This window comes from Pollicipes pollicipes, unplaced genomic scaffold (assembly GCF_011947565.3).
Source record: "Pollicipes pollicipes isolate AB1234 unplaced genomic scaffold, Ppol_2.1 Scaffold_3216;HRSCAF=3773_pilon_pilon_pilon, whole genome shotgun sequence".
Classification (NCBI taxonomy): Eukaryota; Metazoa; Arthropoda; class Thecostraca; order Pollicipedomorpha; family Pollicipedidae; genus Pollicipes; species Pollicipes pollicipes.
Window position 1 is genome coordinate 6,630,184 of NW_023596251.1, and position 138,237 is coordinate 6,768,420.

Here is a 138,237-nt window from a genome sequence, read left to right on the forward strand (position 1 = left end):
CTTGTTTAATGTCCTGCATGTTGGTGGTCTGTAAAAACTGTGGCTAGCTATTTTTTTTTTAGGAAAAAACTGAAACGTCGAGTAAAATCGGCAGAGAAATTTGAATTTGTTATTATTTTCGCTAAACGCATGTAGCCGAAATATCACATTTATTTTTCCATTTTCCTCTTTCTTCTTTGAGAAATAACGTGATTAATGTTGTTTATCTATACGCCTAATGTTCCTCACAAATGCACTTAATTTGCGAAGCGCTGCCGTCATGTTGATAATGATGGCGGCATGCCTTCTACATAACAGTTTAAACGTAATACCAAGATTTTGTCCGGTCACTAAGGTCAGCCTAGACCAAAGTCATGCCATAACGCCAGGTCGACTTCAGTTACAACTGCGTTGGGAGTTGTGGCTAAATGCCTATTCTGTAAATGAATCGTGTGCAGGGTTGATGTGTGGTCGTATATGCAACTCCTGCAACGGGAAGAGTATTCATTGCAATTGTCGAAGGGCGGGACGGCCAGCATCGTCTCGCAAAGGATTGTGTCGCCGAAGACTCGCCCTGCGGTAGAGTTTCTCTGCTGCCAGCGCAGTATCACGTGCCTGCCGCCGTCAGCAACTACAAAGCCCGCCCCTACAAACTCGAATTCAGTTAGTAGCCTGTGCCGGGGAACTCAGTTGAAATCGCCGGGCGCGACAGGGTCCGATACCTGCCAGTCAAACACGCGATTTCAAACAGCAAAACCAAGGTGATGCAGATGACTTCGTGGACTGGAACATATATCAATTTGGTGTTTGGGAGTTACCCTGTCGCCCACGCCACCTTTTTTCTTTCTCCTCTCCTTCTTCTTACCTTTCCGCCCACTTCCCCTAATCCTTGAGTTCCCCCCGCCGAACTCGCCGAATGTGCACCAGCCCACGTAGGTGGGCTACAGTACAGTACGAGTACAGGTTTACAGTACGAGTAATCCCGCGTAGATGCAACGTTGTAGAACGACGGTCAGTAGGAGCTTTTCCGAAGCACTCACGTCGTGATAACCCCCTGGCGGTGAGGCCAGGCTCTGTGGACAATTGGAACCTGTTCCATCGGTTTCGCAGACGCGCAGCCTAACTGCTACCCGACCGCCTTCTGGCCCCCCCCCCCCCCTCTCCAGTGGCAACGGCAACCCGACAGATTTCCACATAGTGATGCCAAGTCAAACCCTGCATAGCCAGCATGGTAAATTTACCGCATGAAGATATAATTCGAGTTGCATAAAGCTGACACATGAAGGCAACGACAGCTTTGATGTGTGAGTTAAGATACATAGCTTTGGTAGCTCAGATAGATCGCTTTGCTTGGCGAAGCCGGATTGGACCACGGGCATTAAGGAAGACGCGTGGGCGGTTGGACTGGATACTATCCTTCCTGCGAAAGGCTCACGGGCGTCGATTTGTATTCTTTTATGAGGGCCCTGCCCCACCCCCAATGTTGAGTTGGGTCCCCCCTCCCCCATGTGGACTTGGCCCCCCGCTTGCCCCCATGTTTTTGGTTGGAATACCACAAAGAACGTGGGTAAAAGATGGTCATAACACAAAGACTGTCTTCTTTGATGTTTTTTTGCGCGGTGGCGTCTCGTACCACTCTCATAACAAAATCGTGGCTGCTCGCACCACGAGATACAAATTGTAACAGGTGAGCGGACAAATGGTGCAATAAACTTCACGTACTTAGCGCCATAAGACACACAGTGGTTTGTGAAGTTAAAGTGAAGAGCTCTGAATATGGGGATGACCTAGGTCCTTGATGGCTAACCCCGTCCCCGTCCCCCACAACCAAAATACGTGCCGCATCCCGTGGGCGCCATAGAGGAGCGCCACCGGCACGCTAAGGTGGCCTCTAAAGGGGCGCCTTCACGTGCCAGAGGACGTGTGCGTCCAGTGCCTTCTGCTTGGGTTTAACCCTGCATGACTTCTTTACTACGTAAATTGATTTTTGTTAATAAATTATAGAACACGTAATTTATAGAAGAAAATTCTTGCGTTTAATCAAAATAAAGTGAGCTAAATCCGGTGAGAAAAATGGGGAAGGAGGTAGGTTGTCGGGCCCTCGGTTCGGCCCCCCAATCATTTACAAACATTGGCACTCCTGGAGACTGAAATGAATTCGGAAAATTCTGTCCGTTCTAATGGGCTTGAACGAAATGCCGAGCTTCATACTGCTGAGGCTTTCTACTTAAAAACGAGGGGCGTGTACAAAAAACTCCAATTACTGGCACGTCAGGCAGTCGCAAGTGGACGACGAAAAGCGACCTTATTTTGAAGAGAGCAACAATTTCGCCCACACGCGCCGCATTCCCCCCTGCGCCTTAATGACGCGGCTGAGCGCCAAAGTTGAGTTAAAAAAACACACACAGCGGACGTCGACTTAAAGCCTTACACCAACACGCAATGCAGAGATCTCTTGGCCCTAGCAAGCTGTTGCAGTTGCGTTTAGGACTGGCAACAATCGCAGCTGCTCGCTCCTCCAGGACCAAGATGGTCACCAAGAATGAAATGACGTTCCTGTTGTTTTCAATTATAAAGGATGGAGATTTCTCCACGCCGGAGGTATCCATCGATAAATTATCATGGCAGGTTGGCTTCTCTGGACCAGAGAGCGCACACCAGATGAATGGCCTCGCCGCCAAGGACATTGCACCCGGGGCCTACTCTCCTTTTCCAAATGAGTGCCCAGTCCGCACCCTTAGTACGCTCCAGGGAAATACAAGTGTTGCAACAGAAACTCCTAGAAGGCTAATCACCAGCAGTTTTATGCTGCGCTCCCTCCGACGCAAGCTGTGTGCATGATGTGATTCTCGCAATATGCAAAGGTATTTCTGCGCTGTGAACCAGCACTGTGCGCTGTGTGCGCTGTCCGAGCTGCTTCGTGGGAAAAATATGTGACACTGGTGGTCCCTGGCCACCAGACGGTCTGACGTGTTCGTCTTTTGGTGTGGTCCACGCCCTGATGTGAGTCATGTAGGCGGCCCAGCGCGTCTGGACGGGCAGCTTCCGGATAACACAAACGCCACAGGTCGTCACAAGCAGCCGAGGGCAGCACAGCTCACTGTATGTCAGTCAGGGTCAAACGAATCACACACGCACGCACACACACACACACACGCGCGCGCGCGCGCGCGCGCGCGCACGCACGCACATCACACCGTGTGTGTGTGTGTGTGTGTGTGTGCGCGCGTATGTGTGACTGGTCGCCCGGCCGACACATATGCCAGACTTTGTTCTGTGACTGTTTTGCTCTAGCAATATTACAATTAGGAAATAATTTAGCAAGCCCAGATCCATCAATGCTTCATGGAATTTCCATGATGTAATGAGTAAACATATGTGGCAACATAAACGGTTGGACATAAACGTGCTCACTGAGAGCCCGAAGTTTTCTCTTTTCTCACTCACTCTCAAGCTCACGGGTTTCCTGAAAATGCGAGACAGGAAGCCAGCTGTGGCGCGGCCAGCGGCACCCACCGACGATTGTCTGCACTGCACTTGGCAAAAACAGATGGAGTGCCACCACAGCGGCACAAGTGGTGGAAACTACACCCGGTTCGGACAGCTATAAAAAACAACAAACATGGTCTGACAAATCCTCGTGCGGGAACTTTTCTGTCTGCCAACACATCCCCCAGACGGCCGCTGTCCCGAATGGCCACCTCTGTCTGCCAACACATCCCCCGGACGGCCGCTGTCTCGAATGGACACCTCTGTCTGCCAACACATCCCCCGGACGGCCGCTGTCTCGAATGGCCACCTCTGTCTGCCAACACATCCCCCGGACGGCCGCTGTCTCGAATGGCCACCTCTGTCTGCCAACACATCCCCCGGACGGCCGCTGTCTCGAATGGCCACCTCTGTCTGCCAACACATCCCCCGGACGGCCGCTGTCTCGAATGGCCACCTCTGTCTGCCAACACATCCCCCAGACGGCCGCTGTCTCGAATGGCCACCTCTGTCTGCCAACACATCCCCCAGACGGCCGCTGTCTCGAATGGCCACCTCTGTCTGCCAACACATCCCCCGGACGGCCGCTGTCTCGAATGGCCACCTCTGTCTGCCAACACATCCCCCGGACGGCCGCTGTCTCGAATGGCCACCTCTGTCTGCCAACACATCCCCCGGACGGCCGCTGTCTCGAATGGCCACCTCTGTCTGCCAACACATCCCCCGGACGGCCGCTGTCTCGAATGGCCACCTCTGTCTGCCAACACATCCCCCGGACGGCCGCTGTCTCGAATGGCCACCTCTGTCTGCCAACACATCCCCTGGACGGCCGCTGTCTCGAATGGCCACCTCTGTCTGCCAACACATCCCCCAGACGGGCCGCTGTCTCGAATGGCCACCTCTGTCTGCAACACCATCCCCCGGACGGCCGCTGTCTCGAATGGCCACCTCTGTCTGCCAACACATCCCCCGGACGGCCGCTGTCTCGAATGGCACCTCTGTCTGCCAACACATCCCCCGGACGGCCGCTGTCTCCAATGGCCACCTCTGTCTGCCAACACATCCCCGGACGGCCGCTGTCTCGAATGGCCACCTCTGTCTGCCAACACATCCCCCGGACGGCCGCTGTCCCGAATGGAGACCTCTGTCTGCCAACACATCCCCGGACGGCCGCTGTCTCGAATGGCCACCTCTGTCTGCCAACACATCCCCCGGACGGCCGCTGTCCCGAATGGAGACCTCTGTCTGCCAACACATCCCCCGGACGGCCGCTGTCCCGAATGGAGACCTCTGTCTGCCAACACATCCCCGGACGGCCGCTGTCTCGAATGGCCACAGGCTGCCTCGGTCCGCTGACCGCTGTATCAGTGATCAGTGTCAAATGCACGCACTGATCGAGGAACGACGGGCTGTATTACAAAACATCGACGGCAGAGTAGATATTAGCATACTTCCTATTGTTCGGACACGGTACACTCTGTACAGTTAGCTCCTAAGACAGCGCGCACTATAGCAATGACCAGCTCATCCAGCGACGACATCGAGATGCATCGAGAGTCGACCCATGACGCGGACTAAAGGTAGTGCTCCCGTACAAAAATTGAGCAAATTAGATCAATGTATATTTGTTAGTTAAGGGCTGTTATCACTCACTGATGTTATTGCATATATCGTCAACACGGGGGGAGAGCGGTAACAGAAGATCGTCGGGGGGGGGGGGGGGGTGACGTCAGTCTACCACTGACGTGCGGAAACTATCGGGGAGGACCTCAGTTTCTCAGCACAGCTGCTTCAGAATAAGCATGGCGAGTATAACACACGAGGAGGACAGCCCGTCAACGCCGCACGCAAACACAACCCACTCAGCGCCCGCCAGCGCGGTCCGCTGCCAAACACGCCATCGCAGCAGCGTCCTGCGGCGCCACCCGGCGGGGCGCTACCTCCGGCGGCGGGCGGCGACGCGGCGCGGCGCCACCTCCAGCTCCCAGACGCCCAGCCACATCCGCACCAGCTGGCAGCCGAGGCAGCCCGGCCGGCAGGCCTGCACCGTCTCCGAGGGCCGGGCGGCCGGCGCCACTGGCGTCGCTGTCGCCGGCAGCGAGCGGGCGCGACAGCGGGCGGTGGCCGCCGGTGGGCCGCGCACCCCCGCACTGTGGCGGCGTCCTGACAGCCCTGCCCACTGGCGGAGCACCAGCGGGTCGGCCACCCCTGCACTCAGCCGGCGGGAAGATGCCTCCGTCGGCAGCATGTAGCCGGGCGTGCCGTCCGGCCTCCCCCGCCGCCGGCCCGATGGACTCGCCCCGGCGGCGGCCATGGCGTCCGTTCGCCGCAGCAGCTGCTCCAGGCTCGCCGTCGGCCAACACGCTGTACGCCGCAACCGCGCCAGCAGCTGTCGTAAATCCGCAACGTGCGCTACTTTTGTCGCGCAGACTGCCGTGGCGCGTCGGCGGCGGTGGCGGCGCGCGACGCTTCGAACACCTTCTTCCTGGACGCGACCATTCCGGAGAGAGGGGAGGACAGACGACCGCCCTCCCCTCCCGCCGCTAAAAAAGTGGACATGCCAGAGAGACGTGGGCAGCTGGGCGACCTCATCAGCTCTGCAACAAGAACGCAAAAACCTCTGTCTGACCACGCACAAGTCACCGCGGCACCACGGGCAGCACCAAGCCGCATACAATACCGGCAACAGCACAGCGACGGATTTCCTCAAGGCAGGGCCAGCAAGGGTGACGTTCATGGTAAATCATCGCGCGATATATTTCAGTGCAAGACTGCTTCGCCCAGAGAGAGCCAAAGTGGAGCTACAAACGCGATCACAGAGCACAGACACTCCAGTCACGAGCAGACGGGTCCCCGCGATCACAGAGCACAGACACTCCAGTCACGAGCAGACGGGTCCCCGCGACCACAGAGCACAGACACTCCAGTCACGAGCAGACGGGTCCCGCGATCACACAGCACAGACACTCCAGTCACGAGCAGACGGGTCCCCGCAATCACAGAGCAGACACTCCAGTCACGAGCAGACGGCATCCCTAGGATGTCGTCATCGACGAGTCCGCCGCGAGCAGCGCGCGGCGCCGGCCGAGGGGGTGGAGGCGTCAGCGGCCGCACAGCCCTGACCTTTGATCCTGGCCGAGGTCAGGCTGGCGCCTCGCCGCAACCGCGGCCGCTCCTCGGCATCCGACGAGCCGCCGCTGCCGGCTGGCGCCTGCTGCGACCCTGGCGCACAGGTCAACGCAGGTCAGCACAGATCAGCCGACATCAGGGCAGGTCAGCACAGATCAGCCGACATAAGGACAGGTCGGCACCTGCCACTATGTTGGTAAGGGTCGTCACCGCAGGTCACCACAGATAAGCCGGAGTCCACAAAGGTCTAACGAGGTGAGCGTGTTACCGAAGGTCACCACGGATCATCCTAGGCAGCACAGGTCGGTTCCGGTCCGCGCAGGTCCACTTAGGTCGGTGCAGGTCAACACGTGGCAGCATATCTCACGAAAGGTCATGGCAGGTCAGTCGGCGTTAGCGCGGGCCTGACCATATCACTTTGGTCACCAGGGCCAATCCAGTCATCAGAGGCCAGCACATGTCACCATAATCAGGTGAAATTGAGGCAACCATCCAAAGGTCAAGGTCAGTAAAAGCCAGCGAAAATCAGCGCAAGCACCTGCAAGCTACAGAGGCGCACAACGCGACAGATTCCCTTAAGGAAACACACGCCAGTGAACGTGCCTAAACATGCACAAAGGCCAATCAGCACCGGATAAAACCAAACTGGGTCATACCAAGGTCATGCGGGTACAAACAAGCCCGACAACGGCTGAATTCGACAGTGTTCAGGACAAAGGGCGACGGTATGTCCACTGCTGAAGCGATGCACAACATCCAGCACTAGGACAACCCGGTCTGGGCGCGTGCTTCTCAGACGCTCCATCTCAACAGACTGTGACGCCCCATCCCAGCAGACTGACGCTCCATCCCAGCAGACTGACGCTCCATCCCAGCAGACTGACGCTCCATCCCAGCAGACTGACGCTCCATCCCAACAGACTGTGACGCCCCATCCCAGCAGACTGACGCTCCATCTCTTCACCTCTCGCGTATCCCGACGACAATCCAACGTGTAGCAACACTGCTGGAGCTCCCCATGCAGCCGGCTCGACAAACGGACACGACGATGGCTCAGCCCGCCTACGCGCACAACCACACGGCATGCACCAGAAACAACGGCATCCGATCCAAGGCAACGGCGGATGCACCTTCTTCCACAGGACACTGCACGACCTACCCAACGCATGCGCTTCGACAATGGGCTCGAGCTGCCTTGCCCGACTCTCGCCAGCGGGAGCCACACGGACCGACGGCGGCCGGCCGGTGAGCTGCATTCGTAGCACGCGGCCACCGCCCCGGCGTCGCGCTGTCGGCTCGGGTAGCATGCTCCTCCTGCCGTCGCCACACCAGCCCCATGCCCCACCCGTCCTAGCCCGTCCATTGCACCATCCTAGCCCTCTCCCGCACGCCACGGCGTTTGCAACGCGCCTCCCAACCCTTCTCCCCACCACCACCGGTGCCCTTCCCCTTCCCCACCGCAGACACCGAGGCCCTCCCGCCCCCAGCTCCTCTCCCCGCGCCCCGCGCACCGCCCAGCGGCCGCGGCGCCTGTACCGTACCTTCGCACTTGGAGGCGGTCAGGATAATGTGCTCGAGGCGGTCGCGCAGTGAGCTGACTTCGTCGGCGCGCAGCTGGCGCTCAGCGCGCAGGTACGTGGACAGCTGGCGGCAGAGCGCCGACAGCTCGGCCTCGCGCTGCCGGCAGCAGGCCAGCGCTCGTCAGGCGGTCGGTCGGCCGTCACAGCGCACGTCGCTGGTTAGAGCGGGTGGCGGCCGCGTCACCGCGCGTCCGATGGCGTCACAGTGACGTCGGCCCACGGGCCGCCGGACGCGCGGTGACGTCAGCGCGGGTGTCGTTATTGCACGTCACGTCTGTCGCGTCGGCGCGCTCAGTGACGTCACACGTCACGTGCGGCGTCACCACAAGCGCGCTGACGTCAGCGAATGCTACCGCCGAAAGTATAATTCGGCGGCTTTGTCAGCTGTTTTTTGTTTTTGTTTTTTGGTGAAGTCACGGTCTCCGGCAGGAAACTAGTGAGCGAAACCCGCGCCTGCCGCCAGCATGGCTCCCGCAGCAAGCGATCAGCAGAGCGCGTTCTGTTTCTCCCCCAGTCAGAACCCGCGGAGAAGCTCGTCGACAGAACGTAACTGGCCTGAAGCTCAGACGGAGCGTAACCGGCCAGAAGCTCAGACAGAACGTAACCGGCCAGAAGCTCAGACAGCACGTAACCGGCCTGAAGCGTGACAGAACGAGGGCCCCCCCGTCCGTGGCCGTGATCGCTGGCCGTCTGCAGCCACTGTCAGCAGACGCCGCCGGCGCGAGCCAATAGCGTCCCAGCTCGTCGTCTCGCCGCCGAGGGCGTCACTCAGACAGCGTTCCCCCGAGGGCGGGGCGGTGCGAGGCGGTGGGCCGGCATGACACGTGACGGCTGCCAGGGGGAGCCCCCCCTCCCAGGCTGCACAGACGGCATGTAGACGGGGGAACGCTGTCACACAAGCACAGTCCAAGCAGCGCAGCCGCCTGGCGACAGGCGCCAAGCGCACAGGCGGCGTCGCCTAGCAGCGGGGACTCGAGCTCGGCGTCGGCAGCAATTCAAGCCAGCCTCGGCGGAGGCGTGTGAGGAAGATCTCCAACTTCGGCCGCCTAGCGGCGCCGTGACATAGCCCGCAACGGCACCGACGGCACCGACGCGGCACAATGTGCTGCCGCCTCGTGGCCGTGCGTGCTATTGGTCTCGGCACGTCAGCATTGTCAGAAAGCGGCGCCGACCCTGGTCACAGCAAGCAGTCGCGGGAAGCCGACTCACCTCGCGCCGAGACAGCCGCCTCACTTACCGTCGGCTTTCTTCTCACGCCGGTGCTTCCACTCCAGATCTGGCCGGTGCCCCTGCCCCACCTGACCAGATCTGGCCGGTGCCCCTGCCCCATCTGACCAGATCTGGCCGGTGCCCCTGCCCCATCTGACCAGATCCGGCCGGTGCCCCTGCCCCATCTGACCAGATCTGGCCGGTGCCCCTGCCCCATCTGACCAGATCTGGCCAGTACGTTGTGTTTCCCGATCCCTCAGACGGGGGGCCACCGCCTTGATCCAAACCGCCTGTTGTGTGGCCTTGCATGTAATTGCTTGCACAATATCCCCATCCGGGAAGCTGCGACAATTGCCGCACCATTACTTCTCCATTCGGCCCCCTTTCTGTGTGGTCTTCAGCGCATTTTGTGGTTACACAGACTCACACAGCTAAGCGGAGTCCAAACACAGCCCACTCTGCCGTCAGCGTACATACTTGCGTGCGTCAGCTTGGGTCAATCCAGCACTTCCGGACGGTTACCGCCCATTACACTGTAATTTCTGCTGTGGTCTAGCCTCTCCCTCCGCCTCAAACAGCGGTATAAGCCCCCACAAGCCCCCCACCCGCCTTCTCGCGCACCCAGCATCCACGTCATGCCAATGAATCCTACCTTCTGCCGCGCTCGTCCCCTCGTACCCGTACCCGTACCCGTACCTGAGAACCCGCACCATTTCACCGCGGTCTCTCACCGCCGCGCGGTGCACCCCACCCTCTCCACTCCTCCCCCTAGTGTGCCCTACCTCTAGCGAGCCGCTCCTCCGCTGCGCAGCCTTACCTTCTGCGTCGTCTCCAGCTCCTGGTGCAGACTCTGCGCAGTCCTACCTTCTGCGTCGTCTCCAGCTTCTGATGCAGACGCTGCGCATTCCTACCTTCTGCGTCGTCTCCAGCTCCTGGTGCAGACGCTGCGCCTCTTCGCGCGAGTGCGCCAACTGGTTCTCGGCCAGCGCCAGCTGCTGGCCGGCCGAGTGTTGGTCGCCGTCGGCAAGCTCCGAAATGTTGGCCGACAGCTGCGCCCGCAGCTGCTTGTTCCTGGGGATGGAGGTGTGTGGCTCGTGTAGTAGGACAGTTGCCACCTGCGAGGTAAAACGTGTAGCAGAACGGCGTGATATGCAGCAGAACGTGTCGCCACACAGCGCGCCGTGGGGGCGATGCGGGAAACTCCTGTACCGTCATACCTGACTGATAAACGGCGCCACTTTGCCGGACGGAGGCTCAAACCGCCGCACGCCACGCCGCCCACACGACCACGATCACCGCCACACTCCACTCCATTCCACTCCACACTCCACACTCGGCGCTCTGGTCACCAGCTTCCGCGCCTGCCCCAGCAGCGGCGGCCGCCGTCAGAGGCGAGGCCAAGCCGCGCACCAGCGTCAGCGGCGGCCGTCGAGCTGGCCGCCACTCACCTGGCGTCCAGCTGGAAGACGCGCTGGTTGGCTTGCTGCAGGCTGCGGTGCTGCGCGTCCACCTTCTCCTCCAGCGATGCCGTCTCAAGGCACTTGATGCTGTACTTCTCACTCAGGCTGAGAATCTCGCCCTTGATATCGCCCATCTCGGCTCTGCGCGAGCACGAGCAGGCGGTGAGCGTCCGGGTCCGCGAGGGCGACATGAGCACGGGCAGGCGGTGAGCGTCCGGGTCCGCGAGGGCGACATGGGCACGGGCAGGCGGTGAGCGTCCGGATCCGCGAGGGCGACATGAGCACGGGCAGGCGGTGAGCGTCCGGATCCGCGAGGGCGACATGAGCACGGGCAGGCGGTGAGCGTCCGAGTCCGCGAGGGCGACATGGGCACGGGCAGGCGGTGAGCGTCCGGGTCCGCGAGGGCGACATGAGCACGGGCAGGCGGTGAGCGTCCGAGTCCGCGAGGGCGACATGGGCACGGGCAGGCGGTGAGCGTCCGGGTCCGCGAGGGCGACATGAGCACGGGCAGGCGGTGAGCGTCCGAGTCCGCGAGGGCGACATGGGCACGGGCAGGCGGTGAGCGTCCGAGTCCGCGAGGGCGACATGGGCACGGGCAGGCGGTAAGCGTCGGGGTCCGCGAGGACGACATCAAGGCACGAGCAGAGCCATCCGTCAGCACCGGCGTCGTCATCACTGGTAGTGTACGTCAAGACTAGAAGGCACCACATCCTCCTCCTCGCATCAGTCACCAAGTGACCAGACAGTGACAGCGTGGTGACAGTGACAGTGACGTTGACAACGGAGACCGGCTGAGCTCTATAGCGGCCCTTCACCCCTTCCGCACGCTCCGCGGCTCCCCGGCGCACTCACACGTGCTCCTTCTGCAGCTTGCCGATGTCGAAGCCGGGCTGCATCTTCTTGATGAACTCGTCCTTGAACTTGCAGATCTCTCGCTGCACCTCCGTCTCGTGGGCCTTGCGAAGGGCGTCCAGGGCGGCCAGCGTAGCCTGCGACGTCCAACAGGGGTCAATCAAGGGTGTATGCGGGATCAGAGCAGGGACAAGAGCTGTCCCCAGAGTTCAGTGTGCTGCGCCATTAGCCAGGAGCAGGTTCAGAGAGCAGCGTCGGCCTTTGAAACCAGGGGGGGGGGCGCCATTTTCACCTGTGGGGGAAGGAGGGAAAATCGGGAGATCACTGTTGACTGTAAGTCGTCGGGGGGGAGGGGGGATATCACCGTTGGCTGTGGGTCGTCAGGGTTTATGCGTTGCAGTCTGTTGCTCTGTCGTGTCACCAGCCGTTCGTGTGGCTCGAGGGGGTCAGGTCAGGTCAGGTCAGGTCAGGTCAGGTCAGGTCAGGGCGGTCAGGTCAGCAGAATCAGTCTGATGATGCTGAAGACGACCACTTTTGCCTGCGCAGCCAGCCACGAGTGCATTCAGATGCCTCTGACGACAATGTTAGGCCCATCACTCCATCAGGACCTCCAGCACATCCGATGTTCTAACACGAACGCTACTTCGCGCTCCTGCACCCGGCGGCCTACTCGGCCGGCCGCACCACCCCTCCCCTACTCCTCGGGCGCCACTCACCTGGGTCTCCTCGGCCAGCGCCTGCTGCTTCTCCGCCTCCAGCGAGTGCAGCTCGCGGCGGTGTTTCTCCTCCAGTTCGGCGATGATGCGCCGGTGCGAGTTCTCCATGGCCACCAGGCCCTTCTCACACAGCGCCTGGCAACACGAGGCGCGCCTCAGCCCGAGCGCCGGCTGGCCATCACAACAGCCGGTGTGGCGGCGTGCACGCCCGATGGCCACTGCTGTGCTGGCAGAACAGGCAAACGTGCACGGAGGCCGGCTACCAAGCCCTACCGTCTGAAGCAATTATGTTGACCTGTTTGTTTCTGTCGATGCGTTGAGGCGCTACACAGTACAAAAGTGTCCTTGGAGCATTCTTTAGGGGACAGTGACTGAGACCATGGCGTGCACTGTTTAGGGGACAGCGCCTGAGACAATGGCGTGCACTGTTTGGAGGACAGCGCCTGAGACAATGGCGTGCACTGCTTGGAGGACAGCACCTGAGACAATGGCGTGCACTGCTTGGAGGACAGCGCCTGATACAATGGCGTGCACTGTTTAGGGGACAGCGCCTGAGACAATGGCGTGCACTGTTTAGGGGACAGCACCTGAGACAATGGCGTGCACTGTTTAGGGGACAGCGCCTGAGACAATGGCGTGCCAATGGATTCCATGCTGAGCGCGGCAAGTCGCAGAACTGTGAGCTCAAATCCAACCCGGCAAAATAATTCCCAATGGAACAGCCTTCCGAAACCAACGGACTGAATACATCTACCCCACATAAGCAGGCTCACTCGAACGAAGCGGCGGCAGACTTGGCCGGCGGCCGCCGCGCGCCCGCCACTCACCCTCAGCTGCTCGATCTCGGCCTGGTAGCGGCGTCGGATGCTCTCCTCGGCCAGCGCGTCCTCCTCGGGCCGGCCGGTAGTCTCGCCCGCCGACGTCTCGTACTGGTCGCGCAGAGCTGAGATCTGTGCCTCGTACTCGGCCTCGAGACTCTCGAGGCGGCGGCGCAGCAGGCGTACCTCGCTGGCCAGCGCCTCCTTCTCGCGCTCGTACGTGGACGTCTGTCGGCGGCGGCACCACCCAGCCGGTGAAGCGCGCTCAGTCGGCCGCCGCGGCAGCACCGCCCGTCCGTGCAGACCGACGGCCACCGATCGGGAAATAACCGCACGCCAAAACAATAGTCGGGTCGCCATTTTTCGATTTTTTTAGATTTTCGATTCGGTCTAAACGTTTGTTTCGCGATTCCGAAATCTTCCCGATTTCTCACGACAGCTCACGCCTGACGGACACATTGGCCTGGGAAGGCGTCACGCGGCGCTCCACCCATGAACATTGGCCTGGGAAGGCGACACGCGGCGCTCCACCCATGAACATTGGCCTGGGAAGGCGACACGCGGCGCTCCACCCATGAACATTGGCCTGGGAAGGCGACACGCGGCGCTCCACCCATGAACATTGGCCTGGGAGGGCGACACGCGGCGCTCCACCCATGAACATTGGCCTGGGAAGGCGACACGCGGCGCTCCACCCATGAACATTGGCCTGGGAAGGCGACACGCGGCGCTCCACCCATGAACATTGGCCTGGGAGGGCGACACGCGGCGCTCCACCCATGAACATTGGCCTGGGAAGGCGACACGCGGCGCTCCACCCATGAACATTGGCCTGGGAAGGCGACACGCGGCGCTCCACCCATGAACATTGGCCTGGGAGGGCGACACGCGGCGCTCCACCCATGAACATTGGCCTGGGAAGGCGACACGCGGCGCTCCACAAATGAACATTGGCCTGGGAAGGCGACACGCGGCGCTCCACCCATGAACATTGGCCTGGGAAGGCGACACGCGGCGCTCCACCCATGAACATTGGCCTGGGAGGGCGACACGCGGCGCTCCACCCATGAACATTGGCCTGGGAGGGCGACACGCGGCGCTCCACCCATGAACATTGGCCTGGGAAGGCGACACGCGGCGCTCCAGCCATGAACATTGGCCTGGGAAGGCGACACGCGGCGCTCCACCCATGAACATTGGCCTGGGAAGGCGACACGCGGCGCTCCACCCATGAACATTGGCACATTGGCCTGGGAAGGCGACACGCGGCGCTCCACCCATGAACATTGGCCTGGGAGGGCGACACGCGGCGCTCCACCCATGAACATTGGCCTGGGAAGGCGACACGCGGCGCTCCACCCATGAACATTGGCCTGGGAAGGCGACACGCGGCGCTCCACCCATGAACATTGGCCTGGGAGGGCGACACGCGGCGCTCCACCCATGAACATTGGCCTGGGAAGGCGACACGCGGCGCTCCACCCATGAGCACCCAGACACGGTCAGCTGCTGTCCGATTCACGTGCGCAACAAACCACACCGTCGCACAGCCGAGCCAGCGCCAGCACAGCCTGCCGGCGGCCGGCCAACGCTCAGTGTCGTCACGCACCACTTTGTTAACCTCTGACGTCATCTCACGGCGCAGCTGCTCCAGCTCCGCGTCCTGCACCTTCCTCAGAGCCTTCAGCTCCGACGTATGTTCCGTGGACAGGCTGCACAGACGAGGGGGAAGGGGGGAGGGGTCAGGCACCTGATCACGACAGGGCGGAGCTGCTGGCGCCGTCCGTCCGCGCGTGGTGACAGCACGCAACCACAGCTACTATCACGGTGACGTCACACAGCTACCGCGACGCGCGGCGTGGTTGGTCGATTAGGAAACAACACCACACGATTAGGAAAATCCACGATTAGGAAACAACACTACAAATACCACCGTCTGTCGTCAGCGTTCACAGCAGCACGCGTGATGAGTCGTACCGCAAAAGTCACAGACAACCGCACACCACGCAGCGATGTGACGGCCTGGAGGTGACACACGACCCTCCCGCCAGCTAACGCCTTTCATCCCCAGCTTCCGCCAAGTCCCCCGCCCCCCAGTGACGTCCATCTGACTGCGCGATGCCGGCAAGCCCGCCCCTCTCGACCTTCCCCATCGGCAAGGCCCCTGCCCATCCCCACCTGCCGTCTCCCCCCTCCACAGACTGCCGTCGTTTGGACGCACAGCCCAGCGACGAATCAAGGCGGCCCCACAAAGCCCCAAATAACGCTCCGCTGCGCACCCCCGGCAGCACCATCGTCCCCTGCGGCACCAGCCACACCGCCCACAGCACCACCGTCACCACCAGACCCGTCACGGTCAGCACGCACGTGTCGATCCTGGTGCGCAGCTCCCCGCAGCGGTGGCAGGGCTCGGGGGCGGACCCGTCGGGCGCGGCGGCCGCCTGACACTTGGGTGACACCGGCTCCTGACGCTTGAGTGACACCAGCTCCTGACACACCACGCCCAGAGAGGCCGTCTGCGGCGGCACAGGCATCGGTCAGAGTTGCCGGCCAGCGGCGCTCGCGGCCGCGCGATCCCGGTCGGCGCGAGCACCCCGCGCTCACGCGCTCCGCAAGCGTCCAGGCTCTCCGCATCAGTCCGCGGCGAAACAGTTTTCAAGCCTCCCGCCAGTATACTGCGGCTGCATGCAAACATCTCGGCGCGCCACGAACCAATTTGCAGTATTCTCGGTGCTGTTCACCCACAATTACTGATAAGGCCTGGCATCAAACACGACGGCTCGTGCGCGCTCCTCCGCCACCAAACGCAGCCGCCTGCCCTCACCTGGATGTCACCGCTGTTGACCATGCCCGTGATATCGGAGACGCGGCGGCGCGCCTTGTCCACGCTGCGGGGCCGCACGCGCACCCGTCGCAAGCTCTCCACCTCCCGCTCCAGCGTCCGTATCTGGCAGTCGGCCATCTCTGGTGAGCTCGACCCGCCGGTGACATCCCGAGCGCATCTCTAACGCCGGCGCCCGGCAGCGCTCGCCAACTATGACGTCGCGCTGATTTCTCTGAGTCTCCGGTAAGTCGCAGACATTTGTGGCGTCCCTGAATTGACTTCCGGTCTTCCATAAGCGGCTGCAGATCCAAGTAAAAAACAACCAGACAACACCACCAACTGGCTGTCCGAGTCCATAGCCACCGAGGCGCGGGGCGAACCACTCGACATACACAAGTCTACTATCACCGCCCGTCCCGCAGACGTCAACACGCGCCCAGGCTCCGCCAACCACGCAACGGCACTCGACACAACCTCTCATACCCCGTGCGTCGCCAGGCAGCAGCACTCACCTGCTCGCGATGCTGGGCGCGCTCCTGCTGCAGCTGAGCCTCGCAGTCGGCGCGCACGGCCGCCACAGTCTGCTGCGTGCGCCGGCAAAACTCGTCCAGACTCTGGCCGGTCGGCATGGCGACGCCATAGTCGGAGAGCTCGGTGCGACACCGCTCCACCGCCGCCGCGTACAGGTGCTGACAACACAGCCGGATCATGGTACAGGTGTTGACAACACAGCCGGATGACGGTACAGGTGCTGACAACGCGGCCGGATGACGGTACAGGCGCTGACAACGCGGCCGGATCACGGTACAGATGCTGACAACACAGCCGGATCACGGTACAGGTGCTGACAACGCAGCCAGATCACGGCACAGGCGCTGACAACGCGGCCGGATCACGGTACAGATGCTGACAACACAGCCGGATCACGGTACAGGTGCTGACAACACAGCCGGATCACGGTACAGGCGACCAAATGGAAGAACAAGGGACCCGGCTCTCGAACGTGACCTCGTGCCGGAGGTTCCACCATGAATCAGACCCCGCACCAGTGCCAAACGCGTACACAGACAGTGAGTGAGTGATGCTTACGGGCGAGTCGACAACCGAGCTTATTTCGCACCCATACACACGCTGACAGGGGATATGCCGAGAACAACAAGGGCTGGCAGAGATAGGCCTGCCGTCCAAAAGGCACAACGGACTAAGTGCTACGCAAACCGATGGCCCTCAGGCCTTTTTGCCATTGGGCGGCAAGTCCGCATGGCGCAGAAGAAAACAAATGACTAATAGTGCGGCTTGGGTTCTAAAGCAGCCAGAATCACAAGGCTGCGGCACGATGTCTTGCGATATGGCTCTCCACTGCACAGCAGGCGGGGCTCAAAGAGGGCGCTGGCGGCCCCCGCCTGTGTCAGGTCAGGTCAGGTCAGGTCAGGTCAGGTGAGGCGATATCACCGATAGCCAGCTGACACACCCACCTGTTCAGATCTACTCACATACAACGCGACAAAACAGCCCGGCCCAGCTCGGCAACAGCACAGTGTGGTTCAACTTGAGTGAAGTCCCCAGACGCGCAGCTTGTCTGGAGTTGGGGCCCAGCCCACCCGACTGCTACACCTAGCTATCACATTGTTCCACAGCTATATATCTCGCCCGCGCCCACCTTAGTCAGCCTTCCGTTGCGCCTCATACCACCAACGCACCAGCAACAGAGAGGACATGCGTCAGCTGCACCACACGCGCTCACTATACCCGCCTCACAGCCATCTCCCCTACACCCGCACCAATATGTCGTTTATCCCCCATCAACAACTAGGTAACACCCCACTGACACTGAGAGCTCCACCTCATCATCACCTGGGTGACACCCCACCGACACTGAGAGCTCCACCTCATCACCGCCTGGGTGACACCCCACCGACACTGCGAGCTCCACCCCATCATCACCTGGGTGACATCCCACCGCCAGCCCGGCTCCACCCGGCCTCCAGTGTGCCTCTGACCTGCAGTTCGGCCTGGTCGGTGGCGTCGGCCGCCTCGCCGAAGAAGACGGCCAGCGCCGAGTCACGGTGAAGCGCAGCGTCCAGCGGCACCGAGCGCTCGGCCGGGTCCTCCTCGATAATCTCCAGCGGCACCTCCAGCGCCGGCTCGTCCTCGTCACTGATCACAGACAGGTAGCTGCCGGACCATCGGCCTCTGTCAGACAGGTAGCTGCCGGACCATCGGCCTCTGTCAGCGGCCAGCAGGCACAGCGATACTGTTTGGGCGCCTCAGATGCCCCGACAAGTAACTGCCGGAGCACCGGCCTCTGTCAGCGGCCAGCAGGCACAGCGATACTGCTGGGGCGCCTCGGATGCAGTCCTGATGGTAATGGAGGTAACGGGCGCTTCAGCCGCGCCGAAACAGCACCGCTGCCGGCATCTCTACAGCGCCCTCTCGGCCACACCAGCGCCTAGCAGCCAACGGCCGCCGCCAGGAATCGAGCCCGCGCCCCACAGGTGTCGCCACCGCCGCCACCACTCACCCGTCCACAATGGCCTTCTGCGCCACGACGTCGGCCAGCTCGGCGAGCAGCCGGTCCGACTCGTCGCCGGGCGGCGGCGGCGGTGCCGGCGCCGCGCGCAGCCGCGCCAGCGCCGCCTCGTACTGGCGACTCAGCGTCATCACCGCCTCTTCCATCTCGGCGCGCAGACTCTCCGTGGCCACCGTGTACCTGCCGATCAGGTCAGGTCGGGTCAAGTCAGGTCACGTGCGGTCAGGTCACGTCTGGTTCGGGTAGGGCAGGGCAGAACAAGCATCGGGGTATTTAGTGTGATATCATGGTCATATAATATGTAGCATAATATTATCTCATAAAATGTTGTGCACACATATATATGCATTTTAACATGGGGTTAGTGATATCGGATCTGTCGTGCCAATCCAGCTACAGGGCCGGACGGTGCCATCATGCTAAGTTGGATCCGGTCACGTTACGTGACCATAGGCCAGGAAAATACTGTAAAAAATATTAATACCGAAAATATTAACAGAGAGGTAAGGAATGGAGACGAGCTTCAACCAAAACACGAAATCGTCAGTAAGCGACGCAATGCGTGAAACACGACACCCGGTAACTGGGCGGTAACTGGGCGGTAACTGGGCGGTAACTGGGCGTAACTGGGCGTACCAGGGCGTCACTGGGCGCACCAGATCGCCATGGTCCCACTCTGGAATCCATTGTTGGCGTGCAACGTGTCGCCTCGGCCCTGGCCCAGGCTCCAGCCTCGGCCCGGTCCCGGCATCCCCCCTGGCCCTGGCCCTGGCCCTGGCCCTGGCCCTGGCCCTGGCCCCTGCCCTGGCCCTGGACCCTGCCCTGGCCCTGGCCCAGGCCTCAGTCTCGGCCCTGTCCCGGCATTGCCCACCCCGTGTCTCACCTGCGCTCAGCCGCCTCCTGCTGCGCCTGCACCAGGAAGAAGCAGTGCTGCCGGTCCACCTCAAGATCACGCTCGTACAGCTCCACAAACTTGAGCATCATGTGCGACATCTCGGCCTGGACCAGCTCCTGTGGGGCGGCAGTGCCGGCCGTAAGCGGTCCGGAGCGCAGCTACTGGCCAGGTCCGCCTGCGAGGAGCGGACCTCCCCTCCTCCCCTCCCCTCCACGCCGGAGTGGTCATGAAATGTTGTTGGCAAAGTCATCAAGCAACATCACTTTGACGACAAATCAACCGCACACCGTACGATGAGCGGATCGATTTCCAGCCCCCACCCCTTCCAGCAGTACCGATCGGCTTGCCCAACGGTGCGGGGTCAAGCCTTCCAATACAGACGACTCGAAATCCGAGGAGACCAAGGACCTCGCCACCCCCTCCCTCTCACTACGAGCCTCTAAAACAGGCCCCCACGAGCAGCGCCCCCCCCCCCCCCCGCGTGCGTACCTCGCTGATGCTGTGCTGCGCCATGTTCCAGGCGTCGCGAACCTTCACCTCCTCCAGCAGCTGGTCGTCGCCGGCCGGCGGCGGGCAGCTCAGCACAGTCTCGGCGGCCAGCGTCTCGGCCAGACGCTGCAGCTTGTCCGCCTTGAAGGCCGCCACCGCCGCCGTCACCTGACCAAGGGCAGGTCAGGCGGGTTAGGCGGTCGCCGCCGACCTCGCACGGGAGCGACAGCGAGGGGAAGGCAGGGAGGGCTGCCGTTAGTGTACCCGGGGAGGGGAAGTGATGATGATTGGGGTTTTAGGGCGCGTCGACTTCTAGGGTCATTTTGCGCCCATAACAGCTAAGTGTTTACCGTGGCGTATAAATGACTGCGAATCCTACGCTTCTCAAAAATGAAAACAGCTGTCCGGTGCCAAGCATGCGAGAATCGTCACCAATAAGGTCTGAAAAGGTAAGACCTGACGCATCTCGTCCGAAGTAAAGTGCCCGCTCTTCTCTGAGCTGTGGGCAGGAGTGAATAACGTGGCGAACCGTAAGTGGCGCACCACAGCGAGGACATTTAGGGCGTTCTTCACCGCACAAAAGGTAGCTATGTGTTGCGTGCGTGTGGCCAATTCGTAACCTGCTGAGGGTTACTTCTTCGTGTCTCAGCTTACGTGAGCTTGAAGACCATAGACCCAGTTGTGGCTTGATCATCTTTAACTTATTGTTTACAATGGCGTCCCAGCAGCGCTGCCATTTCGCCTTCACAAAGGTCGCGATTGCAGGGTAAAAGCACCTTGCCGGCAAGGGTAAAGAACGGGTGTAAGGTGCACGCGCTGCCCGTTTTGCGGCCGCGTCAGCACGCTCGTTACCTGCGATACCCACATGACTCGGTATCCAACATAAGACGACAGTTTTACCAGCAAGATCCAGCGCTGTCAGGCGAACCAAAATATCCTGTATAATGGGACAAGGTGGGTTATAGGTTGTCAGAGCCAACAGGCTGCTCAAAGAATCGGATAAGACCACGTGTGAGTTGCTCTCACCAACTTCGATGAAGCATAGGGCTTTACTGATTGCAACGAGCTCGGACGTGTAAACTGAGGCGTGTTTCGGTAAAGAAAAGGACCGGGTGGCTTGGTCATTCACAAATGCAGCACCAACACCTACCTCCGTCTTCGATCCATCAGTATATGTGGCTTGAAAACCTATGTACGACCCGATGTGCTCCAGAGCCTTCGATCTCAGGTCGCATGGGATCGCTCCCTGTTTGCTTGTGCATGAAAGGGATACATCCACTTTTGGTGAAATTAGCTCCCATGGAGGCACTAATACGGGACGCGACCTCAGCACACCACGCAACCTTATGTCGCTTTCCCGGAACAGCTTCTTCATGTGGACACCAAATGGAATAGCGGACAGCCTTCCGCCACTTTGGAACTTGCTTTCCACATGACGTGAAAAGATTGCTCGGTGAGTCGGATGGTTGGGAAATTGAGCCAGCTTGCAAAAGTACCGCATGCCAAGCATTTCCCTTCTCAGTGCCAACGCCGGTTCATTAACTTCCACGGTAAGGCTAGCAACTGGCGACGTCCTGAATGCCCCCGTCACAATGCGTAATGCGGTATGGTGCACGGTGTCTAATAAACGTTTGCAGGAACTCGGCGCAGGAAGGCAGGGAGGGCTGCCGTTAGCGTACCCGAGGAGGGGAACGGAGGGAGGGCTGCCGTCAGCGTACCCGGGGAGGGGAAGGGAGGGAGGGCTGCCGTTAGTGTACCCGGGGAGGGGAAGGGAGGGAGGGCTGCCGTTAGTGTACCCGGGGAGGGGAAGGCAGGGAGGGCTGCCGTCAGCGTACCCGGGGAGGGGAAGGCAGGGAGGGCTGCCGTTAGTGTACCCGGGGAGGGGAAGGCAGGGAGGGCTGCCGTCAGCGTACCCGGGGAGGGGAAGGCAGGGAGGGCTGCCGTTAGTGTACCCGGGGAGGGGAAGGCAGGGAGGGCTGCCGTCAGCGTACCCGGGGAGGGGAAGGCAGGGAGGGCTGCCGTTAGTGTACCCGGGGAGGGGAAGGCAGGGAGGGCTGCCGTTAGTGTACCCGGGGAGGGGAAGGCAGGGAGGGCTGCCGTTAGTGTACCCGGGGAGGGGAAGGCAGGGAGGGCTGCCGTTAGTGTACCCGGGGAGGGGAAGGCAGGGAGGGCTGCCGTCAGCGTACCCGGGGAGGGGAAGGCAGGGAGGGCTGCCGTTAGTGTACCCGGGGAGGGGAAGGCAGGGAGGGCTGCCGTCAGCGTACCCGGGGAGGGGAAGGCAGGGAGGGCTGCCGTTAGTGTACCCGGGGAGGGGAAGGCAGGGAGGGCTGCCGTTAGTGTACCCGGGGAGGGGAAGGCAGGGAGGGCTGCCGTTAGTGTACCCGGGGAGGGGAAGGCAGGGAGGGCTGCCGTTAGTGTACCCGGGGAGGGGAAGGCAGGGAGGGCTGCCGTCAGCGTACCCGGGGAGGGGAAGGCAGGGAGGGCTGCCGTTAGTGTACCCGGGGAGGGGAAGGCAGGGAGGGCTGCCGTCAGCGTACCCGGGGAGGGGAAGGCAGGGAGGGCTGCCGTTAGTGTACCCGGGGAGGGGAAGGCAGGGAGGGCTGCCGTTAGTGTACCCGGGGAGGGGAAGGCAGGGAGGGCTGCCGTTAGTGTACCCGGGGAGGGGAAGGCAGGGAGGGCTGCCGTTAGTGTACCCGGGGAGGGGAAGGCAGGGAGGGCTGCCGTTAGTGTACCCGGGGAGGGGAAGGCAGGGAGGGCTGCCGTTAGTGTACCCGGGGAGGGGAAGGCAGGGAGGGCTGCCGTTAGTGTACCCGGGGAGGGGAAGGGAGGGAGGGCTGCCGTTAGTGTACCCGGGGAGGGGAAGGCAGGGAGGGCTGCCGTTAGTGTACCCGGGGAGGGGAAGGCAGGGAGGGCTGCCGTTAGTGTACCCGGGGAGGGGAAGGCAGGGAGGGCTGCCGTTAGTGTACCCGGGGAGGGGAAGGCAGGGAGGGCTGCCGTTAGCGTACCCGGGGAGGGGAAGGCAAGGAGGGCTGCCGTTAGCGTACCCGGGGAGGAGAAGGGGAGGGAGGGCTGCCGTTAGTGTACCCGGGGAGGGGAAGGCAGGGAGGGCTGCCGTCAGCGTACCCGGGGAGGGGAAGGCAGGGAGGGCTGCCGTTAGTGTACCCGGGGAGGGGAAGGCAGGGAGGGCTGCCGTTAGTGTACCCGGGGAGGGGAAGGCAGGGAGGGCTGCCGTTAGTGTACCCGGGGAGGGGAAGGCAGGGAGGGCTGCCGTTAGTGTACCCGGGGAGGGGAAGGCAGGGAGGGCTGCCGTTAGTGTACCCGGGGAGGGGAAGGCAGGGAGGGCTGCCGTTAGTGTACCCGGGGAGGGGAAGGCAGGGAGGGCTGCCGTTAGTGTACCCGGGGAGGGGAAGGCAGGGAGGGCTGCCGTTAGTGTACCCGGGGAGGGGAAGGCAGGGAGGGCTGCCGTTAGTGTACCCGGGGAGGGGAAGGCAGGGAGGGCTGCCGTTAGTGTACCCGGGGAGGGGAAGGCAGGGAGGGCTGCCGTTAGTGTACCCGGGGAGGGGAAGGCAGGGAGGGCTGCCGTTAGTGTACCCGGGGAGGGGAAGGCAGGGAGGGCTGCCGTTAGCGTACCCGGGGAGGGGAAGGCAAGGAGGGCTGCCGTTAGGGTACCCGGGGAGGAGAAGGGGAGGGAGGGCTGCCGTTAGTGTACCCGGGGAGGGGAAGGCAGGGAGGGCTGCCGTCAGCGTACCCGGGGAGGGGAAGGCAGGGAGGGCTGCCGTTAGTGTACCCGGGGAGGGGAAGGCAGGGAGGGCTGCCGTTAGTGTACCCGGGGAGGGGAAGGCAGGGAGGGCTGCCGTTAGTGTACCCGGGGAGGGGAAGGCAGGGAGGGCTGACGTTAGTGTACCCAGCGAGGGGAAGGCAGGGAGGGCTGCCGTTAGTGTACCCGGGGAGGGGAAGGCAGGGAGGGCTGCCGTTAGTGTACCCGGGGAGGGGAAGGCAGGGAGGGCTGCCGTTAGTGTACCCGGCGAGGGGAAGGGAGGGAGGGCTGCCGTTAGTGTACCCGGGGAGGGGAAGGCAGGGAGGGCTGCCGTTAGCGTACCCGGGGAGGGGAAGGCAGGGAGGGCTGACGTTAGTGTACCCAGCGAGGGGAAGGCAGGGAGGGCTGCCGTTAGTGTACCCGGGGAGGGGAAGGCAGGGAGGGCTGCCGTTAGTGTACCCGGGGAGGGGAAGGCAGGGAGGGCTGCCGTTAGTGTACCCGGCGAGGGGAAGGGAGGGAGGGCTGCCGTTAGTGTACCCGGGGAGGGGAAGAGAGGGAGGGCTGCCGTTAGTGTACCCGGGGAGGGGAAGGCAGGGAGGGCTGCCGTTAGTGTACCCGGGGAGGGGAAGGCAGGGAGGGCTGCCGTTAGTGTACCCGGGGAGGGGAAGGCAGGGAGGGCTGCCGTTAGTGTACCCGGGGAGGGGAAGGCAGGGAGGGCTGCCGTCAGCGTACCCGGGGAGGGGAAGGCAGGGAGGGCTGCCGTTAGTGTACCCGGGGAGGGGAAGGCAGGGAGGGCTGCCGTTAGTGTACCCGGGGAGGGGAAGGCAGGGAGGGCTGCCGTTAGTGTACCCGGGGAGGGGAAGGCAGGGAGGGCTGCCGTCAGCGTACCCGGGGAGGGGAAGGCAGGGAGGGCTGCCGTTAGTGTACCCGGCGAGGGGAAGGGAGGGAGGGCTGCCGTTAGTGTACCCGGGGAGGGGAAGAGAGGGGAGGGCTGCCGTTAGTGTACCCGGGGAGGGGAAGAGAGGGAGGGCTGCCGTTAGTGTACCCGGGGAGGGGAAGGGAGGGAGGGCTGCCGTTAGTGTACCCGGGGAGGGGAAGGGAGGGAGGGCTGACGTTAGTGTACCCGGGGAGGGGAAGGGAGGGAGGGCTGCCGTTAGCGTACCCGGGGAGGAGAAGGGGAGGGAGGGCTGCCGTTAGTGTACCCGGGGAGGGGAAGAGAGGGAGGGCTGCCGTTAGTGTACCCGGGGAGGAGAAGGGGAGGGAGGGCTGCCGTTAGTGTACCCGGGGAGGGGAAGAGAGGGAGGGCTGACGTTAGTGTACCCGGGGAGGGGAAGGGAGGGAGGGCTGCCGTTAGAGTACCCGGGGAGGGGAAGAGAGGGAGGGCTGACATTAGCGTACCCGGGGAGGGGAAGGGAGGGAGGGCTGACATTAGCGTACCCGGGGAGGGGAAGGCAGGGAGGGCTGCCGTTAGCGTATCCTGACGTGTGAAGGAGTCGAAGCGCTGGCCGCCAGGGCAACCATCGGCACTCTGGTGGGTACCAGAGTACTCTAGGGGGTATTAGAGTCTCGGGGACGGGGGTGCTGGAGTGCACTGGGAAGTACGAGTACTGGAGCATGCCATGAGAATGCTGATGGCGTCGTCCGGCGGGTGAGGTGTCAGCCGGGTCACCTGACCCAGCATCACCTGATGCCGGAAGGGGGAGGGACATCAGCGCTACTGGTCACTCTCCGATCGGTTTCATCGCGATTGCTCAGCTGGCTAATCTCGTACATTTCACTTCGACCTTGCATGCCCCCAGTTCAGGCTCCAGATGTGGCGGGGGGTAACCCAGTTCAGTCACCAGGAGTACCCCTCGTTTCAGCAGGCTCCGCAGGTCCACTTTGTGACACTGGCCCTACCCTCATGTTTCAGCAGGTCCCCGTCCAGTCTCTGACACTGGTCTCAGGGTATGGTCCCGTCTCCCACACTGACCTCGGCCTCCTGCTTCAGCAGGCTCTGGTGCAGCTGCTGCAGCTGGCGGTCGCGCTGGACAGCCGGCGGGCGCCGGGCGGGCGTGGGCCGGGTCTGACGCGACCTCAGGCCGGCCGACGCCTCCTCCAGCGAGCCCAGCCGTTCGGCTAGGAGCGCCGAGAACGACTCCACCATCTGCCGGGTCACGTCAGGTCACGTCAGGTCACGTCGGAAGCAGCAGGCGGTCGTTAACCTGACACGTTGTCATCTAAGGCACGTCTGGGTCAACAAACGTTGACAAACCGAAATCACAGGCCTCACCGAAGACGAAGCGACGAAAGGAACAGTGGGCCATTCCTTTCCCTTTCACCGCGGGTAATTTTGCCCCAAACCAATGACCCCTACACCCGCGGCACCGTCCATGTTCCCTACGCCCCCCCCCCCCCCCCTCCTCTCCTAACACCGGGCCGCCTGCCGCTGCCGCAGTCACGCACCCCGCTCGAGACGTTCTCGACGGCCCCCGTCTGCAGGCGCTCCCGGAGCGTGCCGACCCTGCGGTGCGTCTCGAGCAGCTCGCGCAGCCGCAGCTGGCGCTCGAACGGCTCGGGCTCGGCCGCCGACCGCAGCGCCTCGGCCAGACACGCCAGCAGCACCGTCTGGTAAGCGAGCCGTTCGGCGGCCAGCCGGCGCCGCTCGGCCGCCGTCCAGCGGCGCGCCGCCTTCAGCTGCGCCTGCGCCTGCGCCTGCTCCTGGGCCTTGCGCAGCAGCAGCTGGTGGATGCGCTCGACCAGCACTCGCACGCCCTCCGGCGCCGACGGCCGCTGGCCGGCGAGCAGGTCCGAGGTCTCGGCCAGCCGTGCGCACACCGGCGACATCTGTCGGAGCGGAAGGGCAACTGCGGTCAGACACTTGCCGGGTGCCGACCGTCTTGATCTAGATGTGATCCCTGATCCCCCAGCCGCTGACGTGCTCCGCGCGTGCGCGTGACTCCCGCTGGACGAGGTACGCAGGCACAGGAGCGACGCCGCACTGACTAGCGTTGACACGGCCAGTCGTCTTCCAAAGCGAGGATGTGCACTTTGAATCCGTACGCCACTTACAGGTCGGTTTCACCAACAGCATGATGGTTATCATCACTACCATGACCACATCCATGATCCATGACACAATAATCAAGAAAACTACCCCCGATGAAGACCAAAACACGCCTCCATAACTATCTTCTGATGAGGTGACTTACTTGAACGTTGACACCTGTCTCTCAGGCGTAGCCAGCCCCACACTGTGCCACTGACCTGCGGCAGATCGGCTGCTCGCATCTCGTCGACGCACGAGTCCAGCTGTTCGCGCACCTGACGCACCAGACCCTCCAACTTGCGCAGCCGGAGCCTAACGTCGCCCCGCGCCGCGCGCTCCTCGGTCCGCTCCGGAGAGGCCGAGCGCTGCTCCGCAGAGCGCGCGCGCGCCTTGCGCGCCGGCGCCGGCGAACGGCGCGGCGGAGACGGCGACTTCTTGACGCGACCGGCCACGCGCTGCTCCAGCGCGTTCACGCGCATGATGACGCGCAACGAGTCAGATGATGTCACACCGTCTAGGCTCTTGCGGCGCAGCCGCGACGCCTTGGTCGACTCCTCAAAGCTGCGCGAACGGCGCGCACGGCCGTCGGCCGCCGCCGCTGCCGCTGGTGCTGCCTCCACCGCCGGCGCCGGCGCCGAGGCCTTCCCGGGCGAGCTCTCACGCTCAGAGCCGGCAGAGGGCGTCGCCGAGCCGGCGACGGGCGTGACCGGGGCGGCGACTGGCGTGGCCTGGGCGGCGACTGGCGCGGCCGGCGTGCGGAGGGCAGGCGTCGGCGCACCGCCGTCCCAGGCCGCCACGCGCGCTTCCAGCGCCGCCAGCTTGGCCTCCAACTCCAGCGGGATAGAGAACGACTCGCGCCCCTTCAGGGAGGAGGTGCGCCGCCGGTCGCGCGCGTCGCCCTTGGTCATCTTCTGCTTAAGCTGGCGCGCCTGGCGGCCAGACGGAGCAGGAGTGAGGGCGCGGAGGGAGTTCAAGCCCGGCAGGGCCTGAGAGCAGTGTCGATGGTGGGAACACACGTGCCGGCAGTATCTGCGTGCGGGTAACAACAAAGCGGACGTCGGCGGCTGCGGCCGGCGGGGGACGTGCGACGACAGCCACTGGAGAGCAGCGCTAACACACACTCACCCTCACCCACACCCCCACATCCCCCCCCCCCCCACACACGCACAGCCGACAGCCTGGGGCTGGAGCATTTGGAAACATCCGGACGGCTAAACAAAACCTTCATGCGGGCAGAATATCCATCAATAGACGATATAAAGACACAGCGTTGGAGGCAAGGACTCAACACTAACGGACTAGCCGCACTCCACAAATAGCGCGCACAAGCCGTTACCTTCCTCCGTTTCTGCGGCGTTGAGAAGACATTCCACAGATGAGATACAGCGAGAATGCCATTCTTCGAAGTGCAGGCAATGGATTCAGCACAAAAGGTTAAGTGTCAAAAGCCATTCAATCTCGCCTGATGCGCACCTTCAGGTTCACAGCTATCGCTCGGCGTGTGTTAGATGTCTCACAGCGCGCCCCAGTTTTAGCATCCACGTACATACGCCCAGCAAGCGAATAACATATCTCGATTCAGCAGCCTTTCCAGCGTTGCCTGGCGGCCGCGCCAGCACTGGCGCCTGGCCGCGTGCCGACCGGCGCCGCTCACCTGTTTCTCGGAGGCGGCCAGTTTGGCGGTGAGGTCCTGCAGCCGATCACGCATCAGGGCTGCCTCCGCCGCGTGCGTCTCGTCCTTGCCCTGCAACGGCAGACGGGTCAGTCGGGCAAAGACAGGTCAGGTTGGGGAGTCGGTCTCAGCCACGACAGACCCCGCTCGGGCGGGTGACATCAGCACAGGTCAGGTCACGACAGACCCCGCTCGGGCGGGTGACACCAGCACAGGTCAGGCCACGACAGACCCCGCCCGGGAGGGTGACACCAGTACAGGTCAGGTCACGATAGACCCTCTCGGGAGGGTGACACCAGTACAGGTCAGGTCACAACAGACCCCGCCCGGGAGGGTGACACCAGTACAGGTCAGGTCACGATAGACCCGCTCGGGAGGGTGACATCAGCACAGGTCAGGTCACAACAGACCCCGCTCGGGCGGGTGACACCAGCACAGGTCAGGTCACGATAGACCCGCTCGGGAGGGTGACATCAGCACAGGTCAGGTCACAACAGACCCGCTCGGGAGGGTGACATCAGCAAAGGTCAGGTCACGATAGACCCGCCCGGGAGGGTGACATCAGCACAGGTCAGGTCACAACAGACCCGCTCGGGAGGGTGACATCAGCACAGGTCAGGCCACGACAGACCCCGCCCGGGAGGATGACATCAGCACAGGTCAGGTGACGACAGACCACGCTCGGGGGGTGACATCAGCACAGGTCAGGTGACGACAGACCCCGCCCGGGAGGGTGACACCAGTACAGGTCAGGTCACGATAGACCCGCTCGGGAGGGTGACACCGGCACAGGTCAGGCCACGATAGACCCGCCCGGGAGGGTGACATCAGTACAGGTCAGGTCACAACAGACCTCGCTCGGGAGGGTGACACCAGCACAGGTCAGGTCACGATAGACCCGCTCGGGAGGGTGACATCAGCACAGGTCAGGTCAACACACATCTGACTCAGCACTCTGCTGAGTGCTATCACACGCTTAGACAGGTCCAACCAATCCACGTCGGTGGCGACGGGAGTGCGCTGAGACGGATTCACTCGAGGCACCTCCCCATTGCGATCAGTACAGATTTGTGGCGACTGGAGCTGAACCCTATACGCTGCGATCGCAGGCAAACCCGACACACCACTCGGCGAGCGACGCCGGGTGGGGCGATAGCGTGGAGCAGTAGTGAAGCTGCGCGTCTGGAGAACCAGAGTGAAGAGGCTTGATTGCCCGTAGTGCCCGCCCTTTCAGCCAGGGTGAAAGGCAAACAACGCCACAAAACCTCAGCAGCTGAGCGCGTCGTTAGGCCCCAGTGGCTGCCACAGCCGGCACTGACCTCCAGTTCGCTGGCCAGCCGGGCGGCCTCCAGCTCAGCCCGGTCCTGTTCCCCCTGCACCTCGCGCAGCTGCCGCTTCAGAGCACGGATCTCGCTGACAGCCTTCTCGAACCGCTCCAGCAGCGAGTCGTACTCCTCCCGCAATCTGCGCCGCACGGGCCAAACGGTGCCACAACCGAAACCGCGCCAGCGAGGATACGACACCAGCCAGCGAGGGCTCCGAGAACGAGCTCGGCAATCAGCAGACAGACGAAGCAGTATCACTCAGGCAGACGGCTGTAGTGGACATGCACATAAAGAGTATCACTCAGGCAGATGGCCGTAGTGGATATGCACATAAATAGTATCACTCAGGCAGATGGCTGTGGTGGATATGCACATTAAGAGTATCACTCAGGCAGACAACTGTAGTGAACATGCACATAAACAGTACCACTCAGGCAGACAACTGTAGTGAACATGCACATAAACAGTATCAATTAGGCAGACAGCTGTAGTGGGCATGCACATAAAGAAACATGCATGCATACACACATACATACACACAGATACATATACACATACACATACATACATACATATACAAAAGTATCACTCAGGCAGACAGCTGTAGTGGATATGCACATAAAGGAACATGCATGCATACATACATGCATACGCAATAGATGCATACAAACGTACATGCGCACATACACGCATGTACAAACATACACAGGCATAATACGGTCTGGCGCAGCGGATGGTAAAATGATATCACAGCCCACAGCGCAAGGCAAACCCCCTCCTAAACCGAGGCCAGCGGGCGCCGGGGCCCACAGGCGAGGGTCAGACGCCGGGCCGCCCTGGTCCAGCAGCGGGCGGCGGTCGGCCGGCACTGACCTCTGCCGGCTCATGCCGTCCGTGTCGGTCTCGATGCCGGCCGTCAAGTCGCTGAGCGAGGCGATCCTGGCGATCTGCAGCTGACGCCGTGACGAGAACCGCTCCCTGCGCGGCGGCGGCCGACGCTCAGGCGGGGCACGCGCCGCCCACACGGCGCACATAACGTCCGTCCACACACAGAGGGACGAGGCAGGACCAGGTCACAAGGAGGGTCAGGCCATGGAGGCCAAGGAGGGTCAGGTCATGCCACAAGAGTCAGATCACAGTCAGTCAGGTCGGAGGGCAGTCAGGTCAGGTCACCCAAAAAGGGTCTGATCGGAGTGTCCAAGCACGGCACGCGGAGGTGCTAGATCACACCATGGGGGGGGGGGGGAGGGGGCAAACGAGTCGCATATCGGTTCACCCGACGGCGCCTACAACGGGGCATAGAACACCACCCGTGCTAAGCCGTCCCAACACCAACCCCAGTCTACTCGCACCAATCTATGCACAGCGTGGCCGAACAAACGTACCGAGAGTCCGCCCCCGAAACCACACGCGTAGCGCACTCATCCCCGACTCTTGACACGTGCGTGTCCCAGACCTGATGCACAGGCCCTCCACTCGCCCAACCCTGGAGCCCCCCCCCCCCTCTCGCCGATTCTCCTGGCGCCCTGACCGGGGCCGCCTCGCCGCACCGCTGACCTGGAGGTGCCCAGAGCTGGACTGGCCGCCAGCGGCGGGTTGTTGCGCAACTCCCGCACACGCGCCGTCAGTGCCTCGTTCTCCTCGATCCCCTGCTGAAGTCGTGCGCGCACCGTCTCCAGCTCCTGGCGCACGCTCACCAGCTCCTGGCGCGCTTCGCGGGCCTCCCTGTCGTGGAATAGGAGGGCGAGGGTCACGCGGGTTGACTTCATACCCTCTCACCCTGTCGCCAGCCCCACCCCATACCCTCTCACCCTGTCGCCAGCCCCACCCCATACCCTCTCACCCTGTCGCCAGCCTAACCTCATACCCTCTCACCCTGTCGCCAGTCCCACCCCATACCCTCTCACCCTGTCGCGAGCCTCACCTCATACCCTCTCACCCTGTCGCCAGCCCCACCCCATACCCTCTCACCCTGTCGCCAGCCTAACCTCATACCCTCTCACCCTGTCGCCAGCCCCACCCCATACCCTCTCACTCTGTCGCGAGCCTCACCTCATACCCTCTCACCCTGTCGCCAGCCCCACCCCATACCCTCTCACTCTGTCGCGAGCCTCACCTCATACCCTCTCACCCTGTCGCCACCCCCACCCCATACCCTCTCACCCTGTCACCAGCCCAACCTCATACCTTCTACTGTGGGTGCGCGGGTACGTGTGCGTGTGTGTCGTTACCCTCGATGTCATCCCTAGCCTCACCGCCGTACCTGCGCTGCTTCTCCAGCTCCGAGGAGCGATCCTCCAGCAGAGAACGCAGCTCGTGCACTAGGTCCTTCAGCTTGTACACTTCAGACTTGTCCTGCTTGATGGCGTCCTTGGTGGTCTGCTGCGCCTCCAGCTCGTCACGCAGACGGCACATCTGGGGATGAGACAGGTCAGAGATGTCAGGGGTCAGACGGCCCGTAGACGGCAGGTCACAGAGGTCAGAGGTCCGGCGGCCCCGCAGATGGCAGGCCACGGACGTTAGAGGCCAGAAGGCCCCGCAGGTAGCATGGCTCCTCGCCGGGCGGCACCGAGGGTCAGGGATTCCAAAGGCTCCGCGGACGGCACGGCCGGCAGGCGCCAGGGGTCAGAGTGGCCAGAGGTCAGAGCGGTCGCAGGATATCAATAGACAAACGGCGGAAATCAGCATCAAAACAAACAGATGAGCTGTGCCTGGACAATTCATCGAACCTGGCTTACGGCGAGCTACCTCGCCTTGCACCAATAGTCGTTAATGCCTGTCATCATTGCTTTTGCCATGAGCCGGAAGGAAGGAAGAAAGAGGGAACAGAGAGAACAGAGAGAAGAGAGAGAATGGAGAGAAGAGAGAAAGAGAAAAAGGGAAACAGAGAAAGGGAAAGAGAGAAAGAGATAATGCGCGAGAGAGAGAGAGAGAGAGGGAGAGAGGAGAGGGACAGGGAGAGAGAGAGGAAGGGAGGGAGGAAGAGAGAGGCAGGGGATGACGGGAGGGGGAGGGGGCGGCGTCAGGGATCGGGCACGACCGTCATCCGCCGCCGGACTGCAGCCGAGCGTTACGCGGCAGCGGGAGGCGATTATTCCACGGTGACCAGTTACAGGACATTGACCCGGACGCATTTCTCGTTCTCCCGCTGCCTGGCTCTGCCGCTGCCGCTCCATCGGCGCCATTCAGACGGCACCCGGCCGGCAGAGACGGCTGACGGCGGCGATCAGGGGCCGCGCTCCGAGCGGCGCGCGCCCCCGCCGGCGCCGGCGCCGCGCCCTACTAAACGGCCCGTGCACCGCCGGTCTGCCGGCGGCGATCAGGGGCCGCGCTCCGAGCGGCGCGCGCCGGCGCCGGCGCCGCGCCCTACTAAACGGCCAGCGCGCCGCCAGTTTTCCACAGCCACAGCCGTCCCCCGTGCGAGCGGCCTCCCCTGAGCGCCAACACAGCGTACGAGCACGGTTGTGCCGGCCCGTAGACGGCGCACGGCGCAGCGTACGAGCACGGTTGTGCCGCCGGTGGAGGCGCGTGTCCGACGCGGTGCCGGTCGCCCAGCGACCGCCAATGACCGCCGGTGACCGCCGGTGACTGGTGATCAGTGACAAGCTGACCTCTGTCTGGCGAGCGGCGGCATCCTCCCTGAGCTGGCGCACCTCCTGCTGGCGCGAGCTCTGCGCCGCCTCCACTTGGTCCGCCAGCGAGCGCATCTGCGCCTGAGGAACAGGGGCCGGGGCAAGGCGTTACCCCCCTGTGAATGGGGCGGCGGCCTCCAGACGGGGACAGACTGCCGGGCGGACCACCGGCTCCAAACGGTGACAGACCAGCGGGCGGACCACCGGCTCCGAACGGGGACAGGCCATCGATCGCTGGCCCCGACGACCCATTGTGAGTGAGGTATCTTACTCGAATAAACTCGGAACAAAGACCCGGTGAACTGCCGGCAACAGCATAACTGACAATCCGCGCCAACAGCGTAACGTAGCGTGACTGTCAACAGGGCGAGACTGATTGGACGCTGGCTCTGGGTGGCCTTTTCTACCGGACGGAAACCACTGACGAAAGTCTAACAGCCACAGACACAAACCTCAGCTAGCCAACAGCCGCCCACGGCAGCACCTACAGCGTCCAAACTCGGTCGTCCCTCCCCTCCCCCCTCCCAATACATCGCACGGCGCATCAAACGGACCGCCATCAGCGCCACCATGCGTAACCGGCGGCCGCGCTACTCAACCGCACGCCGGGAGCGGAGCACCCGAGCGCGGCAAATCAACGGCGCACGCAGCGGGGCACCGGGGCACGACAAATCACCGACAACGGCAGCGGAGCGCCCAAGAACGACAGATCAACACCGCTCTCACCTCCGCCTGCCTGAGCTGCACGGTGAGCTGGTGGACAGTGCGATCGGTCTCAGCGTGCGCCTCGTGCGCCTCCAGCAGCTCCTGCAGCCGGTGCTCGGTCTCGGCCAGCTTCTGCTCCCAGTCGGCGTGGTCCTTCAGGTACCTGGACGCGCGCACGCGGCGGCTCCGTGGCGTCAGAGGCGCGGCCGGTGCCGCGGCAAGCTAAGCCGCGCAGGACGGACGGGGCGCGCTACCGTTCCGCGGCGAGCACAGAGGCACGCCGCCTTCCTCGCCACACCAGCGAACAATGGCAACACACCGCAACAGACAATAGACACCTCAAGTAGTACCAGCAGCACGCGGAACTCCACAACTAGCCGATGAGAGCAGCTTGTACGTCAGTGGCCGACAGGGCTTCTGCACCGCCGCAGCACAGAGCCATGACTCCATGGCTCATATGGGAGCCATGAAGTCATGAGTCACAGGGGAGCCACGAAGACAGAGTTTTCTCCACCGCCTCCCGCCGAGACCATCGTAACACCACGATCGTACCTTTCCTCGAGCTTCTCATAATGCCGCCGCCACTGCTCGTCGTCGGCGTGGCCCTCCTTGGCCGCCTGCACTTCCTCGTACTGGTCCAGCAGATCGTGGTACCTGATGAGCGCGCCAGAATGTCAACTGAAGCAGCAGCTGTTCTCCGCTGGGGCCGACTTATTCATGCCCTTGAAAATGTAAACGGACCCTAAAATGATGGCGAATAGCAGGGGCCGCATAGATTAGGAGTGTCGGGGCGCGGAGCACCGAGTAATCGTCAGAATGATGAGAAAAAACTTTGACCTGTCTCATTCCACGGCCATATTTGATAGCCCTCTCGGTCGGCGACAGGCGTCCCGACACGCAGGGTTTATATATAGAGTTCCAAAAGCTGAGGACTTGGCATGACAGAGCAAAGTCCAGGCGGCTGACTGCGCCACGCTCAAACCACGGAGCCCACGACCGCGCTGCTGTGGTTACCAGCGTGACGTTCTGTTGGCATATCTGGCCGCCGTCCCTCCCCCATCCGATCTCGACCCACCTCGTCTCCAGCATCTGCAGCTGCTGCAGCTGCTCTGTCTTTTCGGCCAGCTCGCGCTCCTGCCGCTGCAGTTGCTGTAGAAGCTGACTCAGTTGCTGCTCCAGGCTCGAGGCGCGCGTGCGCCATTCGGTGAGCTCGCGCGAGCGGCTCTCCTCAGCGGCGGTGGCGCGTCGCGCGTCCCGCTCAGCCTCGTCCTTCTCAACCTCCAGCGCGTCCAGACGGTGGCGCAGCCTGGTAAGCTCGCGCGAACTAGCGCCGGCCGGGTCGCCACGAGATGGTGGCTCGGTCGGCATAGTGCGCAGCGATGACCGCAGCTGCGGAAAGTCAGAGGTTGCACGGGGTGGTCAGGGCGAATAAAACAGCATAAAATACCACAACAAAGTACATGAATATCCCCATTATATGTGCTTATATATAATGACGGAGTGTGGAGCGCGACGTAGATGTGGACGATAGTGACGGTGCTGGCGGTGAGCACAACTTCGGTTGAAAGCCACTGATGACCAGCGTGGAGAAACAAATGCTTACAGATGTGATGCCATCAATCAGGTTTTTCCAAAAAGTAGGCAGCGCATTTCAAGCTTTCACAGATTACGTCGCCGACCCCCCGAAATCGCCATTCGGAACACCTGAAAACATTGTTCCAGAGCGCAAAAGGTAGATACGCAACCCCGTGTCTGCCGCCAACCGAGTACCAAACGTAATAAAGACGTGCGTGGGGCAATAATCACGGGCAAAATGCCCAGCCTGTGGCAAAAAAGCCTTAATGACACGGCCAAAGCAGCCCCGAACGCGCTGTCAGTGACAAGCCGTGGCCAACGTTTGCATAGGTACTTAAATGTGACTCCAAGTTCAGAGCAGAGGGGCACAGCTGGCGGTGCCACCACTTGCGTACATGAAATCACAATCTGCGCGATGTGTTTTCACTCACGCGCAATACAACAAGCGTATGAGGCTACAACGCCACACTATAAGTAATGAGAAACGATCCATGGGCTACCACAACCAATTATTCGACATTCCCACTGAAAGTACCGCGGAAGTTCTAGTTCGCGGTCTCTTAGCCTGTCTCGCGGTCCTCCCAGTCCATCTCGTGCTCCACCCAGTCCGTCTTCCGCTCCTCCCAGTCCGTCTCGCGCTCCTCCCAGTCCGTCTCGCACTCCTCCCAGTCTGCCTTGCGCCGCTCCCCAGGCCGTCTCGCGCTGCTCGCAGGCCGCTCTGTACGTCGCGCCGCCACACATGCGTTGGCCCACCCACCTTGGACCGGTCCAGGCAGCTGGTGTAGGTCTCGCGGGCGTCCAGCCGGTCCGACAGCATACTCTCCGGGCGCAGTGACGACCGCAGCGACTCCTGCGGCATCGGGCACGTACGTCAGGTGCGCCGGCATGGTCGCCGCCGTCGCTGCCGTCGCCGGCCGGCAGGCGCAACAGTCGGCTCCAGTCCGCGACAGGGGGAGGGAGCCAAACGTCACCGGCCCCTCCCGCTGTCGAGAGTGCCCAGCAGGTGGAGACGGCGGAGAGCCGGCCGGAGCAGTGTCACCTGTCTTCGCCAGTGCGGCTGCCGCCATACAGAGCCTATCCTGATGGCCGTGGACGTGTGGCCCGCGTGCACTGAGAGTCCCGTCACCACCGACGCCCGTTCACGGCCGGCAGCTCTCCCGGCGGCCGGCAGCTCTCCCGGCGGCCGGCAGCTCTCACGGCGGCCGGCAGCTCTCCCGGCGGCCGGCAGCTCTCCCGGCGGCCGGCAGCTCTCCCGGCGGCCGGCAGCTCTCCCGGCAGCCAACAGTGACGGTCGTCACCGAGGCCGTCCTGTTCAACGTCCGGTCTGCTGCTGCACCGCTAACCTCTCGCCGAAAACGGAAGCACGCGAAGCATTTGGATCACCAGGACGCCAACAGCACATCTAAATATGGCCAAGCTCGGCGCGCACTTCTTGCACAGCGTGTGTCCTTCTGCGCCACCAGCGTCGCGCGGTCTGTGCCACAGTGCTACACCTGTCACCTCTGAACACCCAACTTACAGCGAAACCCAAACACGAGGTCACTGCGGACCGGCGAATGACGAACACCAGCCTGACGGCCCCTGAAACATCGCTTGGTCCGGCCGGAACACAGGCAACACGAACCGGGCTCTGATACTGAAGTGGAGCATCGAACTGACGGCCGGCTTCCAACGGCGCTCGGATAACCCGCCGCTAGTCAGCGGAACCGAACCTGACAAATGGTCATGATCTCTGTGCACAGCAGCCACGCCGCCTCGGATGTCCCGCCGCTAGTCAGCGGAACCGGACCTGACAAATGATCATGATCTCTGTGCACCGGAACCCCGCCGCCTCGGATGTCCCGCCGCTAGTCAGCGGAACCGGACCTGACAAATGGTCATGATCTCTGTGCACCGAAACCCCGCCGCCTCGGATGTCCCGCCGCTAGTCAGCGGAACCGGACCTGACAGATGGTCATGATCTCTGTGCACCGGAACCCCGCCGCCTCGGATGTCCCGCCGCTAGTCAGCGGAACCGGACCTGACAAATGGTCATGATCTCTGTGCACCGGAACCCCGCCGCCTCGGATGTTCCCGCCGCTAGCCAGCGGAACCGACCTGACAAATGGTCATGATCTCTGTGCACCGGAAACCCCGCCGCCTCGGATGTCCCGCCGCTAGTCAGCGGAACCGGACCTGACAATGGTCATGATCTCTGTGCACCGGAACCCCCGCGGCCTCGGATGTCCCGCCGCTAGTCAGCGGAACCGGACCTGACAATGGTCATGATCTCTGTGCACCGGAACCCCGTCGCCTCGGATGTCCCGCCGCTAGTCAGCGGAACCAGGCCTGACAAATGGTCATGATCTCTGTGCACCGGAACCCCGCCCGCCGCTCGGATGTCCCGCCGCTAGTCAGCGGAACCAGGCCTGACAAATGGTCATGATCTCTGTGCACTGGAACCCCGCCGCCTCGGATGTCCCCGCCGCTAGTCAGCGGAACCAGGCCTGACAAATGGGTCATGATCTCTATGCACCGGAACCCCGCCGCCTCGGATGTCCCGCCGCTAGTCAGCGGAACCGGACCTGACAAATGGTCATGATCTCTGTGCACCGGAACCCCGCCGCCTCGGATGTCCCGCCGCTAGTCAGCGGAACCGGACCTGACAAATGGTCATGATCTCTGTGCACCGGAACCCCGCCGCCTCGGATGTCCCGCCGCTAGTCAGCGGAACCGGCCTGACAAATGGTCATGATCTCTGTGCACCGGAACCCCGCCGCCTCGGATGTCCCGCCGCTAGTCAGCGGAACCAGGCCTGACAAATGGTCATGATCTCTGTGCACCGGAACCCCGCCGCCTCGGATGTCCCGCCGCTAGTCAGCGGAACCAGGCCTGACAAATGGTCATGATCTCTGTGCACCGGAACACCGCCGCCTCGGATGTCCCGCCGCTAGTCAGCGGAACCAGGCCTGACAAATGGTCATGATCTCGTGCCAGCAGCCACGCCGCCGGAAGTCCGGCCAGCACCACACATCCGGACCGCATCCGAACCACCACCATCGCCCCCCCCCCCCCCCCCCCCAGCGAACTAAAGTGCATGAGAACGTAAAAGCCAGGTGCAAGACACAAGTAACGCAAGACCAAAAATAAATTGCCAACACTGGCTGTGACGAAGATAAACATTGACTGCTTTGCGACGCCTAGGTGCGGACTGAGTATCATCAAGGCGGGTCCCAGGCCACGTCTCCTACGCACACACCGCCGCCGCCGAGCTGTGGAGGCCAGCCGGCGCTCACGGCTCGAGGGCGACGCCCTCTCTCACACACAGACGTGCGCGCACGCACGCCCGCCCACGCACAGATGCCTCCGGAGCGGCGCGCGCGGACATGGCGGCGGCGGTGGACCGTGACGGAGGTTCTGCCGGCCGCGTCTCCTGGCCGTCGCCGGGGAAGCGTTGCGGTCCTGGCAGTCGGACCAGCAGCCAGAGAGATCCGACCAGAACTCAGCCTGCCAGGCGGGCTGCTAACGTCGGCAACCAGTGTGGTTGACTTGGCAACGCGTCACACTTCCTCAATAAGGCCGATGCTGAATAAATCGCTCTGGATCCGCCATTACCGTGCTGAGTGATTTGGAACCGTGCCATCATTTACGAGATATTCCGTGTAATTTGGTGCAGCTGGAAAATCCATAATCACGGAGACCTACAGCAAACACCTCCAAAACAACCAAAACATTACGGACCTCCGTGGAAATGGGGTTAATACACCACACGCTCTTGTTTTCCCGCCAAGTCGTGCCCAATCTGTCGAGGGCGAAACGCGACCAAAACGCGGCGTAGGCAGCAATCAGCTGGAGCATTTCAAGCGAAGAACTCAGGCAAAACGCACCAACCGGCTGCATGTAACAGGACGGCACACTCAGTCAAGCCTTGGCGAGAGCTCATGTTTTGCGGCACCCTGTTCGCACTCCTTTCATTCTTCTCCCGCTCCGATGGTCTTTCCGGCTGTTCTACATGGGGGTGCGGAGGGGGGGGGGGGGGCTAATTAGCTCCACCTGACACGGCAGGCGGGCTCGACAGGACACATGGACCTGGGTCCCCTCCAGGAGCGACAACTCTGGGTGACGGCGCACGGACGGCGCACGGGCTGGCGGAGAGCCGGGGCACAATGCCAGGTCACTCGCCGCTCCATCCAAAGCTGCGCGACAGCAGTGCATACCTGCTGCGGTCTCCATCTGCCATCTCCTTAGACCAGCTACGGCCGACAGCAGTGCATACCTGCTGCGTTCTCCTCATGCTGAGTCTCATCTGTCATCTCCTCAGACCAGCTACGGCCAACATGGCACGCAATGCAACGTCCTCATCAGCCTCCCATTTCTGATCAATCCACTGCAGTCGTGACGTCATCGAGCTCACGGATGACGTCATCGAGCTCATGGATGCTATGTTTCCTTTCGCTGACCCATTCGGTCTCGGCGTAAAAGCTCGTGGGACACGAGTCTGCTCGCCAGCTCCCGGCGAGCCGAATGCATTCGCCAGTCGCAGTCAGCTGACTGAGCATAGACCGTCTCCTCAATAACCGTCTCCCCAGAAATCTTCTCCTCAGTAACCGCCTCCTAAGAAACCGTCAGAGGGAATTAACCGTCTCCTCAGTAACCGTCTCTCTAGACATCGTCTCCTCAGTAGCCGTCTCCAAGAAACCGTCAGTGGAAATTTACTGTCTCCTCAGAAACCGTTTCCCTGGCAGCAGTCGCCTCAGTAACAGTCAGTGGGCATTACTCGTCTGCTCAGTAACTGTCTCCTCCCAGCCGTGACCGAGGTAACGGCTGTTGTCCACCCCCGGCATTGTGTTTGATTCTCCAATGTGCCACCCTCGCGCCGTTCCATTCAAAACAATCGAGAACGCCAGCACCAGGCCTCGGCTGGACCGCTGGAACACAGTCGCGTGGGCAGGCAGGGCCAATCCAAAGCGGTAAAAACGACACGTACAAACCAGCAGCACCGCCCAGACCAGCCCGCCCGGTTTATGCCGACAACCCAAGCAGCACTGCCCAGCTGACATGGGCTCCATTCATTCCCGCCCCCCCCCCCCCCCCTTCCCATTAACCTGTCTGGCGGACCGCACACCACCCTCGGCGCTCTAACCAGCGCCCGCAGACGCTGTGATTCACGCATCCCCAGCGTGACCTTGTGGACACGTCCGTGGCCTTGCAATGCAGGCAGCATGCACATGCACGGTACTGTGCCCGGACACGGGGTGTACCCGGGCACAAGAGCGTGCCCAGACCCCAGAGTACAGACGTCAGAGCGTGCGTCGGGCCGTCAAATACGGACTGCGGCAGTTTTGGACCAGCCGTGCTCCCAGGGGCAACACGCCCATTGTCACGTAAAGCAGCCCGAGGAGTCGGCGGTGATCTGCGGTTTGTGGCGCGTTTCATGCTCAGGCTATCTGCAGACCAGATGCACAGACATCAAAACATCAAACAGACATCTACAGATCTACAGATATCAAAGGCAACGTACTTGACATGGCCAACAGTGCCTACACGAATGCAAAAATGCATTACAACGCCGTGCTACAGTTCCGTCCACATCTCCGAGGTCGCGCACCAATGTACCATCAGCGGCAGCCTATGCCAGCTGAATTCAGGACCTGAGATGATCACGCAGCCCGTGCGAGGAGCCGTAACCAATCCAGGCACCACCCGCTCCTAATCCATGCTACCTGGTGGACACACGCCGCCCATTGGCCAGCACACAGCGCGCCATCGACTTGGTGCACAACCACAGTCAGGAACAGGACGGATCTGGCCACGGCCCGCCCCGCCGCCGGTGTCGGTCTGCCCTCCACGAGCACGCGCACCACCACGACACAGGCATGGCACCAGCACGTGGCACCAGCACGTGGCACCAGCACGTGGCACCAGCACCTGGCACCACTGCTCACTGGCAGACCACGCGAACGAGCCAGGAGGGCCGCGACACAGCCAGTTCACTTCACATCACGCGGAAGCAATGCATCTGCTGGGAGCGGCCTCCAGACGGTCGGCGTCGGACAGAGGACGGTCACCACCCCTCGCCGATCGCCGCTGCCTGCAGTGCGCGGCTCGACACTCACCCAGCACGGCCGGTAAGGCGCGAGACGCCACCGCGCGACGGCACGCCGTGCGGCGCCAGTGTGCTGCTCAGTGCCGACCGTGTCCACCGCGTCCCAGCAGCACCCAACGTCCACGTCCACGTCCCGCCTATGGCGCGGCCGAGCGGCGACTGGCGGCGCGGCGGCGGCCGGCACAGCGCGGACCGCGGCGGCGGCGGCCGATGCTGGCTGGTCGCGCACCGGCGCACCAAGCCACCGCCTCTCCCGAACCCTGGCGCCGTCTGAGGCCGGTGCCGCGCGCTGCGGTCGGTAGCGAGCGGGAAAAGGTGCACTGCTACCAACATAGCCGTCTCCTAGTGTTAGACTCGAGGTCGTCCCCGAGCGCCCAAAAGTCAACTACACTTAGTTCGAGGGGCGTCATGACCGAGTGCTTAGCTTTGGATCCCAAGTGGTGCCCAGGTTCAAATCCCGGCGGCAGCATCACGCCCCGCTAACATGGCCAATGCAGTCGCTGGCCTTTTATAAAATCGCGTGGGACGACATACACCGCGTTTCCTTCCAAAGCAGCAAAAAAGCTAACTTGCGTCGGGTGGATGCGGACTCCGGTTGGTGAGGGCCGTATACTTGGGGCCGGCCGGCGGCCCGGCTGACCGGTGTTCCGCCTCAGGGGAGGGAGGGAGGGGGAGGGGGTCGGTCATACCACACTCAGCGTGCCGGGACGGACCGCCCCACGCAGCCGTACCGGCCCGATCACGTGTCACCTGGACTAGCATTGACAGACGTGCCGCTCCAGGTCACGTGACACGCATCGAAACAACCATTGTGGTCAGAGGGGAAGGCTGCGATGGCCAGGTGTTCGGCGCCTCTGGAAGGCGGAAGTGACGTGGCCCCGACATTCACTGTACATGGGGCCGATGCAGTGCAATGCGGTTGCGTCACATCAGAGCAAATTAGGAATTGCATTTTGGTCGCCATAACGGGAGACCATGTGTGAGATTGGGGCTTTACGACGCACTCAGCTGCTGAGGCTATATGGCGTCGCCTGCCTCTCACCCTGGCAGGAAGGGCGGGCACCGCGGGGAATCGAACCCCGTACCTCTGGTTTCCCAGACGCGCAGTGGTTAACGCAGACGCGTTTACCACTACACTTCCGGCACCCCGACGGGAGACCATACGTCGAGCTCCCTGATAATCGTTAAAACGGGTTTTATCGCATTTTTCCACCTAGGACTACAAGTGCATTATTTGCACAAAGGCACGATAAAATTTGAGCAGACTGGAGGTAGACACTGCACAATACTGAACGTTTTCCTGAAAATCATGAGAAATTCTACTATTGGTTGGGATTTTACGCTCCCACCAGAGACATGACCTCATTGGCAACTACCACCAGAGACATGACCTCATTGGCAACTGCCACCAGAGACATGGCCTAATTGGCAACTGCCACCAGAGACATGACCTCTTGGCAACTGCCACCAGAGACATAACCTCATTGGCAACTACCACCAGAGACATGACCTCATTGGCAACTGCCACCAGAGACATGACCTCATTGGCAACTGCCACCAGGGACATGACCTAATTGGCAACTGCCACCAGAGACATGACCTCATTGGCAACTGCCACCAGAGACATAGCCTCATTGGCAACTGCCCCCAGAGACCTGACCTCATTGGCAACTGCCACCAGAGACATGGCCTCATTGGCAACTACCACCAGAGACATGACCTCATTGGCAACTGCCACCAGAGACCGTGTGTAGGAGGGCGAAAGCTGGCGCGCACGGAAAGCTGATGTCAGAAAGCTGACGTGGCTGACGTGGTGCGCACAGGGGGGGGGGGGGGGGCTGACGTGGCTGGCATTGTAGGAGGCACCAAGGAGGTAATCTCGGGGGCTGTCTGACAGAGGACCCGAACAGCGCAGAGCCCACCGGCACTCCCGGAAGAAGACAAATCACTTGGCTGCCAGTTGATGCGAATGGTCCGCACTCCTGCGCCTACCGCTCATGGAGCACGGATATATCTGTACGTGCCATGCGCCGCACGCACGCCGTGCCACGCCCAAACAGTATATGGAGCGAGCAGACACGGCTACCGCAACATAGGCTATGTTTAAAGGGAGTAGATCAAATCTGACATATAAACAGTGACAATTAACCAACAAGGGAGACTTGAAGAGCTCTGGGCAAAGTTTCCGAGAGCAGATAAGCCATCGCCCTCGGTGTGAAGCAGTTTTTTCGCCATAAACCAAATATCCACAGTAGGCGACGGGTGACCCAAACGTCCAATTTATCACAGTTCGGGTCTCCGCTACCGGTCACATCCGGCTGTATCCGCCCCTAATGCCGCATTACCTGATGATGGCCACGGCCTAGGGACACAGCTTCGGCATGCCCTCGGCTTTTTGCACCAGCTCGACAAACGCCGAAAAAGGTCCGCACACTAGCCATAAACGTTATACGAGAGGCTATTACGACCGTAACTACCGACTTCCTTTCCGGACGTCTCGCTCGAGGGCCAATACTGGCGGCGATAGCCCTACAAGGCGGACTGGCAGAGCCTACCCAGCACGTCAGCACGTCAGCACCTAGTCGCACGTAACAACCAGCCGGAGCCAGCACGTCATCGGCGGGTGCGTTCTAAATGTCTCCGTCGGCCATTTGACGCATTTAGTGTTGGCGTCGTTCCGCCTCGCTGCCGAACTGGCGCTGGGATCCCACTCAGCAAGCACACTTGCAAACTTCACCGCTAATTAAACATGAACATTCCTGAGACATTCCATGGCGTTACATTCCATAGCACGCCGTTTGGGAGAACGTGACGCATCTCCACGGCCAAATCTGTCTGAAAACGGTCCTTCGCCTCACCAACGTCTCAAGGTTAACAAAAGAAACACGGCACAACGCTCGCCGCCTAGTGACGGACAGCTGACTTAGCATGGGGTTAATGCCCTGAGCGGTCCCACCGGCATCAGATAGAGGTCTCCCCGTCGACCATCCGTCGCTAGCCCAGCTCCCAGAATCCCTTTCAAGCTCGCGCACCGGCCGGAGCCCCGTCGTGGCGCGCCGGCCGGCGCCGCCTCCGCTCTGCAGCCGGCGTTCCCGACAGTCGGGTGGCCCAGGTGTGTGACGGACACTGGCGGCAGCGCGGCGGCGCCAGGGCGGCCCTCATATCGCACAACAATGTACGGCGTCCGGCCGGCCGGCCGCCGGCCCGTCATATTCGACGGCGGCGGGCGCCTCCACGCCGGCGCAGCTCCCGGCGCCGTCCTGTGGCCAGGCACTCCAGGGCGCCCCGCCCGCTGGAGGCGCCCCACCCAGACTGTCACGAGGGTGGCGGCAGCGCTTGCACGATCAGGACACAAATCTGCATGGAATTACTGGGCGGTACCAGAGGACCCCGTCCAAAAAAGGCGTCGTAGCAGGTGGAGCCTCTCTTCGATTCGGCACGACAGCACCATCATCCATCACGAGCCGTCCTGGCAGCTGTGCCTCCTCAACATAAAGGCAAACGGCGTTGTCCAGCATTTATCCAAGCTTAGAAATTATTGAGACCACCGTGAGCTAAACAATTGCCGTGAATTCCAGAAGCCACGGACGCTCACAAGATGGAATGGTAGGAAGTACCTGGTTGCGTCTAAAACGACTTCTGTTGACGTGTAAACAGATAAGAAAGATCTTCCAAAAGATTAACACGAAATTTCCGCTCGCCTCCGCAACTGGGTGCTAAGGCCCGCCGTTGCGCTAATGGGACTCTTGACAATGGTTTGAGGCGCTGCAGTTTTAGGAGAACTCCACACGACGCCGCTGCCGCCGCCCCGCGCCAGCCCGCCACGCGGGCAATGCTTCAAAGGCTCCACATTGATCATTCAGAACGACTGCTACAATTGTAAATGAAGGCTTAAAACTGGCAGTGTCGGAGATAGTCACGTCCAAATGAATGCCTTACATTGCGATCTTGGAACGTTATCATCCAATTACTGAATTTCCAGAAGTTCGGATAAAACGCGTTGATCGTCGGAGCATAAATCACGTTTTTTTCTGGTCCCCTAAATTGGTACAACCCAGGGCACCTATCCGCAGGCAGGAGCAAACTTTGTACTTCCACTGCCACGACCGATTTCATCACTTTCGACGGCGCCGTAAAACTGGTTCAACGCTAAATAAAGAACTAAGAGTAACGCGGTGCCCAGCGGTCTCCAGCTCAGCAGTCTCCAGCTCAGCACAGTATCCATCTCAGCAGTCTCCAGCTCAGCACAGTATCCATCTCAGCAGTCTCCAGCTCAGCAGTCTCCAGCCCAGCAGTCTCCAGCTCAGCACAGTCTCCAGTTCGGCAGTCTCCAGCTCAACAGTCTCCAACTCAGCAGTCTCCCGCTCAGCAGTCTCCAGCGAAGCCGCGCACCTGCGGCGGTGTCTAGCACCAGCCGTGACGCCGCCTGCGCCCCCCAGGCCGGAGAGCTCGTACTACTGGAGGTACTCGTAGAGGTACTCGCCATCCGTCGTCACTCGTCGGCCAGCTTCCGCGCCATTCCTTTCACGCCCCACCGCAGGTCCACACCGACAGCTTCCTACGCAACATTAAAGGGACAGACTATTTCACATTTGCGGATGTTGAGGCAAGCATCAGATGTGATGGAACACGCATTAGGTTATTCGATTCCCAGCCTCATGTCCTCCATGGCGAGTAATTGCTGTAATGCCCGTGCTATTCGTCACAAGCCGCGGTAGGTGGTCGAGACATGCCGCCGGCAGCCCACTCTCACTCACTATTGACCAACTGCCTTCCGACGCCGGAACAGATCCAAACACCAATATTTCAGAGGCATGCTCATCTTGACCACGGACGCAGTACAGCCAATGAAATGGCCGCATACGCGTGTGAGTCATGCATGTCGATGACTTTCAAATTGGCGGCACGAAATAGGACGTAATACTTTGCGTAATAATATAATAATAATAATTTGCGTAATAATTTGCGTAATTTAAAATAGGATGCAATAATAATTAATGGTACAATGGGTGGCACTCAACAAAAGTGCCACTTTTCATATACAGCAATTCATGTAAAAGCACTTTAAAGAAAATAAAGCATTAGCATTAAACATGGCGCACTGAAACAACACAGTCTCATACTCTGTACTATGAAACACATGTGCATATGCATTGGTTCGCAATTTATGAAAGGCTCTGTGTATACAACCTCCAAAACGGAGGGTAATTACGCATCGGGCTTATACACACTCCAAAGTGGAGGGTGGCTACACACCGGGCTTGTACACCCTCCAAAACGGAGGGTGGGCACGATACGCATAGCCGGACAAAAATGGTACACAAAAAATGCAAATGAACATGCCACAGACGGCCACCTTCTCATGCTCCACCACGATCACGCTACTCACGCTCCACCACTGTCACGCTACTCACGCTCCACCGGCTAACTGGTTTTAAAAACGGCTAAACATTCATGCCCTCCACCTTCCCACTGCCGGTCAACACACGAGGCCCTGCACGTCCCACCCGAACAATAGAGACAGGCGGCACTCTGACTTACCGAGCCAGCGCGAGTACAATGCCTAACAGACCCGTGCAGGCCGGCCATAAGGGATCGGTGTCAGTCACTCCGCTGACTCCGGCGGATAATGCGAGGTATTTATAGCTTTTGATGCGCTTTGACCGATATCATCGCGAAATATGATAATTTATGTCGAAATTAATTGACGTTTTTGTCCTACTAAGCCCCTCTCCTTAACTTGCCGGGCCAAAGTTATGAGTTCATGTTACTCTGGTGTCCTGGTGTTTCCGCCCGAGTGAGATGGCTGTCTCCGAACAGTTTTTCGCTATTTATGGCAACGTTTTTTTCGACTTCTAAGGGTATTTTTGTAAAGCCTGAATTGCCAGCATTAATTTCACACCCGTAAGTGGCAAGTTTAACTTGGTTTAACAGCTGCCGTAACATTTTTGTACTCCAGATACCAGGAAGTCGCCAAAAATCCAACCACATGGCGGTTCTGGATAAGTGCAAATAAGTCCTTCATAATCGTGATGCCCATCTCTATACAGCTTCCCTTCAAATGTTTACAAATCTGTTCAAAACATGAGCGCGGACAGAAGATTTATGCTCTTGACAAATCGGTCACGAGGAGGCCAATCATTAAAACCAATTGGAAGAGTTTTAATATGTCCAATCTCCAACCTGACCTGGGAGGCGGGCGCAAGCCGCTGAATAGTTGAGACGTTTCCGACGCTGAATTGCGAGTGATTTTCTTACTTGCACTGCCATGACACAGTGGTGGCGCGTGGGTAGGCGGCCGTCTCCGGTAGGTGATTGGGCGTGCAGTTTTCTATGAACGTTCATTGCATCCTTGACAATTAATGCGGTTCGTCGTCAATGGTAGGTTAAGTCATGTTCAAGTTTGAGTTGATCCGCGTAAGGCATAGGAAGAGAGAGCTCTGCTAATCTACAGACCGGTGCGATTCTGGTACTCGTTTCTCATTTCCCGGTATTGTTCAAAGGCGATTCCATTCAACATTCACACGCTTTATTTTTCACATTTCCATACATGGTTTATCATATGCCTAGGTGGCAACACAGGCTGCTTGCTATTGGGCATCTTAGCCTGGTGGGTGCAAGATTTGTGTTCTTGCAGATATCAATACATGGCTCCTGATGGAACCAGCAAGTCTCAAGCTGCTGCACGTTCTACTTTTATTTTGTCTTGACAAGAAGAGATAACATGAGGTTTTTCCAAAAGCTGTTCTTGTTGCATCATGATGGAGTACAACATATTTCATTTTACCTAGTCACAATCCTGGGATACAAAATCTCCTGGCACACATTATAACAGGAAATGTCAAGTTTTCCAAAACTGTTGACCACTCTACCTACAACCAAAATTTCATTTTCAAATTTCGATCACACATACAGATCTACAATCGACCTTCGCGATGTCCGTAATGTCTGTAGAACCCAGATAAGACATTCTGACAGAGCTTCTCAATTCTACCGGTTTGGCAACAGCCCACTGAACCAATGTAAATTAAAGGCGTTTCTGCAGTTTATATACTCCAAAATGTAAACATAATTGATTTCACTGTAACTTATGGTTTCTGTTCTGGTTGCAAGGTAAAAATAACAATGAAACGAAACAAACTGTATCCCTTTTTAACAAATACGCTATATTCGGATACCATAAGAGGGGCTTCTGTCAACCCTGTGCTCCCCTTAGCAAGGCTCCAGCTGCGCCCCTACCTACACACAGAAGCAGATCAAATCGTTTACGTTCAAGAATGGGCAATCAAATTTCCCTTGGGCCAATTCACACCTAAGGCATGCAGCTTCCTGGAGGGTCTTATAGGGAAGATAAATCGGAGAGACACTGTCGCAGGTGTTCAACATGTTTCACATACTGACTACTAACAATGCTGATCCAGAGCTTTGCAACAAAGGAGTCATACGATCAATCCGCAGTCAGTCATGCGGGAGAAGACCGGGCCTAGGCAGTGGCTGCCGACGGCGGACGGGAGCAGCGCTCAGATGAGGAATATATGACAGACGAGCCTTCGTTCTGTGGCTTTGTTGTTAAAGGAGAATCTCCACTTCTATGGCTTTTGTGACAACGTTGTTGGCAGCTTCAAGCTTCCGATTTTTTTCCACCTAAAATGCCGCGACAAACCTTGTCTCTTGAAAAGCAGCCAGCGAAATGAAGGCGCATTACAAATCTGTCGCACTATGAGCCATCGACTCACGTTCAAAATTATCACCAGCCTATGTCCAGGCCGTATTTTGGCATCTACCCCGTGAAGGCCTCCTCAAAGGTTCAAAATTCCTAACCGCTCGTGAAGTTTCGCGTTCCCAACAAAGGCAATGTTAACATGGACGAAGAATCTTGGGAAGCTGGATAGCCTTATTCACCCAATGACATAGTTGAGGTGAATAGGCATGCTTGCGCACGAGTGAGAAACGCTCTGGATGCATGTCCAGCATAGCAGCAGTGACATTCGAGTAAAAAGCGATAATAGCCTCCATCTCTATCCCCCCCCCCCCCTCCTACGGTCATCCGGCTCGCTTTCCAGAAAAAAAGTTCCCGAAGTACGCCCTGAGCTTGCCCCCCTCCCCGCCCACTTTTCAAAACGTTCCTACGCCTATGTCTCAAAGGTCCCATCTCGGGGGCGTTCGCAGCGGGAGGCACCCGGTCGTCGCGCGGTCTCTACCGGCGCTAACGCCTTTGAACGAGGCAGAGAGCCATCCCGAGAGGACAGCGCAGCGGCACGCGTCCTCTCGCCCCCAATTGTCTCTTCCCGCCACCGGCCATCAGCTGACGGCCGGCGGCACGTGCGCCGACACCGTAGGGCGCCCCCGGCCCGGGGAGCCGATCAAAGAGAAACTCGCGCGCGGCGGGGCGGCGGCCGGCGGCGGCCGACCCAGAACTGCGCCCAGGTTCCCAAACGGCGCGCATTCGTGTCAGGCCGGCGCCATTACCGTGAGAGCGCGCTGGACGACAAAACTCGCCGCGCGACCTACTCCCCGGTGTGTGGCCGGCGCGGCCGGCTCGGGCCGACAGCCCGTTATGGCACGTCAGCTGGGAGGTAACCAGAGGCGGGGCGTCAGCGGCCGACCCCGGCCTGGCGCCACAAGAGCCCCGGTCTCGGCCACGGCGTCGGCGGCCGGCCGTGGCGCCTCAGGCAGCGAACGGCCAACAGATTCCCCCCCCCCCCCCCCCCGACTGAACGCTCAGAAAGTCAGCAACAACCAATAACAATAGTGCACCACAAATTCGAAAATATCCCATTCCATTCGCGATCAGTGTCGAAGTGGGATCGGTGGTAACATCCCACCCACACTGCCTCAAACTATACACCGCAACTGGTTCAGCAAATCTCCACTCCTCGATCGGTGGTACTCGGACAAGGGCGACAAACAGGTCATCCAGGATACCCCGTGGCGGGCGGCCGGACCGCCCTCAGCTCTGCGATTTGTCTGACAATGTTCTAGCACCGGAGTGTCACCGCTCAGGCAGCAGCAGCTGCTTGGACGTGATTGAACAGGTCCAGTTTCACTGATCAAACAGTCGTCAGAGGCCCGCTCTTCATTGGCAAGTAGAGCCCATTCCCTCCTTCGGAGTAAGTCCAATCCTAACCTTTGAACGAACAGACTGCGCAGACCGGGGCTCGGCGGCTCGGCCCGCTGGGTGACCATGCTGCAGGGAGCCGCGGCTAGCCACCGGCGCGGGGGTGCGTGCCAGCCTCCGTGCGGTACCCACTGGCGCGGGGGTGCGTGCCAGCCTCCGTACGGTACCCACTGGCGCGGGGGTGCGTGCCAGCCTCCGTGCGGTACCCACTGGCGCGGGGGTGCGTGCCAGCCTCCGTACGGTACCCACTGGCGCGGGGGTGCGTGCCAGCCTCCGTAAGGTACCCACTGGCGCGGGGGTGCGTGCCAGCCTCCGTACGGTACCCACTGGCGCGGGGGTGCGTGCCAGCCTCCGTACGGTACCCACTGGCGCGGGGGTGCGTGCCAGCCTCCGTACGGTACCCACTGGCGCGGGGGTGCGTGCCAACCTCCCGGCGCGGGGATGCGTGCCAACCTCCGTACGGTACCCACTGGCGCGGGGGTGCGTGCCAGCCTCCGTACGGTACCCACTGGCGCGGGGGTGCGTGCCAGCCTCCGTACGGTACCCACTGGCGCGGGGGGTGCGTGCCAGCCTCCGTACGGTACCCACTGGCGCGGGGGTGCGTGCCAGCCTCCCGGCGCGGGGGTGCGTGCCAGCCTCCGTACGGTACCCACTGGAGCGGGGGTGCGTGCCAGCCTCCGTACGGTACCCACTGGCGCGGGGGTGCGCGCCAACCTCCCGGCGCGGGGGTGCGTGCCAACCTCCGTACGGTACCCACTGGCGCGGGGGTGCGTGCCAGCCTCCGTACGGTACCCACTGGCGCGGGGGTGCGTGCCAGCCTCCGTACGGTACCCACTGGCGCGGGGGTGCGTGCCAGCCTCCGTACGGTACCCACTGGCGCGGGGGTGCGTGCCAGCCTCCCGGCGCGGGGGTGCGTGCCAGCCTCCGTACGGTACCCACTGGAGCGGGGGTGCGTGCCAGCCTCCGTACGGTACCCACTGGAGCGGGGGTGCGTGCCAGCCTCCGTAAGGTACCCATTGGCGCGGGAGTGCGTGCCAGCCTCCGTAAGGTACCCACTGGAGCGGGGGTGCGTGCCAGCCTCCCGGCGCGGGGGTGCGTGCCAGCCTCCGTACGGTACCCACTGGAGCGGGGGTGCGTGCCAGCCTCCGTAAGGGGAGTGCGTGCCAGCCTCCGTACGGCCACCCACCGGCGCGGGGTGCGTGCCAGCCTCCGTGCGGCGCTGTCACGCGCAATCCCGGGCACGGCCGACAGAGGGGGCTGCTGCCGAGACCGTTCCATGCCGAGACGCCTATCTCGTGGGAGCGCCTCCATTTGCTGACGGCGAGGTTGACATGTGCTTGACGCTCCCCACTCAGGAGCACGCATGGCGTATTGTGTCGACAATTCACTGGCGATGGTGAGCCAGCCGCCTCGGCAACGAGGCAAGCGCGGTCGGCGGTCCGGCCAACCGAACGGACCTCCAAATCATGACAATCGCAGCGATTACCACAACTGCACGGGCCATCTTTAACGTTCGTTCTTGTAAACCGCTAACTATCATGGTGTAATCTTACGATTGCGCATGTTCTGCAAGGCTATAAAGAGCAGCAATGGAATCGCTACCTTCCGAAATAGTGCAGCGAAATAGTCCGAAATAGTGCACATGCTACAGCCAGGCTATCGCCCCCAGAGTGATTATATCACTCCCACCAGCATCAGCGCGTGACATTGTCCTTCTCCATAAGCACAGAGGCGGCAGGAGAAAGCGACTAACTGATCCGGCAGCCGATATCGCAGCCGATAACGCTCCCAGCCGTGTCTCGCCGTCGCGCTGTTCAGAATCCGCCGCCTGATGTAGGTCATTATCATTAGTGTACGCGGCACCGGCTGTCCGGCGGGCATGACGGCAGGGGCACCCCCGGTGGCCGACAGGAGCGGCAGGACCCCCGGTGGCCGACTGCGTTACAGAGGAGCGGCAGGACCCCCGGTGACCGACTGCGTAACAGAGGAGCGGCAGGACCCCCGGTGGCCGACTGCGTTACAGAGGGGCGACAGGACCCCCGGTGGCTAACTGCGTTACAGAGGAGCGGCAGGACCCCCGGTGGCCAACTGCGTTACAGAGGGGCGACAGGACCCCCGGTGGCTAACTGCGTTACAGAGGGGCGACAGGACCCCCAATCCCCCCCCCGCGGTGGCCGACTGCGTTACAGAGGGGCGACAGGACCCCCGGTGGCCCACTGCTTTACAGAGGGGCGACAGGACCCCGGTGGCCGACTGCGTTACAGAGGGGCGACAGGACCCCCGGTGGCCGACTGCGTCACATAGGGGCAGCCGGGATGGTGCACGGAGGAGGTCATTCATGTGACCATTGACGTCTTCTTTAGGTGGAGTCAAATAACAACGCCACGTTCAAACCAAGCCAGACTGGCAGCCGTGAGGATTGACCGTGGGCTGACCGTGGCACGAAGCTGGCAGGGCGGCGTCGCTGGCTGCTGGCTGGCTCGCCAATGAGCTAGGGGAGCGTGGCTTCAGTTCGCGTATTTCCAAACCACGAGGTGTGATGCGTTAAACCTGGTGAGGCGCCGGGCATCCGGATGCCCCTTCCGATAATCCATCACCACTGTAAGGCGGGTGGCATGAAGCAGCTGAGAGCCCCAATGGCGGCGACGACAAAGTCGGGGGATAGAGAGATAACAAGGGGCGAGTTAAGTGCTGGATATGCATGCGCTGGGGGGGGGGGGGAGGGTCAGACGGAGACTTGCTGGAGGAGCTGACACTCCAGACGGCCTGTGGGCCGCCCACGCCGCCGCGCGGGGCGGCCGGACCGACCTGGCGGGGGACGACCGAGCTTAGGCAGCGGCGGTACTGCCAGTAGTGCACCGGCGCGCCGTTCACCTCCATCAGTCACCGGCGGCGGCGTCACCGGCGGACACCGACAGCCGCTAATGTTCACTAACGGCCAGCGATACACCTCGCCGACACTCGGCACCAGTTTGACGCGACACAAGTCCTGTCGTGTCACCACTGCGTCGGCACCACGCCTGCACCAGCGCCACGACCGCGGCGGCACCAGCGGCACCAGTCTGTCACCAGCCGCGCGGCGGCGGGACGGCGGAGCTCCCAGGCAGCCGGACCTGACTCCGTCGCCGTCGAGCCGCCACTGGCCGGGCCACTTTCGGCGCTGGGCCCGGGTCAGTTTCTCCGCCGCCTCCGGCTCCAGCCGGTCGCCCCGGCGGCGGGCAGCGCTCAACGGCGCCAGTGCCCCACACCGGCCCCGGCGATCGCAGGACCGCTGCAGGTCTCCCCGACCGCGGCCGGCTGGCTGCTAGACGGGTACAAACAGGAGCCATTTTTAAGTCGTTGCGGAGCGTTCTGTAAAGCTGGCTGCTTGCGTGAAAACTAGAGCAGAAAACGGACAAGACCGTTGCGGGAGGGGGAGGGGAGGGGGAGGGGAGGGGGAGGGGAGGGGGAGGGAAGCCGGTAAGTGAAGGCAGAGGGAGACAGCCTTTTGGGTCTGTACCGCTCCATGCAGCCACGCGGGGGCGACAGCGTGGACTTCCAGGCGCTGAGATGCTTCCGCCCGCGACAGTGCGCCCCCCCCCCCCCATTGAAAAGCAATTACCAGAGGACACCTTTTCCTCCCTAGCGGGATCCATTCACACGCCCAGCCCTCACACTCTTGTACCTCCGCCTCGCTCTGTCCACGCTCCTCAGCGTAGCGAGACCCCCGACCTTCGCCGAACACGGCCTGAACACCGCCTGGGCCTGCGTCACTCGGCACCGATACCACCACGGCAGCGACGGCGGAACCGTGACGCAGAGTGGGGCCGCCGCCGCTTCCGCCGGCCGCTGACAGCTCTGCTCTGGCCATCCAGGACACGCGCGGCAGGTGACGTCATACGGCGACGCAGCGGGAAGAGCGGCCACACGCGGCAGGTGACGTCATACGGGACGCGGCGGGAAGAGCAGCCACGCGCGGCAGGTGACGTCATACGGGACGCGGCGGGAAGAGCGGCCACACGCGACAGGTGACGTCATACGGGACGCGGCGGGAAGAGCAGCCAGACGCGGTACGTGACGGCAGCCGTCGGCACCCAGCTGACGGCTGCGCAGCTGGCGGATCGCTCGTGGCTCTTACCAGATGCTCATCAGATGCACTTATCAGATGTCGTAAGGACAGAGAGGCCGCGAAGCATAGGTGGAAGGAAGGAAGGTTCTTAGGAGGTTCATAGGAAGCTTAGGTTCTTATCTCTTTGAAAGAGCCATGGACCTCAATGACGTCCCCCGCCAACAAGATCAAGTGTGCCTTGTGCTTAATTATTGGGGATGAGCCCAGGAGGAGTCCAGGGCCCCATCTCTCTTCCCATAGCAGTTTTGTCTGTCCATGCTTGTTACGTAGTTCCGCCACTGAGCGAAATGATTCTGTTTCCAACGTTGACATCTTTAATGAGGATTGAGATTAATGCGTATAAAGTGCAGCGTGATGAAAAATGGTTATAAACTGACTGGTCAATGGTGGAGCGTTTATTTCCTTGAAAGTCATTCTGACCCATGTTCTGAGTGATGACCTTAGTCCAGACTTCGTTAAAAGAAGTGCTCCATAATTGTATGGCGTTTTGAACTGAAATAGCCGTATTGAAGACCTTTCGATGCAGCTCACGGCCATGCCCGTTTCAAGACCTGAAATCCTTCAGTTCCTGAGCCGCAAACACGATCGCAAAGATGTGGGAGAGTAATTGTGGAAGAGCATTTCAGGGTCACCTTGGCATTCAGAACATTATAAGAACGTAATCAAACTATTTCCATTCTATCAGTCATGCGGCAATGAAAGCCAAGAACAAATGGTTGAGTCCTTCATATCTGGCTTTCGTGAGCACGATTTCCGATAACACGGCCGTCAAATGGCTCTCAATCAATGTTTGCAAGGTACGATGACGGACTCAAACAATGACGTATCGAGGAACATATTTACTAAACAAAGAAGCTTTGTTGCATACCACAGTCTTTTCCATTTTATAGCATGCCAATCGTCACAACTAATCTGGTTTCATCATATCTGATGCTTTCTTCAATATCTCCAAATGAGAAATGTTCCCATTCAGAACGGTCCGATTTAGTGCAACTGATAATAGTTGCGTAACGTGGAGAAACATTTTGCTGTGCAAACCAAGGGCGAATAATCGCCACGCGTGGTGAAAACCAGCTCCAATGGGTCTCTTGCGACGGCAGCTGAATCTAGTCCCCGTAACGGCTGAATGCCCTACAGCTCGGCCACTCTGTTTTGCCCGCGCTCAAAATCAATCTCGAACGTGATTTTCCTGTAGCCGAACACGCCGACAATGTTATCAGTTTTGCGACTAAAAGACCTAGCCATTTCTCGAATACATACATGCAACCGGCTGCGCTTTTCAGGGCGTGAAAGCCTTCCCTTCTTTGAGCTACCTTTAAATGCCAGAGTTCCTATGCTTTGCAGTTCCAGTGGGCATCCAAGATTTTAACGTGAGTATAGTAACATACTATCCCTGACATGGCTGCCCTGTGCCTGGCAAGGCTGTCCTATGTCTGACACAACTGACCTGTGCCTGACATACGACACTCACACTCGTGCCAACGAGGAGCCATCAAAACTCGTGTCAACACTCACCCTGCCGAGTCGCCAGGAGCGCTTGAAGGGCGAGTCTACGCCGCCACCACCGGGGGTGTCCAGCGTCTGGATGGACGAGCTCAACTCCTCCATGCACGGGAAGTCCTCTCGCGTGTTGCGTCGCGAGGTGGGCGGCGAGGAGCGCGAGCGCTTGTTGGAGCGCGTGCTGGACGTGGAGCGCGAGCGCGCCCGGTCTGCCACAGAGTGAGAGAGCAAGACACTCAGCGACATGGGTAAAGCCGAGGCATGCTTGCTGCCAGGCGGCGCAGCACCAGTCCTCTGCAGCTGGCCTGCCGCTCCAAAACAACAACTTCTCAACACAACACCGCATCAGCTGAGGCGGCCATGTCCGCGTGCGGCTCCGGCCCCAGCCCCGCGCCGCCGGCGGTCTTACCTTTTGCCCTGGAGAGGGGGCCGCGGGCGGGCGGCGGCGAGCCCGCCAGCCGGCCCCGGCCCTCAGCGTCGCTCGGCTCCTCCTCGTCCAGGCCGCCGGACGTCTCCGAGGCCGTGCGATACTCCTCGTCCGACGACGGTGGCGTCGCCTGGAGCCCGCCAGCCGGCGCCACCGTCGCCGTGTCGCGCTCGGCCGTCGTGTAGCGCGGCTTCCTGAGGTGGGCGGGGGGGGGGGGGGGAAGGGGTCAGCGAGGAGAGCCCCAGTAGTTGGGGTCCATGCAGTACTTCCCTATGGGGAAGGAAATATCCGAATTTCCCTCGAATGGCGAAATTTACAGTTAAGCGTTTTACACCCGTGCAACGTGCAATGGCCTGTGCTCGACCTCTGTCCGCCACTACAATTCCGCAAGGCCTGGCCATGCTTCCAAAGGCGTCTCCCGACAGATGGCAGGTGCGCCGCTAACCATCTCTTCTTCGGGGCTCTCAGCCACTCGGCTCGGCTCGGCTCGGCTCGGCTCGGCTCAGCGACAGCCGAGCGTCGCGTGACCCTGTGTGATCACTGGAGAACTCAGTACGGCCCGGCATGACACCCCTGCTAAAATCCGTGTACACCTTGCGTGACCTTGGGTTCTGGCATCGCGAGAGCGAGGTCAAATGAACACTTTGTAACTCACGTTTGACCTTAATGAAACTGGGAGTGACCTATGCAAGACATTCGCGATTGTATCACCTCTGCTCGATATCCACAGGCCTTCGTCCAACTCGCGCACGCTCCCTTCCCAACGTCCCACTGACCCGGGGCGGGCCCCGCATCGCCTCTCAAACGTCCCGCTCCCACAAGACCTCCATGCGTGACCTTCGGGCGCGAGCTCGGCGCGCGCTTCCCCACCTGGCCGAGTCGGCCAGCTGACGCTCGAGCCGCTCGCCCAGCGAGAGCCGGTGACCGGCGTCGGGCAGATGAGCCGAGCCACGCAGCGCCTGGATCCAGTTGCCGCGGATACCAGACGTCATGGCGGACAGCTGGATCACGCTGCCGTCCCACGTCTGCCGGACAGACGGCACAGGTCACATGGCGGTCATACAACGGTCAAACAAAGGTCACGCGGCATGGGAGACAGGCACACGACAGTCGCACGTGAGTTGTACGGAGGTCATGCTGGGGTGGTGCATGATCAAAGTGATGGTCGTTTACGAACTACAGAAGTCATGCAGCGGTCATACAGGGGTCAAACAGAAGTTACAAACAGATCGAGTGAGGGTTAGCTCCGGAGATCAAGTGAGGGTTAGCCCCCGGGATGCTCGCCCGAGATACAGGCGTCCCACGGGGGTGATTCAGAGATCAAGCAGAGGTCACTTGGAAGAGGAGCAGGTTAAGGTCGAGGCTGGCTACCAAGAAGACGAGGAGACACCTGGGATCGAGACGCGGGCTAACAGCTCCACAAGACGCACATCCCAATCAGAGGCATGTCACGATTGATGTCCAAAAAGCATACAGAAAATCAGGACAAAGTCAGAATCCGCAGGGGCAAGTAGACACTCTTACAATTTTCAGCTCTTTTTTTGTTGTAAACAATTAACTGGCCCGTGACTGGCCCTACCCAGCACGCCCAGTACGCCGCTGACCGTGATCTGGAAGCCGTAGTTCTTGTCCGTGTCGCACTCCTCCACCCGCTGAGCGCGGCTGAGGTCGATGACCCCGTCCATGACGTTGTTGTCTTCGGCGGCCGTGTCCCGGTACAGGGTCAAGGTCGGACCGCGCAGCACGAACCAGTGCTTGATCCACGTCTGGCGGACAGCGCCACACGGTCAAGGTCAAGGTCGAGGTCAAGCGCCAGGGGTCACGGCCGGGCCAACCACACGACATACAACCACACGAGCGATATTTCATCCACAGCTGACGGGGGGTGGCGCGTGGCCAATGTCCAACTCGTGAACGACACAACTAACAAGTCCAACCAAGGCGCCATCATGCGCGGACGAACAAATCAGCTGATCGCTAACTGCTCACGGCAAGATTCTACACGTAAACGCTTGGTGTCGGTTGGAATCTTAAGGTCATCTTCCTGCCGATGCCGCCATCTACAGCAGTTTCGGGTGCCATTCAAAAGTGCTGCTCGCCGAAAGAGCAATGAATGCTCCATTCCTTCCCAGCAGGCGGTCCACAACCGGCTTGGTCTGTTTCATTGCGCACAGAATACCGGTTATGCCAGCGATGGTGCCGACAATGCGGCGAAAGTAGAATGTTCACACAAGCCAATAATTGGCAGCTTTCACTTCCACACGCAAGCAATACGCGTCGATATGTAGCCATTAGTGTGGCGTTCAGCCTCGGCCAACACCAAAGCAAAAATAGAATCAGAGCTGGGCGGTTCGCTGCCAGGGGTAGGGCCCGGATACGCAGCTACGGTGCACACATGAGCGCGTATCGTAACATAACACAAACGACGGCTTTGAAATGGCCTGTGCTCGCCTTATGAATGATCCCCAACCCTGCCCATACCATTTCCCAGGTCTCAAAACCAGCCTCGAACACCTGCGCCTACCTCTTTCTCATTCATCTTCATGAGCCAGCCTTTCTTGATGCGTAGCAGATCTTCCGCAGGAAGGTCTACGCGCAGGTCATTGTGGTTGCTATAGCAACCGTCTGTGGCGTCCAGTCCGCAGCCGTCCGGATCACCGCGCTCCTGAATGACCCAAGGTCAAAGATGAGACCGAGGACGGAGCCAACAAAACAAGCCAATCATCTTTCGGGCGGAAAGGGGCGCCAGATGTGCGCCTCCATTACCATTGCCATCAATATTAACATCACCATTATGAATCCATCACCCGCTGACCAACACGTTTCCCATCAGTGGCATGGTATTAGTTCACAAATGGAAGACAATTAAAAATCGAACCATTTTCCAAATAAGCGACGGATAAATTTGGCCAGACACAAACAACACAAACGAATACAATTTTTATTGCGTTTTGAGGCACAGATATCTTAGCGGCGTCGACTGGTACTTTCATCAAACAAAGCACGCACCAAAACCAACAACACCGCACACGTGCTGAAGACATACAGACATGAAACAAAATCTCCGGGCACCACAGGGACGATTCCAGCAGCGAATTTGGAAGGGGCCGGAGCCCTTCGGGGAGACAGTTACCAATTTGGTACCTGCTGCACTCGGTACCAGCAGCATTTTGCACATTAGTGCAAAAGAACGTGCTTTCCACCATGTGTGGGAGCCCTCATGACTCCGTTACTCCCCCCTCCTCCCGGGTCACCGACGTCCCAAGCCCCGATGCCGGCGATGTGCGGCGGCTGCTCACGTGGTGTTTGGCATCGATGGCCGGGTCGTCGGCGTCGACGGGCGAGCGACGCGTCGACAACGCGTCCTCGTTCTCGCGCGTCGGCTTCTCATCGGTTGACTGCAGCTGCGGGAGACAAGATCGAGTCAGATGAGGATGAATCAGGTGAGGCCGGGTCAGGTCAATTCAGGACAGGTCAGATCAGATAAGGGCAGGACAGGACAGGACAGGACAGGACAGGACAGGACAGGACAGGACAGGACAGGACAGAACAGGACAGGACAGGACAGGACAGGACAGGACAGGACAGGACAGGACAGGACAGGACAGGACAGAACAGAACAGAACAGAACAGGTCGGATAAGGACAGGACAAGACAGGTTAGAACAGGTCAGATCAGATCAGATCAGGGCAGGATAGGACAGGGCAGATCAGAAAAGTGCAGGACAGGACAGGACAGGACAGGACAGAACAGGACAGGACAGAACAGGACAGGACAGGACATGACAGTACAGGTCAGGTCAGGTCAGGTCAGGTCAGGTCAGGTCAGGTCAGATCAGATCAGGACCGACAGCCACGCCTCTCGGGCAGTGTGGGCGGCCGGGGACTCTCAGCAACAGGCGGCGGTCGACTCCCAACCTGCCCGTACAAAGAGACCCATACGTGTCTGGCTCCCCGTGTACCCGCTCCCCGGCGGTAGGTACCGCAACTCCTCTCTGTAACCGCCACCTTGGGTGTGGCCGCTGGGGGAAGCTGCCTCCCTCCTGAATTTTCCCAAATTACTTTTGTCCCCCTGTCCTGTACGCATGCCACGGAAAAGATCAGGTAGGGCTGTCCCCCGGATTGCAGTTTCACCACTCAATCCCGGCTCCCCTCCCCCCCCCCCCCCCCCCCCCCACCCCCTCCAATCTCAAATACGGGGTGTCGCCCATGTCTGTTGCTAACAGCCGCGGGCTTCGTGCGCCGCGGCCGTACGCAGGATAGCGCAGGAAGCTGGACAAGAAGAGCGCAGGAAGCTGGACAAGAAGAGCGCAGGAAGCTGGACAAGAAGAGCGCGAGAAGCTGGACAAGGAGAGCGCAGGAACATGGAAAAGGAGAGCGCAGGAAGCTGGACAAGGAGAGCGTAGGAGGCTGGACAAGGAGAGCGCGGGCAGCTGGACAAGGAGAGCGCAGGAAGCTAGACAAGGAGATCACAGGAAGCTGGACAGGGAGAGCGCAGGAAGCTGGACAAGAAGAGCGCAGGACGCTGGACAAGCGGCCGGTCGGCGATGCCAAGCTCACGGAGCACGCACGCCCCGTTGTCGGCAGGAAACGCCGCCCAGTGGTGCATTACAGGCGCCGCGTGCGCTATGGGGGCATTTTCGTCGCACACGTGTCGCGTGGCTGGCAGCCGTGCTGCACACTGCGATGACCTCCCTGGCCGCCGATGTCGTGTTACAAGTCGATTCCCGCGTCGCGCTGGGGCTGTCTGGGAATTAGACTGGGAATCTCTCATTGATGTCTGCTTGGGTCTAGTGAAATGAGCGCAATGCCGTGCAAGGATTGTAAATATGATATGCAGATGTTCATGTATGAGCTCCATGGCCTATTCGCCAACGTCAACGACCCAGATGCTCAGAACTCTTAAAATCCGGGCCTAATTATTTACGTCACCACCCAGTACCAGCCACCGCGCTGCCACCCAGTCATACATCGCTTTTAAACTAATCTACATTGATTTCTTATCAAAAATAGCAATTTCTCCGACAATAACTGCTTCAGTTACCCGTACTAAAATCGGTTTCTAGCAAGACGACAAAAGAACAATTTGATGGCCACAGAAAAGGTGATCACCTGTATAGCTAGACCCATGACCAACCAATGAGCTCAAACTTCAACAAAAAATGGTCCGAATTTGGGCACCCGTGGATGTAGATGCGATGTACCCTGAAACGCTCCCATGAGTTGGGTCACACGCACATCACCCATGTTGTCACATCTCGTCCTCAGCAGGGACCATTCTCGCCAGCATATCTAGCCCCGGGTCACGTCCCCAGTGCGGCGGTCCTGACCCGCCGCCTCCATCGCCGACAAGAAGCTCATCTGGGTCTTTGTTCGGCTAAGAGACGGACCGCCGCCCCGCCCGGTCGCGCGGCTCCAGTCAACCGGCCGGCAGCCGTGCGACGCTGCAGCCCCAGCAGTTTGACAGAGGCGCCAAGCCGGAAATTCAGCACGCGATGTGGTGTCGCGCACGCCTTTCGATGGCATCCAAATCGGGTTGAAGGGATTCGGCCCACGTAATTCGTCGGACTTTCTACAGCAAGAGGGCCGTCGCGATGCCGGAAAAGGACATTCAACCACAACCAACGCAGAGTGACGGCAAAATTGTCAGTTTGTAGGATTGGTTTGCTTCAGCGCACGCTTGGCTACAAATACCGTGTCGTAACGCTGACACGTCGCAGGTAGGCACCGACTAACATCGGGCACATGTTGAGCTAAAACAATTTCAAAAATACTATGGCGTGAAAAGAAAACAACTTCCATGCATCCAAATGTTTCATGGATCAGTAAACGATACAAGACTTCAGCGAAGGCCTAAAAAAAGAACGCCACATGGGCAGTCGCAATCCTGCCAACACAGCAATGGTACCCGCTAATTGACACGTGATCACAGTTGTCTGCACTACCTCGCGAATGCCCGGCTCCTGTCCGCATCCCCGCTGACGGGCCAACACGACGGCCAACAACAACGGCCAACAACGACCTACACAGCGGCCAACAACAACGACCAACACAACGACCAACACAATAACCAACACAACGGCCCACATAACAACCAACACGACGGCCAACACGACGGTCGACAGGCTACAGCAAGACGCCCCGTAACATCAAGTTGATCCAACCTCTCAAGCGAACCTCCTGACACAGCATACCAACGGCCTGAGAACGGCAGACACAGCATACCAACAGCCCGAGAACAGCAGGCATGGCATATCAACGGCCCGAGAACGGCGTACACAGCATACCAACGGCCCGAGAACAGCAGGCATAGCATACCAACGGCTCGAGAAAGGCATACACAGCACACCAACGGCTCGAGAACGGCAGGCATAACATATCAACGGCCCGAGATCGGCAGACACAGCATACCAACGGCCCGAAAATGGCATACACAGTATACCAACGGCCCAAGAACGACAGACACAGCACACCAACGGCCCGAGAATGGCATACACAACATACCAATAGCCAGCGAACGGCATACACAGCATACTGATAGCCCGAGAACGACAGACACAGCATACCGACGGCCCGAGAACGGCAGACACAGCATACAAACGGCCCGAGAACGGCAGACACAGCATACCAACGGCCCGAGAACGACATACACAGCATGCCAACGGCCCGAGAACGACATACACAGCATACCAACGGCCCGAGAACGACATACACAGCATACCAACGGCCCGAGAACGACATACACAGCATACCAATGGCCCGCGAACGGCGGACACAGCATGCCTGGCGGCCCAGTGGACCAGCTCTAGCAGCAAGTCAGGCATGTCGCCAGGCACTTACCCGCCGCACCAGCCGAACACAGGTGGGGATGACCAAGGGGCCATAGCTAAACGTCACGGCGGCTGACATCGGCCACAGGTCGGCAGACTCCGGGACACGGGCTCGGGGTCAGCGGGGTCCCCGCTTCGGCGGCTCGGGACGGCCCGGCGCCCACAATGGCGGCGACGTGACCGAGAAGCGGACACGCAACGGCCCGGACGCTGCACGAAGCAGCCGCCAGTGCCGGGCAGCGAGTCCGGGCACCAGGCGGCTCTGAATGCCACGGAGTCGGGCCGCCCGACACGGTCTGAAACCTGTCCGCTGTCTGCTTCACGGCACGCGCCGCCCACCAGCGGACGCCGCGGTCGGAGCTGCCTCGTGCCTCGACTGGAGCTGTGGCAGCACGCTGCAGCACACCGACTGCCAAGGCTCGGCCCGCCGGAGCTCGTGCAGAGAGCGGGGGGGGGGGGTTACAGGCCGGTGCACCCCTCCCCTCCCCAGTGTCACGACTCGGCAGCGACCGGGTCAGTCGCCCCTCCCTCACCCGCGACCCTGCAGCCGCGGTCACGCGGTAATCGGACAAACGTGCCGGCCGCCAACGCCTCCCGACCACCCGATTAGTGGATGACGTGCGAAGCGGGCTCACGATGCCCTACCGAACAGCTGACCGCCGTTCGGACAGACACCGCCGCGTCGTCTTCTGCTGTCTTCTGCAATCAGCGCCGCCAATCAGCGCGCGCAGCGGGTCACTGCGGCGCCGGACGCCGCGATTGCCGATAGAGGTCGCGCCGGCGCCAAGCGGCGGGCAAGGTGACCCCGCGGTCAGCCGTGTAACGGTGAGGTGGGGCCGGCACGTGCCAAGACCGGGCCCCACAGCCAATAAGGGCAACTGTGCCGCGGCCGCTGTCAGACCGTTGCGCCGTGCTGACCGGTGATGCCGGACTCGATGGCCACGGTACCGGCTGGTGACGCATGTCTGAGAGCCGGTCCCATGCCGGGACACTTCGCCACCACCGCGCCGGCGGTCGGAACCTCCGCTGAACCGGCGGCTACGGCGCGGCGCAAAAGCAGGCAACGAGGGGCTTCGTGGACGCCAGTGCACGTCCCCGGCGCTGAACACAGCGGCAGCCGGTACCAGTGCCGGCACGCGTCACCGCTACCGGCGCTGCGCCAGCACCCGCGGGCTCGGCACCCCAATCGGCGACTCGGTACGGGGCCGGCGGTCACTGCAGGACACGGAACCGGCGGTCACTGCAGGACACGGAACCGGCGGTCACTGCAGGACACGGAACCGGCGGTCACTGCAGGACACGGAGCCGGCGGTCACTGCAGGACACGGAGCCGGCGGTCACTGCAGGACACAGAGCCGGCGGTCACTGCAGGACACAGAGCCGGCGGTCACTGCAGGACACAGAGCCGGCGGTCACTGCAGGACACGGAGCCGGCGGTCACTGCAGGACACAGAACCGGCGGTCACTGCAGGACACGGAGCCGGCGGTCACTGCAGGACACGGTACTGGCGCCGCCGTCACGGCAAGGCACGGCACTCGGGTCGCCGCCGTCTCCAATGTGACCTTTCGCCGAGCCGAGTGGACGGGGCGAAGCGACAGAGGACGGCCGGCGCCTAGCCGGGCGGCTGGCGTCAGTGACCATGTCGGACCGCTGTCCGCTGGCCGGCCAGCGGCCCTGACATCCGTGCCGAAGACTGGGGGACGGGCGGCCAGCTGCCGCCCACCAGGCATGCCAGGCGGCCTGCTTCAGTCGATTTCTGAGAACCCGAGTGAACTCCACAGCTATGGCCACTTTTATCGCACGAGCGGGAAATACGACCCGACCGCCTTTTATCGCACGAGTGGGAAAGACAACTTGATCGCCTTTAGCGGAATCCCATTTTGTTCGCGGAACTCGTAAAACAACTACAGGAGGAGGACACATTAGTACCGCTAGATTTGCAGTTTCTCAGACGTTTGACCTGAAACCGTAGAGCACAAAGCACGTCCAAATCGCAATCATTTGGGTTAACTCCATTACATAGTACGTTAAGATAAAATTCAAAGATCAGATGTTACCTAAAGTTCACGTAAGATTAAGATCAATGCCGTTAGGATTCCACTGAAAGCACGGCATCCGATCAAGTCGATACCGTTACACAGCGTCTGTCACATCCGCTTCAGACGTGGAAGGTCCCGGGTTCGAGCCCGGACACAGAAGTATTTAGGACACCTGTGCCCATGGCACGGTACGCCAATCGGCCGACCGTGCAGTCGTAACTTCCACCATGATCGGGCGGCCCAAACACGGGGGGCACGCGCTGCCCCGAGAGCGGCGCGTGAACGCCCTCAGGCAATCCCAAAGCCAACGGCCAGCCCCCAGCGCACGGCGCGACCCAGACGCGGGCGGGCCACGGATGAGTGCATCGCCACAATGCGTGGTGCGCGCTGGTGCCAGACGGTAGCGGCGCCGAGGCAGCGGAGCGCAGTTGCCCTCCCACGGCCGCCTTCGGCCGGGACGGGGCGACACTCCGACCGAAGCCCGCCAGGGAGCCACCCTCGTCTGCAGCTTCTGCTCGGCATCATGGTGCTTCACGATTTCCTTTGTTCTTCCCGACCGACATCTTTTCTCCTCGGTGCCGCATTGCAACGAGTCGAGGCTAGCCCAGCAGCACCACAACAAGCTAGACTGCCAGTCACTGGTCAGAGCACAAGCCGGGTACCGGCGCCGGCGCCGCAGACCAGTCCCTGGGATCAATGGGCTCCTGTTCACCCTCACCACACAGCTTCCGGGGTGATAAGGCGCGCTGTACAGAACACTTCAGCACCACACTGCAGCAGTGGTCGTGGTCATCGCTTTGCGCTGCGGTTCTGTTCCCTTCATGATGAGTCCACTCGCTGTGGCCTGATCATGAGAACACATCTTCATTGATCAGAGCGACGACCCTCTGACCTGATCGATGGCCTGATCACTAACGTGAGCCAAACTCACAAAACAACAGAGCAACAATTAACTCTGCCATGCCCCACGAGCAGTGGGACCCAAACCAACCAAACCACGCTCCACGCAGCAAAAACCCATCCGCATCACTACCGGACGTGACAACGGCCGGGAGCAGTCGCGACGCCGTGGACCATTCCGTTCACAATTCCGGCGCGGGCTATTCAGCTGCGACGCACAATGGGGCGCCTTCCCCGCCCGCCCACTTTCCATCGCTGTTTACGAGCCGCTAGCCGGCGCTTCTCGCGTCAACCACCCCTGTTTTTGCTCGCGCGCCCGCTTATCGGAGGATTGACTGGCCGGCGTGTTTGATGGCCGCCGCAGTTCTTGCCCGCGTGCCTACCGTCAAAGTGAGCTCATCGAGTGCTCTGTCAGGACGCTCTGACCGGCGGGGTCACTGGCGCTAATCCGATGACGTGGTCCGGCTTGTACCCGACGTCAGCGCTGGGTCAGCGCTGGTGTCGATGCGAGCTGTTCGCCGCCTTTGCGTCGCCACTGCTAGGTTGAGCGACGTCACCCCAGGTTTGGGTTCAATGGTTTGGTTGTGATGGGAAAGATTTTACGACAAGCCGCGCATGATGAAACAGTGCACCAAACCTGTACATCTGTTCAAACTAAACTGACCTCAAGGTTTGCCTTTGAAGGGGAAGGAGCTCAGAGGTCAAATTTTGTGCACCTGAATTACATCATTAAAAAATATCTTGGAAATTTGCAGTTTCTGGCCGGGACAGTGTATGACCTGTAACCTCTTATTGGAGGTCATGTCCGTGACATTTTTCTCTGCAGCGACAAATTACGCTTATTTATTGAAGAAAATGCACTACAAACGTCAGTCATAAAACCCCGAAGTGTTCTATCATGGTTCTGTTGGCTTTTGCAAATCCACGGTCTCACGGGGTCATGCTCTGACATTTGTGTTCCTCTCGTTTTTATTTTTGTTTTTCACAAATTTTCACATTGGCTTTAACCAAGCTTTGACATGTGTGACCTAATTTGACGGTCACACACCGACGTCAGACGTAGAACGCCACACCAGTCACCTGGAGTGATTATTTGGGCCAGAAAGCTTTTCCAGCGGTGGTGGTTTTCGGGCCTCGGAGGAACCTGGCATCGATGCTATTTTGCGCCCGCTCGAAACAGCCACATGTCTGCAGCGTGAAGCTGTACATGTGCTGCCAACCGTGTCCTCCCAGTTATGTGTTTGTTTTTTGTATCCAGACAGACCAATTCAACGGTGCACGTCGCACATTCGACATCACGTGACGTCTGTGGCAACGTTATATTCCTCGGCAGTACATCTCTCCAGAATTATATAAGCCTCCAGATCTCTAAGACATAAAGTATTTGGAACTCTCAAAAGCCTCTACGGCGAAAAAGGCACCAGATGACATCTAAACCTCCTGGGAAAGAGTTCTTTCACCACATGCCATCTGTTCCATCGCAGCTTGAACTATGCCTGACTTCTGAAATGCTATCCAATACTTCCTTCAAAAAGCCGCCTTCGGCGTCTCACCATCAGCCAGCTGCATTAGCTGGTTCTGGGATCGCAAGGCCATGCCCTACTTTTTGATTGGTTTAACCGACCATCGAACGACGTTGCACGTAATTGTTAGTCCTTAACTATCGCATCCTTTCTGGACCCTACGACCATGAACCATTTCCGATGCGCACCGTATCTAAGTCGCACCACTGGTGGCCGTGTATATTCACACTCTCTCTGGGCTCGCAAGAGACCGCTGTTGGTTGTCTGTGTGAGTGTTGTGGTGAAGTGTTGGTGCGTATGAGTGACCGGGAAATAGACGCTATGTTTCATAAGACCTCTCTTTGTTGGGACTCGCGAGAAAGCCTAGCAGGAGCGAGGTCTCCACTAGCATTAACTATCACGCAATCAGCCAGAGATCTGCTACAAACTGACGCAAAGTGACCCGGATTCACAAATATCCATCTGCACGTCGTCAGTCTTTAAGTTTCTTCGTGGATCACCGGAATCGTGAGCCAACCCCTCCTCAACCTATCCTTGAACGCTTGAGCCTGCATCACTGTGCGACAGTGTTATTTGTCTGTGCTGTGTGTTGTCACGTACTAACACACATGGCTATACTTACACACGCACCTACTGAGGGACAGCTTGTTGCACAAATCATGCAGGAAATCGCGCACGAATTTAGGGTTCAAGGGCATACACAACACCTCAGGACATTCATTGGGGCGGGTTCGTCAAAATTTGATGATTGGGTAAGATATATAGACAACTTTTTTTTTGCACAACGGATGATGAACGCACGCGACTTTTGGTAACCTGCACTTTGCTGGACGCAGACCCGAGTGGACCTGCAGGCGGATTTGCCTGCAGGCTTATCAATGAAAATCCTCAAAATGGCAGGGATTACAGTGCGCTGCAGGATCCGTATTACGCTCAAATGAAGTTGCGTCAAGTTGAACAGCATTCTGGAGAGCTCGCGCAAAATTTTTCGGAGGGGCTTCAGGCGATGGCATCTGAGGCTTTTGACGATGTGTCTGGTCCCCAGGTTCAGCGTTTTCTGGTGAAGTATTTCAAAAAGGAGTGACTGACGATAGGTTTGCCCGTGGCATCATTCGTAGACAACGTTCCACACTCCAGGAAGCAGTTAATTTTGCGTGTGTGGAACAACAAACGGACCGCACTTTTGAAATGTGAAGAGGAAGCATATGCCCCACTGAACCAGTGGATATTGACATTATCCGTAACGTACGTGGAGCTGGAAAAGTTGAAAAATAATGAGAGTTACTTAAAGAGCTAAGCTCCAAATTAGACAGTCTCAAAACGTTTGTCAGTTTCAAAACAGAACGCGCCTCCACACTAACCAAAGGGTCAAGGTCATCCGCAAAATTGATGATATATACCTCGAAATGGACCGCCTCAGAGGCAACCACAAACTTTTGCACAATCACGTCAAGTCAGCCGTCTCAGCGGTCGGGATTCGCGCGAATCCTTATAAAACCCCAGACACTCCGATGTGCTGGATATACCTGGGCAATCGTAAAACGCATTCTGTTGTAGATACGGGCACCGACATCTCCCTTATTTCCCGTGAAGATTTCGACAGCATCTCGCGCAAAAAAATGTATATGAGCTTTCAACAACGGACTTCACCCCCTTCAATCCGTTTCTGAACATAGGTTTAAAACTTTTGGAACTGCTAGTCTTCCGAAAGCGATCTCAAAGTTTAATAATACATTCCAGTTCCAGATTGCTGAAGCTCAAAACCACTGCATTTTAAGAAACGATTTTTCCAGTTTCTTTGGTGCAAAATTACCTTTGGCAAGAAGACTCCCAGCATTCATATAGCGTCATTCCTCTAAGCCCTCAGCGTCTTGCATGTCAGTCAGTGCCATCTCCAGTCCAGACCTCTCAGAAGACAATCAGTCCCGCGCAGTCTTACGTAGGACGGCCCGCTTTCATCAAGAGCGTACAGGCTTATAGAGCAAGACTGCTTCATCGAACCGCTGAGCAACGCTCCATATCTCAGTGAACAGCCAGGAGTTTTTCTAATGAGTACTGTGGGGTGTCAGAATAGCAGTGGACGCATCTTGACTGTCCTGGCTAATAGCACAGCCAGAGACCACACTTTGCCAGCCCGAAATACTACAGGCGCTGCTGAAACGTCAGAAGGAGCCCAAATCAGGAGCATAAAATAGATGACGACTCAGGACATCAGAAGGTCGCTCTGCATTCTACTTACAAAACTCAAAAGGCTGATCTTTCCCACATCCCTAGCTATGAAAAGCAGAAGACTGAAAACTTGTTGGACAGATCTTCGCATCTATTTATCCGGAGCGATTTGGATACTGATCGTAGATCTAATAACGATTAAGATAAATACAAAGGCTCATCCTCCTGTAAATCAAAATTCTAAAAGGCTTCCTTTCAGTCAGAAACAAACGGTTGAAGGCCGCATAAATAAACCGCTCAAGGCTGAAATCATTCAACGTAGTCAAAGTCCATGGCCTAGCCCACTGGTCATAATTGACGAGAACGATGGAGAAAGAAGATACTGCGTGGATTACAGAAAGCTGAACCAAGCAACTGTGAAAATCGCCATCCACTCCCTCGCATCGACGACATCCTCGCCTCGCTTGAAGGATCAAAATACTTCACCTGTTTGAGCCTAAAAAGTGGTTATTGGCAAGTTGCTATAGATCCCGATTTTATACACAAGACTGCTTTCACTTGTTTTCTATGTTTGCATACCTTTTCTGTCCTTCCATTTGGTCTCTGCGATGCCATAGGACTATTTTCTCAGCTTAAGGTTTCGGCAGGTACACAACATGTATTTGCAATAGCGTACATTGATGACATCATAATTTTCTCAAAAACCTTCGAAGAGTATCTCAGTCACATTGAAAGTGTTTGGACGTCTTCGCAGTGCAGGCGGGCGGCTTAAAATGTCAAAATGTGAGTTTCTGAAAACAGGAAGTTAAACGCTTAGGTCATATGGTTACGCCAAACGGGATCAAGCCAGATCCTGGTAAAGTAGAAGTCAATAGAGACCTAAATCACCCCTGCGACGTGAAATGCTTTCGTTCCTTTATTGGTATGTGCTCGTATTATCGCCGATTCATTCCAAATTCTACGAAAATCGCAAAACCTGTCAAGGAACTAGCGAGGAAAACAGACACTTTTATAGCAACGCAGCATATCAAAAAGCCTTCGAAAGTATTCACAAAGCTCTCATTGAAGCTGCTGTGCTAGCTTGCCCAGATACCTCAAAGCCATATAAACTTTACACAGATGCGTCACACCACGCCATTGGTGCTGCTCTCGTGCAGGACACGGAACAAGGCGAAAGAGTAGTTCAATATTTTTCACATTAGTTGAATGCTGCACAACAAAGTTGGCCTGCAACAAGCATACGCAATTGTTTACGGCATTCAAAAACTGAGACACAACTTTCCTCACTCAAAATTCACCGCAGCGACTGACCATAAACCCTTAAAACATGTTTTACCCGCCGAATGAGAAATGCAAGAATCCAACGCTGGGCCATCATTCTCGACGAATATGGCTGCGATGTCCAGTATATTACCAATGAAAGGTTGTTTTGGAATCTGCATGTTTTGCAGAGGAGATCGTTCTTTTCGCAATTTTCGCGTGTTTCAGGTTGCGCGAGTTTTCAAATACTGAACTACGTCTCTGTACATGTCAGGCCAATAACAGCGCGAACGGAGTTTACATGTTTTGTCGATGTCTAGATAACCACCAAAATATCCTGAATGGGTCTCTTTAATGAGAGAGTTTTGGAGGATAGTGCGGCAGTCGGCGGCCCCGGTGTCGACGATAAGCGAATTTAATATGCCAGGAGGTATTGATTAACATACGCTATCAGATCAACATCAGCTGCATTGAGACAAGGCCGCCGTTGCGATGTCATGCCCCTGATTTCCGGAGGGCACAGCTGGGAAGCGGTGTGTTTGGCCACATAATCAAAACTCGCCGGATACGCTCGTTTAAATAGTGCCTCCGTGTACGCTGTCTGTGGGCCGTTCAAATAATGCCTCCGTGTACACTGCCTGTGGGCCGTTTAAATAGTGCCTCCGCGTACACAGCCTGTGGGCCATTGCTCGGACGAGCAGTCCCCGCTCATCATGCCGTCAAATCACAGGCTCAACGGCTTCCCTGCTTACAGCAAGCCAACCTGAAGCCAACCAAGCATGCAGGAGCGGGGGAGGGCTTGTGCCCTGACATGTGCAGCACACCAACTCGAGCCTGCTGGTGAATACCACCAACTGGCCCCAGGTACCCCGTTTATCAGCGGCAGCGCGAGGCATCCCAATGTGCTGGGCTCTCCGCACCGCGGGTGGGAACAGAAGGCGCCAAATCAGTGACGTCAGAGTGGGCGGCTCACCTTGCTGTGCTCTATGCTCTGCAGGTAGGAGAGGGTCCGTGTGGGCCGGGGCCGCGTCAGCGAGTCTGCGATGTCCTTCAACTTCTCCTCCCGCTTGATGGAGTAGTCGGTCAAGTAGGCACTGTTGCCGTCTGAGGGCACACAAACAGAGACTTGAGTCCCCCACCCACTGACTGAGCATGGACTGGTGGAAGGTGCTTTGGCAAGAGCTGTCAAGCGTGTTGCTCGACAGGAGGCGTATCACATCACACGCAAATGCGGAGAACACCTGCATTATTTGCGTAAGCGGCATTCAGCACGTAGAACACAATGTCCCCGACAATTTTTATATTCTCTTCATTTGTCATGAGCAAAAAAATGTGATCCGAAGTGAATAGCCCAGCCAATTCACCATATCACAACCAAAACACGTGAGCGAAGCACAAGCTCGCCCAAGACAGAGCCCTGGCGGGCTTCCTGGATACTGAGCTTGCCTTGTTTGACGGTAGATGGCAGCAGCACACTGGGGCGCGGCGCTACGTTCAGATCTGGCGACGCAAGGCTGTCGATCATTCGCTTCGGAGGCTTGTCCTCGCTCAGGAGGTTCTGAAAGCGCCCAGAACCCGCAGCTGAGCACACATCCCAAGTTAACTGTCCAAGGAAGTGGGCACCCGATCATTCGGACCTTCACCGGCGGCTGCGCGTTGCTGTCACGAACAACATCCACAGCGTAATGTTTCAGAGGCCCTGGCGTACACACACGACAATAAACACAGCGTACACTATGATTACAAATTTTGTACAACATTTCTATCGCGGGAACTGTGAAGCTGGATGTCGGGCTCGAAAAGCTCGAAAAAGCCCGGAAGCTCAAGAGCACTGCCGGCGGCACGCAGGCACATGACCAGCGGCCGGCTCCTGCCGCGGCCGCGCTCCGCACTGCTCCCCGGTCCCCAACCGACCACGTGACGGCAAGCAACGCGCAGAACCACGGCCAAGACTGGCTCGATCGCAACACACGGCGATTTCTTCATGGGAGCATCAGAAGCCGGACACGAGCGGAGGCGCCCGCGCTACGCGACGCACGTTCCCTCTCAGGCGAACGGCAACTGGTCGTGTTTTAGTCGGCAGCGCTCAGAACAGCTCAGCGTGCGGTGACACTTGGTCTGTACCGCACACGTTACGCCACGGAGGTGGCGGGTTCGAGTCTGGCTTCCTGCCCGCGTTTTTGATGGTTGGGAGGCAGTCTGGTGGTGGGCAACAGCCGAAGCCGCACTCCACTGCCGCAGCTCACGTGAAAAAAGAGTAATCCATTTTCATTACCAGCCTCGGCAAGTGAACAGCCGGCTGAGCTCTATTCGTCCATGTTTATCCGCGAGAGGCCCTCTCAGCGTATCAGGCGCTGCCATGCTGCTGATGACGCCAAACTGAGACAACTGTCAACAGGCGCAGCCGAACATATCCACGCACGCAAATATCCGGAGCTGTCCGAGAGGACAGCCAGGGTTAGTTATTGCCTTTAGCCGCTACTGCTAGCGACCCTTCGGTTTAGGTGCCTTGGCGCCCAGCCAGCTGGCTCTTCCCTAGCCGTAAAAGCTCCCTGTTTTTACATCCCCGCGCCAGAAAAATTCGGCCGTAAAACGCCTCTTTTTGTCTGCCCTTACCAGGAAACTGAGATCTGGTGCGGACATGAACCCAGCTCGCGCGTGCCCTGCTCGCCGTCAACGCCCCGACCCTGACGCCGCCACCCGCGACCGGAGCCCCGAGCCGGACACGGCCGGTCACGCGCCCGTGCTGCCGCCTGCCGGCCGCCGGGCGAACCAGCGTCGCCCGTTTAACGGTCTCGCACCATCCGGCCGTCACATTGCAAGCAGAGCGCGGGGCGGTGAGCGGAGGGCTGCCTCCGCTCGGAGGCCGGATGACGTCATCGATAAGGCGGGATGACGTCACCCCGCCGGTCCCGGCTGCGTCGATGCCCTCAACGGATAACACGATAACGAATGCCTCTGCCGAGTTAGATGCTCAGTTTTCCTCGATGGACTCACTGCACCTTCATGATTATCTTTCTTTTATGGTCGTCATACTTGGCCTGGCGATTTGCATTGACAGCCTGCGTCAGGATCTTCAGGACTGTTGCAACGCCGCAAAAAACACGGGTCACACCCCAATTTTTTAGTTCAATCTTTCCATGCTTATCGCAAGGTTGATGCTGCGCGCTCGCGAAAAGTGGAAGAGGGCAGTGCCCTCTCGTTCTCACGCCCGCGGTTGTTTCAAACTTATTTTCTACTTGCGGGCAATTCTTACAACATAACACGTTTAACTCTACAGTCAAAACACATTCAAGAGGTTCTGACATCAGCTGGCAGTAACAAGCGCCACACGATTGATTGATGACAACCAATGTGCTACGCACCTCCTTTCGTACGCTGAACACTGCTGGTGGCGTGCTCCAATTCAGTGTGACGTGAATTAACGTGATTGTCACGGCGCCCACAATTTCGCTATGTTCGTGATTTCGTGATTGGTAGCATCAAGAAAATACATACACCAAAACAAAAGATCGAGATATTGCTTAGAAAGGGCCATTCTAGCGGGCATCGAGACATCGGCTGGTAAGGATCCCCACCACCAGCGCTGGTGGCGCGGAGTCCAGCCGCCGCTCCGAGTCTGGCGCGCCAGTGGCTGGTACGGATCCCCACCACCAGCGCTGGTGGCGCGGAGTCCAGCCGCCGCTCCGAGTCTGGCGCGCCAGTGGCTGGTACGGATCCCCACCACCAGCGCTGGTGGCGCGGAGTCCAGCCGCCGCTCCGAGTCTGGCGCCAGTGGCTGGTACGGATCCCCACCACCAGCGCTGGTGGCGCGGAGTCCAGCCGCCGTCCGAGTCTGGCGCGCCGGTAAGCACCACGTGTCGCGGTGTCTGCCCGCACCAAAGGGCCTCCTTCCCGCTGTGGGGGATGCGGCAGCCAGGTGGCGGGGTGCCTCCGACATCAGAGGCAGCCAGCCGGCGAGACAGCCAGGTGACGAGATGCCCCCGATGGGAGGCAGCCAGCCGGCGAGACAGCCAGGTGACGAGATGCCCCCGATGGGAGGCAGCCAGCCGGCGAGACAGCCAGGTGACAAGATGCCCCCGATGGGAGGCAGCCAGCCGGCGAGACAGCGTCGCTCGTGATGTATAATGCTGGGGGCTTCCCCTTCGCCTCGTCACAGCGTCGTTCGTGACCTATAATGTCGTCACAAACGGCGCATCGCGAGAAACGAAGAGCAGCTAAAAAAGGACCAGGTCTCAATCGGCGGAGTGCCACAGCTCCACCCAAGCGAGGCGGTCCGGCGTCTCGTGCAGTGATCTGAACGTTCGTGCGCCGCCGGCGCCGGAATAACCCCGGCCGCGGCCTTCACAGCACGCTCCGCCAAGTCTGGCAAGGTTCCGCGGCCGGCAAGCCACCTCTGACATGGCGAGACAGCAATAGGGAGAGCGAAGTGATGAGAGGAGGGCGGGGGGGGGGGGGGGCGTGCCGGAGAGGAGGGGTAATTGTGTGCGACGGGGGCAGAGAGCGACACAGAGTAGCCTCCAATCCGCAAAAAAGAGGACGGGCTGCTTGGTCTGACCGGTTCACCATAAGTCAACTGACCGGTTCACCATGGTTCAACTGACCGGTTCACCATAGTCAACTGACGGGTTCAACCGACAATTGTCTGACCGGTTCACCATAACAGTCACGTGAACACTGGCCAGCATTCCTGCAGCACGGTCTGCCGCGTCGCAGTGCTGCAGCCCCTGCTATGAACAAGCTCCCTTCTCAGGGTTGCCTTGCCAAGCGAGACCACAGCCTGACCCGGCCACCGACATTAGGCCATGACTCAGTTAATAGCCTCTGCTCAGCAACAACTCCGACCTAGCATAGATTCTGGAGCGAGGACTGTGGGGTCAGGACCGCCTTATATTGACATAGTAATATGACGACTGTGGCATGCATCGGGAATGTTTCACCCGCAACGGCAAAAGATTCCAGAGTGCAAACATACATCGATCCCCTCGTCATTATGATGAGTTTACACAACGCTCTGAGCTCCCCCCCTCCCCCCCCCCCCCCACCTTGGGCGCAGCCCTCGCCCGTCTCCTCAGCAGGCGGCCGAGCGCGGGGGCGGATCTGGCGTCCCTCCCGGCGGATCTAGCGTCCCTCCCCAGCCCTCTGCCGTACCGGTGACGTCTGCAGGATCTCGGCGATGGTCTCCGACCGCGCGCGGCCCTGTTTGGCGCGCGCCTGCTTGGTCAGCCGTCGGCTGCGGCAGCGGTCCTGCGTCGGCGGCGACTCAGACGTCGGCGGGTTCGACACGTGCTTGTCTGCGGACGGAGGACGCCGGTCAGCCTTCACCTGCCAACAACTGCGCGGCAGACGTCGTCCAGAGCCCCGCAGGGCGCGGCCGATGTGGCCGGCGCGTGAGCGACCGGCAGCCACAGACGCCGGTGGGAATCGGACCCGGCTTTTTACCGTGGAAGCCCGCCGCTGTTCCGACTCATGTAGTGCGCTACATGCATCCTTGTCAGCTTGGCGACCCACGGGATGGCACCGCAGAAACGAGGTTAGCCTGTTTCAAGCGTTCCACGAAGCCAACCAGTAAATGTTGACAAAAGGGACGCACTGAGCGTGAGGGAACGGTCATTTTTCAGGGGCAACACTTGCCACTTTCTCGTTATGCGTGAGGGAACGGTTATATTTTAAGGGCTGTTCAACTGGCCGGTACACCATAGTCCAACTGACGGGTTCCACTGACAATTGCCTGACCGATTCTCCATAGCAGTCGCGAGCAACACGGGCCACGATCACATTACACGTGGGGGGGGGGGGGGGCGGTTATATTTCAGTGGCAACACGGGCCACTATCTCATTATACGTGAGGGGATGGCTATATTTCACGGGAAACACGGGCCGCTATCTCATCATGCGTCGGGCCCGAGATGTGACTGACGGTTGGTTTGACTGCTGACTTTTGAGGGTCGCTCATGAGATGTCAGTTGGAACCAGGGAGAAAGCGAGCGCAGGGGGATAGATCAGTTCAATGCGCACTGATGGAATGTTTCCGTCCAACGCATAGCAATGCTTTGTTAACCAAAGCCCCGCCGCTAGGTTCAAAGCTACAAGCCCTTTGTGACGTCACAGGCCAGGACACCAAGCGGAACGGCAGACGGGGAGTACGGAATATGAGGCGCCGAACATGAGGCGCCTGTCTGATGCCGGTGCATCTAGTAGTGTTTATTTTCGAGCGAACGTGAGACATCCATGGGTGGCAATCATCCAACTGTGTACCTGGCGCTTGGTACTGCATAAAGCCGCACATGGGTGAGCAAGGTCGCAAAACAGCTGGCAGGCTCGAGAGCGTGGGACAGAAGGGTTTTCCGACGCGCAGCAGCGAGTGCAAAAGGCAAACAGCGGCTGAAGGCTGCCTTGGGTCGGTGTGGAGATGACAGCGATGCAGTTTTTCCATGAAAACGAGCGCCCCTATGGCTGGCAATTACGAAGGTAAGGACGCGACGACTGCCGGTAGATAAAGGCAAGCCGGGGTGTCAAAGGCTAAAAGACAACGCCAAGCCCAAGAAGGTGTGACATGAGGTTTTCTTACACAGAAGAGGGAGAGCAAAAGGTCGAGAGCGGAGCGGAGAGAGAAATCGTCGCCTGCACGAATCATCCGCTCATTGACCCGTCGACAAACACTTACCGAACTGGGTCAACAACGGGACAAGCACCCACACCCCCAGTGAAAGGAGAACCGAACAGCGTCGAAATTGGCGAAAACATGAAAACAGCCAGCCGTCGTCCCGCGACGACCGGCGCGTCGGCGCGTGATGTGTCACAACACAGTAATTCTGATCGCGGAGACCACGCAAACATAAATCAGCACGTAATGAGCCAGCTGTGAAGCGGAAGCCGACCATTGGCCGTCTTCAGGCCGGCTGCGGCGCACCGTCCGAAGGGTGGTGTTTCCCACTGGCTGGGGCGCGGGCCGCGGGTGCGTGCGAACGCCAGCGCCGCCGGAGGCCGGCCTCTCTCCCACAGCGGGCCCCGGCCGCCCGCCGGCCCGCGCTCTGCCGCGGGACGCACGCATCCATCACCCTGCCGACGGCCGCCCTGTAATTGGTGCGTTTACGTGCGGCATGCGGCAGGTCGGAGCGGGCGGCAGAGCGGCCAGCGCCGTATTTGGGCCGGCTCGGCCGCCTACCTCACTCCGGCCCGTCCGCTTGGTCAGTGTTCCCTCCCCTCCTCGCCGCTAGGCCGCCGTCCAGGCACGGACGGCCACCGCCGTCACCCTGACCCCGTGCTAGGTCACCTCCTCTCTCCTCAGACACCGTTCCCGGACACTGTCGTCAGCCCCGCCCGTCCTACCGGGCCACGCTGTCCTCCGCGACGGCGCGGTCCGCTGTGACGTCATCACCGACCCGCCACTTCGCAAACCCGGCCGCCGCCCGCTGGCGCTGGAGCGGCCGCGTCGGCCGGCGGCGCGCCACTACCGGCGAGGACGGATCCGGTGCCGGGCTAACAGCCGTTGGCAGTTGGTCCGCCGTGCCATTTAAACCAGACGCGGCGCGTCGCCGTAGAACGCTGGTTCAGTGAGCGGCGGCCGACGGACGCCGACGCCTCTAAATATGCGCCACGACAAGGCCGCCGCCTTAGAAAGCGCGCCGGACCGCGCGGCGCGTGACGGATAGTGTGGCGCGCCGCCCACAGCGTCCACTTCAGGAGGGCCTTGTAAACAAGATAGCGCCCGGCCGGCTCTGGCGGACGCGCATGACGCGGGAAAGATGGACTTCTCGGACTCGGATACGGAAGCAGGGCTTAACCAAACGACTCTCTGGATAGGTCACCTCGCAGCATCACAGAGACAGGCGGCGGGGTCCTTCGATCTCGCATGAAACAGTGCAGACCTAGACGTCACCGGAGGGGATGCAGCGGGCTACCTCGTCCCCCCTCCCCCCTCTTAGGTTTCAAAACTATGTGAGGAAACTGGGGATCCGTTAGTGTTTCCCGGCTCAACACGCTTTTCATCCACCTACGTACATTTAGCCGCCAGCCTACAGTCCTAGCTCAGCCACTGCATATACCAAACAGCAAACATTGCACAATGAGCCCGACAAACCAGGCGACACAGCAAGCAGACAGCACACTCGGAAGCTGCCAGCACCGCTGGGTGCTGCCGCATTTGCAGGGGGCAGGCGACGCCCCCCCCCCCCCCCTCCCCCCTCCGTCACGACGTTCGACAATCTTAAGTGCCATCCTTGTGACCCTGTATGGGACAAAGGCTACAAATCGGACAAGCCAGTAACTCACTTTGAGCCTGGTGACCCCTGGGTTACCGGGAATGATAGAAGAGGTTCCGGACCATTAATACTGAACACCCGTCCATGACATTTTCGCGAAGAACTGTGAGGACATCGCGGATCAATCATGCGACATAAAAACAACAGACAGGCTGAGTGGAGCTGAGAGAAGCGAGGTGGACACGTTGAGGGCACCTGAGAAAAGCGAGGGGGACACGCTGAGCGGAGCTGAGAGAAGTGGGGGGAACACGCTGAAGGCAGCTCAGAGAAGCGAGGGGACACGCTGAGGGCAGCTCAGAGAAGCGAGGGGACACGCTGAGGGCAGCTCAGAGAAGCGAAGGGACACGCTGAAGACAGCTCAGAGGAGCGAGGGGGCGGGCAGTCTCCCAAGTCCTAGAGATTTAGCGTTATGTCTGCGGTGACGCGTGAATGTAAAAGAATCAGGGTCAGATCTGAGCGCAAGCGTACGGAGGTACCTGCGCTCCTTCGTGACCAATCACACGGGACAATGCGCTCTGACGTCATCAGGAGAAGCCCGCCTGCAATCGGCTGAAGATAACGCTTGCAATGAAAAAGTAGCGTACAATAGATACCGCGTATAGTAGAAAGCAAAATGCGGATAGTACCGGTATGCATGAAAAGTACACAGGACGCGACATGCTATAAAGCAATGACATCCCTGACGGGCGAGAAAAGTACAAAACTGGTCTCGGCTGGTCACGACTGGTGGAAGCCCCGCGACTCCTCCACCGGTGCAGCAGAACACATTCCACAACCACCCATCCACTCATTTCAACATCCCCCTTCTACGAGCGATGTTCAACACAACTCACTATTCAGGGCCCAGCATCGCGACACCACGGCCGAAACCAGACGCTTAAAAAAATATCCCACAGCGGGAACCGAACCCGGCACCCACCGTCAGCCTGTCCGCCGGGGATGCCGCGTGGCTCGCTGGCCGGCGGCCGGTTCTCCTTGAGCTCGACGTGCGCGTCGGCGTCAGCGGGCGGCGGCGGGTCGCGCTCGGGGGTCTGTTGGCCGGTCAGCGCCGTCGCCGGCAGCGGGCGCCGCATCGGCTCCGACTGACAGCTGAGGAGGCGGCGCCGGCCCACCGGCGGCGTCTGGAACGGCTCCGGCCCTGCGAGGCGGGAGCCGGTCAGCAGGGGTCAACCGAGTTCAACAGAAGGGTCAACAGAGGGGTCAACAGCAGGACATGGCAGATAACGATACAGAGAGGTCGACAACGGGAGACGGCAGAGGTCGACAGGGAACCAAACAACAGACAGCAGACAGCAGACGTCGACGCAGAGGTTCACAGCGGGAGGCAGCAGGGGCTCACAGAGGAGTCTAAACGGGAGACAGGGGAGGCAACAGAGTCGACAGGTAAGTCACAATGGAAGACACAGCGGATAGCAGAGGTCAGCAACGGAAGACAACAGAGATCGACAAAGAAGTCAACAGCAGCAGACAGCAGAAGACGACAGAGGTCAGCACCGGAAGACAGCAGAGGTTCACAGAGAGGCCAACAGAGATGCCGCCAAGCCGGTCCCTTGACGCACAGTTCAAACGTCTACATGCAACGCGTAGGAAACACGTGGTGCAAGCGTGAGGTACAACATGTCCACCTACAGCTGCACGTCTCACGAGCTTCCGGCAAAGACAGGTTAGTTTATCTCATGCGCAGGCTAACTCAGCAGTCGCTTCAGATGGAGATCAACACCGTCAAAAGACAGGTTGGTTCATCTCATGCGCAGGCCAACTCCGCAGTCGCGTCAGATGGAGATCAACACCGTCAAAAGACAGGCGAACGGCGCGGTGGACAACAGTGGCCTGACCTAGACCGCGAACGCCAAACGCTAACCTGGCCGCATGGGGCGAGCACACGACACCAGCTCACAGTACACCAGCTCAGCCTGACAAGGACGTCTCGAGAACCGCGCGAGACTGAGGTGAAAGACGGGTCCCATATGGTCAGACAGACACTGCAGTCTCCGGAACCGCGAGAGACTGAGGTGAAAGACGGGTCCCATATGGTCAGACAGACACTGCAGTCTCCGGAACCGCGAGAGACTGAGGTGAAAGACGGGTCCCATATGGTCAGACAGACACTGCAGTCTCCGGAACCGCGAGAGACTGAGGTGAAAGGAAAGGTCCCATATGGTCAGACAGACACTGCAGTCTCCGGAACCGCGCGAGACTGAGGTGAAAGGAAAGGTCCCATATGGTCAGACAGACACTGCAGTCTCCGGAACCGCGAGAGACTGAGGTGAAAGACGGGTCCCATATGGTCAGACAGACACTGCAGTCTCCGGAACCGCGAGAGACTGAGGTGAAAGGAAAGGTCCCATATGGTCAGACAGACACTGCAGTCTCCGGAACCGCGCGAGACTGAGGTGAAAGGAAAGGTCCCATATGGTCAGACAGACACTGCAGTCTCCGGAACCGCGAGAGACTGAGGTGAAAGGAAAGGTCCCATATGGTCAGACAGACACTGCAGTCTCCGGAACCGCGAGAGACTGAGGTGAAAGGAAAGGTCCCATATGGTCAGACAGACACTGCAGTCTCCGGAACCGCGAGAGACTGAGGTGAAAGGAAAGGTCCCATATGGTCAGACAGACACTGCAGTCTCCGGAACCGCGAGAGACTGAGGTGAAAGGAAAGGTCCCATATGGTCAGACAGACACTGCAGTCTCCGGAACCGCGAGAGACTGAGGTGAAAGGAAAGGTCCCATATGGTCAGACAGACACTGCAGTCTCCGGAACCGCGAGAGACTGAGGTGAAAGGAAAGGTCCCATATGGTCAGACAGACACTGCAGTCTCCGGAACCGCGAGAGACTGAGGTGAAAGGAAAGGTCCCATATGGTCAGACAGACACTGCAGTCTCCGGAACCGCGAGAGACTGAGGTGAAAGACGGGTCCCATATGGTCAGACTGGTATTGAACGGCTTAGGGCAACGCGGTCGCACTGGAACAAAAGGGCATCCGGAGCTGACGAGTCTGGGCTGGAGGGAGGACCATACCGCCCCGAGACCGCTGCCGGGGCTGACGAGTCGGGGCTGGAGGGAGGACCATACCGCCCCGAGACCGCTGCCACACACGACACGGGCAGCGTTCAACCCCCGCGGATAACATCCCCCTTTTAACCCGCCGACACCGGAAACGACGCGTCTCCGGCTGCGGCTTACTCAGCAGCGGTATGAAGTCTAAGATCGGAGATCGGAGAACATGCGACAGTGAAGTGCTATTATCGACCGCCGCGCAGCCTCGGCTGTCGTGTGATAGGATCGACAGCCACACATGATCACAACATCCATGTGAGCTCCTGGCAGAAGCAGCATCTATCATCCACCGCATGTCGAGATATTACCGCTTCATCGTTTTCCTTCCAAGGCCGCAGCGATGGCGTTCGCCAGCGACGGCGCAGTGGACACCCTCGTGGGTGCCACAGGACACCCTGTGTCGTCAGAGTACACGCGCCGCCTTTCCTCCGCCGTCGCACGCCGTCAGCCCGGGCTCGCCGGTTCCACTTTCGTCCCCCTGACCTCACCAGCGGTGCAATGTTCCATCACAAAGCCTTCTAAACCGGCTTCGCACCTGGGTCGGTGCTTCCATAAGCGCAAGAGATCAGCCAGGAGCCGTATGTTTGGCTGGCGCCGACGTTGGCAGCGGCTCCCACCAGGGCCGACGGAGACCAGCCCGTCCTGCTCCGGGAGTGCTCCAGTCGTGCCAGTCCTGTTACCTCCCGTGCCGGCCCCGTGGTGGGCCACAGGCCGCCGCCCCCGTGGTGGGCCACAGGCCGCCGCCCCCGTGGTGGGCTACAGGCTGCCGCCCCCGTGGTGGGCCTCAGGCTGCCGCCCCCGTGGTGGGCCACAGGCCGCCGCCCCCGTGGTGGGCTACAGGCTGCCGCCCCCGTGGTGGGCCTCAGGCTGCCGCCCCCGTGGTGGGCCTCAGGCTGCCGCCCCCGTGGTGGGCCTCAGGCTGCCGCCCCCGTGGTGGGCCTCAGGCTGCCGACCCCGTGGCGCCCGGACCTGGCGTTCCACTCCCTGCATCCAGCGTTCGGCCAGTGAGAGACCTGAGCCCGACCACCCGTCCATCATCAGCCCGACTGCCCACTCATCATCAGACCGACTACCCGTCCATCACCAGCCCGACTACCCGTCCATCATCAGCCTGACTACCCACTCATCATACTCACCCACCACCAGCCCGACCACCCATCCGTTATCAGTCCCATCACACACCCATCAAAAGCCAGACTGCCCACCCATCATCATCCCACCTATCCACCCATCACAAGCCCAACTCCTCACTCATTACCATCCATATTACCCCCTCATCAACAGTCCGACTACACATCCATCATCAGCCCGACAATCCACTCATCACCAGGAAATATAACTTTCCATTACCAGCCCGAACACCCACCCATCACCAGCCAAGCTAACCACCCATCACCAGCCAACCTACCCACCCATCACACGCCGACTACACACCCATGCGCCAATCTTCCACCTGCTCTCTTCCGCTGGGGCTAAAACAGTTAACTGTGTATGAGCCGTTCACAAATGAGACTTTCGCCTTTCCAAAGATATTTGCCAATCCAGCCTGTGCAGTCCCGTTAACTGAAAAGCCGGCAGCAACAGCGGCAGGTGATGGCAACAGGAGCTTCGGCGTCGGTAGCAGGTAACAGGTAACGGCGGCGGTAGTGACAAGTAACAGCGGCAGCGACAGCGGTGACAGGTAACAGGTAATAGCGGCAGCGGCAGCGGCAGCGGCGGCGGCGACAGGTAACAGGTAGTGGCGCCGGCGGCGGCCGGTGACCGGTCCGGACTCAGCTGGCGCCAGTCCCACAAAAACCGGGCGCGACCAGTCGTGATCTACTGCTGGCGCCGTAAACAGCGCCCTGCCTCGCCTCCGGTCGGCCCGGCGGACCGGCACTGTCAGCGTCCCGCCAGACGCCGGGCCGGGCCGGGCCGGGCCGGGCCGAGCCGGGCCGAGCCGAGCCGGGCCAGGCCGGGCCGAGCCAGGCCGGGCCGGGCCGGGCCGAGCCGAGCGGGATCCCGCTGTTGGCGCCCTCCGGGGTGGCGGCGGCGGCGGCGGCGGCGGCGGGATCTCCCGGGACCGCAATAGATTGTCAGGCGGGTGTGACGTTACGAGTGAGAGCGTGGAGACCCGCCGGCCTGACACAGACGGATCTCAGGCGGAAATAATGCGGTTCCTTCATGACTCAACCGAGAGGGACACTTTAAGCATGAGTGTGCGGGGATCGCTTCCATGACAGCAAGGCGCGATGAACACTTATGTTAAATCAGAATTGTCGTCTGAGACGGCCAGCGGAGAGGCTCTCCCGAGAGAACACACGACTGGGCCTTCCTTTAGACACCGCGGGGTAGTCTCGACACCGTAAGACACCGTGTCGTTCGAGACATCCAGGGCACGCAACGCCCCGCAGTTGCGGACGGTCCGACTGCTCTCGGAGCCGCCGGCGCCGACACCGCCGCCGTCAGTTCGGCCGGCTGCCAGACTGCTGGGCGCCGCCGCCGCGCTGCACCCGCCGCGAGGCGTGCAGCCGTGCGCTGCGAGCGTGCCGGCCGCCCCGAGCGGCGACAGCTCCGGCGGCGCGCGCCCCGCGTCCCTGGGAGACGGCCGAGATCGGCGGTGGCGGCACTCGACGCCGACGTCCCACGGGCTCAGGTCTGTGGGCCGGCGTCCGCGGCCCAGGGGTGCGGAGCAACCCTCAGCGTGGGACGAACCGCGACGGCGGCGCTCAGAGGCGCCCAGCCGGTCACTGGAAGCCGGCCGCCGTGCAGGCGCCAACGCCGAATGCACGGCCGCGCAGGAGATCACAGTGCAACGCTAGTGACCTGGTTTCGGTCGGACGCGGTCAGCCGGTCACGACATGCTGCGGCAGCCCAGGCAGCGGTGTTTGGGACGACAACGCGGCTTTGTCTTAGGTCGTATACAGTGAAGTGCCAGGTCAGCGTGATCCGTTGTGGCAGTCGCGACAAGTAAGTGGGCAACGTACCGGAGCTAAAGCAGCGTCGTTTGAGGCGAAGGTGCTCCGTTCTTAGTTTGAAACAGCTGCATGACGTATCAAGCACACCATTACAACCTCACCATGGTGAGATTGAGTGGGCATCTCAAATCGGTCCTATGTCCAAATCCATGTTTATAACTCCTTCCGTGACACGACGCCGTCTTTCTTCTGCGGAGGCGTCTCCATCTCGCAAAAGTTGGCCCGGTGGCGCCCCTAAGTCACGGTTACGACCCCTGACCGCCCGCCGCCACCAGGCCGGGTCGCATCGGGTCGGGAGCGGAACCAAGGCCGGATCCGAAGGCCGGTCCCGCCGCCGCCGTGGCCGGAGGGCGTGGCGCGAGCCCGCCAGCCGACCCGACCAGTCCACGTAGCGGCGCCGGCTGAGCGGATAGGCAGACACCGCGCCTCTGGTGAGCCCCCTTCTCCCCCTCAGCCGGTATGACCGGCGTGACCGTACCGACGCGACCTAGGGTCAACCCTGAGGTCACGCCTTGTTCCGTACGAGCTCATGAGCGCCGCGGGGGCGACGGCCAGACACGAGCATACCAGGCCGGGTGGACAAGAACAGAGGAAGCTTTTAGGGGTTGATTAGCTTATTGCTCATAACTAAACACGTCTGCTGCTGTAATGGTCCGTGAACCGTCGGCGACATGAAACGATTCCCTGTATCTGAGCGCTTCTAACAAACCATTTTGCTCCAGCAATTGTTATAGAGACAAGGTCAAGCTAGGGTGGACGAGACTGGACCAGACCAGACCACTATGCCGGACCAGACCAGGACAGAGCCGACCATACCACGACAGAACAGATCGGACCAGAAAAAACGGCACGACACAGAACATAATCGACCAAGTGAGAACGGACCGCACCACAACAGACAAATCGATCCCCAGAATGAGAGTGCATGGGAGACGGTGACCACATAAGCACCGGATACCAGCGAACGGTCGCGAGAGCGCACAATCCTCGACAGCATGGTCGAGGAAGTCAATCCGCTGCGTGTTTCTGGAATAACTTCCCAACCGTTACAGATATGTCCACCAAACTATCGTTCCCTGTCAGGCAATGGCTTTGACACAATCACGAGGAAAAGATACATCGATGCCATGTCAGATCACGGAATATTCATTGTGTCGGAATTATCATGACGTTATCAGTGATGGCAAGCGCAGCTGTCTGCATGTCTGCAGGGATAAACTCGCAGTTTTTCTTGTTATAACAGCCCCTAGGCGGTCAAAGGGATCTGTGCCGACCATTCGCCATAACACGAAGGTAAGCCAGCACATTTTCCGAACCAATCACCACTGAAAACGTCGTGAGTGTAGCCATACGTGATGCGGCTGGGAACAGCAAAACAGTCGCATCTAATAAGTCGGCCTGGCCTCCTTCTATTGACGGCAGGGCGTCGTTCCAGCGTGGAAGAGAGTAACCTATCATTTTGCACATTGTTACAAGCCCCGTAAGGCACTGCGGCCGGCGGAGACATTCCCTGCTCTCAGGCATTGTACGTGACCTGTGACGTCATCAGTCATGCGACGAGTTAGCTGAGCGTCTCTTGGGTGAGATGGGTCAGGGCTTTCAATCGCCGCCCAATGTTTTCGATCGGACGGATGGAGCCGGAGGCAGCTGGGAGTTGTATAGAGCCGGAGACAGCTGGGAGTGAGGACAGAGCCGGAGACGGCTGGGAGTTGCATGGAGCCGGAGACAGCTGGGAGTTGCATAGAGCCGGAGACAGCTGGGAGTTGTATAGAGCCGGAGACAGCTGGGAGTTGTACAGAGCCGGAGCCAGCTGGGAGTTGTATGGAGCCGGAGCCATCTGGGAGTTGTACAGAGCCGGAGACAGCTGGGAGATGTACAGAGCCGGAGACAGCTGGGAGTTGTATAGAGCCGGAGACAGCTGGGGGTTGTATAGAGCCGGAGACAGCTGGAAGTTGTATAGAGCCGGAGACAGCTGGGAATTGTATAGAGCCGGAGACAGCTGGGAGTTGTACAGAGCCGGAGACAGCTGGGAGTTGTACAGAGCCGGAGACAGCTGGGAGTTGTATCTCCGCTGGCCGTCGGATACTCCGGTCGGCAGCGGACTGAGCGCCCAGCTACCATCACAGTGGCCGCGGCCCGCCCTCGAGCCACGGCCACTCCACAGATCAATTTTTCGGAGTTCGCCGCTGCAACGCTGACAGATTTCGCCGCTCATAGTGCGGGTAGGCCAGCAGTCACTCTGGCATCATCTGCAGCATTCGTCATTTTTCGTTCCACCGCCACCCCGGACCTCACCGCCGTACCTTCATTGGCGCCAAACAGCGCACTACTATCTTTCACGACCGCGCAGTCTCCAGTGTCAATTTCACCACATTTTTTAACGCTGCAAGCAAAACCGCAGAGCTGCAGCTGGGCCTGTCAATGCTGAACTGGAATGAGGTGTGATAGAGCAAGCAGTGGGACGGGCCCGACTATCTGACCTGACCCGACCACGCCTGACGACCTGGCCTCACGTGGCAGAGGTGCTGTACCTGTACCCGACCTGGCTGTGCCTGAGCGTTCTGAGCGAACTGGGCAGGACCACTGTATCTCACCTGACGCGGTACGCCATGTGATAATCCCATCTTACCTGACCTGACCTAATATGACCTAGCCTGAATGTACCTGGCCATCCCGGACAAAGCCTGGCGTGACTGTACCGCACCCAGCCTGACACAACTGCACGTGACCTCACTTGCTGGTCAGACTCGGCCTGACCTGACCTGACGTACCTGATCCGTTCAGAGCCGACGGCGAAGAGACGGTGGTGGAGCGGCCGCCCGGGAATGTTGCGTTCCTCTTGTGTCGGCCCTGTAACACAACACATGCACTGCGTCAGGAAGGCGACAAACGCGAGGCGAAGACGAGTACAAATCAACGCTGCGACTGTGCGGAGCACGGCTCACCAACAGTCAGATCGTCAGAGCAGCACCACAGATCATCAACGCTGCGACTGTGCGGAGCACGGCTCACCAACAGTCAGATCGCCAGTACAGCACCACAGATCACCAACGCTGCGACTGCACGGAGCACGGGTCAACAACAGTCAGATCGCCAGTACCGCGCCACGGACCATCCGCAGGTCGTCAGAGCACAACCGCAGACCATCCGCACATTGGCAGAGCAGCGCCACAGGCCATCCACAGATCGCCAGTGCAGCGCCAGAGACCATCCGCAGATCGCCAGTGCAGAGCCGCAGACCCTCCACAGATCGCCAGTGCAGCGCCACAGACCCTCCACAGATCGCCAGTGCAGCGCCAGAGACCATCCGCAGCAGGCCACTGCTGTCAGCCGGCTGAGGTGGGGGTGGGGAAGCGGGGTCCACTGGCTGATGTGGGGCGGGGAAGTGAGGTCCACCGGCTGATGCGGGGCGGGGAGGCGGGGTCCGCCGGCCGATGTGGGGCGGGGAAGCGGGGTCCGCTGGCTGATGTGGGGCGGGGAAGCGGGGTCCGCCAGCTGATGTGGGGCGGGGAAGCGGGGTCCGCCGGCTTATGTGGGACGGGAAAGCAGGGTCCACTGGCTGATGTGGGACGGGGAAGGGGGGTTCGCCGGCTGATGTGGGGCGGGGAGGCAGGGTCCGCCGGCTGATGTGGGGCGGGGAGGCGGGGTCCGCCGGCTGATGTGGGACGGGGAGGCGGGGTCCCCAGGCTGATGTGGGGCGGGGATGCGGGGTCCGCCGGCTGATGTGGGGCGGGGAGGCGGAGTCCGCCGGCTGATGTGGGACGGGGAGGCGGGGTCCACGGGCTGATGTGGGGCGGGGAAGTGCGGTCCACCGGCTGAGGCGGGGCGGGGAGGCGGGGTCCGCCGGCCGATGTGGGGCGGGGAAGCGGGGTCCGCTGGCTGATGTGGGGCGGGGAAGCGGGGTCCGCCAGCTGATGTGGGGCGGGGAAGCGGGGTCCGCCGGCTTATGTGGGACGGGAAAGCAGGGTCCACTGGCTGATGTGGGACGGGGAAGTGGGGTTCGCCGGCTGATGTGGGGCGGGGAGGCAGGGTCCGCCGGCTGATGTGGGGCGGGGAGGCGGAGTCCGCCGGCTGATGTGGGGCGGGGAGGCAGGGTCCGCCGGCTGATGTGGGGCGGGGAGGCGGAGTCCGCCGGCTATGTGGGACGGGGAGGCGGGGTCCGCCGGCTGATGTGGGGCGGGGAGGCAGGGTCCGCCGGCTGATGTGGGGCGGGGAGGCGGAGTCCGCCGGCTGATGTGGGACGGGGAGGCGGGGTCCACTGGCTGATGTGGGGCGGGGAAGTGAGGTCCACCGGCTGATGCGGGGCGGGGAGGCGGGGTCCGCCGGCCGATGTGGGGCGGGGAAGCGGGGTCCGCTGGCTGATGTGGGGCGGGGAAGCGGGGTCCGCCAGCTGATGTGGGGCGGGGAAGCGGGGTCCGCCGGCTTATGTGGGACGGGAAAGCAGGGTCCACTGGCTGATGTGGGACGGGGAAGTGGGGTTCGCCGGCTGATGTGGGGCGGGGAGGCAGGGTCCGCCGGCTGATGTGGGGCGGGGAGGCGGAGTCCGCCGGCTGATGTGGGACGGGGAAGTGGGGTTCGCCGGCTGATGTAGGGCGGGGAAGCGGGGTCCGCCAGTCGAACGGCGATACCAGTTCCAGTCCACGTGGCAACCAGTCACGGTGGCGTCGCAGCAATATAACACAACACACTACATGTCGGCACAACACACTACATGTCGGCACAACACACTACATGTCGGCACAACACACTACATGTCGGCACAACACACCGCATGTCGGCACAACACACCGCATGTCGGCACAACACACCGCATGTTGGCACAATGAAGAATCAAACAGTTCACAGCGAGCGCAGCAGATGGCCATAACAGAAGACAATGAACAAGGGGTTGTCATGAACCGCCTGGCTGCTACCGCCGATGTCTATGCCCAGTAACGACAGGGACGATTCAATGATGCCGATCTTCGCCCCCTCCCGCCGTTCAGCAAGGCAGTTAGACGCAGAAGTAAACGACCGTCGTCTTCGAACGAGGCCTCTCTCGTCTGACTTCAGCTTTCATTCATGGGCCCAGGCCTTTCTTCTACGCGACCGCAAAGATGTCGTCACGGTGGCGTGGCACGGGCCTCGCGCTGGCAACAGTCCTGACCTAGCGCTGCTGAGCTGACGTGTTCATGACACTTCACGGCACGGGCCTCGCGCTGGCAACAGTCGTGACCTAGCGCTGCTGAGCTGACGTGTTCATGACACTTCACGGTACGGGCCTCGCGCTGGCAACAGTCCTGACCTAGCGCTGCTGAGCTGACGTGTTCATGACACTTCACGGTACGGGCCTCGCGCTGGCAACAGTCGTGACCTAGCGCTGCTGAGCTGACGTGCTCATGACACTTCACGGTACGGGCCTCGCGCTGGCAACAGTCCTGACCTAGCGCTGCTGAGCTGACGTGTTCATGACACTTCACGGTACGGGCCTCGCGCTGGCAACAGTCCTGACCTAGCGCTGCTGAGCTGACGTGTTCATGACACTTCACGGTACGGGCCTCGCGCTGGCAACAGTCGTGACCTAGCGCTGCTGAGCTGACGTGTTCATGACACTTCACGGTACGGGCCTCGCGCTGGCAACAGTCCTGACCTAGCGCTGCTGAGCTGACGTGTTCATGACACTTCACGGTACGGGCCTCGCGCTGGCAACAGTCGTGACCTAGCGCTGCTGAGCTGACGTGCTCATGACACTTCACGCTATCGGTGCCCATTAGCAAGCACAATGGCCTGGACCGGCACGTGTATGTGATGCCGCCTGACCTAATCGCGAAGGCACTTCAACTTCAGACTCAGCTGAGCGGCGTTTGTACTCTGTCGCTGAGAGACAGCGCTTTCGCCGCTAGTGCGGCGATTGCGAGAGCCGCGCCACTGGCTATAACCTGGCAGTTTCCGGTCAGCTGTTAACACGACCCAGGCGACGCCAGCCGGGTCAGTGGTCTGTCCGGTCAGCGTGTGAGAACGCCAGCTTGCGAGAGCCGCGCCACTGGCTATAACCTGGCAGTTTCCGGTCAGCTGTTAACACGACCCAAGGGACACCAGCCGGGTCAGCGGTCTGTCCGGTCGGCGTGTGAGAACGCCACCCGCCAGTTGCCTTTTGACAAGATTGCCTCACTTTAAACTATGCCTTCGCTGGCATTCTCGATTGGAATGTCCCTTTTTGTGCGAGACTGGCACAATGTACTGTGAATATGAGGTGGTCCGTCCACGTTGAGTAGTACATATTGTTTTTGTTGTTGTTTTTGCTGAACTGTTGTTTGCTCTTTGTGGCTGAACTGTCGAAGCCGCTTGACAAATAGACGCTCGTGTTTTACTGCCGACATATAAACACATACACATACTACAGAGCCTCGTGCTCCTACCACGGGCATGCCATGTCGCTTCTACATGGCGACATGAGCGCGCGGCCTCAGAAGCCGGACGCCACGTGCCCCTCCGTCATGTGTTCCTCCGTGTCTGGAGATCGTTGAGAAACCATCTATCGACGTAACTTCAATCCGGAGAAATCGTCACTGAAAGCGCTGCTGACGAACCGAACAGCGCTCGATTAGGTGGCAGGCTGCTTTTAAACTCTCCCCCTCGCGCGCGCGCGCGGTTAGCGAGCACATGTCCTCGCGGACAGACTCGTCACGTGTTCAGCGAGCGGCGATGGCCATTAGAAGAGTATTGCACGCCGGCTTACACAACGACACGCCGCCGGCACTTGAGAGTGGCAGTGGTGAGCTACACCCCACAGTGGTGAGCTGCGCCGCTTTGTTCACAGCTGTTTTTGCCCGAACTGGGACGATGTGGCAACAGGGGCGATTGTAATGCGCCCAGACGCACTCTATCTAACAATCGGTACGTGTCAGATCAATATCTCGCATCACTTGCAACGAGCCCACAGCGCTGTTGTGAAACACTGGACGGCGGGTCGCGTCCCATTTGAACACGAAATGGACGGCGTGCACCAGCTCGACGCGTCAAAAGCAAAGACCGAGGCATTTATGAACCAATACAGTGGAAACTGCACACCAGCCGCATTTTAACCATCTCGGGCTGAAGCGGCTTTCAAAACCGTCACCCACACCTCTCAAGGGTCACGTGTCCCAGTGACGACACAGGTGCACACCTAGCACACCAGTGACGTCACTGGTGCACGCAGCTCGTCGGCATCGCGTCCCCGTGGTGCAGAAGAGACGCGGCCACTGTGGCGCGCCGTGTCGCAAGGCAGTGCGGCGAGAAAAACAGCGGCGAGAGGCGGCGATAAACGGCGCAGATGGGGAGATGAACCGGCCGGGAGACGGGGCGAGTGCGTCCGTCGCTGGGAGGTCGGCCGTCCGGCTGTCCGTACCCCACGGTGGCCGACGGGCACCCCCAACGCTGCCCACCGGCCTCCCCAGATCATCAGGTCCGCAGATCAGAGGCGCCAACGGCCGCGCGCGCCGTTCCATGGCGGCGTCGCTTTACGAGGCGGGTGAAGACAATGGGCAATGAGCTCCGAATATCGCCCTACACCGCGGCGCGGCTTGGCACGCCGCCACCTCCGTGATATTGTGTGGCGTCCCGGTGTTCGTTCACAAGCAGCGTGTCGCACTAAGTTTGGAGCCCATACGCGTGCGTGCGTGCGTGCGTGCGTGCGTGCGTGTGTGTGTGTGTGTGTGTGTATGTGTGCGTTACAAACCAGTAATAAACTGGGAGTGAGATTACCACAAGCAACACGTGGTCCTATGAAATGCACCAGCCACCTACGGGCATTCGCCATCCATCCATCCATCCATCCATTCCATCCATCCATCCATCCATCCATCCATCCATCCATTCCATCCATCCATCCATCCATCCATCCATCCATCCATCCATCCATCCACCATCCATCCATCCATCCATCCATCCATCCATTCCATCCATCCATTCCATCCATCCATTCCATCCTATCCCCTTCGGATGACATATTTGTTCAGACTTCCGTCCTTGTTTTTTTTTCCATCTGCGTTCTCCGACTTCTACTCGCTGTTTTTGATATCCCGTTCTCCGGTCACCGAAGATGTCAAGTACCAAGGAGTGGATGAAAGTCTGTTTATCCAGCACGTCAGCCACACACCAGGCGAGACCGATAGCCACAGCAATAACTGTGCATCCGCTGCGCTAACACCCTGTCCCAATGACTCGGTAACAATGCGGTCTCCTCCGGTCTGGCGGCCGTCGACCGCGGACGCCACGCGCCACCGGCCCGACGTGCTGAACAGGGAAACAGTGCGCTAAATACTTTGTGGGAGGCCAGATTGTGAGGGAGCAATGGATCAAGTTATCGCGGACCAACCACGCCGACGAACGTCTCCGAGACGACCGCGCGACCTAAGCTCGGGGAACGCCAACAACGCGGCAGTGCGGCTGGTTGTGGGAGTTTAGCCAACGGCGGCGCAGCAGCAGCGGGTCCCGTCAGATGATGCTTTGAAACAAACGAACGCCACAAATGCTTGGAGCCACACTGTAGTTGGTTCCTTGGGACGCCCTCCGGCGCTACCACCAATCCATATGATCACAACCGAGCGGCCCAATGGAAGGCACAAGCCCACTGACACTGCCCAGCGAACGGGACGATGCTGACACTGCCCAGCGAACGGGACGATGCCGACACTGCCCAGCGAACGGGACGATGCCGACACTGCCCAGCGAGCGGGACGATGCTGACACTGCCCAGCGAACGGGACGATGCCGACACTGCCCAGCGAACGGGACGATGCCGACACTGCCCAGCGAACGGGACGATGCTGACACTGCCCAGCGAACGGGACGGTGCTGGCGGCCACCATGTACCAACTGTATGCAACACAATGCAGTTCTGTCCATTCTGTGTGCGCACGCCATACGCGCGCCACACCACACCGCAGACCGATCTCAATCCCGCCCACGACACAGAATGCCCCTGACCCCGGTCACTGACCTTGACCATGGTGGTGTAGACATGGAGCGCGTCGATCCACCAGCGCGACTCGTCCCGGCACGTGCCCTTGATGAAGGTGACGCGATCGGGCGCAGTCAGCGCGATGCTGTAGCTGTTGCCGGTGACGTCCTCGGCGTCGGCCACTTCCATCACCTTCGACATATCGATCACGCCGTGCGGCACCGTCTCCGGCTGGAACAGAAGGCCAAGAGAGGTCAGCAACGGTGACAAAGTCCTGAGGGAGCTCACGCGAGAAGCGAGAAAAAGATGGTGGAGTTTAAGAAAGGTAACGGACGTTCCAGGCCACGTAAGGAAACGGAGTGGCGTCGCCGGTATGAAACGCCTGGGCACTTCACATCGCCTCTTTAAAACACTACGAAGGTTACAGAAGCTTACAGGTGTAACTGCGGTCACAGAAGGTCACTAGTGGCGCCCAAACCATGAGAACAGTTCCTGTATCCCGTCAGAAACATAAGTGCCAGGACCCAGAGCCCTGAGGAACCGGAGCCCAAGCAAGTATCCCATCTATGGCAGGCTATCCCACTACTGGCAGGCCACACACGGGTCACGGCTATCTTAAGGCATGGGTGGTGAGTCATGGGGGTCACGGGTGGGCTTCACCGGGTACTTCCATTCGGACACCGCTGGAGCTCCACAGTGTATTTGGGCATTGAGTTTCCAAATACGGCAAGTCTGGCGCACGAGAACACTCCACCGGTCACCCAAGGGTCACAGAGTTCGAGACGGGGCTTCGTCGGAGCGCGGTATCAACACGGCCGCAAAGAGATGTCCCTGAAATGACCGTCGGACAAGCCGGTCCCAGTGGCGTCTCTTCCAAACAAGATCCGCATCAATTTATCCGACTTCCGCGCGCCCGGAGGCCACCAGCGCTCCGCCACGTCCCCGACGGTGCCCCAGGTCACCCAGTCCGATCCGTCCCCGGCGAGCGGGGAGGGGGTGTCGACGTCACCCCACCGTTGACACCCGCCGCCGCGGCTCTCGGGCCAGTGGCGACCGATGGACTTCGGGGCGGGCGCCGATGACGGCCGGTGTCGTCGCGTCCCCCCGCGGCCCGGCACGCCGAGGCGGAGGGCAGGGGCATGGCCGGTGACGGGGGGCACCTCACCCCGTCAGTGCTGATGACGCCCCTGGAGAAGTCAGCGCACGGGGAGCGGCGGGGTCCCCGCGGCCGCCGTGAGGGACCGCCGGCAGTTAACGATCGGCCCTGTCTGTCGTGCTGCACTGTGACGCTGCGATCACAAATGGGATCATCCCTTACATGGATGACTGGCAGCCCTCTCTCCTGCGGGCGCGGGAGGGCGCGACCCCATCGCACCCGGGGACAACGTTCGACGCGCATCACTGGACGGATGATGACGGGACGGCCGCTCGCTGGAGCCAGGCACGGCAGCCAATCCCACTCACATATCGACATACAAATGTACACCAAAGTACGGGCGTCCATTGGTCGCGTGTCTGAAAGATATCCATTCAGAAAATCGGGGCAGTCATCACGCAGAGCGTCATAAGCAGCCAGCAGCATGGAGGTCTTTCCAGCCAAAAAAACTGCGTCTAATTATACACATTGTTGTGTAAAAAATTATAAAAAACATCAATATTCGCCAAATACGCAATGCACTAGACATCAGCAATAGGGTAGGGTGTTGTGTCTAGTACGCGAATCATTGCATGCGCTACCACACGTTAACCCGTGTTAGCCAGTACGACAACGCCGCTGAATTGCATTGAGTATAGCATCGCAGCTGCATTTAATTGTTACAAATGAACGCAAGCTTTAACAAGAACGAATATGCTGGCAACACACAGTCAGATCGGGTATCATATTCGTAACGACCACACTTCATCTGAGTCATCTTTTGGCGGGTTATCCCTCCGATAGCGTGACAGCAGCGGGGCTGACCCCGCTCCGTTCAGAGGAGATCCACTCACTGATCTGCCGACGAACGCCAGCAAAATACGACCACAACCGTCATTAACAATATGTGCCATCGAAGGCAAAATCGAAGAAATCAGACAGGCCCCGACCACTCAATGCAACTGGAACAGCGCTTTGCATGCTTAATGAACAGTGCAGCGTGTGCCCACATGACACCACCACGGAACGAACGGGCCCCGGTCACGTGGCGCCATCACGGGACAAACGGGCCCCGGTCACGTGACGCCATCACGGGACCAGCGGGCCCCGGTCACGTGACGCCATCACGGGACAAGCGGGCCCTGGTCACGTGGCGCCATCACGGGACGAACGGGCCCCGGTCACGTGGCGCCATCACGGGACAAACGGGCCCCGGTCACGTGACGCCATCACGGGACCAGCGGGCCCCGGTCACGTGACGCCATCACGGGACAAGCGGGCCCTGGTCACGTGACGCCATCACGGGACGAACGGGCCCCGGTTGGCTTCATCGTCGGCACGAAAGGCACGCGTCCCATCTTCATACGGACATTTTTGTGTCAGTAAGATGCGTTACACAACCATAATAACTGTTGTTCAGTTGATCGATAAAGTATTCGTTTCACTGCGTGACAGGGCTCCCGGGTCATGACCTGCGGCCGCGCAGGGTCACGCTGCTAGGCGGTGGACACGCCAGCAGGGATCGAGGAGTTGCATGTGAGGGCCACGCTTGCGACCACACCGGCCATTTCAGAGTTGTTAATAATACAATGTGCGCCACGATCCCAGAGCCGGCAGCTGACCCAAGCCTGAACCAGCGGGAAAGCTGCTTGTAACGCAGATTACCGCAATGTTGTCGGGTCTATTCGCGGCGCGTATCCACTGATATATAGCCTAGGGAAGTTTGGATCCTGACACTCACTCGCAAACTAACAGCATTCCTCGCAAGGAGTCATGACAAGGACTGTCCAGCCATAAACACGTCATTAAAGCAGCTGTTGAACTGAAGTCGTTCACAATCAGTCCCAAACACTTCGCCGACACAGCCAGCTACCTCACCTGCCAACTGAGCCGCCACGCTCCTCGCGGCAGGCGTGCCCCTGTCAGGGCCACAACATAATCGCAGTGCCTTTCCCCCCAGCACATCCAACCGAGTCTGTGACGGAAGGTCGCCATCGCCGCAGGCCCCGGCCGGGCAGTCCCGGCCGGGTTCAGGTCCCACCCCGACACCCCAGAGCGGCGCGACCGGTGGCAGGCCCCGATTTCAGCGGGCCATCACACGCCTGCGAGCCTGTCCTCTGCAGATCGTGCCGCCTGCTGGCCGACGGCTCCAGGGTCGGCCGGACAACACCTGGACAGTGTCTGGACAACACCTGGACCTTTGGCCCTTCCGGCACCCCGATGATGCCGGAAGGGCACCGACCGCACCAGGACGCAAATTGCTCGGCTCCTGCTGTCGTGGGTCAGGAAATCGATCAGGTATCCGACCTGCATCCACCGGAAAGGATTCACGGCATCCTGCTCCCTGTCCACCACCGCAGCAGGTTCTGATGGAGAGGTTGGGAGTCCGAGGTCCACACTGTCCGCAGCCTTCTTCCCTCCCACTTTTCCTTCTACCTTCTACCTTTTACCTTCTCCCCCCCCCCCCCCCTCCAGCCACAACTAATGAGAATATCACAAGGACTGAGGTAACGGCAGGCACTTCAGCACGTCGAGCGTTTAATCAGTGGTGTTTGCCAGAGCGGTGGTAAAACATCGCCGCGCCTCATGAGCGTGCACAGCTCTGACACAGCCCGTTTGCAGAGTAAGGGTCCAACTCGATCATCTGATAACGGCCATTGTGTACGGCATTAAGGTCGGCTTAGTGGTGCTTCGGCAGATTCAGAGGTCGCCAGGGTGGTGCAGGGGAGCTCGGGTTTTGATGGGTTTACTGCACCTCCAACTGCACCAACAGGTGCAGCGCGACCGCCTCGGTTGAAAGGCCCGCCGCTCGAGGGCCGAGGATGCAGAGCTCAGTGTTTTTCCGAGATGACGGCGCTGCCGACGGCGCCGGTCCGCCGGTCCGCCGGTCCGCTCCCCCGACAGTGCGCCTTTCCTGCACCACGAGAACCGCCGACCGGAAAGGGCGCCGCGCTGCTTCAACATTCAACGCAGTGCATGGAGTTTTTGCAGAGCTGTCAACGGGTCAGAACAGCCCTGGCAGCTCCCACCGGTCACGTGGTCCCACGCCAGCGCTTAATACAGGTCACGTGTGCTCGGCCCGGCACGAGGCCCGCGCCGGGGTCCACCTGTGTGGCTTCCGGTGTCTGTGTAGGGCTGCCGGGCACCGAGGGCTGGGGGGGGGAGGGGGGGGGGGGCTCACACAGAGCGCACGTGCCAGAACCAGATCGGAACAGCCGAGAACGGACATCAGCATCTGCCGCTGACGGCAGTGGGCGGGAGATGTGAGCGTGCAGCACCTTGCAACAGTCAGCGCCTGCACCTTCCGAGATGCACAAGCATGCACAAGCATGCACCAGATGCACGAGCACAAAATGTGCACGGAGGCAGCTCGGTACCAGCCTAGTTTGCGCCGACGTCAGCCGCGGCACGCTCGTGTCCCCTCCGGGGCACGTGCCACTTCCCGGCGGCGACATGTGTCGACGGTGACGCGCGGCCGCGTGAGCCGTCGACCGGGCCGCCGAGCTGGTGCCCATTCGCGACAACAGATGGCGGACCGGTCGCCGGCCGGACGGCCCGCCCGGCGGCGGCGGCAGCGGCAGCGGCGGCGAGAAACAGCACGTCACAGGCTGATACCCGGTATCGCTGGCCGAGGGTGATGTGCAGTGTTCAGCCACCTGTGCAATCGGCGTCGGCGCTGCCAACGGCGCCGCGCTCCCGCGTCCCGCACCAACCGTGGCCACGTCCCGCCCGACCACCGCCGCGTCCCGCGTCCACGGACGGCCGACCGAGGCCGTCAGGCTCGCGCAGGCACAAACCGGACCGCAGAGCAGTTTGACCAGACGACATTGGGCATGGCGGGCACGACCGGGGGTTCAGCCCGCCAGTGACGACAGGTGAGGTCCCACGCAGAGCCTCCTGGCACTGCGCAAACTGTGACCCTCTGAGGCCAGCACCCCACAACAGGTCTGAACCCCAGCGCAGCGGAGAGAGCGGGGTAGTCGAGCCCCGACGACGCCGGTGGCAGAGGCCTCCACCCGACCCCTGACCGCTGACGGGGCGGGGGCGGGCCAAGCCAACACGGACAACGGGCAGACGAGACAAAGCCAAAGACAACAGACACGACAGACAGCAGACAGACGCAGGCGGTCAGCGCAGCGCCCCCGCCGCGACGCAGCGCGCCGCCCCCGTGAGAACAGCCGGCCAGCTCCGCAGACAGCTCAGGGTCTTTCATTCCGCAGCCTTGCACATCTCCTCATATGCCCTCGGTTCTCAGCCCTCCGATTGCATATCTGCACTGCACGGGCCTCTGTCACCCATCGGCAGCCTTCGGGAGGCCTCACGTCCTCGCGGTCCTGCGCACACCACCACCGGAAGTGGCACCGAGTCGGCGCTCCAGACAGTGTCAGGGAGGCGGCCAGCGCTGCTCAAAGGCGGCCGAGGGCAGCAGGCCGTGCCCAGATCGCCACGCTCGGCGGCGAAATCCCCGGACGCGGCCGTCATATGACGACGACACCCAATGGCTCCATGATGATCCCATAGATCAGATAATGGCAAGAGAAGTGGGCAGTAGGCCACGCCGCTTGCGGCGCGCGCAGCTTTCCGCAAGATATGAAGAACGTGACACCGGCCACCAGCGGTACGGTAGGACCGGCGGGAGCCCCGGCCATCGGTACAGCAGGGGCGGCGGGAGCCCCCGCCATCGGTAACGCGGGGCCCGCCGCAGCCTCGGCCATCGGTGCGGCGGGGCCTGCCGCAGCCTCGGCCATCGGTACAGCAGGGCCTGCGGCAGCCTCGGCCATCAGTACGGCAGGGCCCGCGGCAGCCCCGGCCATCAGTACCGCAGGGCCCGCCGCAGCCCTAGCCATCAGTACCGCAGGGCCCGCGGCAGCCCTGGCCAGCGGTACGGCAGGGCCCGCTGACAGACAGGCTTGCCTCGACCCCGGCTCCCGAACCAGTGACTGGCACGGCTGTCGGACGGCCGGAACCGACACGCCTGCACTCCCACGCAGCGGAGAACGGGACGCCAGGACGCGCGCACTGCGACACCACCGGCCGGCTGAACAATGCACAACGAGCCCAGCCTTGACTGAGCGGCATGGCCACAAGGGGTTCTCCTGAGTGCATGGGGGGGAAGCATAGCGTGAGTGGTCATTTGTCAGTCAGCTGCTAGTGTCATGGAGCCATTAGCAATTCTCTAGACGTGTACACATTCCGCAGTGGCAACACACATTGCAATACTGGCTTGGACATGCTCTCGGCTGCGCAATTTGCATGCAGCTGCGGTCACTGAGCAACCTCGCCGCCACCCCCTCGTGTCTCTCACATCCGTCAGCGGCGCCCTCGGGCCTGCCGTGAATTCAGCCCGTCAACAGCGCCGCCCAGCGCGCGTCATCGCCGGCTGCAGCAGCGCCAGCGGGCGGAGCCGGTCGGATGAACCGGCCGGGCGGCGCCCCCCAGAGCGCCGACACGCCCGCCACTGCGGCGCCGCCCTCCCCCCCCCCCCCCCCGCCGCAGCCGCCGCCGCCGCCAGCCGGTCACCGGCTGGCTGCGTCACCGGTCACCGGCAGCCCCGGCCGACCGCCGGCAGCGGTCGGCGGCGGGGCAGACGTCAGTCAGTAGCCGGCGGCGGGGCAGTCGTCAGTCAGTGCCGGCCACTCAACGCACCAGTCGCCGCACTATACGGCCATCCTCAGCCATTGATCACGCCTACTATCGGCCATCACATCAGCGGCCGCTTCAACAGCCCGCGGCTGTTGAAGCGGCCGCTGCCAACCCGTGCCCACTCAGCCACCCACTCGGCACCGATCACGAGATAGAAGGCACCACGCGGGCAGCTGGGCAGCAGTCCGGGCCGGCGCGTCCTCAGGCCATGGTCGCACCGCTCTGGTGCTCCCGACGACGCTCGGCGCCCGGGGTCCAGCCAGAAACACCGGCCGCCGGCCACGCAGCGGCTGCCGCTGGCGGACGGGGTCATCATTCGCCTCCCGATGAGGTCAGGACCGTCCCCCGTTGCCCCGCCACGGCGCGCGGACGGGAGAGCAAGGCGGATGAAAACAGCTCGGCGCAGTACTTCTCCGACGCAGCGTTATGGTGCGGTAGCGTTCGAAAAACTCACTGCAAGTGCCGTCCACTTCAGCTGGGCAAGAACACATTGCCGTGAGCCGCTCCAACTCCTGTGGCGCAGCGCGCTCGCTGACCCGCCAGCGCTCCACCAAGGGCTCCAAAGCCCGCAACACATCATCGCTCCACGACCGCCAGCGATCGGCGTCTGCGCTCTTGAGGTCCTCCCCCCCCCCCCTCCATGGTACACGGTCCCGCTTCGGGAGCTCACCTGGCTCACGAGTCGCGACCAGATCGTGACTGGTGACCGATGAGATGCCTCCGCTCGTGCACGGCACACCTGGAGCCTCTCCCTCCGGCGAAGGTGTAACCACCCCAGAGGTCCGCGGGCCACGGGCCACCCCAGAGGGCCACCCCAGAGGTCCGCGGGCCACGCGCCTCGGCGGGGCAGCCCCTAGCCAGACAGCAGCACGAGTGCGCTCGCTCAGCACTGCTGCGCTCGCTCAGCACTGCTGCGCTCGCTCAGCACTGCTGCGCTCGCTCAGCACTGCTGCGCTCGCTCAGCACGAGTGCGCTCGCTCAGCACTGCTGCGCTCGCTCAGCACTGCTGCGCTCGCTCAGCACTGCTGCGCTCGCTCAGCACTGCTGCGCTCGCTCAGCACTGCTGCGCTCGCTCAGCACTGCTGCGCTCGCTCAGCACGAGTGCGCTCGCTCAGCACTGCTGCGCTCGCTCAGCACTGCTGCGCTCGCTCAGCACTGCTGCGCTCGCTCAGCACGAGTGCGCTCGCTCAGCACTGCTGCGCTCGCTCAGCACTGCTGCGCTCGCTCAGCACTTCTGCGCTCGCTCAGCACTGCTGCGCTCGCTCAGCACGAGTGCGCTCGCTCAGCACTGCTGCGCTCGCTCAGCACTGCTGCGCTCGCTCAGCACTGCTGCGCTCGCTCAGCACGAGTGCGCTCGCTCAGCACTGCTGCGCTCGCTCAGCACTGCTGCGCTCGCTCAGCACGAGTGCGCTCGCTCAGCACTGCTGCGCTCGCTCAGCACTGCTGCGCTCGCTCAGCACTTCTGCGCTCGCTCAGCACTTCTGCGCTCGCTCAGCACGAGTGCGCTCGCTCAGCACGAGTGCGCTCGCTCAGCACGAGTGCGCTCGCTCAGCACTTCTGCGCTCGCTCAGCACTTCTGCGCTCGCTCAGCACTTCTGCGCTCGCTCAGCACTTCTGCGCTCGCTCAGCACTTCTGCGCTCGCTCAGCACTTCTGCGCTCGCTCAGCACTTCTGCGCTCGCTCAGCACTTCTGCGCTCGCTCAACACTTCTGCGCTCGCTCAACACTTCTGCGCTCGCTCAGCACTTCTGCGCTCGCTCAGCACTTCTGCGCTCGCTCAGCACGAGTGCGCTCGCTCAGCACTTCTGCGCTCGCTCAGCACTTCTGCGCTCGCTCAGCACTTCTGCGCTCGCTCAGCACTTCTGCGCTCGCTCAGCACTTCTGCGCTCGCTCAACACGTGTGCGCTCGCTCAACACTTCTGCGCTCGAAACACTTCTGCGCTCACTCAACGCGTGTGCGCTCGCTCAACACGTCTGCGCTCGCTCAACACGTGTGTGCGGCTGCTGTAGCTCTGGATCCCACTTACTCGGGGACCAATCTGCCCTGGTGGGACACGTGTGGTGTATTCACATACAGCGATGCATTAATAATAAAAAGATGCACGTGCGTTTACATTGATAAGTTATCAATATTATGTACCACTCGGGACCAAACAAGCCGGAAGTGATATAGCTATTACTAGAGGTTACGCGTGTTTTTGCGCAGATTGCACCCCAGTAAGAACAGGTCCCGAGTTCCCTCCTCCCACATGCGCGGCGCCATCCGCGCGACCACGGTGGCACGCACTGCCGGTGGTCTCCCGGCCAAAGGCGCCGGGGTCCGCAGGCCACAGCGCGGGCCGGTGTTACGCGTCACTGGCCGGGACATCAACCCTCGGACGGTTTGGCGCCGCCACGGCTCCGTTGCCATGGCGACCAGCATTGCTAGCGGCGCTTCAGCGGCCAGGTCACCGGAGCGCCGCTACTACCGCGTTCATCTCGCCGCTACCGCTCAAATCTCAGCAAAACAGGTGTGTACGTGCGCGGGCGGGCGGATGCGGTGCGGAGCCGAGCGGGGCTGTGCCTACAGATGATCGCATCTCGCCGCTACCGCTCAAATCTCAGCAAAACAGGTGTGTACGTGCGCGGGAGGGCGGATGCGGTGCGGAGCCGAGCGGGGCTGTGCCTACCGATGATCCGGACGGGCGGGTGCGGTGCGGAGCCGAGCGGGGCTGTGCCTACCGATGATCCGGGCGGACGGGTGCGGTGCGGAGCCGAGCGGGGCTGTGTGCCTACCGATGATCCGGACGGGCGGGTGCGGTGCGGAGCCGAGCGGGGCTGTGCCTACCGATGATCCGGACGGGCGGGTGCGGTGCGGAGCCGAGCGGGGCTGTGTGCCTACCGATGATCCGGACGGGCGGGTGCGGTGCGGAGCCGAGCGGGGCTGTGCCGATGATCACATCTCGCCTTGCACGGCCAGCCCCCACTGTGTGACGGGAGGGGGAGGGGAGAGGGAGAGAGAGGACAGCGCACGGACCGTCCGGCCGCTCCCAAAGCCGTCGTCGCCGACATCGATGCAGGCGAGGGCAGCGGACAGGATGGACACCATAGCACAGCCACCGCCACAGGTGACGCCCTCCAGGTGACGGGTGAAGGGTGACGGGTGGAGAGTGAGGGGTGACGGGTGAAATGTGGCGCAGACGGGTGACGCCGTCCGCGCCAACTGGGACGTGCCCAAGGGGGACAAGGAGGTCATGCCCCCCCTCCCCCCCCCGCATCAGCCAAGAGGTGTACACCAGGTACTGGGCAATGTTGCCAGCGTTTGGCTTAAATGTTTGAGACTTCCGAGCAAGAAAAGCTGATATTTACCCCCCCCCCCCCCTCCCACACACACACACACACAGGCACCATCTGAGGCAAATGTTGACTACGTGCCTGGTTACCAAGCAACAATGATAAGGCCCGTAAGCTGTAAAGCTCGGCCAGCCGCGGTAGCGCAAACTTGCAACTCGTGCACGTAACGTAAATCCATCTATCAGTAGAGCTGCGCAACAGCCCGGACGGCTGTTGGGCGCATTACTCTCGGCAGCAGATCCGCGCCCCTTTCACACGCGACGCTCTCTGCAAGCCGCCCATCCGCTGCACCGCTTACATAACGCTCCCAGATTCCCCTGCTATCGTCTTCGACCGGCGCATTTCACGTCGGTAGAGCTCGCCGGCCAGCGCAGTCCACTCGAAAAGATTCGGCGAACAACAGATGTCGCCTAGCCAACACCTTTCACTACCCCAATCGCCCCATCCGATACCGCCATGGCCCCATCGGTCCCCCTAAACCAGTGGCGCTGGTCGGCGCAACAGAAATCAGAAGATGGCCGCGCGCCCAGCCCTGCATCCAGAGCAAGACACAAAACCTAACGGTCACCGAAACTTGCGGTGTTGTTTCGTAATTAGTCCAGTGCTCATGCAGCTCGCTTAATGGTGCTCAATACACGACAGACATGCAACTTTTCCCATCATGTTTTTCAACGCTTCAATGCAAGCCACTGCCATCGTCATGAGCTTAGCCAGGCACCATGCTGGGGTGGGGCCAGTGGACGCTCCATGCAATGGGAATCGTCGCCTTCATTCTCTACATTCCACACCAAATACCCCCCTCCCCCCACCCCCACACACACACTTCACCACTGACGCCTCCAAGAAATGAGGAGCCCAAACTGGGACAATGTTCCGATTCAAGGGCACGCGTGGGCGACGGCCGCCATGGAGCCGATGCCCCTGCCCCCTCTCCTGTCGTCCTTGTGACCGTGACCCGACGGCTGCGTGACGCCGGCAGTCACACCTGGCCGTCAAGAGGTCGGCCTTGGCAGTTGGCGCGAGCGCGGGAACTGACGCTCCCGGGAGCTCTGACCAGCTGTGGCTTCAATACGTCTGGCCGGCGCGGCCACTCACCGCTGGTCTGAGTACGGCTACGCTCCCGGGAGCTCTGACCAGCTGGCGGCTTCAATACGTCTGACCGGCGCGGCCGCCCACCGCTGGTCTGAGTACGGCTACCTCGAACACAGCTGCTTCTAAACTCCCGGTGCGTAAGGCACGAGCAATCCCCAACCATCCCACCGCAGCCACCTTACGTTACCGCCGGCGCGCCGGGGATGCGACCCGGCTCCGTTTCACGAGGCTGCTGGCGTCGAACCTCGCCCTGCCGCCGAGCCTGGGAGGGGAGGCTGCTGGCGTCGAGTCCCGCCCTGCCGCCGAGCCTGGGAGGGGAGGCTGCTGGCGTCGAGTCCCGCCCTGCCGCCGAGCCTGGGCGGGCCTCGTCCCACGCGACAGACTTCCGCCCCACTCACCACTGGATCGCCGGGGCAGGCGCACCATCGACGGCCGGGTGGCATTGACGCGTCATATTCGTGAGGCTGATTAATGAGCGGCCAGTAGAAGGAAGGCCGCGCTTTTTCCGGCCGGTGTAGCTGCACAGAACAATTTAAAAAGAACGCCTGTTTTCGGCGTTATTTTACAGAATTGCAGCCGAGCCTTGCTCCTGGAAGCACTGCCAGTCTCAGGAGGCAGCAGAGTTGTCATGATTGATTGATGGCAAGTCCCCCTTCCCTGATGAGAGCCCCCGGCCCACCCGCCATCTCATGCCCAGAGCCCTGAACCCCCCCCCCCCCCCCCCACCGTCCAATGTCCAGAGCCCCTGACCCTCCCTCTGTTTCACGCATTGCGTGCTGGGGACCAGCCCTAGGGGAAGCATTGCGCATGATTTCTGCTGACCACCTGTCTGCGCTGCGCCGGGGCGGGGTCCCGACCTCCCCTGGCAGCAGTGGGGAGCGTGGGGAAGGGCGGGGTCACTGGGGTCATCTCTGACAGGCGACGCCATCTGACCAGCCGTGATTACGTCGCCGTGTTAGGGAGCTGTCCACTAACAAATGATATCTCTTCCGCGGAACAGTACAGAGCGTCTTCAGAAGGGTATCGCAGATGCGGCCCACCGCACACAAGCACAGCTGGAGAATACTGGGAACAGCTGGTGTGGTGTGGCAGAGGTGCTGCCGCCAGCGGGCTCCCAATAACAATGACGAAATCAGGCCAACTTCCATGAAAGTTGGTGTGGCCGCTGCCACCACCGTCATGCTGCATATTCCGCCCTTGTGTGTACCTCCGCAGCTACCCAGCCATGAGGGTCACCGGGTCCTGCTGACCATGTTGGCACCCACCCATGTCACCCCAAGGCGCCCACACCATACCACGCCCGACACGCCCTCACAGCTTGCCTCGCCGGGCACACCGCTCACATCTCACCACGCTCAGCATGGCCCTACCGGCACACCATGTCCGACATGGCCGGCACACCATGTCCGACATGGCCCTACCGGCACACCATGTCCGACATGGCCGGCACACCACACCGTGCCTGCCCGACATGTCGCCACGCGGCCGGACCACACATGACGGATGACAGCCGGCCGGACCTCGCCACACATGACGGATGGCAGCCGGCCGGACCTCGCCCCACGGACCCGTCGCTGGCCGCACGCCGGTGGCGCTCGCCGCCGCCGCGACGCCGCCGTCGTGCCGGCAGAGACACGCGAGCGCGCCCCGCGGCGCATGCGCCCTGCTCTACGGGCCGGGCTGGGATAACTTCGAAATATATACGTTCACGCCCCCCCCCCCCCTCCCCCTCCCCCGCCACCGGGACCGGAAACCAGCGAGCCGCGCATCCCACCGGACCGCAGCGACCAGCAGATGGTTCCATTAACGCAACCAAGGGAGTGGGAGGGGGAGAGCGCTCCTCCACGTTGTTTTTTGGGCCCAGGCCCACGTTGTTTTTTGCACCATAGATGGCTTCTGATAGAGACACAAACCAGCGCTGTAAATTTTCACTGCGCTCCGTTCCCCTCCCCCTTAAAGAGAATCCTGGCTGCGCCCCTGTGTGGTTCACGGGACAAACAGGTGTAGCGTCGTGCGCCAAAATATGTGGATTGAGAAACGGCCATGCAGACAAAATCTTCTGCAGAGCGAGATAGGAGGGGTCCTTTTTTCTTCAAACGCCTGCGGATCAGGACAAATCGAATAGGACAGTTCATGCCAAATCGCCCAATGACTAGTGCAGTCCTTTTGGTTCAGGCAGGGGACGAGCATGGCCCCTGTGACTTGTGTGTGCGTGTGTCATTGGGGCTGTACGACGCACTCAGCTCCTGAGGCTATATGGCGTCGCCTGCCTCTCACCCTGGCAGGAAGGACGGGCACCGCGGGGAATCGAACCCCGTACCTCTGGATTCCCAGACAAGCAGTTGTTAACGCAGACGCGTTAGCCAAGACCCCCACCACCCTGTGACTTGGGTACGCCTCTGCTTCGAAGTGTGGATATCACAACATGCTGCAGGGATATTCATCATCGTGCAATTTCGTACGACAGCATATCACACTTTTCGACAATCACGCACGAGACGCTTTTGCATCTCATTGACACGCCGGAAAGGGTAAAAGTGTAACGGCCGCTCGCCGCTCCTGTTCTTTACCACTGTTGCTCGCCGCTCCTGTTCTTTACCACTGTTGCTCGCCGCACGCCTGTTCTTTACCACTGTTGCTCGCCGCTCCTGTTCTTTACCACTGTTGCTCGCCGCACTCCTGTTCTTTACCACTGCCACAGCTTAGCGAAACTGGCCGCTGAAGTCGAACACATGTTTCAGCTGACCGGCCGCATGACCCCGCAGACCCCGCCCAGACCTGTCCTGACTTGGCCTGACCGGCGGCAACAGTGCGCAGGCGCGACAGGCCGTCCAGCCTACGCCGCGCCACTCCACTTTGGACACGGCATACAAGAGGACGTACCACAGGACGTACCGCAGAACGTACCGCAAGACGTAACAGAGGACGTGCCACAGGACGCACCAAGGGACGTACAACACGTACCACGGGACGCGCCACAGGACGCACCAAGGGACGTACAAGACGTACCACGGGACGTGCCACAGGACGTAGCCCCAGCCGAGCCGCCCGGCTAGTCCCGGTCGCCCCAGCGACCGAAAGGTGTCCGATGTATGGCCGGGCGAGCGCGCGGCCCGGCGGCGGCGGCGGCGGCGGCGCGCACTGAAACAGACACCCAGCACGTGCCCTGCACCCAAACCGCGCCGATCGGCTGCCCGGTGCTGGCGTGCGGGGGCGGCACCGCCGCCGGAGCCTGTTGTCACGCGCGCCTGGCATCAGAATGAGCCAGCCTGACCCATTTCGGCGCTCTGCAAACGGCGCTCTGCACGCGCAGCGCGCGTCACGACGCCGTCCAGCGCCGCCGCCTCCGTGCGTACACCGCCCCCTCCCCCTCCTCGTTTGCGTGGGCACAGGCAGACGTCTTCTGCACACACACACAACACACACAGAGGTACACACACAGACGTGACAGGTCAGGGCCGGGTCAGACCACTGACACCCCCCCCCCCCCTTTCTCGGCGTGGTCACGTACGGCTATTTACACCGGCTGCCAAACGGCCGACCTCACCCCGCCCCCCTCTGCGTACGTGCGTGCGTGCGTGCGTGTGTGTGGAGGGGGGGGGGGGGGCGGCTGTGGCGGCGCCGCCCTAATACCATATAGGGTGCCGCCGCGGTCGTCGCCCGGCCTGCCGCCCGTCAGGAGCCCGCGGAGGCGGCACGCCACACAGGACCTGCGGCGAGACCTCTATCGGGGCTGGTGACGGCCTATCGCGAGCCGGTGACACGCGCGCCCCGCTAACGCCCCGTCACAACACGCGGCGTCGCCGCCAGCTTTGCCAGGACGAAGTGCTCATTTTTTAGATAAGTGGTGATAAGTGGCGACAGACCTCGAGCATGATGTCGCGGGTTCGACATCAGGGGCGAAACCAGGGCTTTCTAAACGGGGTGTGGGGAGGGGAAAGACGGAGCTCAGTCAAAATTCACCATGAGACAACAGAAGGAGCCGTCTCTGATGATCTGAGTATAAAATATGGGGCCAAGAGGAGCGCTCCCAACACCCACACGTGTCATGCGATGGCCCGTGGATCGGCTGCACTGCAGCTGGAGCGCTGTGTTCCAGAGCGGTGTGTTCTAGAGTGGTGTGTTCCTGAGCGGTGTGTTCCAGAGCACTGTGTTCCAGAGCGGTGTGTTCCTGAGCGGTGTGTTCCTGGGCGTTCCTGAGTAGTCCGGACCGGAGACTAGTACTTGACCAGGCCACTTATAAACCCAGTGGATCGCATGACGTGGCCCGTCCAACCCAGCCCATCGCATCGCATGGTCAACAGTCGGCAATACCGCGGGCACGCCGAAAATGCACACAAAAAAACGGGTAAGCTGTTCTTACCGCAACACACTACAACTGCAAGGTTGTTCAGCGTGACGAGCACGTGACGAGCACGTGACGAGCCAAACTACGACCGGCCGAGCGGGGGCCGACAGCGCCCGCCGACAGCGCCCGCCCGCCGACAGCGCCGCCGACAGCGCACACCGACAGCGACCACCGACAGCGACCGCCGACAGCGCCCACCGACAGCGACCGCCGCAGTTGTCGCCGCGCGCTGCCGGCCACGACGGCCAGCATCAGCCGCCCGCCCAGCCGTCAGCGCTGCACTGGCGTGACGACGGCGCTCGAGGGAGGTGCCGCGCCCCCGGTGCCGACGGATGAACACCGGCCGCCACCGCGTGTGGTGCACTGAGTCGGGTGACCTCCCCCCCCCCCCCCAACCGGCCATCCCCCCGGGTATAAACACCGCCCCGCTCCACCGCCACAGAGATCCTCGGGGAAACACTGCCTACAGCCCACCACGACCGCTCCACCTAAAACGAAACCAAGGTGGCCCGTCTAAGGCAGCCGGATTCCGCGGCATCCACGCTCAGTTCACCTCCGGCCAGCTGCTGACAAGCCCTCCTCGTCCCTCCCTCTTGTTTGTTGACCTCGTCGGCCGGGCGACAGTTGGGCCTCCCTGCCCCTGTTCAGCTGGGCCACAGGTCGCGCCGCCACCCCGGTTGCCGGTCGGCAGGGCACGATCAGGGTCACCGCGCTGCGCCCGGGGTGGTGACTGCCGAGCCCCCCCCCCCCCTGCATTGTTTGGGGGACGGTGCGGCGCGGCCGGACAGCGGCATGCAAAATAGCGCCGCCTGTGTAGCGTACACAGGCGATTGTTGGCTGTGTGTGCTGTCTGCAGCGCTGCTGGGGGCTCGGCGCTGGCCCAGCGACGTCGCCGCCGGCACCTCGGCGACCAGCAGGCAAGTTGCGGTCAGGTCCGGGCCGCTGACGTGACTGGCCCAGCGGCGTCGCCGCCGGCCCCTCGGCAGCCAGCAGGCAAGTTGCGGTCAGGTCCGGGCCGCTGACGTGACCTGCACTCGGTAACTACACGGAGAAAGAGCACTGGCCAGTGCCAGTTTCCGCCTATGCAGTCACAAGATTCGGTGAGAGTAAGGTGACTTCGCCTCTCTGAAGATCAATGATTCCCATTATCAGTCGTATTACTCTCACAGAATATTTTGACCGCCGAGACGGGAACCGTTGGCAGTGATAGCTGTAATTTGTCTTCTCAGCATAATCTGCGACCGGAACTAGCCCGCCTCCACTGATGTAGCCGGTCAGGTCTGTACCACCGTCTACAACTGGTGATCTGAGGTCAAGGTCGAAGCGGCCACTGGACATGGGGATGCAAAATTTTCCAAACAGCATGTCACTGATGTTCTCGGTGGCGAGGCGGCTGACCGGTACCATACTCGGTTACCTGGTCGCCCACACTTGCTACAAAGCTTCGAATAAGCCCGGCTCTTGAAGACCGCGCTCCAACGCCTACGTTATCTATATATATAGTTATAAGAGCGCGGTACTCTTACAGAGTAGCCCATATCGTCAACCCCTCGAGTCATTCAATAGACTGCTGACACCGCTGATTGTCAGCAGCGGTATGCAGGAGCGGATGGAAAGACAGGGGATATACTCTACGCCTGGAGGTAGTCGCATTCCAAGGTACACATGCCCCAGCACGGGAACTATAGTGTCCTCCAGCCGTGATAAAGCCAAGTGCGGCCGAACTTGCATCGAGGCGTGGCGGTGGTCACCGTGTATGGCTAGCAACAGGACGCGTTGGTGACAGCTTTCGCTCTCGCATTCCGTCACATGACACTTGGTTTGGTTTCACGACAACGTCGCTACTCGCATGGTGATCCGCGGGCCACCTTTCTTTGCCTTACCACGCCAATTCCCATCACTATTATTTGCCTTACCACAACAATTGTCATCACTAGTCCGGCAGAGCGTCTGTTACTCCCCGCCCTCGGTGTTCAGCATGACATCATAAAATCAGCGTCAACTCATCGGATCATCTTCAAAAAGCAGCACGTCTTCAGCGCCGAATGTCCACTATTCTGCAGGGGTTCACGCGGTATGTAGCGTTCTCTGTGCTTTACACGCACTTGGACCCACGGGGCGACCTGGCTACCACTACTGCATCCACCGGAAAAGACGCCAAGGCCACCATAAATATTGGGGAAGCAAAAATTATTTCGAAAATTCGGGGAGCGCGTCCCCCCCCCCCCCTCTATCCCACGGGTCGTTGCCCCGTGCCGCCGAGCCCGGAAGCTGATGCGGCATTTCCCGGCCGCGGGCCGTCTTTTTCGGCCGGTCTGCAGTCGGCGCCAACCGCAGACTCCCGATCAGAGCAGCCGCGGCCGGCTGTAGTGGACGGGCCGGGACCTATCGACAGTGACGCACCCAGCACGCGGAGACGGGCGAGCTCCGGGGAGGAGATTGAAAATCACCAATCAATCAATCAATCGTTCACCCTCCCCCTACATTTCTCACGACAACTTCATGCTGAAGCAGCACCCCACCGAACTCGTTCCTGGCGGCGACCCTGAGCATCATCCACCCCGACGTGCACCGCGCCTCAAGCGGCGAGAACAGAGCACGGCCGCACCTCTCCAGCCGGCACCGGTGGCCCCGCAGAGCAAACCCGGCCACCGACCCCCTGCCGCACGGACCGCCCGGACGCACTGGCAACCAGCCGCGCGGCATGGGTCACGGGTCATAGGTCACAGGTCACAGTCCATGAATCACGGTCACGAGACACAGTCAGTCACGGGCCACGAGTCATGGGTCACGGGTCACAGTTCAAGGATCACGATCACGATCACGGGTCACGGACCACGGGTCATGTTCCACAGGTCACAGGCCACAAGGATCACAGTCAAGATCACGGTTCACGAGTCAAGGGTCATGGAGCACGGCGCGGTTGGACGTCGTGGCGTCGTCACCAACGAGTCGTGGAAACAACGCCCTCTAAATGCGTCTATACCGCGCAAAAGTCATGAAGGCTAAGGTAAATTTGTCCCAGGAGCGGAACGGCAACTGCAGGCGTCGCCAGAGGCGAGGGCCCGCTGAATTCTGTCTTCACTTCTTCCCCGTGACCCTTCGGTGACCTTCGGTCGGCATGACGCAAGATCGGAACGGCCGGGACTAGTCTCCGCCTCACTCCATGATTAGAACATGATCCGCTTGTGATTACATTGCACTGCATGAAGCGCTCACGACGTTACAGGTAACGGGGTCGGTTATCATACAGGTTACGGCGAGAAAATCAAAACGTGGGCGGTCATAGGCTTCCGTGATGAGATCGCAGGCTTCCGTGACAATGAGGTCGCAAGCTTCCATGTGTGTCATTGGGGCTTTACGACGCACTCAGCTGCTGAGGCTATATGGCGTCCCCTGCCTCTCACCCTGACAGGAAGGGCGGGCACCGCGGGGAATCGAACCCCGTACCTCTGGTTTCCCACGCAAGCTTCCATGATGAGGTCGCAAGCTTACATGATAATGAGGTCGCAAGCTTCCAGGATGAAGTCGCTCCGACTTTGCGAAGCTGACAGGGCCGCGCACGATAAAGACGGGGCGGGGGTAAAAACAGCCTCATGTCTGGAGAGCGCAACACGTGGCGATGATGATGGGCTGCCACATGTCTGGAGAGCGGGACACGTGGCGATGATGATGGGCTCACAGACCACCCTGACAGGGACGCTTACGATAAAGACGGGGGGGGGGGGGAGTGTGGCTAAAAACGGCCTCATGTCTGGAGAGCGGCACACGCGGCGATGATCTCATGTCTGGAGAGCGGCACACGCGGCGATGATCTCATGTCTGGAGAGCGGCACACGTGGCGATGATCTCATGTCTGGAGAGCGGCACACGTGGCGATGATCTCATGTCTGGAGAGCGGCACACGCGACGATGATCTCATGTCTGGAGAGCGGCACACGCGGCGATGATGATGGGCTTACAGACCACTCGGTTACAGACCACACAGTCCTGTGCGTCATTTTTATTTTTAAGGACTCGACGCATGCCTCAGTGCCATGCCTAAGGACTCGATCTCGCCACTGCATTTCAGTGCAATGCAGTGGCGAGATCATTGGCGCTCGTGGGCATGGCGCAACAGGGATACCAGTTTTGGTTGGTACTTGTGCGTTTGGGTGTCTCCGAATGGACAGGCAAAGCAGCCACCAATGCCGGCGTTTTCTATGGCAACAAGCCCTGATTGGCCCCCTTGGCTGGCCGTCCCTCGCTGCACCGCTGCGCCGCGCTCGACACTCACGCAGTCCCTCCCTCTCTCCCCCCCCCCCCCTCTTCTCCCTCCACTATGGTGTCTCCGGCTCGGTGTAAAACGCACAGCAGGGCGTCCATACCGTGCGACACGCCCAAAAACTATACGTGCGTTGAACGGAGTGAGCAGCCACGTGGAACCAGAGGTAATAACCGGTAATAACCGGAGCTGTGGCCACGACCGAGGGTAGATGCCACTGGCGACTTGGCGCCTTCCAAACTGCTTTGGTTGATAGTCTGCCTCAGCCCGCCCTCTGCAGGAAAGTGAACGATGAACCTGCATCAGAAACTTCGCGCCACAGCAAATACGCTCCAAACGAAACGTGCTCCCGGTGACACTAAACCTGCGTCCGGGGTCACCTTCACCCCGCAGCAGCCAGTGCTCAGCACACGGCCCCCACCCCCCGGCAGCCAGCGCTCAGCACACGGTCCGCCTCAGCAGTCAGCGCTCAGCACACGCCCCCCTCCGCCCCCCCCCCCCCAGCAGCCAGCGCTCAGCACACGGCCCGCCTCAGCAGTCAGCGCTCAGCACACGCCCCCCTCCCCCCCCCCCAGCAGCCAGCGCTCAGCACACGGCCCGCCTCAGCAGTCAGCGCTCAGCACACGGCCCGCCTCAGCAGTCAGCGCTCAGCACACGGCCCGCCTCAGCAGTCAGCGCTCAACACACGGTCCGCCTCAGCAGTCAGCGCTCAGCACACGCCCCCACCCCCCCAGCAGCCAGCGCTCAGCACACGGTCCGCCTCAGCAGTCAGCGCTCAGCACAGGGCCCGCCTCAGCAGTCAGCGCTCAGCACACGGCCCGCCTCAGCAGCCAGCGCCCAGCACACGGCCCGCCTCAGCAGTCGTGCACGAAACGCTGAACCGCACCACAATTCAAACACTTGGCGCACACGCCGCCGGACACACTGCCGACAACGATAGTGTATAAGCGCAAACCGGCTGTTGCTATTCGGAGCGGGGTGCCGGCTAGGTCACGTGCGCACCGTCACGCGCCAGAGGGGGGGGGGGCAGCCACAGCGGTGGGGCCCCTCCCCCGCCACAGCACACTCGCCACAGCGGAGGTGCTCTGACGTGAATGCTGGCGCCTCCGGACGTGAATGAATCGGACTTTTGTGCCGCCGACGGACAGACCGCCGCCACGGAAGTGGCTCGGGTGGCTGGAGTGCGAACGTGAGCTCGCTCTGACACGCGAGCTTGCGGCGTTGGCGCTGCAGCGCGGCGGAGTCCAGTGTTCCGCCCGTGTCCGTGCTCGTTGACTACTGCGCACCGCGAGGGCGTCAGCCGCAATGGGACGACCCGGCGAGGCGCGCGCTTCCGACACGGCTCGTCAGTGGCTTGGCCGCCAGCGGAGGCGACGGGCGATGCGACCCGCGACGTGTTCGGAAGTCCCGGCTCGTGGTGGTTAGTTAGACCTGTTCGCCGCCGGATGCGACGGCTGCCTCCCGGCGGCAGAGCTAGGCAGACGGCCGGCACGCCCTCGGCCACGGTAGGCCACGGCACGGGTGCAACTTTCTGTCCAGTTGGGCTTCCAGCCCCCTCCCCCAAACCCTAACTTTGTCCCCTGAAGAAGTGGGTCGAATTATTGTTGTTGATTGGAGGCGGTAGGGCGCGCCGACCACCGTGGTCATTTTGCGCCCAAAGTGGATCGAATTCAGAAACATGCCCAAACGGCCCAGATGCCGCAGGTCAGACCCGGGCCGTGTGGCACACTCACGTGGTCGTCGACTGAGTAGGTGAGCTCGCCGTCGTCGTACAGCACGAACCAGCGTCGCTGCCACCGCTGCAACAGAAGTGGGTCCAGGTCAGCGGCGAGTCAGGGGTGGATCCAGGTCAGCGGCGAGTCAGAGGTGCGCCCAGGTCAGCGGCGAGTCAGAGGTGCGCCCAGGTCAGCGGCGAGTCAGAGGTGGGTCCAAGTCAGCGGCGAGACAGAGGAGGATCCAGGTCAGCGGCGAGACATAAGTACATCCAGGTCAGCGGTGAGACAGAGGTGCGCCCAGGTCAGCCGCGAGACAGAGGTGCGTTCAGGTCAGCGGCGAGACAGAGGTGCGTCTAGGTCAACGGCAAGGCGTGCTTCAGAGGGTTTTGTCAGTTATCGGCGGTGCCGAAGACCATTGTAGGAATACAACCGCTGATTTGTGGCCATCTCGATGTTGGAGGCATGTGCGAGGGGAGGAGGGGACGGGTCTCATTGGGGCAGCCAGGTTAACATTGGCATGGCTCGAGAGGCGCAATGTTTCATCTACGGCAGGCCGCAGACAACGGCAGGAGTCTATCGAACGCATACAATGTGTGACATGGCCAAAACATTACACGAGGAAACGATAATCGACGGGATGTTTGCGAAACGCATCCATTCACCATCCTTTCGAACGTTTTCAATTGTCAGTTTCCTGTTAAACTCCCAAGCACAACCATTTCAACACGCGAAGCCACGTGCTGACGTGGCGCCAGCCAGCCCCCCGGCGGCACCGAAGTGGCGTGTGGCGTACGGTTGTACCGTGCTTTTGGAGCCCCATGTTGGTACCGGCGCACCGCCAGCCGCATTATCCGCCAGACGGTTCCTCTCCGACGTGAGCGGCTGGCCAGCGCCACAAAAAGCGCGCCAACCAGCGGCCGCGCGCCGGACGTGCGCCCTGCGCCGAGTCTCTCCGCGGCGGCTAAAGTCGGCCCGTCACGGGCGCGGGCGCAGAAGGCCGGCCCGTCCGGTGCCGAGTCTCTCCGCGGCGGCTAAAGTCGGCCCGTCACGGGCACGGTCACAGAAGGCCGACCCGTCCGGTGCCGAGTCTCTCCGCGGCGGCTAAAGTCGGCCCGTCACGGGCGCGGGCGCAGAAGGCCGGCCCGTCCGGCGCCGAATCTCTCCGCGGCGGCTAAAGTCGGCCCGTCACGGGCGCGGGCGCAGAAGGCCAGCCCGTCCGGCGCCGAATCTCTCCGCGGCGGCTAAAGTCGGCCCGTCACGGGCGCGGGCGCAGAAGGCCGGCCCGTCCGGTGCCGCTATCAGACACGGATCATGGCTCTGAGTGGCGCCAAATTTGGGCGGCGCGAGCGTTCCATCGCGGCGACGGACACACGAGACCCCGGGGACACCAGGAGGAGGAGGACACTGGGGAAGCCCACCAAAGAACCAACCAGTAAGAGGGGGCATCTCAAGAGCCGGCCGACAAATGACATCGAATTTGGGTGGGGGACCTTGCAACAGTTTGACGTTGCTCGGGCTTCATCACGACATCCAGCAGACTGAAGCGCGGCGCAATTACTTATAAACATAATCGTAAAATTCGACACGGTATTGAGCTGCATTCGCTGCAAAGCGAGGAGACCCTGGGCTGCGACGACCCATATTTTGCAATGTTTAACATCGAATCGCTAGTGAAATTGGGCGGGAAGTGGACGACAAGGACGGCAGGAGCGCATGTATCCGCCGGAATGACGGCGGAAGCAGTCCCGTAAAGTAACAATCGAGACCGATCATCGTTCGTGACAGAGTGTTGACACGTGGCAGGAGTGCTGATTCGACTAAGGACCATTGACTCGTGAAAAGAATGTTGTCAGTTGTTTACGACGCAGCAACCCAGCACTGATACCAACTGCGTCGCCATGCTCCCTCGAATGGCTTCTGAATCTGCAGCTTTGCAACTGCACTACATAGCAGTGCCGACGGCTTCTCATCGACGCGCACAGTCCTGATCGTGTCATCGGTTTGTTATCGACGCAGCCTAGCCGGATACTTGTGTGCCCGTCCCCCAAGGTCGCAGGGTACAGCCGTCTAACCGATAGCAAGGTGAACGAAACTCATGCCCTTTGACGTCAGAGGCCAATCGACTTACTTGAGGCTTTGGCAGTCAATGGCGGAACTCTGAGAGAGCATCAGAGCGGCCGGGTGCTCGGCAGAGACAGAGAAGCCCGTAAAGGATGCAGTGTGCCAGCTGCTTTCATCACGCCAACCGCCACAGTATCGAGGATGAAGACTTGAAGCCGCACCGACAAGTCTTCCCAAAACACAGCTGCAGCGTGCAACCCCTTCCCAAAACGTTGGCACCTTTTGCGGAGAGGCAACTGACGTCCAACAACGAACCAGGCCGCCGAATAGATCACCAGGCCGCCGACTAGACCACTAGACTACCAGGTCGCTGACTAGACCACCACGCCGCCGACTAGACCACTACACTACCAGGTCGCTGACTAGACCACCAGGCCGCCGATTAGACCACTAGACTACCAGACCACCAGACCGACACTACACACGTTGCCCAGCGTAGCTGTCGACTTCAAAGGCGGCGCGTGGCCTGCGCCTGGCCGTTTCAGCAGCGCCAGCGCATCTTCCGACACGAATCTCCGGCTCTAGCGCCCCTCCGGCGATCCCGGTACCGGAATAGAACTCGTTATCGGGCTGCGAGAGGCCCGGCACGCGACGCCGGGGGGGATGCGCGGCCGGCCACACAGGGCGTGACCTCTGGTCGCTCGGCTATCATCTGGACCATCACAGCCCCGCAGACAAAAGGCGTAAAAAGGAGGCGGGAGCGGAGGCCGCGTGCCGCCCCGGAAAAACTTGTCGCCGGATGAGCCTTGAGCCCCGCTGGCGGGCCACGATGCCAGCCGAAGTCACGGGCGACTCGCTGGCTGGAGCGGCTGAAGACCGCGCCAGACCAAGACGGGGCGAGCCTGCTACCAAACGGCAGCCCAAATGGACCCACGACAGCGTATGGTGACGATCCGTGATGACGATCGGGGGCGAGCCGCACCCGCTGCATGCCGACGCGATGCTCATCCGACGAGATCGCCGAGACCGCCAGAGAGCAACGTGCTTCCTTCACGAGCTCGTGCAGGGTGAACGCGAGCTCTCGCTCCTCCTGCCAGGCGCTGAGTAGACGCAGCGCGGCGCCGAGGGGCGAGCCCAGCCCTCGCTCTCCCCGCAGAACCCGACGGTCGTGAGTGAGCCTGGGTCAATGATTGTTGACGATCCGTTCTCGATGCCACGTGTTGTTTCAATGGGCGCCACCGGTCGCCGGACTCCACGAAAGTCGAGGTCGCGGCGCGCCAGAGAGCGCCGGCGCCGACGCCTACCGCCGCTGCGAACCGAGCGTCGGACTTGGGGCAACGCTGGCTCTCGCCGGCGCCGACGCCAAAAGCGCCCGCCAACTTCTGCGTCAACTGCACACGAGCCTGCAGCTGTCAACGCGCGGGCAGCGCTGCCCACTCCGGTGTTCGACAACACCGCGGCCGCTCCCGGTGCTGCTCAAGCCGGTGCTGTCCCCACCACGGCGCAGCCCTGGGTCAAGCCCAGTCAGCCCACCAGGTGTGGGCTCGGCCGCCGGCGGCCCACGCTCCCGGCCCGCGGCGGCCTTGGCCAACCGGCGTGCCGACTAGAAAGTGCCGCACGCCACATGCACGCACGTGCGCCGCCGTCCGTCGACCCGGCGGCGGTGGTGGCGCGGCGCGGCTAATTCCGGCGCGCCGGCACGTGCCGCGCAGATGTCGGCGAACGCGACGCGCCGGCGCCGCCCGCGGGCTTCCGGTCACCGGGTGGCCTGCCCGAGAACAACAATCGCGGTGGGGCATGCGAGCCCAGCCGAGCCACAGCCGGCACATGTAGTCAGGTTTCTCTGCGTACATGCGAAAAGCTATTTCACGCTTGAGTGAGCAGACTCCGGTCAGCCCCGTGGCGCGTAGCATGCCTGAATGGCAACAGGCTGTAGAAATTGCTGGTTGCGGACGGGGGCGGACTGCGCCTTAAGGGTTGCTGAGGCCCATTACTGTTCCTGTGCTAGTTTATATGGTTGGACGGACGCTGGCTATCAAGGTCCCGCTTCTCAAGCCGAGGTCGCGAGCTGAGTCTTCTTCCCAATCGAAGAAATCGTCGGCATGTGACGTCGCCGACACACCAACCAAGCCGGTGACGTCACATGAGTCGATGACGTCACATGCCAACCATTGTGTGACACCACTGACTCACAGATCCGTCGACGCCCACCAAAGGTCTGAAAAGTCGGCGGTTCCCGGAAGCCGGGAAGTCCGTACAAGCCGTCGCTAGGATCAGCGGCGAGTTTGGTCGATGCACGACTGACGACGGAGCCCGGCGGGTGGTGAGGCGCTCACACGGGAGCAGAGGGCGTGTCACACGGAGACAACATTGAGCAGCGGGTATGTCATACAGAGACTGCAGTGAGCAGCGGGTATGTCTCACAGAGACTGCAGTAAGCGGCGGGTATGTCGCACAGAGACTGCAGTGAGCAGCGGGTATGTCTCACAGAGACTGCAGTAAGCGGCGGGTATGTCACACAGAGACTGCAGTAAGCGGCGGGTATGTCACACAGAGACTGCAGTACGCGGCGGGTATGTCACACAGAGACTGCAGTACGCGGCGGGTATGTCTCACAGAGACTGCAGTAAGCGGCGGGTATGTCACACAGAGACTGCAGTAAGCGGCGGGTATGTCACACAGAGACTGCAGTAAGCGGCGGGTATGTCACACAGAGACTGCAGTGAGCAGCGGGTATGTCTCACAGAGACTGCAGTGAGCAGCGGGTATGTCTCACAGAGACTGCAGTAAGCGGCGGGTATGTCACACAGAGACTGCAGTGAGCAGCGGGTGTGCCATACGGAGACTTAAATGTGCAGCGGGCATGTCACACACAGCCTGCAGGCTTCCCAAAGTTCACGGAGAACGCAGAATCCGCGTCGATGCAATACGTTTCAAAACAAGTATTACTGAACAAAATGCCTGGAGAGGATTCGGTCACCCCGAGCTACATTTCGATGCCAGTGTTGTGCCGAGCCGTCTGGCAAAGCCCATCGAGCGCGCGGTGAAACAGCGCTCGCGGCTTTTCTGCACGACAAACGCGGCAAAAACCGTGCACTATTTTGCTTCGTGACTTCACCTTTGATCTGAAACGAGCCGAAACAAATCAGGACGCATGCATCATTGAGTCAAAGCGCGAGCGCACGCTCTGCAAAACCGCACCGATTGTTCCGTTTGTTCGCCTCTCAGTGCTGCAGGACAGCGCACGGTGGAGGAAGGCTGGCTCAGGCTGGTGCCGTGGACCAGTTTACTGACAACACTACAGCACGCCGATGCCCTGCTGGGAACGACGGGAACGCGCTGCCGCGGCCGCCACTGCTGCGACGGCGGTCACGTGAGCACGTGAAGTATAATTTAATAAAAACATAAACGTGAGCCTCGGTGATTAAATCGGACGTGTGCGTGCGAGGAGCCTTCAGGTATTTAGTATCCTTCACTGGCGGCGACTCGGAGGGCGTCCATACTCCGACCCAACAAATGGCCCATCGTAGCACGCGCACTGCAAGCTCAATCTACAGCACGTTTTGCGGCGCTCAAGAAACCATTAACAGGTGAAACAACGACGCCTGAGCAACAAAGTATTGTGCTTAGTCCTCGAGCGCACCTGAGCCTGGTCTCATCGCAGACCGGGATGCGGCACGTCCCTTACGCGGACCCGTGGTCCGACCTCACGCGGACTCGTGGCCCGACCTCATGCGGCCCCGTGACCTGACCTCATGCGGCCCCGTGACCTGACCTCACGTGGCCCCGTGATCTGACCTCATGCGGCCCCGTGACCTGACCTCAGGCGTACCGCCTGCTGCATATCGTGCCCGCCCGCCGACACACCGCTGCCGCCACCGCCGTCGTAAGGTATTGAGCACACCACGCTATTTCTGAGGCACGCACGTGGAACGTTGCGACATCTCCTTCGGACTCATGCGCCACCTCCCTGCTCAGCTGTTCGCCTCTTGCGCAACGGCATTTCTACGACGTCACGGGATTGACATGGACGCCGCATGGGGTGTAATCGCAGCGCACGAGAAAATGTGCTATCCTACGTGGCGTCACGTAGAATCTTCACCAGACGTCCTCGCAGCACGACTCGCTTTCTGTTTACGTCTCCGTAACTGTCCTGACAGTAGCTGTACATGCAGACACAAGATTTTCGTCTGCAGGTATCTGAGCGCTCCAAGGGTACAAACTGCAAATTATGTTCTTTTTAACGCATACAACACGTCTTGATCATTGGTGGTCGGTCCAGGACACGCAAACGGACCTCATTTTAATAAAATATGTTGCGCTATTAATGTCCCACTCCGCTCGACTTCCGGAAAAAAATTACGCGCATCCGGCAAAGATTCTACGTGACGTCATGCAGAGCCTTTGTCGTCCGGGTTGCTGCCAATACACCCATGGAGTTCATACGCCGGTCGTTCACCAGCGGCGCCGCCACCATTTCGACAGGGTTTGGCGACATGAAACCGCATGCTACAAATGCCAAATGCACCGTTGATCTACATTTGCCAAGGGATGCGTCTTGGGCCCGCAATCTTATTCTAACCCCGTTAACCTCGCAGGAAGATACCCGCTCCGGTCGGATCAATTCAAATGTGACCTGAGCCATGTCAACACGGCAAGCCGCTTGTGTGACCGTTGGACGCATGCACGGCTTGTAACCGGGTTGTGTTGGGTTCCGCGCATTCGCTCATCAGTGACAGCAGGATTTCCTCAGACTGCGTCGCGGCGTCCTGATTGCGAGGAAACACGGAAAGGCATATTCGTGCCTGGGAACAGTTCGACATGGGATCAGAGCATGGTACGTGGGGAGAAGTCCCCAACTCGTCCCTGATTCGCAAAGGACCGGACAAAATCGCGCCAAAGCGTATGCATCTCAACATCTCGGCGGCTGCTGCACAGACGGCCGAGGTGCCGGAGTGACGTCACCACGGCGTGGCGGGAAGTCAGAGGCTCATCATACTTTGCAGCGAGAGCTGACGGGCGGATCGCACCGAGCCAGGCCGCGTTCCATTGCCGGGGCGTAATCGCCGGCTGTGAAGAGCGCCCTCCACCTGGAGGCACGGGCGCTGTGTGGAGGAGCGCGGGGCGGGGCGCCGGCGGCTCACTGCTGCCCCAGTCGGTCGAGACGCTCGTTCGCCAAGGTCTCCTCGGCGAACTTGCTGGACAACTATGCGGCTGTCGCAGCACTTGAACGTGTCTAAGCCGGTCAGGGAGCCGCCTGCTGGCGCCGCCAATCCATCACAATTTATGGGACGCGAGGCCGCTGAAATTACAGTGGATTACGGACATCCCCCGGATAGCAAACACCATGTTATCGGGTGTTCGCCAAGGACGTTCACGAGGCCGCCGCTGCCGACGACGCTACAGAGGAATAGCGGAGTTCGAATGCGTTGCGGCATTTGAAATTAGGTTCGAGACAGAAGTACCAATGTCGCAGGGCAATTTTGTACAGAGGAACAGGGGCGTCGTCACCCATCTAGATGGAGTCTGCAGACCCAACCTACACCTATCCAAAGGTCATCTTGTGTGTAAATAGCTCTAACTACGGAGCTTACGCCGGAGTACGGCTTACGATCTATGAAGCTTACACCGGAAGCATAGCTTCCAATCTACGGAGCTTGCATCGGGAGCAGAGCTTCCAATCTACGGAGCTTACACCGGGAGCAGAGCCTCCGATCTACGGACCTTAAACCGGGAGCAGAGCTCCCAATCTACGAAGCTCACACCGGGAGCGAAGCCTCCAATCTGTTATCGATTACGGAGGCACGGGAATGCCTCCGCAATGCTACCGCTGCTGGGCAAGCATGTGCTTAGCTTTTACATGCGAATTCGCCGGGCACTTAGTGTTGATACTGCTGTTGATAGCCGGAGGAATTCGCGGCGATTTAGCGCAGCTTATGCACTTTTGAAGATTAGGCAGTGTGTCCGAAAAGACAATACTGGGTATTAACATTCCAGATGAGGATTCGCACACGAGACACCCGCGCACAGTTTTGCGCAGCATCCAAAGCATGCGGACACCGCAAGGTGATCGGTGAGCGGATCCGTTCAGCGCCCAGTTCAGCGCCGATGAGTGGTGAACGGATCAGTTATGCGCCCGGTGATCGACAAACGGATCAGTTATGCGCCCGGTGATCGACATGTTCAGCTTTGGGCACAGCTGCAGCCACTGGACGCAAAGATCGGCCTGCGCGACAACGGGCCCGCGATCCCACCTCGCCGGCAAAACAAGTGCATTGTCGGACGCTGCGTGTTCCAGCGCACGCCAAGGGTGTTTGGTCCGCTTCCCGAGCCCGCCGCGCCAGCCACCTCGCTCTGCAAGGCCGCCGTAATCTGTCCATCGGCGGCGTCTCCGCAGTGCGCGCGCAGCCCGGCCTCAAGCCCAGCTGGCGGGCCGGCAGCCTGCCGCCGCCGTCTCGGTCGGAAGAGACCACCCCCCACCTCGGGACGGTTCGTCCCCACCTCGGGACGGTTCGCCAGGCAATGGCAACGTCAGCAGTGGCTTTAAAATAGTCCGTGACCCCCGCCAAATGTAAGTGAGCACTCTCCGCTGCAGAATACCCGACAACGGCTCCAATCGGACAGCCGGGGCCTTGGCTGCGCTGGTCTTGGCCGCGGCATCTCACGAACGCCGCCTCCGTTCGGGAAAGCCGGCGCCAGAACGTGCCGCATCGGTTGATCCCGCCGCGAGCGAGGCGGAACTCGGGTCGCGTTGCACAGCCGGACCCCGCAATCAAATAGCCTGCAGTTCAATGTCACGTCTCCGGTTTGGAAGTGGATGGGCTTGGCCGCTTTGCAAACCGCTAGACGGGCGATGGGGAGGGAGAGGGGAGGGGGTCTCCAGCCGGCCGGTTCCATGGGGTCCGTTGAGAAGTGGGCCAGACATGTCCAGGACCATGCTGAGGAGCTCACATCCAAGGGCTGTCCATCTTGTTTTGTCCCGCCAGTTCCGTGAGTTTTACCCATGCGCCGTTGGTCCTGTCAGCCAGCATCGCTGTTCTTTAATATGTACACTTAATCAGCTTCGACCGCGAAGCCCATAACAAAAATCCCCACACAGAATATAGCGGAGCTTATTATCAAAAGGCTGTCATTCCGCGAAATGGCAAAGGATTGACGGGGAGGGCGCTTACAGGTTGGAGAGATCACCGCGGCGCGAGAGATCACCGACGGCGGAAACTTGGGCCGACGCTCGCCCTTCTCAGCAGCTGGGATGGACGCCGCCACCGACGAGGATCAGTCACGTGGAGGAGAATCGCGGGAGAGAGCTCTCACGAAGAGGACCGCGGGAGAGCGAGAGACCTCCGGGGAAGCGAACCGCGGGAGAGCAAGAGAGCTCCAAGAAAGAAGAACGCAGGAGAGCGAGAGCTTCGGGGAATAGTCGCGGGATAGCGAGAGAGCTCCGAGGAAGGGAGCCGTGGGAGAGCGAGAGAGCTCCGGGGAAGAGGACCGCAGGAGAGCAAGAGAGCCCGAGGAAGAGAGCTGTGGGAGAGCGAGAGGGCTCCAAGAAAGAAGACCGCGGAAGAGCGAGAGCCCCGAGGAAGAGAGCCGTGAGAGAGCGAGAGAGCTCCCTCCCACAGCGAGCCGCGGCAGGCAGGCCGCCTCGGCCGCTCCCTGATAACGGCAAACAGCTGTCATCGGGACCCGTTTCGCCAAAACAGCGCCTCTCTCGGCCGCTCGGTCTTAACTATGGTCCCATCGCAGCCTCTTCAGGCTCGCATCAGTAGCATCTTCAGCCAGTAGCAAGCCCAGTTACAGCTTTCCGTCCGCATTGCCCCGCTGCTCGATGCCGGCCGGCTCCGCGTCAGTCCGAACCTCATCGCATGTCCTCAGCGTCGGGCTCAATCCTACCACACCACTACCAGCCTCGAAGCCATCATTTGTCCGGGTCATCCTCAACCCCAGCATTTGTCAACGTGAGTTGGCACCACTTTGACCGCGTTATTTCACGAACCATGGCTGCACAGGCGCCGGTACCAGGACTGCTGTCGGAGCGGCCCCGCTGGCAGCACCATCCGCCCGCGGCTGGGCCCAACGCCCCCGGTCGCCGTCCGAGCCCGGCTCGAGCCGGCAGTCCGTTCCAATCGTCGGTGGCAGCGGCCCCGCCCGCCGGTCCGCCGGCCCGCCGCCGCCCGCCGGGCCGCCGGCCATGCGTGCAGCGGCACAAAAACGGCCCGCGCGGGCCCGGCCGCCACGTCAAGCGCGGCCGACGGGCGCAGCGGCGCCGCACCGGCCGCCTCGACGGTGGCGGCGGTGGCGGCCGACCGCTGGGGTCCACTGCGGCCGGCACGAGCGGCGAGCTGGTGGCCGAGCTGACCGCGGCACCGCTGACGCCGATGCCGGCCGGGACGCACAGGCCCGGGCAGCGGACCCCGGTCCAGCAGCGGTCCGGCAGCCGATGAGCCGCGGCGGCGGCAGCCGGGCCGGGGCCAGGCCCGGGCAGCGGACCCCGGTCCAGCAGCGGTCCGGCAGCCGATGAGTCGCGGCGGCGGCAGCCGGGCCAGGCCCGGCCGCCGCTGCCCTGCCTGCCTGCCCATCCCGGCGGCGCGGTGGCCCCCAAACCGCAAGAGGATGGGACGCGCGGCGGACGGACGGCAGGGGTGCGGTTTGATGGCCGCTGGTTGGCTCGCCGGCAGGTGAGGCCCGTGCCGTGGCCGGTGCAGGCGCCCGCATCGTGCGGGGCGAGCCGCGTATATAGCTCCTGGGGACGGGGCGGGCCGGGCTCTCGGTGCTACCACGGTTCCCCGGTGAACAAAGCCGAGGTTTGAGAGCCGCCGCGCGACCCCAGGCTCGGCCAGTGTGATGGTGATTCCCACAGTCGATTTGGTTTTCGCTTCGGCCGCCACGGTGGCTGCTTAAAAGTCGATTTCCTCCGTTAATGTGCGGCGACTTACACGCCTTTCTCCCATCACGCACGGGCAGAACCAGGCCGAGGCAAGAGTTCAGGCCCGTCTTCTCGAATCGAGCTAATAACTTATCGACGAGGTCAGGCTCAAAGCGAGAGTGGCACTCCGCGGCGCGGCACACGTGCCGCGCCGCCCGGCGTAGGAGGGCGGAGGTGCTTGGGCGTGTCTCGAATGTGACCTGCGCAAATGAACAAAGTGATTGCACCTGTTGGCGACCAGAGGCATGAACAGAAGAGGGGTTACCTCAGGCTGGTAACCAGTTTCACATTTTCCACGTCACACGATTTATGAGCAATGCTAACAATCCACATTATCGAGCGGACGCGTCTTTCCGCCCCCCCCCCCCCCCCCCCTCCTCCCCATGGAGGGGTCACCACCGGTAACCAAGAAAAGCCATCAGACAATGCCCTGCGCGTTCACTGGGCGGCAGTGGACAAATACGGTCAATCTGATACGCGGAGTTGATGTTTGTCCATTTTTTTCTGGGCCGGTGATTGCAGTCCGCTGAAAGGGTGACGTCAGACGTGCTGACGCAGTGCAGTGTGCTGACGCAGTGCAGTGTGCTGACGCAGTGCAGTGTGCTGACGCAGTGCAGTGTGCTCACACGGCGCAGGCCACTGACAAGAACAAACAAGGCTGGCACCACAGCACTGCTAACATACCATTAACAAAGCATTAGGTGGCAGTGACTGTCGTTCGTCTCGCCGAGCATCGACAACATGGTGCTTGGGACGGGATGGGCAAGCATTCTGCATGTCTCAATAGCAAATGGGACATGGCTGATCCAAGCGGGAAGCTTCCTTCCAATATTTAAAAATGGCGTTGACGGATCGGTTGACGTGGAATCCTTGACGTTATACCCCCAGAGATGACGTCACGGCTGTCGTCACATCCCACGGCGAAGTTGAGTTTGCTCGCAGCTAGTACACATGGAGCACACGGGTTCTGCATGTCGGCGACGGTCCGGGAGCACATTGTCACGCCCCGCTGGACCTCATGTAGGCGAACGGAACAACCGCGTGCGCAGCGTCGCAGAGCGCGGCATTCAGGGAGGCACAAGGGTCAGTGATCCCGTGTTGAATGCGGGCGCGAGCCGTACGCACCGCCTTAAGACAGTCCGTCCTTGAAGCTCAGAAAATTGGGTGGAAACAGTAACTCCCACCGTTTTCTTTTTAGAACCTCACAGCACAAAAAAATCGCAAAAGCACCAGACACGAGCTAATTAAACATACAGCCGCCCCTAAATAGCAGACATCATAAAACCAAACCGCTTTCCAGCCGCCACAAAACACAGCTAAAAGCCCAGTTGCGAGAGCTCACCAGGAGCCTGTTTAAACAAGGAGAAGCAATGCGCGGAATGTCACCCCCAGATGAATAATTCATCGGCCATGATCGCGCCACGTGGACGCGAGCGTTCTGTCTGCGTCGGTGACGCACGCGCCAGGCGCCGCTTACAACGTTAAGTAGCACGTGAACGGCCAAATACAGACGGCGCGGCGTCACATTATGCAACGGTGCGCCACAATGGGCCTTTTCAAGGCCGCCGCCGCGTCGTACCGTTTTCCCTTCATGCGGACGGAAGGCCGCGGTAATCTCGTGGCGTCCAGCTCTCCAACAAAGTTATTGACAATGTCAGGATTTGTTGGATGTTGACATTGTCAGGAATCATCTGGGTTACACGAATTGAACTATGCTGGACGTTTGCCAGGAACGAGAAAAAAAAACTCCCAAAACTCACATGCTACACCGTCACAAGCAGCCACCTGCCGCCTTTCATGAAGGATTTTGACTCCCGAGGGCTCCCACAGGAGCCATTGCAGTTCTCTCGCAGCAACTACGAATTCTCCCATGGCTTTTTTCGTCATTTCGCAGGTCTTCGCGAAGTAATGTTTCGCTGTGCTACATTCAGCACCGCAACATCAGGCGCTCCTTGTTAGCCACTGTTTCATGCTGTTTGTTTTCCAGGGTACCCGAGGAATGTACATACTCCTGCCGTCGGAAGGATACCAGGTGTATGTATGTATTGTATGCCTGCGCGTCTCCGTCCTGTTCGGGTTCGCAATGAAATCCGTATCGCACATGCAACTAACTGAACTCATGGTAGCCATTCCAGTAATAGCAATGTTCACTCCAAAAATACCCACCTTGAGGCGGTTCAACCCCCAATCCGCAGTGGTTCCATCGGTCACTGGGTGCGTGACCGAGAGGCTGGCCGCGTAGAATTCACATAGTTTAGGCCCGCAGTCATGCACACAGAAGTCTAGTTACGTGCTAAAACGTATACGGAGCATGGGACAGCACCAGTGCGCGGCCCCGGCACCGCACAACCAGTGCCACGACCAGCAACCAGTCTGGGGCCCCGACAACGCACAACCAGTGCCACGACCAGCAGCCAGTCCGGGGCCCCGACACGACCAGCAGCTAGTCCGGGGCCCCGACACCGCACAACCCGTGCCACGACCAGCAACCAGCCCGGGGCCCCGACACCGCACAACCAGTGCCACGACCAGCAGCTAGTCTGGGGCCCCGACACCGCACAACCAGTGCCACGACCAGCAACCAGTCCGGGGCCCCGACACCGCACAACCAGTGCCACGACCAGCAGGCAGTAGCCAGTTTCTCAAAGCGAAAGCACAATCTTACGCCAAGTATGAACGTGTACCTTCGGTTTTACAAACTACACATTAAGCCAGTTTCTCAAAGTCGTCACGTGACCTTTGTCGTAGCTTACACACTTGACAGTGGCGTAGATTTGTGAGTCCCGTTGCCACGACAACGACCACCAAACTTGAGATAATTCTAGCAGCCATAAACATACGCCTTATGTCCTCAGTATGTGCTACCTCAACTCGAACTGCCATCGATCAAGACAAAACATTATAGAAGTTGCCTGGCTCGACATCAAACCAGCCACGTAAGCTTACGATTTGGGGGATATTTTCTTCAGCTACAATTATGACGCTTTGGTTGAAAAGCAACGCTTATCAGGATATGAAAGCAAAGGGACAGGTGCCGGTGGTGCAGTGGTTAACGCATCTGGGCGCGGGGTTCGATTACCCGCGATGCCCGCGTTTCCACCAGGCTGAGAGGTAGTTGACGCCATATAGCCGAAGCAGCTGAGTGCGTCTTAAATCCCCAATGACGACGATGAACAAAGGAAGAGTACGGTTGGCAGTGTTCAAGGAGAGCGAGAGCGAGTGCGAGAGCGAGAGCGAGAGCGAGAGCGAGAGCGAGAGCGAGAGCGAGAGCGAGAGCGAGCCAGCCAGCCAACCAGCCAGCCAGCCAGCCAGCCAGCCAGCCAGCCAGCCAGACAGACAGAGAGACAGACAGAGACAGCGAGAGACAGAGAGAGACAGAGAGAGAGAGACAGAGAGAGTAAAGACAGCTCCCCGTCCGCAAGGAATTTGTGTGAGACCACTGCCCGTCGACTCGCACGTGGTGGTGTGCGTCCACTTTTCAGCAACGTCATTTAGTTGCGTCGACCGCTGCGCGTTTCTTTTTGCCATCGACGCGCTGCGTTTGAAGTCTCCGGGCTACGTAATATACAGAGGAACGCGTGTTGTAGATGTGTGTGGCCTGGTGGAGATGCGTGCCGAACTAAGGCTGGTTTAGGTGGCAATGTTGTCCATAATTGATAAATTCGGTGAAGGAAGCTTTCTTCCATTCGTCAGCTCCTTCGGTGTTCAGGTTCATCCTAAAATGCTCCACTCATGGAGGCGTTATTTTGCATAGCATTGCATTTTACATGTGGAGGACATCATGTGAATAGTAAGTACATAATGTCTGTGCTTACTAAGCATATCCTCGGCATTGAAGGTGGGACTGTCAGCCCTTAGTCTCCAGAGCTTAAGGGAATATGTGAAGTAAACACGAGCTGTCATTGAGCACTGAAAAAGGGCCATTCATGGATCTAATCATATGCAGCCTGCTGCACTTGTCATTGGCAACAGGCTCTCTCTATATGACTGATCACTGAGAGTATGTTTCTATTATGTGATTTTATGCAGGCTAGCTGCTGCCGTATGGCAGAGTGATGCACAAGATGTATGCAGCTGTGTTATCCGAATGAAGTCAATTTTAGAGTATAATGCTTGTGTCATGCTGGGCTATTTTATTAGCATTTATTGCACATCATAATGTTTTCAAACAGGGTAGGCACTACAGGCAATGATGCTGCCCATATCTCACTTTCTCATCTCACTTTGAAAGTGTCTGGAATACAATTTGCACGAACATAGAATGTATGGCATCCATAAGAAGTATTGTGGCAGCCACACAAATTTCTCTTAATTGTGATGTATTTTTATGTTCTTGCAAAGAAAGCTCCTTGACCAGGCAGTTTTGCCTTATCTTTTGGTCTTGGCGTGCCCTACCCAAGGCTTCTTGCCTGAAAGGCTGGAACACTCACTATTACTTGCTCACACTCAAGCGTTATGCTGTGTTGTGCCTTTAGCAGCTGTTGCATGCTGTTTGCTTGCCACTACAGCAACTTGCCTTTCAATAAGTAACAGTCCTAAGGTCAGTGCTATTATCGACAACACAAATGCTTGCGTTGATTGCATTGCCAAATGCATCAAGGACCTATCAAGATTAAGCTCCGTCGTACATTTCTTCTTGGCCTTGAGAAACCCATGCAAGATTGTTTGGGTACATTTGTGTCGTAGATTGCACATTTTCTGAACATTTTTGTAGTGTCGCAGATTGTAGTTGTAAGTTGTATACTTTTGCTTTGAGAAACCGGATCATACGATTATACGCCAAAAATGTACGATTTAGCCCCAAACCTAAGAATTTCTCTTTGAGAAACTGGGTAAAGGAAGGAAACCCCGACGACGATACAACCTGAAAAACAGCAGCCACTACGGCATTGTTTCCAGCTTTTTCACCCACGTGAGCATCGCCCTCAAAGCGGGCGGGAAAGCACTGCACGCCCGGCAGACAGGCCGCGCGATCCTTGACTCCCTCCACGGACGGGGGAAAACGGCGTCAGAAGCTCACGAGCCGGCGCGCAGTTTTGCTCGTGGTTACTACCGGCCACGGCATACGGAAGCCGCAGCTAAAGCCGGCTGGAGTTCGTGATATCTGCTGAACAGGCGAAGTGCCGATGACCACCCAGACCTCCGGCGACCGAGGCGCCTGCCACTGATTGTTGCTGTTGATTGGAGTTTGAGGGCGCGCCGAGTACTGTGGTCATTTTGCGCCCGTAACAGCTAAATGACTACCCACGGCGGTAAATGACTAAAACATATATATTATTCAGAAATGAAAATGGCTGAGTTGTGACAGGAACGCGTCATTAATGATGTCCGAATACGTGGACCCAAAATAACACAGTGATACGGAATTTTCGGCAACCTAAAAACTTCCTACACGCGGTATGAACTATTCAGGCAGGTGTATATAAAGTGCAGAACTTAACATGCGATACGAACCTGAGGGTGTGTTTGATATATGGTGAGCTGTCACATAGTAAATCGGAGAGCGTCAGGGACGCCGCCGCCGGGCCAAAGTACCTCAGACGCTCGACGCCTAGTATGGGACAGCGTACGAGCACATGTTCCACTGTGAGCGTGGTGTTGCAATGGCGACATCATGGTAGTTCGTCGTCACATAGTAAGTATCGATGTGTAGCGTAAGTATGGCCAATCCGCAGGCGACACAGGATTACTTCCTCCCGTCTAGACTTTCGATAGGATGACTGCCATTCCTGGACAGTCGGCTTAATGCTTTTCAGTTTACTGGTGCCCATCCCATCCCATATGCTCTGCCATTTCCCGCGCAAAAGGGCAGAGATGGCCGAGTATATGTCTGTAGCGGGTATCGGAGACGCTCCGCGACAGGGACGACGAGTAGCACGCTTTGCGGCGGAGTCAGCCAGCTCATTTCCCGCAATGCCAACGTGGCTCGGAATCCAGCAAAGTACTATGGTTTTGCCAGCCCGGTACAGAGTCGAGGCGCAGTAAAATATCCTGTATAAGGGATTTACCGGATTAAAACGCCTTAATGCCGAAAGGGCACTTACGGAATCCGACAAAATCACGTGCAGACTGTCCTTCGCCCACCTCTATAAAGCGAAGCGCCTTAATAATGGCCACATGCTCTGCAGTGTACACGGGCGCATGGGCTGACAGTGTAAATGATCGCGTATCGGGACCACACACAAAAGCGGAACCAACACCCGTATCCGTTTTCGAGCCGTCCGTATACGTAACTGTGAACCCCTGATACGTTTCGATATGCTTCAGAGCTGTTGATCTGGCAACATACGGAATCATATTTTGCTTCCGAACCTCCGACAATGAGGACGTCGACAGTTGGCGATACCATCACCCACGGAGCGGTCGGCACGCTACGTGGGCGTGCCACACCCCGAAAACTTAAGCCACTCTCATGAAGAACATGAAGAACACGCACACGTCTTTGCATATGGTTGGGAGGCGCCGCGCCTTACAGCAGCGGCGCAGTTTCTTATTCAGGTGGGGGAGAGTGGCTGGCTTCAGCCCTCAAACTTTGGGAAGAAAGTGAGAAAAATCCGGCCAGTAACCTGCTTGTTGCCATATTTGGGGAGTGATTGGGTATTTACTGTTCAGTCCCACCTCCCCAACATGTCTTACGAAACTACGTCCCTGCCCTGCAGGTTTGTCATACGCTTCCCCAACGTTAGGATCCCATTGCCAGAACACTTGTTAAAACAGCGCTACAGCGGAAAAATGAACATTTTCGGCGAGCCTCTGTCTCGAAAATCCGCCCTCGGTCCCCCCCCCCCCCCCCACCAGTGTAATTGATTTACATCCCCGGTTTGCGCTACGGCGGTGGGATGCCCAGTCATACCCTATCTTACATGTACCTCCTCAGCCGGCCCCGTCGTCATTCCAGCGAAAGTCGAGGACATCAAGATTACAGCGAGGAATTTGAACACGATCTCCACATAATTACACGATCACGAACACCCAGTTCACGCTGAACGTGGCGACACTGCCGATATAGCTATTGCTCCTGACAGCCAGCCAGGCCGCCAGGCAGCCAGCGTGGCCGCCAGACAGCCAGCCTGGTTGCCCGACAGCCAGCGTGGCTGCCAGGCAGCCGTGTTCATGGATGGCCGGATGGGTGCGGTCGTAAATCCAAAAACGAACGTTTCTGTATGCTGGAAAACGTCATTTCGGATGAGTGCCTATAGTGCTATAAATGCCGAGCTATGGGAACATGATAAGACATCGGCGGCCCAAAACCGGAGCTCGCGTTTCTTCTGGACGGAAACTTATGTTGAGCCTGACCACATTCGCAAAGGAAATTTGTTACAGATTACGATGCAGATACGTCGAGAAAGTTCACAAGGAACATCCAATTTTTCATTGCTTGACAGCCACGCAAAGCCGCGGTCGACTGGCACTGTATCGTCAGGACCGGCTGGCATTTGTAGTGTGATGACCCACGACTCCCTCATATCGAAGCGCGTACCGTCTTCTGTAAGTGTCCTTTTGTAAGTTCCCACGGACGAAAAATGGCACCAATCGCCTACCGCAATATCACCTCAGTGCACCCCCAACATCCCGCCGACACAGGCGGCCTTCATTAAGACTTACCACACAGAGACAGAGCTCCCCCACTGCGCGGGCAGCATCCCAACCTCACGAGCGTCTCCTCCCAGAACTGACACTATCGGCACGGCTGCCCGTCGACCTTTTTGTTTTGGCAGCTCCGCAAAAAAAAATAGGAGCGCGTTCGTCGAACCAGCACATCGCTACCATCTCTGCAGACAGTAGAGGGCTGAAGCCGCTGTTGGCGTCAGTGCAGATGCTGCTAGGACTACCCGCCAGAAGCCAGGCTGCCGTCAGCGACAATTTGTGACGGCCACGCAACCTGTGGACGGGAGGCCCTGAATACTTTCAGGAACATGACACACTACAAATCCTGATTTCAGCATTTGGTCTATGATGGTTATGCCGAACAACAGAGATGAGGAAGTCTCCATTATAACTGAAACCCCAAACTCATTTTTGGGAGGTGATGTCATGTGAGCCGACCTCTACAGACGCACCACCAGCCGCCAGCGCCGCCCCGCCGCCCTCGCGGCAGACCACACCAGCCGCCAGCGCCGCCGCGGCAGGACGCACCACCAGCCGCCAGCGCTGCCCCCGCCGCCGCGGCAGACGCCGCACCACCAGCCGCCCCCGCCGCCGCGGCAGACGCACCACCAGCCGCCCCCGCCGCCGCGGCAGACGCACCACCAGCCGCCAGCGCCGCCGCGTCCGTCGGGCGGGCGAGCGCGCGCCGCGGCTGAGGCCGGACCGGACCACCTGACCGGACCGCACCACCTGCGGCACGGCCGCATCACCACGACACAGCGGCGCACCGGGGCGGAACGCCGCCTCAGGCGCAATCCGCCGCCCGCGTCCATTGACCCTGACCTTGACCCCGACCAGGCGAGCCAGACGGCGCCGCGTTGGACCCTTTTCCATTGTCTTGCGATCATTAATATGCTTCGAGCACAGTGACGGTGTTACCGTCCTGCGCGTCGCAGTCTCCCACGCCGGTTAAAGTTGTGAGGTGGGGGGGGGGGGGGGGGGCGCAGCGCACCGAGCCCTACGGCGCGCTACGGCGGCGGCGTAGCGCTGATGTTGCGGTTCGACCTCATGACCTTCCGACTGTAAGGTCGTAGCTCCTGCACTCAGCCAAGGCGTTCCCACGTCCAAATCTCAAATAGTTGTGAGTACGACGGCAGGCCCAAGCACGCACACAACATAAAAGCGGCTTAATTTTGTGGAGCAAGCCAGGATGATCAGGATGATCCTATGCTCAGGGACAACCTTGATCAGAACCGAAGCAAGAAGAGCCTGCTCCGCCTGACCAGTCCTGCTCATCTGACTCCGAATACAAGCGGCGCTTACAACCAGCAGGCGCGCCCATCTAGCCGGCGCCATGTAAGCCGCACAAGCGTTATCGGCGGCGACCAGGCGACCAGCGGTTTCACATGTCGCAATTAGCCTGCTCATCGGCGTTTTCCTGCTGACCTGTGCTTCAGGATTAACTCCTGATGCACCACACGCCCGGCGTGCTCCGTGCGGTGGTCCAGCTCATGACACGCCGTGAAACGGTCCCGTCGTTTTCTCCTTGGAGATCATGAGACTCATTCGAATCTGCACCGCAGATCGCGCTTCGTGTTCGTGATCGTGTAGTTTATTCCGGGCTACGCTTGGCGTGCTCTGGCCTTGATTTTGGCACCAGCTCCACACATCCTCTCGGCCGCGTTCCGCTGCTGACTCAACACCACACCCAGGCCCACCCCTGGCCGTGTCCAAGCCCGTGACCCGCTGTTCTTACCACCAAACTCGCCGGCCCGTGGGTCCGTGGTGCCTTCGAGCAGCGGCAGCGGCCGCCAGGCTCGGCGACAACACGCGGCCGTGCCGACCGGTTGACCCCAGTGACCCGGGGTCGATGACCCGTCGACCGCAGCGGTCGGCTGGGTGCCGGCCGCCGACGATAGGCCGGGAACGCACGCTTTGAGTGGCATCGAGAGCTTTCCCGGGATTAACAAGGCATGTGTACAGGGGAGACGGAAAGAAAGAGGACGGGCATCTAGATCACAGCAAGCGCTAGCGGGGAATTAGATGGGGCGAGCCGGTTCAACAGCATTACAAGACAGCCGTGGCATTGCCAACAGCCGTACAAAAATCGCTTCAAATCAATTCTGCCGAAATGAGAATGCAGGAATGTCGTTTTCAGCGTGACAGGTTCCAACACAAGCTGACCACCGGATTCGACTGTTCAACGGACTTGCGGCATTATCCGTGGTTACGTCTGAAACGAGCAGACTGGTGGAAGGGATGCCTACCTTCCAACTTTTCCATATATTTCCCTTGCCCCTTTTGCTGCTTCCGGCGTCGCATCCCCGTCATGTGCAGAACAGTGGCGGTGGCAGCAACTGCGTGGCGATGACGGTGCCGGTAACTGACTGGCGGTGGCGCTGACTCTCAGACGGCGATGGTGCACAGGCCACCCATCCCGGGCCCACCCGTCCCCGGCCCCACCTATCTCCGGGCCCACCTATCCCCGGGCCCACCCATCCCCGGGCGCGCCCGCCTCCCGGCCCACCCATCCCTGGGCCCACCCGTCCCCGGCCCCACCAATCTCCGGGCCCACCTATCCCCGGACCCACCAATCACCGGGCGCGCCCGCTTCCCGGCCCACCCATCCCTGGGCCCACCCGTCCCGGCCCCACCTATCTCCGGGCCCACCCATCCCCGGGCCCGCCCGTCTCCCGGGCCCGCCCGTCTCCCGGCCTACCCGTCCCCGGGCCTACCCGTCCCCGGGCCCACCCATCTCCGGGCCTACCCATCCCCGGGCCCACCCATCCCCGGGCCGCCCGTCTCCGGCCCACCCGTCCCCGGGCCTACCCATCCCCGGCGCCAGCCAGGCCGGCTTCACGCTGGGCCGGCCTCGTCCAAGCGATCAACGTTAGCCCTGCGATCCCATTCAACTCGTGTCGCCATGTAGGTCGGCCGCCGGTCGACAAAAACGCCCCCCAGGGTCGCAGTCTGCCAGTTTCATAAACCGATACTACATTGACACCTTCGTGGCGGCACTGTACAGGCATGTAGGCATAAAACTGTCCGCTGTTTCATCGATTCATGCCACTCACCGATCGCTTAAACCCTGAAATTCTTGTTTCTTATGATCCGCTGCAGGCCGACGTGCCCACAAGGAGTTATGTAAAGGCGGCAAGTTGCAGCTTCACCTACGAAGCCAGCCCACAAGGAGTTATGTAAAGGCGGCAAGTTGCAGCTTCACCTACGAAGCCAGCCCACAGGGAGTTATGCAAAGGCGGCAAGTTGCAGCTTCACCTACGAAGCCAGCCCACAAGGAGTTATGCAAAGG

At 60.2% G+C, this 138,237-nt stretch overlaps 1 protein-coding gene across 1 annotated transcript; it reads right to left on the reverse strand.

Annotated features, from left to right (window-relative positions):
• Positions 1–6,881: 6,881 nt before the first annotated feature.
• On the reverse strand, positions 6,882–117,204 carry LOC119091058 (protein outspread). The gene is made up of 46 exons (XM_037213775.1): positions 117,193–117,204; positions 116,375–116,440; positions 94,867–95,058; positions 88,676–88,754; positions 80,807–81,025; positions 76,775–76,917; positions 73,070–73,181; positions 72,597–72,727; positions 60,202–60,306; positions 59,427–59,567; positions 58,507–58,668; positions 57,773–57,927; positions 56,885–57,096; positions 56,491–56,684; positions 36,422–36,514; positions 35,165–35,478; positions 34,642–34,743; positions 34,111–34,252; positions 33,364–33,465; positions 32,016–32,167; positions 31,310–31,477; positions 30,626–30,730; positions 29,747–29,891; positions 28,410–28,499; positions 27,517–27,684; positions 26,974–27,120; positions 26,434–26,553; positions 26,173–26,265; positions 25,814–25,873; positions 25,700–25,741; positions 19,971–20,138; positions 19,470–19,597; positions 18,685–18,766; positions 18,578–18,636; positions 18,057–18,231; positions 16,626–16,745; positions 16,057–16,179; positions 15,558–15,748; positions 14,842–14,944; positions 13,242–13,460; positions 12,415–12,549; positions 11,699–11,835; positions 10,835–10,987; positions 10,298–10,457; positions 8,139–8,241; positions 6,882–6,886 (listed from the first exon to the last, which is right to left on the reverse strand). Exons 1-46 carry the CDS (start codon positions 117,202–117,204, stop codon positions 6,882–6,884), a joined length of 6,027 nt encoding a protein of 2,008 aa, XP_037069670.1.
• Positions 117,205–138,237: the final 21,033 nt, after the last annotated feature.

What these genes read in the sequence shown, in the direction of transcription:
- LOC119091058 (XM_037213775.1), bottom strand. An exon ending in GGCTGGCCAGCGAACTGGAG is followed by an intron (nt 28,500 to 29,746) that starts GTCAGTGCCGGC and finishes CTGCCGTTGCAG; the next exon opens with GGCAAGGACGAGACGCACGC. An exon ending in CAGAAGGCCATTGTGGACGG is followed by an intron (nt 18,232 to 18,577) that starts GTGAGTGGTGGC and finishes ATGGTCCGGCAG; the next exon opens with CTACCTGTCTGTGATCAGTG.